The 144179-nt window shown below is 43.3% G+C and overlaps 2 protein-coding genes and 1 non-coding gene across 3 annotated transcripts in view; 2 read left to right on the forward strand and 1 right to left on the reverse strand.

Moving 5' to 3' along the window:
• Positions 1-6135, forward strand: part of RPN1 (ribophorin I) — a 21426-nt gene extending 15291 nt beyond the window's left edge. Inside the window, exons 7-10 of the mRNA XM_068111966.2 lie at positions 1234-1372; positions 1957-2076; positions 2228-2473; positions 3571-6135. Of these exons, the coding sequence (XP_067968067.2) occupies positions 1234-1372; positions 1957-2076; positions 2228-2473; positions 3571-3753 (688 nt within the window). The 3' untranslated portion in view covers positions 3754-6135. The remainder of the gene's footprint in view (positions 1-1233; positions 1373-1956; positions 2077-2227; positions 2474-3570) is intronic.
• LOC137426343 (small nucleolar RNA SNORA84) lies at positions 3256-3396 on the forward strand. The gene has a single exon (XR_010984299.1). It is a non-coding gene; the product is annotated as a small nucleolar RNA SNORA84 (small nucleolar RNA).
• A 22831-nt stretch (positions 6136-28966) lies between the features above and the next one.
• On the reverse strand, positions 28967-111196 carry LOC137424478 (fibronectin-like). Its single transcript, XM_078775187.1, has 24 exons — positions 111116-111196; positions 109458-109549; positions 108934-109171; positions 97199-97229; positions 89332-89694; positions 71645-71911; positions 70700-70963; positions 68771-69118; positions 61357-61620; positions 60507-60773; positions 58431-58769; positions 52998-53261; positions 52255-52521; positions 47786-48124; positions 41623-41886; positions 38694-38966; positions 38026-38373; positions 35969-36139; positions 32922-32998; positions 30916-30974; positions 30629-30804; positions 30303-30468; positions 29963-30124; positions 28967-29478 (listed from the first exon to the last, which is right to left on the reverse strand). The coding sequence occupies exons 1-24, from the start codon at positions 111194-111196 to the stop codon at positions 29475-29477; spliced, it is 5124 nt and encodes a 1707-aa protein (XP_078631313.1). The 3' UTR covers positions 28967-29474.
• Between the last annotated feature and the right edge of the window lie 32983 nt (positions 111197-144179).

A 144179-nucleotide genomic window follows, 5' to 3' on the forward strand; every position in this document is an offset into this window, starting at 1 on the left:
CCTTGTGAGGCGACTTTACGTTCAGGCCTCTGGTGTCAGCCTATAGGCCAGTGCAATTGAACTATCAAATGTATAACCACAATGTGTTATGTAAGCACATAAGCATTATGCATGGTTTTGCTTCTTGTCCATAATAGGGTTTTTTTGTTTTATTTTTGAGAGTGATTGTGGCAGTGGTCTGTTGCCTATACACCATCCAAATAAAGGGATGTGTCGGAAGGTGTTGCATGCCTGGAAGAGGATCGCCCGTAGGGCGGTTACCCTGCTAGTTTCTATAATGTGTCTTGGAACCTGATCAATCCTTGGTGTCTCACTTTTGGCCTCTTCATGGAATTTTCAGATTTGTCGATAATTTGCTTTTGTTCATATTTTCTGGACCTGGCAAACGTACGGCAGCAGCTTATGCGGAATGACCGACTCTTGGCTTGCATATGACAGATTGTTCTCAATGTTGTGGGGAGTCGATCATGCAATGATCTGCACAATGTACAACTGGACAATCAACTGACAGACCAGGTAGGCACTCATGTAGCCGAAGCGACTTTTTAGAGAAGATACTCCAACATTAGTTTTGTGTATAGTACATCTTTGGAATAGACCTCACAGCATTGTAGAGACCGTCTTGTATATTCTCGTTACCACAATCGCCAGAAGTAGCAGCGCCAACAGTGGACAACTGCCTGCAATTCACAGGGAGTTCGCTCCAATATTTACCTGATGTTGGTTTATGGCTGGTGTAGTTGTTGACTCTCACAAAGAAAAAGAGAACCATGAATGACCCGTGAGGCCAGACTGCGTCATGACATTTTGGCTGTTGCAGTTTTCATCAACTCTAATGCTATTGTGCACGAATGATTGTTCCCTGTCACACAAGCGTACAACCAAGATAACAATCAGATACGACGATCGTCAGCTGCTGTGTTCGTGTGAAAGTCTAAGTCTGGAGTCGTCTCATGTACGTCTACACCTGGAAATAAAAACACGACTTTATTCTAGGTGTTTTGAGTTTTATTCAGTTATGAAGGCATTCGCCATATTGATTGAGGGCCTGGATTTTTTTTTTTTTTTTTGGAAGGTGGGGTTGGGGGAGGATGGGGCATTGGGTTCGGGGGAGGGGGGGGAGGCGGTGATTCTGAAAGTTGCATTGTTTGTGATGAGGGTGGATGTATTGTTTCCCGATAATGGTGATGCGTCACTGGTACTCCGTTTTTCCACTTTCTCCTCGAAATGCAGGAACATTGAGCTGCAGCCACCTTACCCGGTTCACAAGTCTGACCAGATGCTCCACTTCACCTACCTCGACACATTTGGACGACCGGTTATCATAGCTCGCAAGAGCAACTTGGTGGAGCAGCACATCCAAGATTTTGTGGTGGGTTTCAGTGAATTGAGTACAAGTGAAAATAAATCCAGGGCCAAGCATGCTTTCTTTTCTAATTTTAAGTTTGTCGTTTCAAGTTGTGCTCATCTTCTTACAAAACTGCTGAGAGCATACGGTAATTCTTCTCTTAATGTTAATTTGGTTAACCTTTCCTTCATGATAACCTCACTTTTTTTGTATACAAAGTCGAGGCTCGTATAAGAGCAACACATAAAATGTATTTTGGATGGCTAGTGTAGTTGCTTTTTTGTTTTTTTTAACACATTTTTAAACCCACATAATGAGCAGGCCCAGGTTGGCAAACGCAAATTTTTTTAAAATCGTTGGTGGTTACTGTTGGGTGTTCACCAGATACCATATGCATTTTCCCACCCATTGGGGCCCTCTTGGTTTTTGGGCTTGATCCACGTTCCTTGTGTGGACCGTAAATACTGTGCCTCGTTCGGACCATTCTCGGCCAATATTTGCATTGTTGATCCGTTGCTGTGAACGTCTGTTTCATGCAGTTGCTTGTGGCGTGGCACAGCGAGGCCGTGTAAGTACTTTGTTCTTGTTCTACCCTTTCCCACCACCAGCTTCATTACACGTTCAATAAAGCTTTGATGCTACAAGAGCCACTGCTTGTTGTTGGTGCTTTCTGCATTCTTTTCCTCTCTGTCATCATCTACGTTCGTTTGGACTTTTCTATCACCAAGGTGAGGCTTAAACACCCTCCTCCATTTTCCCCCTTTCTTCACTTTAGTCCTGTTAATTATGGCGGACTTCATTACCAACCCGTACTTAAGATTCACCTTCTCTCGATCGTACTGAGATTGGACCTCGATCACTCTGATCTGTTTGTCTCAGGATCCAGCTGCAGAAACCCGCATGCGTGTGGCCTCGTTGGCGGATCAGATACGACGCCTCATCGTAAAGCGCGCTGCGCTTTACGAGCCTTTCCTGGAGGCCGTGACGCGTTTCAAGGGGAACCGTGACGGAGCTGTACTAACCAATGCACGACGTCACATCGAGACCGAAAATCGCACCCTCACAGCGGAAATCGCTGCCCTCCTAAGCCGGGCCAAGGCGGATGGCACAGACATCACTGAGAAGGTTTTTCTGAGATATCAATCTGTTTGACTCTTGAGATTTATTTGCTCGGATGGAGCAATAAGGCATTCTGTGGTTAAGCGTATAATTTTAAATGATGAGGAACAAATTCCAAAGTCGAGGACCATGCCACCGCCGACCTGTGCAGTAGGGACATCGAGGTCGTGGATGTGGCCCTTTTCAGGGCCAAACATGCTAAATGATAGGCCCTTCACTGCGTAGTGTCATAATAAATGATAATAAAGATGGAAAAGAAACGACAACGACGGAAAAGGCTGGATTTGTTGAATTTGGAAGATGGTGACCAAATTAACAAGTTTTTCAGCTTGGATTACGCAGACTACTTTCTTACCTTAATGGTGTTTCATCATATTGCATAATGCTGCTTTAGCCACCTTTACCAGGAAGGTACCTGCGTCCTTAGGTAACCTTTGACATGACACGTTGGAAATGAGCCCCAAAGTGTGGCTGAGCTATCCTTGAAGCGATTATTTCATCAGGCCGAGGTACTACGAATTTCTCTGGATCCAGTGTGGCGTACTTGGGGCACTTCCTGTTGGCTTCTTTGCAAGAATAGTATTTCTTTGGGGGGAAAGTCGATGTTGTATATTTGAGGAAAGGCAGTCCATATTGGGCAAGACTATTGTCTCGATAATTTGAGTTGCAGAATGTGTTCGTTTGACATGTTTTGATCCCAGCTGTGCTTGCTCAGGTCGATGCGTAACATGAGTAACATGCGTTGTGATGCAGTGCTTTGTTGTTTTTTTTCTTGAGAGAATCTACTTGCCCTGTGGTTGCCATGTACTCCTGCTAATATGGGTACCATGGTTTGTTTTTATGGGCAAACATTGTCAGCCTGTGGTTAAACGCGGGTCCATTTGGCATACCTCTTACCAATGGTCCCATGCCCAACCGCAGGCACAAGTAACTTCCGACTTTCCTCACCCGCCCCGTATCCAACCTCTTTTTCTCGCTCATATTATTCCGATAAAGAGCTTGTTCTGAATGGATTTACCATATTGTGTACTTGCTGACCTATCAATCCTGTGCCAAGGCCTCTTGCTCACGTGGCCATGCATTTGCTAAACGTGTCTTGTCAGGTTACGGAGCTGCAAAAGATGGATGCACAGATGCGCGACATGGTATTGAAAGCTGCCAACGACGCAGATCGCCTCGTACATGGAAAGTTGGGTCGTAATCCATATCTGGAAAACGAGCGGCAGAGCAGCACTCGACGCAAGGAACTTGCGGAGCGAATAGACTCGATTGTCGACGCACTCTGAATGCTGCGTCTGCTTGTACTGATTGGTCACTCTTTCCCCCACAGTCTTTCCTGGTTCATGTCGGAGCTGGGTGATGTTTTTCTTTTTTCGGTTTTTTGTTTGTTTGTTTTTGGTTTTTTTGGTTGTGAAGAGATGCGTGTACCATGATTATACCGAATGCATCAACAATGCGCAGTCGTTTGACTTTCAAGATTTTTTTTATTGCTTGCATCAGCGAGTTGGTCCGACATCAGCAAGAAGTCAAATTTGACTGCATAAAGGTACCGTAAATTCAAATAAGATAACCACCGTACAATATTGTGATGGCCACCAATCCCTTTCAGGCCTCCAACAGTCTGGCTCAAAGGCTGAGCCCTGCAGCTCAAGCATGTATTTTGGTGCTGGATAAAACATCGTACCAACCATGTATCCAATCCTAATGGCTTGTCGATCACCAACACTACTCTTACCCTGTCCCTGCTGCTTGTCCCTTCCTGTGTTGCCACCCTAACCACTCCTTCCTCTGCTACCCGCTCCAACCCCCCGGATCCCCTGCATTCTTATTCCTTCCGTACCCATTTTCTCCTCTATCCCTGACAGTAGACCATCGACAGCAAAGGGTCCCTTTTCCCATTTCTGATCATTGCTTACCTGAGTTTAAGTTTGATGTTTAAGTTTAAGTCAATGCAACACAACCATCGACAGATGTATCTTCTGCATCTGTAGATATTCCTGCTAAACAAGGATATTCCTGATTGATGTATCTATTCCTGGCTATTCTCTTTTTAGCTTTGGGAGGCCTACCTGTCTCCTTTGTGGTGGCGTCACTGTTCTTGTCAAAATCTTTGTATACCAGAGCCCAAGTCCTTTGCTACTTTTTCCAGCTGATTTTGGTCCACTGCAGTAAGAAGGCCTTACAACTCTTGTTAAAGGGTATTTGACATCCTTGCCATTTGGAATTTGTTCAGGTGGCCTGCAATAACTCACCTGTTCTTTGTCAAAAGACACTTTGGGATCTTTAATGTTCACCAAGTAATTCTAGCAGGACCAGTCTTGATCTTGATGTACATCTAGTGGATGATACACTTTGTGAAACAGCACCGTGCCTGTGAAGCACCAATCCAGTAGGTTTTTATGTGAGCTGAATTGAACTAAGGCGAGACAGCATATAGACAGGTGTGCTAACTCTGTGCCATCCTATCGTACTCTGATAGGATGGCACGGACCTGTTTGTCAGCATTAACCTCGGATCTCGACTTTCCTTTTTTCTTTGTATGTGGTGGCTTCTGCTGCCAGCTGTTTGTATTTTGACCATGTGACATCAGCTTGGGGAATTGCCGCCAGGCCTTTGTGAGTTCAGTCCTGACTCGATGTTATTTTCCATTTTGGATCTCAGGTCATTTCTATTATATCAAGTGATGACCAACGTTTCTGTAAACCATTCTTCTTCCTGTTCAGCCTACCACCTTTGGTTTCTCTGATAATTTTCTCATTGAGGATGCTATTTTCTTGGCTGTCGAGGAGTGAACCACAATAAAGTCTGGCAGTCCACACAGGTTGAAAGCCTCGCTCCTTGCTCTTCCTTGAGCCTCATTCCTGTAAAGACAATTAAAAAGCTGGTACTCACGTCTCCGCTATGCCCTAGTCTTTCTCAACTCTAACTCTTAACGCAGGCTGGTCTGCTCTTGACATGTTGCTTCTCACATAATATTCTCTTGGGGAAGAGGGAGCGGAAGGGAAACAGCCTATTTAACATTTGTTTGAAACACAATGTGTTCTCCCTTGTGAGCTGGCACACCTGTATCACAATCTCGCTCCTGAAAGTTTTTACTGTCAAGGCTTGGAAACTCATTGCCATCACCCTTCAAGAAGCTGCGGTGCAGGTTGTCTTCTCACATATCTCCTTGAGTCTTGCTTCCCCTCTGTCTTTTCAGCTGCCCACCCCTCTGCAGCTCTATTGGGATGAATGTACTCATCCAGCATCACCATAGTAATCCTCTCCCTCTGTGTCTGATCATGTTCCATTTCCTTCGGGATCCAATCCTTCCAGGATGGATATCTATTGTTTTTGTTCAGATTATTTGTTTATTATTATTATTATTCGGTATGGCTTTTCGCGGGTTTTTTTTTCCGCTTTCAAATACATTGCTGCGGCAACCGTTGGTTCGATTGACACAAACTTTTCACTAAAATATGTGTCTTCTCATGTTGATTTTTTTTGTGATCATTATGATGTCATAAGTCATGTGGTTCCACCATCCGGTTGAGGTTTCATATGAGGTTTTAGAAGCTCTATGCCAAAACACAAGTGCTTTTTTGTTGTTTTGCGTAGTTTGTTATCGTGATGTGTGCCAGGTGTGTATTTTGTATCTATAAAGGTCGAGTTGTGTTTGTAGCAGATTAGCGGCGATTTGCATTTGTTTTATTGGAAGAGGCAAGGTGTGGCCTACTGGGTTTGGCGGTTAAGTCTGTTGAGGTCTGGGGGATATGGTTGGGAAAAATGGGAACAGAGAGCGAGGTAATAGTGTTACGGGGTCCTCCCTTATCCCCTGGTCTCGGTAAACCTCCGAACCCCGAGAGGGTCCCCGGCAGAAAGATATTTTATCCTTGGTTGAAATCAATCGATAATGAAACCCTCAATGAAACCATCAAATGAAACAATCACATCAATAATGAAACCACACCAAGGGTTATGAACAAACAATAATATATTATAAATCACACCGGAATCATGACACAAATAATAATAGCAATTCACCCTACAATCACCATCTTAAGATGGTACCACCTTATCTGGTCCTTTAACCCAAACTCACGGCACTCCCCCCAATGTCTCTGTACCCCTCCATGGCGAAGTCGATTCGCTCCAGCGATCGTTGGATCAATGTCTGATCAAAATCAATTGAGGCGTGGACGATCGAAGCAACCCAGAGGTCACGTGGTCCAACACCCAGCAAAATAGCGGTGGAATGGAAAACCTCCCAAAGACACGCTCCGACGTACACGTTTGCGGTTCAATCAGCGAGTCTCCTGAATAATCCTCAAAAGCCACTTTCTTGCACAGCCGTCCCCGGCAACCCACCGGGGAATAATGCCCGGCCGACGTGACAAAAACCTTTTTCACTGAAGGCAGCACGCGTGGCGAAATGGCTGACGGCTCACTCGGGCCGGGGCTTCGGGGCAAGGATACTCCGGAACCTCAATGCAGATACCTGACTACGCAGGCTCCACAGCACTCCGGCGATATCACCTATCGCACGAACTTCCTTTCAAGGACTCAAAGTTCACTCGCACTGTCCGCTCGACCGCTCGGTATGAGGCTTCAACCAAGATCATCTTTTTACTTCTCTCCATGCCTCTTCCTCTTCGCTCCCTTTTTCTTCCGGGTCACGATCCGGATTTCCGGCCACATTTTACCAGGAGCGTTTTTTAACCTTTTCACCACAATAACCATTTCCTTTAAACAATGATAACCATAATACTTAGAACCCACAATAATAATAATAACAACAATAATCATAAGTGCCGAATCCGTAACACTTCCCCCCCTCAAGAAAGAAAGTTAGAACACAGCGAAAACTTTCTTTGCAGGCAAACTCTTTAACAACCACAAGTAATCAATGTTTCCCCAAAAATAAAGCAACAAACTTTCACACAACCCACAGAGCTTTCCAAAGTTAATTCACTCTGGACCAAGCGTCAACAACGATATTGTCCCTGCCCCTTACTTGCTCAATTTCCCAGTTGAACCCCTGCAAAGCGAAACTCCCTCTCAGAACCCTCCGATTTTTGCTTCTAGTTTCTCTTGAATGAAGGTTAAGGGGTTGTGATCAAAAACCCAAAGGCCAGCAAATCTATAGCATTTTCCCCGGGAGGCCAAGCTCAAAGCCAGGTTCCATGGTGGTTGGGGGGTGAGGCCTGGAGGTATTCACTACATGGACGCCTTTAGGAACGTGGAATTCATGGTTAGTCCGTCCAGGAAAGTTCACTACATGGACGCCTTTAGGAACGTGGAGTTCACGGTTAGTCCGTGTAGGAATCTTGGCTCGGCGGCTCCGCAGCATTCAGTGCTTCAATTTTTCCGGACGTTCATAATAATTACGGTGGGACCGCTTGTCACTGTAGTCACCTGAATAGCGGTCTCCTTCTCGGCCAATATTCTGACAATCCTTCCTTCGGGAGCTGCCGTCACTCTGGGAGCCTCCATAATAATATCGATTGGGGCCACCACCCATACTACTACCACGTTTTCCTCGTCTGTAGCCCCCTCGAAGCCTACGGCCTGTCTTCTCTATGGCTATGGTCTGATCATCCAAATCCTTGCCATTCCAATTCTTCTCTGCCTCTTTGGCGTCCTTTGTGCTTGCAAACGTGACAAAGCCGAACCATCTTGACGTTTGCGTTTCCCTGTCTTTTACCAACCGCACTTCCAAAAGCGGTCCATATTTGTTGAAGACAGAGGTCAGAACTTCTTCCTTTGTTTTGAAGTTCAGTCCACCGACAAATAACTTGAGCTACCTTTGTCGCCATCCCTAACTGGGGTTGTGTTATTTCCCCTACTGGGCTTTTCAACAACCATCGGTTTACCATAAACTCGACCACCGGCCAAATCATTCCCAATAACAACAGATACTCCCTCTACATGAAGAGTGGCTTGTAAACCTACGGTGACCGGTCCTGACACCAACTCCGACTCCAAATGGATGACATGAAGTGGAGCTCTAACACAGCCACCAACCCCCTGTAAACGAACACTACCACCAGTTGCCGTCTCCTCTGACAATGGCAAGATGCTTTCAAGCATTAAAGATTGATGTGCCCCTGTGTCCCTCAACACCCTAACAGGTCTCCGGTTAGTCAGGTCTCCACCCAGGGACACCAACCCCCCTGAAATAAATGGTTGGTAACTCTGTTGAGGGCGATTTCTCACATTGGCCATTGCATTCGGAGTTGTACTAGTCGAACTCCGCTCCTGATTTTCCCTTTTCAGGGTGTAACACTGGGAAATCAAGTGGCCAGGTTTCTGGCAAAAAGCGCAAGTAGGCCCGGAGGAGAACCTTGTGGTCTGCCTCGAGCTCCCCAGAGGATACGACTGCCTTGGACCTGTTGTCTTCTGATTTCTAGAAGTCGTGGTATCAGAGTGGTCCTCATAGTCATCTCGAGGCCGCCCCCATGAATTTTTGTTCTCCGCCCCTGATGTACCATAGCTCCCCTGGCTAGGTCTAGGCGAGAAGTTCGGTTTGTGGAACCCCATCCTGTGTGTTAAGGCATAGTCATCTGCCATGGTTGCTGCTTCATACAGCTTTGGTACCTTCCTTTCCTCCAGATGTACTTTAATGTCCTCGTGGACACACTGCTGGAATTCCTCCACCAGGATCAATTGTCGCAATAGTTCGAAGTCTTTCCCAACTCCTTTTGAATCACACCACCTATCAAACATGGTTTCTTTCAATCGGGGAAACTCCACATGGGTCTCACTCTCCCTCCTCCTGGCATTCCGGAACTTTTGCCGGCAAGCTTCCGGGACCAATTCATAGGCTTTGAGAATGTGTTTCTTCAATACCTCATAATCTGCACATTGGTCAATCGGTAAAGCCGAATAAATATCTTGAGCTTTACCCACCAGAACACTTTGCACTAGTATGGACCAGTACTCCTCAGGCCAGTTTAACAGTCGAGCCACTTTCTCAAAGTGTGGAAAAAAAACTTGGCTACCTCCTTTTCATTGAAGGGTGGAACCAGCCTCACATGTCTGCCAACATCCCAGGTGTTCTGGCTAGGTGTCGAACCAGTCAGCAGGGATGGTACCTCTCCCCGTTCTCTCCTTAACTCCAGCTCCTTGACTTTAATTTCCTGCTGACGCGCCAATTCACGGTCTTTTAACTCCCTGTCAGCTTTTCTCTCCTCTGCTTCGAGTTCCCTTGCAGCTCTCCTTTCCTCTGCTTGTTTCTCTTCTCTTCTCTCTTCTGCTTTCCTTTCCTCTGCTTTTAATCTTTCCTGGAGTTCTCGTTCCTGTTCTGCACTTTCCTTTTCTGCTGTCCTTTCCTCTGCTTTTAACCTTTCCTGGAGTTCTCGTTCCACTCTCCTTTCCTCTGCTTGCTTCTCTTCTCTTCTCTCTTCTGCTTTCCTTTCCTCTGCTTTTAACCTTTCCTGGAGTTTTTTTTTTTTTTTTGTATACAAGATCGAGGCTCGTGAAAGAGCGAACATTAATCACACAGAAAGACAAACCGACACATAAAACAAATAACATCGGGAGCGGTAGACAAGATGGGGAGAGAGGGGGAAGGACACAAACACAACATTTGAGAGCAGGGACCGAGAGACATGGAGACATGGAGACATCGAGAGATCTGTGGGAGGGAGAGGGCTTTGGGGGGAGGCATGGGAAGGGGGGGGGGGGGGGTGGGAGAGGTATGAAACATATGGACACGGCCAGGACTTCCAGGAAAGAAGTTGGAATTTCAAACAAGGTGGATCTGGGGTGAATTAGTGGGGGTAGAAAAGATCAAGGTTTTGGATGGGGGAAGAGATGGTGGTGAACAGCTGTTTTAAAGACCTGGAGGGAGGAGTGGGATTGAAGGGAGTGTGGGAGTTTGTTCCAGAGGCGGGAGAAAAGAGGAATGAAAGAGTGAAGGTGAGCAGAGAGCCGAGATTTCGGCAGTTTAACCATCAGAGGGTTGCTGGCAGATCTTGTGTGACCTGTAGGAATATTTGGGGGACAGAGCACAGAGAGAGCTGGGGGTGCAAGGCCGGAGAGGAGTCGGCAGAAGACAGAAAGACCACCTACCTGCCTGCGGTGAGTGAGTGAAAGGCCCTCAGAGATAGCTTCATCGCGGGAGATTCCAATAATTCTGAAAGCTTTGGTTTCAACAGCGTGAAGCCGAGCTAGGTGTGAGGCAGGAGCACCGGCCCATAGGGGAGAACAGTATTCCATTGAGCTGCGGATGAAAGCCTTGTATGTGGTGAGGAGCTCAGGTGTGCCGAGGAAGGACCGCACGACGGAGGATGCCCAGTCGGCGACTGGCGTTGGAGGCCAGCTTGGAAATGTGGTTTTCCCAAGAAAGATCATGGCAGATAGTGAGACCCAAAAGCTTGAGCGACAGAACCTCTTGGAGAGGATTGTTGAGAAAGTAGATGGGAGGGTTGTCCAGTCGATCTTTTCGGAGAGACATAGTAAGAGTGTGAGATTTGTCAGGATTGAAAGACATGTTCCACTTGTTTGACCAGTCTGTGATTTTGTTCAAGTCTTCAGAGAGTGAGGAGGCTGCAGACTGCCGATCTGAGGGAAGAGGAATGGAGCGGCAGAGAGGAGTCATCAGCAAAGAGATAGAGGATTTTCAAGAGAGTCAGAGAGATCATTGATGAAGACCAGAAAAAGCACGGGGCCCAGAACACTGCCTTCGGGAACTCCAGCCTGAACAGGAAGAGGAGATGAGAGAAACCCATTCAGGGCCACACGTTGACGACGACTAGAGAGGAAGTCCGCCAGCCATGCGTGGAGATTTCCATGGATACCCAAGGAGGAGAGTTTGGTGAGCAGAGTGGGGTGCCAGACCGTGTCGAAGGCACGTGATATGTCGAGGGAGACAGCTCTAATTTCCTGTTTGGCATTGAGGACCTCCACCCATTGTTGAGACAGCAGAAGCAGCATGTCCAGAGTAGAGTGACCTGGTCTGAAACCAAATTGATGATCAGAGATGAAGCCATTGGAGAAGAGGAAAGATTTCATATCCGAAGCAATGATGGATTCCATGACTTTGCTGATAATTGGGAGAAGGCTGATTGGTCTGTAGTTGCTAGGATCTGTTTTTGCACCTTTTTTGTGCAAAGCGGTGATGTTGGCTGATTTCCAAGCAGATGGCAGTTGACCTTGAGCAAAAGAGAGGGTGAAGAGAACAGAGAGAGGGTGAGATAGAGCGGCAGAGCAGGATTTTAGGACCCGTGGGCTGATGCCGTCGGGTCCAGTTGCAGAATCAGAGTCGAGGGTTGACAGAAACTTTTCCACCTTGTCAGGAGGAAAGGACACGGAGTCCAGGAGCAGCAGGGTACGACTGGGTATGGTGGGTACAGAGAGGGATGGGTTTGGGACACAATATTTAGAGGCAAACACAGAGTTGAGGCATTCAGCTTTTTCACGTGCGGAGTCAGCTGTGTAGCCGTTTGAGGTAAGGGAGGGGATGGAGGGGGAACAAACACCAGAAACGGATTTGACCAGACGCCACCAGGATTTGGAAGAGGGAGACAGATAAGAGAGTTCGGTCTTGAGAACGGAGAGATATTGTTTCCTGGCTCTCCTGAGGGTGGACACACACTTGTTTCGGGCTTTGTGAAAGGAAATGAGATTTCCTTCCGTTGGATTTGCTTTCCAGGAGACGAAGGCAAGTTGTTTCTGGGCAACAGCCTCATCACAGGATTCCGTATACCATGGACGGGAGGAAGGGTATGACAACTGAAGACGAGATGGGATAAATCTGTGCATGAGAGAGCAATTTACTTTGGAAGAATTCCCAGGAAGAGTTGATGTCAGAGGTGGTAGAGATGGGAGACCAGTCCAGATGATTGATGGCTGCTTGAAGACCGTGCCAGTTGGCCTGAGTGAAATGCCAGACTCGTCGACGCTGAGCAGGCTCCCTGAGGATGGTCAGAGAGATGTCCACTTTAACAAGGACATGATCAGATGATCCGATTGGAGCAGAAGAAGAGCAGCAGACATTTTCAGGGAAGTTAGTCATAACCAAGTCCAGAAGAGAAGATGTTCCGTTGACTGAGATCCGGGTCGGGAAATTGACAGATTGTGTCAGTCCCAGTGAGTCGCAGAAGTCCTTTGCTGAGGAGCCATGGCTGGTGAGAGAGGTACCCACACCCAGCCAACTGGCATGATGACAGTTGAAATCACCACATATGAGGAAGAGAGAGTTGGGATGAGTAGATAGAAGTTGGTCCATATTATCAGACAGCGAGATGTCGATGGAGTCATCACTGTTTGGTGGACGGTACAACACACATATGAACAAGAGGTGGGAGCGAAGGGGAAGCCGTAGCCAGAGGTATTTCTGGGGGTGAGGTGGAGAGAGTGCAGTGCAGGGCGAGTGAGGAAGAGAGTTTTTGATAAAGATAGCAACCCCGCCTCCAGGACGAGGCTCAGGTCTATCATACCGGAGGAGGGAGTAGCCCGGGAGAGATACTAAGGAATCAGAGACATCATAAAGGAGGAAAGTTTCTGTTAAGCAGATCATGTCTGGTTTGACAGAAGCAACCTGTATGGAGAGATCAGTTAAGTTTGAACGAAGGCCCTGGATGTTTGAGGTCCATACCGTTAATGAAGAGGAAGGGGGAGCATCAGATACAGAACAAGGGGGAGGAGGGGTAGGGTAAGATGTGGAAGAGGTAGGGAGAGCTGTTGAAGGTGTGTCAGAGATTTCAGAATAGCTCGGAGAAAGGGAAGGATGGGGCGGACAAAAGGTTTGATGGTGATTGGGTGAGGCACAATGAGGTGTTATTTGAGGAGGGGGAAGACCGAGGCAGAAGGTTGGGGGAGATGGAGGTGAGAGTTGGATGGGGGAAGAAGCGGGGAGGACGCTTTGAGGAGGGGGAGTGAGGGGGGAAATTGAGAAGCAATGAGGGTGGGAAGATTTGAAGGGGAGGGGCGAGGGGGGAGTTTGGGAGGGAAGGGACAAGGGGAGGGATTTGAAAGGGATGGGATATGGGGGAGATTTGGAGGGGAGGGGTGAGGGAGGAGTCTAGGAGGGGAGGGGTGAGGGGGTAGTTTAGGAGGGAGGGGGCAAGGGGGGAGATTTGAAAGGGATGGGTGATGGGGAAGATTTGGAGGGGAGGGGTGATGGGGAAGATTTGGAGGGGAGGGGTGAGATTGGATTTTAGAAAGTGTACGATTTATGGGAAACAAACATTTATTGCAAAATGAGTTTCTTGTGACCTTCGAGTTAAAAATACGTTTAAGGACGCTGGATGGAGGATGGAGTGCAGGAGAGTTTAGGGAATGTAGAAAAAAGGCATTATAGGAGATGGATATTTTTTTTGGGATGAATTGATTTGGTTAGCAATTTGAAAGCAGCCTTTTAAAGAAGAAGAAGAAGAAAAAGGTGTTATAATATATGACGGAATACATAACTTGAGGGGAAAGTGTAAACATTGAAGGTTAATAACAGTGAAAACTATCTGGGGAAATGGGGGAGAAACACGTGGTCGAAGAACGAACGAACGAATAAGAATGAATAAACGAATGAGAACAGAGAAGGAAATGTATATATATATATTTTTTTGAGTTGAGATTTACACAAGGAAGTAGGCTATGGGTGAAAAGACTGGGAATACAGAGAACGAAAGTTATTGGATCACAAACGACGGACCGCTGAGAGAAAAACAAAGCCTCAAGGTTGTACAGTGTACACTGTACAAGGCCTCAAGACACGACACGAATTAACACGATTTTCAATACAGTTATGAAAGATTTGCACCGAAAAATCTTCGTCGGGACACAATATACGTACAACACCATAAATAAATACAGTTTTAATGAAAATACAAATGGGAACAATCACTTAACTTCGATTTCACATCGTTCGCGACGCGGCAAAGGCCTTGCTCACGATGCGGCAAACAGACGATCAATTTATGAAAGATAAACACCGAGAAACAACCAAAGTTGCACACAATCTTTGTTGCACACACACAAGCCATTTGGAAAAGGTTAGAGGTTAGACAAAAACTCCTCCACCTTGTCAGGAGAGAAGGACACAGTGTCCAGGAGCAGTTGGGTTCGACTGGGAAAGGTGGGAACAGAGAAAGATGGGTTTGGGACTAAAGATTTTTAGGCAAACACAGAGTTGAGGCATTCGGCTTTGTCACGTGCGATGTCAACTGTGTGGCCATTTGAGGTAAGGGAGGGGATGGAGGGGGAACAAACACCAGAAACGGATTTGACCAGACGCCACAGGATTTGGAGGAAGGAGACAGGTTTGAGAGTTCATTCTTGAGTGAGGAGAGATAGTATGGATAGAGAGTTCTCGTTCCACTCTTCTTTCCTCTGCTTGTTTCTCTTCTCTTCTCTCTTCTGCTTGCCTTTCCTCTGCTTTTAACCTTTCCTGGAGGTCTCGTTCCTGTTCTGCTCTTCTTTCTTCGCTCTGCAATTGCAACTCCAGTTTCCGGAGCTCCACCTCTTCTGGTTCCTCGGGTAACCAATCTAACTCGGGTAACTCTAGTTCGCCACCGGCTACCTCTTCCCATGTTCCTAATCCCACCATAGATTGTATCACCACTGTCTGCATCTTTGCCTTCCTCATATTAGTTCGGACCTCCAAGCTAAAATGTTTGGCCAATTTCAAGAGGTCCGATTTTACTAACGCTCTGAACTGTGCTTCACTAGAGGTCACTGTAAACTTATCTGCGTCAAACTCCATGGTGACTACTGTTAACACCTGTTAACCTTCACACAAGAAATGAAAAAAAAACAAAAAAAAAAATTTTTTTTTTTTGTAAAAATTTGGGAATGTTGGAAAATTCCAAATTTGGGAATTCTGGGAATGTTAGGGAATTCTTTCCCGGACTAAATTTAGGAAATTTTATATCCCGGACGCAGACCCAATTTCGAGCCCACGAATATCAATTGGACGAGCCCCCAATTTCCGTTACGGGGTCCTCCCCTATCCCCTGGTCTCGGTAAACCTCCGAACCCCGAGAGGGTCCTTATGTTATCCTTGGTTGAAATCAATCAATAATTAATGAAACAATCACATCAATAATGAAACGACACCAAGGGTTATGAACAAACAATAATATATTATAAATCACACCGGAATCACGACACAACTAATAATAGCAATTCGCCCTACAATCCCTATCTTAAGATGGTACCACCTTATCTAGTCCTTTAACCCAAACTCACGGCACTCCCCCAATGTCTCTGTACCCCTCCAAGGCGAAGTCGATTTGCTCCAGCGATCGTTGGATCAATGTCAGATCAAAACCAATTGAAGCGTGGACGATCGAAGCAACCCAGAGGTCACGTGGTCCAACACCCAGCACAATAGCGGTGGAATGGAAAACCTCCCAAAGACGCGCTCCGACGTACCGGTTTGCGGTTCAATCAGCGATTCTCCCTATAATCCTCAAAAGCCACTTTCTTGCACAGCCGTCCCCGGCAACCCACCGTGGAATAATGCCCGGCCGACGCGACAAAAACCTTTTCATTGAAGGCAGCACGCGTGGCGAAATGGCGGACGGCTTTCACTCGAGCCGGGGCTTCAAGGCAAGGATACTCCGGACCCTCAATGCAGATACCCGACTACGCAGGCTCCACAGCACTCCGGCGATGTCCCCTATCGCACAAACTTCCTTTCAAGGACTCAAAGTTCACTCACACTGTCCGCTCGGTACGCAGCTTCAACCAAGATCGTCTTTTTACTTCTCTCCACGTCTCTTCCTCTTCGCTCCCTCCGTCTTCCGGCTCACGATCCGATTTCCGGCCACATTTTTCCAGGAGCGCTTTTTAACCTTTTCACCACAATAACCATTTCCTTTAAACAATAATAACCACCGTTTCCTTTCCAACCCCGATAAGAATAATACTACATCACCAGCAAGGTTATAAGTGGATGACAACCACACCCACGGAAGGGCCAAATCCGTAACAATTAATCGCATAAAAATGAAAGTAAACACATTTATCTTCATAATCATACCCATTTTTAAAAACATTATAATCATACATGACGTTATATTTGTGCTGATGTCAGCTAAAAATAGTGATTTTCGGTCTGAAAACATTCTGCAAACTAAAAATTCACAAAAAATTATTGATCGGTCTTCCAAGTCATTCAGTTCCAATGCATTGTTGCATGTTAGCCCCATACAGTTACAGATGACGGAACAAGGCATGCCTACTCGTCGACAGCCACAGCCACCAGTGCAGCCAGCCTTGCACTTGCATGACGCAATGCGCTTCAGTTTATCCGGTGCTGAAGGCAAATCCGTTGGCACTGGCAGAAGGGAACTATTGGACAGAACTCATCCCCATTTGGTTGGATCAATGTTCTCCATCCACTACTGAACCTGGCAGTAGGTCCTGAAGGAATGCTGATGAGCAGCTGCACTGGTCGGTGGCAGACTTGCCATTTGGAAAACACTGTTTGTCGACTTTTTGGCGTTATTTTTCTTGACGCTGCAAGTCTGAAATCATCCAAACTGTTGAAAGGTGAACCACCATACAGTGCCAGCAAAACTTCTTCACCAGCCTTTGCAATGTCCTCTGCGTCTGCTTCTGGGATGTTGAAGACTGTCACAGTCTGTGCCAGGTGGTCATTTGATTTCAGTACTTTGTAGCCTTTCTTTTTTCCCTGCTGGTATGGCGCTGATGTCGTGTCGCTACCGGTTACAGCATGAAGAAACAGAAAGTTGTCCTTCAAGTTTCCAAGAGCTAGCTGGATGGCAGGCACACTGAATACTTTCTGTGGGGCTTTACTGTGCCCAGGATTGACCTGACAGATGTTGCAATCAGAAGGTGCTCTGGCCATGAGGATCACGAGGAGGTCAGTGTCAGTTCCTATGACTACCACTGGCTGGCCCTCTGTCGTGTGATGGAGGGCTGTGGACACAATCAGAGTGTCTGCATCGCTGACTGCTTGTTTCACATCAATGCCAGCAGCTTGAAGACATTCACTGAGAGTTTTTATGAGTCCTTTCTTGTTGTGTGAATTCCCAAGAAAATCAGCCTGGCACACAGTAGCTTTAATATGACCAGCTACGTCAATGTCAGCAGATGTGCGATTTGCTGTTCGTCTCCTCTGCTCCTCTGACTTTGTGGAGGGAGAGCCAGCATAACCATCAAAAACCACAGTTGCAGCCATTCCATAGTGAGTGAGAACATGCCTCACGTATGTCTGACAGATCTCTGCATACTTCGCTGGGCACGGCCATACAACACGGTGAAGAAGGTGACTTCCATCAATGACATAAAGTGGGTCGTGAGACACGTCAGCAGGCCCAGGTGGAAGAAGTGACAACAGAAGTGATGCTATGCAGCATTTGAGGGTCATCTCAATTAATTGTCATCAAACAGAGATGGTGGTCAGGGCACAAGCTCATGCCTCATGTATGTTGCTAAATTTGATTCTGAGTCCAGAATTGAGAGGATACAATTCAGCATCTGTTGTGGCTGAACAACCACTTCTTTCCTTCGGATCTTCACTGAGTTGTTCATGGAGGCAAGGGATTTGACTCTGTTTTTGCGTTGCAGTTTCACTTCAGCATAAGTTTTGCCGATCATGCCCTCTTGGGAACCAATCCCCACTCTGAGTGCATTTTCACAGTTGACAGATTCATCAGCGATCACTCCTGTTGACAAACTGACCAGCATGTTGGCAGGCTTGGCTTCAAAGGGTGAATGAGAAGTTAACCATTGGATGAAGCAGTCCACGTCGTTATTGTCTTTGGTTTGTCTTGATGGTCGAAGCTCTTTGTGTTGTTCTGATGTTTCATGAACAACACCTGCAAAGTCTTCAAGGCTGTTGCAGAGCGCAACTGTCAAAGGTAGGGCTTTTATCCACCGGGCAAGGGTGCTGTCAGATATCCCTCTTCCTCGAGTGAATACTCCAGATGTTTTCATGGCCCTCATCAACACCTGTTCTATGGTCACGTCAGACCACACTCCACCCCAAAGTTTGTCTGAGCGGCGGATTGTAAAGTAGCCAGACTCCACGAACAAGTGTTGGACCTCTGGGTTAAGCTCTTTCATCTGCTGCATGTACAGGTGAGCAGACTTGGCTAATAGGCAAGATGTCCTGCAGCATGCAGGTAGGGAAACATCTGTTTGACGGTGTAGAGATGAAGATGCCAGTCCCCTGTTCGCTCTGCATGGACAAACAGTCTCATGATCTGCACAAGCTCGAAGTACTGAATCCACAGTTTACCTGTTTGGTTGCTATCCTTCATTTGATTGCAGATTTGTTGTATGTGATCAAACAGTTTTGCATTGTCTTTGGAGGAGAAGGCTTCTTCAAGATCAGAACCTTCCAAAAGACTTACATACAGTTGACGAAGACTCTCTTTGCAAGTGTCATCAAGTAGATTTGAGGTCTTCAGAAGAATAGTTGCCAATGCTTCTTGAGTCAGAAAGTGCGCTCTGAGTGCTCGTGAGTATGCGTGGCCTGTGACCATGTGTGATACAGATGAAGGAGCATACACTGTGCTCCACAGTTGCTCAAGTCCACTCCCAGCCATTATATTGCCAACTGCACCCATGAAAGACACCAACGGATGGAAACCACCGAGCCCCACAATGACATTTCCGAGGTCTTCTGATGATGCTGCGGTGATTTCTGAAGCTTTTTGATACAATGGTTGATCAAACGTCATGACGCACCAGGTTTTGTTGTTCTTCTTGCACTCATCAACAGCAAACATCAGAGCTGTATAGATGGCACATGGTTTGGTTGGGTCAAGGTTTATGAATGGAAGTGCATCAACCGAACTGACGTTGTTGTGTTGTCAGGAGTTGATGAGTCCAGGACAAGGGAATTTTAGTATCGGTTTGCTTCAGTGTAGCTCTCTGCTAATCCAGTATTATGCAGCGGATTGATGAGATCCTTATGGCTATATTTACGATGCATGTACACCGCAACACTCAACAGGATTGGTGGCACAAAGGATATTGGGCGGCTTGCAAACATGATAGCATGCTGGATAGTTGCTGACTTTCAGTCTGAGTTTTTGTTTCTTCCTTTGCGTGGTTGAGTGACACCATCAACGTAGCATTTCAGCGTTTCTGGGACCCTCTTACCAGCTGTTTCTTCCAAAGAATTCGCTGCTGGATAAGTATCGCCATCGAAGATGTACGACCTGACATCCTCTCAGGCAATTGCTGCTGGCGACTCAACTATCCGTTTTCGTTCAGTCATTGTGTCAGACGCTTTCTGTGTACCCCAGTCAGTACACAGTCTGATCTGTGTACCACTTGTTATGAAGGATATTCTGTGCATCGTCTCTGAAACTCACCACTCTATTCTTCCCTGGTAACTCAGTTATGGTGAGATTGTCTCCAAAGTTTGCCAGTAGTTTTTCTTTAAAATGTTTCCTGCTGTATGCCTGGTTGCCTTCTTCATTCATTCTTTCTTCAAGCTCGGCAATAGAATATTGACATTCATCATTCTCATACAGATATGCACAAAGCTTGTTGAACGCATACTGCTTTTCTTCATCCTCTGGACGACCTTGACTTTTATCAGAGATCTTGTAAGAAAAGTATCTTGAATAGCACTTGTTGTGGTACTTTGCTTCAGCTGCCACAAAATCTATGACACTCTCTGCCCAGGCTAGAACAACCTCTCCCCACGCATCCCTTCCTTGAAGAGCTCGGGCAATCACTTTGTCTCTCATTTCAATGGTTCTGACTTCATAGATTTCCCTCCGAAATTTAGCTCTTTTGTTCTTTTCAACCCTTGTGCCGGCTTCCTCGCCACAGAAGACGCAGTCAGTCTTGAAATCAAATTCTCGCATGGCAGAACGTAGACCGGGTGTTTCTGATGTTGGTTTGTCTGTGCTGGAAGGTTTCTTTTTGGATCCTGGACGGGTATAATCCTTCCGACAGTCTGTATGCACAACAATTGAGGAACAGTCTGTGAGCTTAGTATGCAGCCCATATCCATACTCCAAACCATTATTGAGAAAAGTTTAAAGTCCTCTTGAAACAGCACAAGTGGAATCCTGGTTCAAACTTTCACAACAGAACAAGCAATCTTCTGCCATTTTTCAAGCTTGCAAACACACAAAAAAGGCAATAACAATGAACAATATTTGTTTTCCAGCAAACCTACCCCCAAAAATTATTCTGCCGCAGTCGTTAAAAGGGTAGGCATGTTTGGTGTGACATTTGACAAAGTTGCTGACATTGGATTTTTCAGGAACTTTCAGACAGTAAGCAATGATGATTATACTGTATGTGTGCAAAGTATAAAAACTATAACCTTTTCTCCCGGGTTGCCTTATATAACTCACCTAAAAATACTGGACTATTGGGTGATGTGCCGGGACTTCCTGGGGGCACTCTGGGTACAAGCAACTAGTACATGGTGTTATGTAGAATTATATGTAAGTGCAAAATTTGCTACACTAGTGGAACCAATGTTTTTTTGCATCTATATACCCTTGGCAACGAGACCTGAGTTGGTTCCATTTTTTTCAATGGCGTCTTCGGTGGCCATTTAGAATTTCAAAATGGCCGCCGTTTTTTGCAATTTTGTATGTATTCTAATTTCTATAGTCTTAAATTACACATATATAACTATAATTACAATAATAAAAGAAATATGAACATTTGCTTTATTCTTTTTTATCTTACAGGTATTCATAGACAAGTTGGATTTCAGCTTCACCGCCGCATAATGTCATCGTTTGAAGAGCCGCCTTCTAAGAAGCAATGCACAAGTTACGAACTTTGTGTATTCTGCCAAGAGAGAACTCCTGAACCTTTGGTTGACGTTGCTCATGCCAATTTCAAATGTGCAATTTCAAATTTCCAGGGAGCAGCCACCACCAAAACACAATCACGCAATGAAAAGATAAATGGAACATGTGCACTTATTGGACAGCACATCATCCAGGAGTTCAAATCTGATCGGCAGGTGCAATATCAGCCAAAGTCCTCAACTTCAACCTTCAGGTTCACAACTGAAACGCCATTAGGGGTTGGACTTTCACTCCATAGCCATCATGCACACCGCAGTCGCAGAGACATAGACATAATGTACCAGAGTGGCGTTGGTGTTTCATATCAACGTGTAAAGGAGATCACTTCAAAGATTGCCACCACAGTCCAAGAGAATATGAATGAATTCAATGGCGTTTACGTGCCTCCAGGACTGTTGAAAAATCTGCCAATCAGATGCTCAGCTGATAACATAGATGCCAAGGTAGACACAGCTGATGGACGGAGCACATTCCATGGGACTGCTCCTGTTGCCTATCAACAAGTTCCCCCAGATGTATCAGAATACGAGACTGCAGCTGTACAAGTACTATCCAAGGAATGACATAAATGCCAGAAAAAATGGTTAATCAGTGTTTTATGTGAAAAGATACATACAAAATTGCAAAAAATGGCGGCCATTTTGAAAGTCAAAATGGCCGCCAAAGACGCCATTGAAAAAAATGGAACCAACTCAGGTCTTGTTGCCCAGGGTATAAGGATTCCAAAAAACATTGGTTCCACTAGTGTAGCAAATTTTGCACTACAATGACACACTCCCTGCTCTCGGATGTTGTGTTTGTGTGCTTCCCCTTCTCCCCATCTTGTCTTCCGCTCCCTCTTTTTGGGTATTTTGTTTGTCTGGTTGATTTGTTTGTGAAGTAAATGTTAGCTCTTTCACGAGCCTCGATTCAGTATACAAAAAAAAAAAAGAAAAAAAAAAGCACCATGTACTAAATGCCAAAACAATTGCACCACCTTTCTCACTGCACTCAGTGGAGCTTTTCCCAGGAAGGAGTTTCCTTCTCCCCGTGGATTCCAACCACGTCATTGTCCTTGCCCTTATCATTTTTAAAGTTGAACGTCAAGTATGGAAGCAGCACGTACCATTTTAAAAGCCTTTGGTATGACTTAGCCAGGGTTTGAACCCTTTACCCTAGGGCCTAGACCCGAGACCATGGTTTGAACCCCAGACCAGGGTTTGAACCCTTTACCCTAGGGCCTAGACCCGAGACCATGGTTTGAACCCCAGACCAGGGTTTGAACCCTTTACCCTAGGGCCTAGACCCTAGACCATGGTTTGAACCCCAGACCAGGGTTTGAACCCTTTACCTCCTAGACTTGGAGCTGACACTCTTACCATTACATCGGACATTACCACCTCACCATTATGTTACCACCCTACCATTACAGGGTGAACACTTTCGATGTAATCGATCACACAATTACGATAGCAAATCTCAGTGCCCCTCCAGCTATTATTTCCTGAATCTGTGATTTATTGTCCCCCCATTAGGAGTGTAAACAGTATCATGTGACTCTCTGTAATTGGGCAAAGGGATCCCTCAAGGAACATCCTTCGAATGCATCATTACCTCCGCCACCGAAGGTGGATGGAGGTTATGTGTTCACCCCTGTCTGTTTGTTTGTTTGTCTGTCTGTCTGTGAACAAGATATCTCAAAAAGTTGTAGACGGATTCGGACGAAATTTGGCGGAGAGGTAGCGAATGTGACAAGGACGAAATTATTAGAATTAGGTGAGCATCGGGATTCGGATCCGGCTACTAGAATTTTTAAGTGATTCTTCACCATTGGGAGAAAGGGCCAAAAACGATACATAGCAGGATATCTCTAAATTTTATGGACGGATTTGAACGAAACTTGGTGGACCGGTTTGGTGTCTGACAAGGACAAATCGATTCAATTTTGTTGAAGATATGAATATGGATTCGGATACGATAATTATTTATTTTTTGAAGTGAATCTTCACCATTGAGCGATCGGGTAAACACCACCTTTAGAGGCCGTTTTTCCCTGCAGAGCAGGGGTTGGCCTTTTTCGGGCCCCCTTGTCCCCTTTTTGAAGCAATGTTTTATGGCCGGATGCCCTTCCTGCCGCCAACCCTGTTAGTCGCCTCTTCCGACACACGGGGAATTACCAGTGAACTGGTACTCAATTTGCCGACCTCGGAAGGATGACAGGCTGAGTCAACCCCCTTGGTGTTAATTCAGCGATTGTCCGGGATTCGAACCCAGGATCCTAGGATCCCAAACCAGCACCCTAACCGCTAAGCCAACACCAGACTTCAGCGATCGGGTGAAAAGCGATAAATTACATGATATTTAAAAAATTTGTGGATGAGTTATGACTAAACTTGGTGGACGAGTTGGTTCGGTGACGAGAACAAGCAGATTCGATTTTGGTTCAGGTCCGAATCCAGATCCAGATCCAGTAGGATACAAAACTTAAACTGCTCAGCCTGGTGGAGGTATTCGCTCTACCGAGTGACGTTCTAGTTACCCTGCGTTCGCGAAGCGAAAGGCAGGGTTAAGCATTCGCGTATGTACGTACGTGCGAATGTACGTGTGTGTCTGCATTTTAAAAATCCATTTTCTCGGCAACCGTTGGTCCGATTGACATGAAATTTTCACCATACGAGGGCCTCCTCCTGTAGAATATTTTAGTGTATATTATGACGTCACAGGTCACGTGGTACGGGCGCCATCTTGGAAAAACCAAAAACATTTGCACCTATATATCTCAAAAACCGCTGCACAGAAATAATTGAGACAGGACTCATGGCAAAAAACTCAATGCGGAATAACATGTGAATGATGACGTCATAGGTGCCGCCGTTATGACGTCATAATTCGACATATAAAAAAACTTTATCCGATCAGGATGAAACTTCTTAAGCATCTTCTTGGTATAAATTGATGCAGAAATAAAATTTTAATGACGTCGTAGGTCACGTGGTTCGGACGCCATATTATTTTGAGTGAAAAGCCTGAAAAAACACTAAAAGCAAATTTTATCCAAAACGACTGAAAAGATCGAGGCCAAACTTTGCGGGCAGGATCGCATAAACCATGACGAACATAAAAGTCAGCGGGCATGACGTCATGCGTCACATGGTTTTGGACTTATGACGTTTTTAAGCATAAACTTTTAAAACCTAGCTCCTCCCTCATTTTGGATCCTATCGAGGGGAAACTTCATAGCTGTGTTCAGCATATCGGTCTGCTAAAATGAACGTGTGTAATTTTCGATAAGTCACGTGGCATATACAAATAATTAAACGAAAGTATTAAAAAAAATTATAACTCTTGAACCGTTTCATTGATCGATGTGAAACTTTATATTATAGTAGAGATAATGAAGTGTAACATGTATGCAAAATTTCAAGATGATTGGATGTACGGTCTGGAAGCTAGAAGTTGTTATTGCGTGAAGAAGAAGTGTCTACTAGAGTGGGCATGGTATTAATTATCACACTGCAAATGACGAGCAGGCAAAGTACGGAGCGACCTCACGGGGTCATTTTGACCTCAAATAAAATTCTGATTTCAGATTTGTCAATCACTGAGGTATATTAACACACGACCAAAACAGATTTGGCGAAATTCCGACGATCTTTGACGAAAATATAACATTTGTGTCTGCATTTCATGAAAGTAAAGTGTGTGCTGTGTCAGCATTTTAAAAATTGAAACGTGGCTCATTGTAAAGAACTCTGTATGGGGAATAGGTGTTGTTAACGATGACGTCATTGGTGCCATTATTATGACGTCATAATTCGACAGGGACAACGCTTAGTCTGATCAGTTTGAAATGTATTGAGCATGATCTATGCGACAATTATTTAGAGAATATAAATTTATGATGTCATCGCTCACATGGTCTGGCAGCCATATTGGATCAAAAAAAATATTAGAAACGTTCAATAAAAAAAAGAAATGTTCGAAAACAAGAGTTGGCTCACACCAAGTTGACTGCACAGGGTAAGTATTCTATGAATACGTTCTAGTTTTTTAAGTGATCAATGATGCACTGCTGTCTGATGAACTATTTTGTATATTAAAAACTCAATGAAGCTGCATGTGTATGTCCTTCAAACCCATGTGAATCCTTCACATCCTTCAAACCTTCATCCTTCAAATCCTTCAATCCCATTGGGTGGAGAACTGGCTTGACTCCACCCACAATTGTCAAGAAGACAAATCATGCATCCACCATGTTCGTTTTCTGGTAAGCCTAATATGTCTTTGGAAGTCTCATCTATCTATAATTCCAGTAATCTCTGTGTGTATGTTTGTATGTTTGTATGTTTGTATGTCTGTGACCGCTGTTTCTCGACAACCACGGGTCCGATATACTTTAAACTTGCCAGGTATATTGCTGGGGACCCGAGGATGTGCCTTTTCAAGGTTTCATATTAATCGGACAAGTAGTTACCGAGCTATGTCCAAAAAACGATTCAACCAATCAGAGAGCAGCGAGCTATCACGTGTGCCGAACGTGGCGAACAGACTCTGCCTCGGACGGCACATTTGAGAGCGTATTCATTTATTTCACGTTGGAAAACTATGTTGCCGTTAAACTATGTTTTAAAACTAATTAAAACTACTATCTATAATTCCACGGGTCCGATAAAAAACACCGTACTCGCAAGCCGTTCGCTTTGGACCAAACCATTTCATGTAAATAGAGGGGGGGGGATTGTCACCGTACTCGCAAGCCGTTCGCTTTGGACCAAAACATTTCATGTAAATAGAGGGGGGGGGATATAATTTTAGATATATATATAGTACGGGCATATATATAGTACGGGCATGCCCTAGTATTCACAATTTCAATTATCCGAGCTGTATAACCACAATGTATTATAAATGCACATATACAGCAGGCATTTATTTTGCTTCATTGTATGTAAGCCGGGTTACTTTATTGCCTTCGCCACCAAAGGTGGATGGAGGTTATGTTTTCACCCCTGTCTGTTTGTTTGTGAACAAAATATCTCAAAAATTTGTGAACGGATTTGGACAAAACTTGTTGGAGAGGTTGAGTGTCTGTCATGGAAGAATCTATTCGATTTTGGTGAAGATCTGAATATCGATTCGGATGTGAGAATTATTTAATTTTTTAAGTGATTCTTCACCATTGTGATATGGCCAACCAGGCGGAGGTTTGCTCTCTACTGAGTGCCGTTGTAGTTTTATTAGCGATCAAGGCAGGGATACAGCCACTACACCATCCAAATTAGGGATGATCAATTTATTTGAAAAGTGAAGGTTATTGGACGTAATTAGCCCAAGTTCTTCAAGGCTTAATAGTGTGTGTATCATGTATCGCTTTTCCTGCTGATGGTGGTTATTACAAGTCATAATGTAATAAAATATTATTGATTCTCTGCATGAAAACCGTACACATTGGAAATTATCATGATCATTTGAGATGTTTGTTTGTACGACTTCTTTGCACTCCTGCACCGTTGATCTAAATGAGAAGAAACGTTTTGGTTTTTCAATAAAAAGGATCAAATGAGCAAGCGTACGGACAAGATGGCATTCCTCCTCATATCTTTAAGGAGTGTGTGCAAGTGTGCAAGTTCTGAAGCACACTCCTTAAAGATATGAGGAGGAATGCCATCTTGTCCGTACGCCTTGCTTGTGTCCAGAGAGAGGAGTAAGTTTTTGACTGCATGAAAAGACATTTGATGGAGGGGCATTGGACTGGTAAGGGGTGCATCAGAGGGAGATGGAATGTTAGAGTCGTCCATTGTGGAATTAGAGGAGAAAAGAGAACCAAAAAGAGTGGATTTATAAGTCAAAGAGACAGCGATAGTATCATCACAACAGAACAGCGAAGGTAGAGCGACAGAAGTTGTTGGAGATACTTTTAGCGGAGGACCAGAAAGATCTATTCATGGAAGAAGATGAGAGGTTGTCACAATTATTTTTGATAAAGGAATGCTTCGCATCACGAATACCATGTTTGCAATAATTTCTGGCAGATATGAAAGCTGAATGTGAGTCGGAGGAAGAAGAGTTTTTCCATGCCGGATATGCCACATCCCTTACATGAATGGCTGCAGAGCAATTCATGGTCGTGCAAGAGATGTTCTGTTGAACCGAGTAGTAGAGTAGACTTGAAAGAGAATATAAGCCTCCTCCATTAAGGGGATATAAGCCTCCATTCCTGCAACAATAAGTTCAGCTATACGTTCAGCAGAGATAGAGGCATCGCCCAAGGAGAGGCAGTAGTCTTTCCAGGGAAAATCAGAAAATAAGTTTCGTAAACCAGTCCAGTCGGCACTATTGAAATGCCAATACTGGTGTTTTGTCGGAGCAGTTGGAGGAGAATGAGTGGTGGTAAATAAAGTGATGTTCACAAGATTGTGGTCAGAAGAACCAATTGGAGGTGAAATTTTGTACCTGTAACAATAGATTGGAGATGAAGAACAAATCCAAAGTATTGGAAGAGTTGTCATGATGATCTGTGATATTGGTAGGGTGGGTGATAATTTGTTTGAAATCATTAAGAATGGAAAATGTGAGAGCTGTGGTGTACATAAAAAAAAACACCTTTAGAGGCCATTTTTCCCCACAAAGCGGGGGTTGGCCTTTTTCGGGCACCGTGGTTGTTGTTGTTTTTTGTTCCCCTTTTTGAAGCAATGTTTTACGGCTGGATGCCCTTCCTGACGCCAACCCTTTTTGCCGCCTTTAACGACAAACAGGGAATTACCAGTGAACTGGTACTCAATTAGCCGACCTCGGAAGGATGGCAGGCTGAGTCAACCCCCCTGGCGTTAATTCAGCGATCGACCGGGATTCGAACCCAGGAACCTAGGATCCCAAGCTGGTACCCTAGCCGCTAAGCCAACTCCAGGCCAACAACAGGCTTTAAAAGTAGAAGTCTCCTAAATAGAGGAATTCCGCCTGAGAGTGTTGGGATGTCATGGCTTCGTGGCAGGAATTAAGACAGTCAAGAAAGTTACAAAGTTTGTAGATTTTGGAGAGCAGTAAGTGAAACAGAGAAAAATAGTGATGGTCGGGGGACAAATCTTAAGCCATTATAACAACATTTACCTTGAATATTATAACTACAGACTCGATGGGAAACATTCCCATTGGGTTTTTCTTTAGCTCACCTGGAACGTAGTACGTAGTCCGTAAACACTTGCAACTTCTTCTCCAAAACCACTGATGGGATTGTGACCAAACTTGGCACAAATTATATTTGTTGTGTTGTGACTAAAGTTTGTTCACGGCATTAAAAATAAATTGGGGTCTAAGGGGGTTACTGGGGGTCAAAGTGGATCCAGGTTTCACCCCCCAAAAAATAGGTATTTCCTTTCTTCTCTGAAACTTCACCACAACCTTCACCACCCGCGATGTACCAATGTTTGTTCAAGGCATTAGAAAAATTGGGGTCTGAGGAGGTACACGGGGTGGGGAGGGAGGGGTGGGTTGTCCCCCAAAATAGGTATTTTTTTGTTTAAAGTCTTATGATTATGTTAAGATGATTCTCCATGCTGCACTGTCTTCGAGCAACCATTAAAATTGGTTTAAAATAACTTTAGTCATTGAAGTATACTGTTTATTCTGCCAGGTGAGCACCAGGGGTATTGCCCCTATTTTTATACCTTCGTCTGTGTAAAAAAGGATGCACATGAGTATGGCATTTGTAAGGATACAATCTGCATGGCCAAGAGAGTGTACAAGGCAAATAAAAGAGTATCCAAATGCAACATACCCATGGAAGTAATTTTATATTCTTCTTTACATTATAACATTGTTTTGAGCAGACATTAAATTGCAACAAAAGCAGAAGAAAGTTTTATTTTTGGCTTTTTTATCTTTTTACATTTTTCAAAAAGTGCAAAACACTGCACGTTATGTTTTTATCATCAATGAGAAAAATTAGCAACCCAATGTATACAACTGTCAAATAACATTTGTTTCATATAATTGTTTACTTCCATTTACCTTTTCCCATAATATTCCTTTTATTTCCATGATGTTGCAGTGATGTTATATTTGAGTAAACATGTGAATGATGAGTATTTTAAATTGAAACCCAATGGATAAATCGCAAGTCATAATTATGTGTTGATTCATATAGTATTACTAATATTATATTACATTCCCAGTTCCAACAATATTATTTTTACTTCCTGTATTGCAGCAGCGACCGTCACACGATGAGTGAGTATTGCTTTAGGTCTCTGCAAAGTGCAGATTTTAAAATGACTTCGGCCTTGAGGTCAACTGGAGAAAGAAAAACAAATGTTCAATATGATGTAAACATTTTCATCCAAATAAAATTGAATATATTTTATATACAGTAAATGATTGAGGGTTATGCTTCTATTTTGGTCAGACTTGATCATATTAATTGTTAAGTTATTTCAATTGTCTTGATTCACAATAGCACATATTCATTGTCATTGTTTATGGAAAATAAAACATAGTCTGGATTGAGGATAAGCCACGACTTATTATTTTTTTTGTATTTTTTTTTTTTGTATACTGAATCGAGGCTCGTTAAAGAGCTAACTATTGTTAACTTTTGAAATGATTGTTAACTTGTTAACTTGTTAATAATTGTTAACTTGAAAGAAAGAGTTAACTAACTAATAAACTATTGCTTTAAAAGTAAGATTAAGAAACAAATATGATGAGAGATTGCATTGCAAAAAAATAAGTAAATAAATAAATAGTCTCTGAATATTCTAATCATTGAACACATTACCAGTCGTTCTTGGGGGATGTATGGGATTTTGAGGGGGATCGACGTTTGACAAAATGGTGAACAATCCCCAGAAGTATCACCACTCCGAGGACACCTCCAAGGACACCAAATAGGATCTTGAAGAAGGTTGATTGATCTTTATCTTTGCAATGAGGATCACAACTAGGAGAAGAAAAAAATGATTAATTGTAGAAAACGAGGGCAATTCATGGCTTCTCAAGATCTCGTATGCATGTTCTCTTTATTGATAAGAAAAAAACCCCTCAACCTCCTTTGCTTCCCTAGAAGATTCGACTTTGAGTATTAAAAAAAAACAAGACCCCTCCTCCCCAAACTTTACCTGCACATTGCGCCAGTTTGCAGGTGCGTGCAATTTCCACGATTATTACAGTAAGAAGGGTCGGTGCACGGTGATTTGCAGAAAGCTTTGGTGTTATTAAATGAGACAATATATCCATCGTACTTGGTGTTACATTGAAACACCTCGTCCAGGTCCTCCATTGGAACTGTGATCGGGACAAAGTGAGATTTGTATTCAGCTTTTGTTTAAATTTCCACCAAATTATCTTTAAACATTATTGATATGATTGATAAGGCAGTATATTTATACAAACATGCTTTGGGTATTGACTAATTTAGCTAAATCAATAACCAGGTACATCTTACCATTCTGTTGGGAAATGTCCCCGATCAGGGTTATGTTTTCTTGGCTGGCGGACCGTACTCGTGCTGGAAACGTTTTTGCTATTTCATATTTGAGGTCGCCATTGTAGACTTTGTTGATGTTATCATTGGTATAATTAAACTTCGCTTTCACAGGATAATCGTTGGTTGTGCCTTCACTGCTCCCATGATAGACAATAAAACAGGAACATGTTTTAACGACATCAAAAGAACAATAAATCAAATATTCAAATGCACATCATTGATCCATAAACATTGTTGTTTCTTACTTGAGTTGAGAAACACTGACTTGGTTAAACCCAGAGAGGTTTTGGAATTGCTCACGTAACTGCAACACAGGATTGAGAATAATCATCAATCATATGCAATATTCAACTTGTGAACTACACAGTATAGTCATGATTTGGAAATGATGGAGATGTAATCTCACAGACGATCTGAGAGCTTGTGAATACAAATCTGCCCAACGATAACAATTGTGGATGAAGAACTAGTGTGCATCTTCTAACATTTCCCCAATCTGCCAATGAATTCACAGATGAGTGAAGTGTGGACACTTTCTATCTGCATTATGGATTTTAAATTGAAAAATGTCGGTTGTCTCACGATAATTACTTTGTAGCTGCTAGATTTAGACCGTCGGCCGAACAAGCAAAATGTGTCTAGTTTTTTTTACTTTTGTGACCCACCTCTGATATCTAGCTGAAATTTTGCATATATTTAGTTTAAAAATCACTTACAAAGAATAATTCAAAAGTCATAGCAAAAAGTTGCACATTAATTAGTTATGCTAATTAGAAAAAAGATTGTGCCATCTTGTGTCCATTATTATATAGCTGTGTATAACTGAATGGGAATTCTAAATATAAAGTATGTAGTCTATGTAGAGATGGGGAAACTGTCCAGGAGTGTGGGCGATTGAGGTCCTACACACACACACACACACACACACACACACACACACACACACACACACACACACACACACACACACACACACACACACACACACACATGGGAGTGGGTCACACACACACACACGGGAGTGGGTCACACACACACACACATGGGGGAGTGGGTCACACACACACACACACACACACACACACACACACACACACACACACACACACACATGGGGGAGTGGGTCACACACACACACATACACACACACATGGGGGAGTGGGTCACACACACACACACACACACACACACACACACACACACACACACACACACACACACACACACGGGGGAGTGGGTCACACACACACACACACATACACACACACACACACACACACATACACACACACACACACACATGAACAGTCGTATAAATTAAGGAAATTATATGCTATTTTTTTACCAGAAGATGGCCATTCTAATTTTAATATCAGTGATTTTTTTTTTTTTACTTCTTCATGAACTGAAATTAATTATCAAACTAGTTATCAAAGCTCTTATTAAAAAATTAATTGTAATATTATTTAACATAACATTTATTAAAAATGAACTTGATAAAAATCTTATTAAATCCTATTAAAAATATATTAAAAAGTGGAATCACTCTGCTGTGTGTATTGGGGACATGCATAAAGCAAAACCCCAAAATACTAACATCAGAATCTTCACCTTCCGTAGCTGCATCTGACGACCTGTAAGTTGCCATGACAACTGTGCCAGTACTGTTTGTACAGTCTGAAACGAAGCACGCCATTGGCTAATTAGCACTCACGGCCGCTCATGGCCTATGCTACACGGGCTGTGATTGGACAATATTTATTAAAAAGATCGTCAACATTTTGGGTGTTTTTCCATATTTTGAAAATTTTTGCAAAAGTTTTGTGCTTGACGAGTTTTATATATGAATTCTGTAACATTTTTACACAACATATTAGAAATGCAGGTAGATATGCGAGGTGGGACACGAAAGTAACCAAAACAGGGGCTCAGCTCACGGTTTAATTGTTGGTTAAATCAAAAACAATCTGGCCCATAAATAACCCCCAAGATGGTAATGTGTCTGCCCAATCCAGGCTATACACATATGACACCAGTTCACACAAGACTCTTCATGACTTCTGGGAATCTGGAAATAAGGCTCTAAAATGCTGTATGTGAAAAGCAATGCTGTTCATACTGACAAAACCCTAATCAATAAATATCAAATTCTGACAAAACAAAGAATGTGTCTTGTGACATTTATGTCAAATTAAAAAACCCTTTCCTGTGATCTACATCAGATAGAGGAAGTGTACGTATATAATCATACCATTGTTTCTTGTTGTGACGTGTTAAGGCCAGGCAAATGAAATCGCACGGTCATGTCAAATTCCACTTTTGGGGCATCTGAAAGCAAAAAAACATCCAGGTTTAATATGTGTTTTCTTAGTGACAACATCGAACCTAATATTGCCCATTGGAGTTCCAATCTAAACCCATTGCTCATGAGGCAAATATCTCAGGTTCAAATCCCATATATCATGTATGTGCCCATTGTCTACTAATGTCCTTGAATGAAAAGCACATATTTGTGCACGAATCTCTGTGCCCTCCATGTACAAGCTCCTGTATGAGCGTTCAGAGTAAGTATAAATAATCTTATTCTATATCCCTATTTGTGAACGTCTCTTTGTTCGGTTGGGCCTCATGGACAACCTAAGGAGGTGACTTAGAAAGGGAAGAGGAGGTCCATGGGGGGTAACTTTCACGACAAAAACATGGGCGCATCAGATGTAGACGGGGTGTGCCCAAGTGGCGTGACTGACTATTTATTTTCCGGGTAACGCCGGGTAACTCTGTTCGTAAATAATATGAAATTAAGTTGGCATGGATTTTCTTTTTCAAAGATTCTCGTGGTGTTAAAATAGTTTCTTGTTTACGGGAAAGGAACAAAATGTTTTTTTTACAGAAATTTAAAATAACCTGCTTCTTCATTCTTTGGACCGGTATTTGTTTGTTGGTTTTTAGGCAATACACCTTCCATCTGAATGTAACTACGTAACTGAATGTATGTCTTTTGCTCATGTTCATTCATGCAGGTTATCTCATAAGGTTATGGATGGATTTGGAATAAACTTCCTGGACAGGTTGGGTTTGTGACAAGAACGAATTTATTTGTCAACCGCTTGTCCGATCGATGCAAAACATAGAAGGGTCTCCCCATGAATATTATTTTATTGTTAACTCTGACGGAATAGGTCACATGGTATGGCAGCCATATTGGATTCAAGGAAAAAAACTGGATATAATATTCTCCAAAACCACTTAACGAAAAAGATTTAAACTTGGCATATGTCATCAACTCCCCATGTTCCAGTTTGGTTTGGACAGATTGGGTGTGCGACAAGAACAAGCCAATAAGATTTTGGTTAATGTCTGGATGCAGTTTCGGTCTATCAGTGGGATAAAAAATTTAAACTGTTTAGACTGGTAGGGTATGCGCTCTACCAGATTGACGTTCTAGTTTGCTCTGGTGTTTTTCTGCCGATCTCTTCTCTCTTATTCAATTTTAAAACCATTACCCTTCCACTGTGACATTAAGTGTTTACATGAGCCTCAATCACTGCATGAAAAAACCTAGAAAGCATCTGAAAATGCAAAGTGTGTCCACGCCCATTTGTATTCAGACGTCCTCTTCTTCCGTATGATAAACATGACGAAAACAGTTCAAAAAAAAAAACAATGAAAATAGATTTTATGCAGCCTTGACCTTTGAAATTTTGATTTAAAAAAATCAGTTTCTAGCTTTTGATTAGTGAACCATTTCAGTGACCCAATATGCAAATTCCTTAAAATCTCAGGTTAATCGGAAGAAAATTGACGATTTTATGCAACCTCAACCTTTGTCCTTTGATCTAAAAACAAAAAAACAATCGGCTTCTACCTTTTGATTGGTGAAACAATTCAGTGTCCGAATATGCAAATTTTTTAAATTTAAGGTCAATTAGATGAAAATTGACGATTTTATGTGACCCCCAGTGTATTTATCCCAAATCCCCCCAAGCCTTCTCCCTCCCACATTTCTCTCGATGCCCCTGCTCTCAAATGTTGTGTTTGTGTCCTTCCCCCTGCAAAGCTCCATCTCCCAATACGTGGGGAATGGGCTAATAATCACTCAGACAATAAATAATTTGATCAAGGGAAAAACTCATAATGGTGAACAAATCCAAGGTGAAAATGAAAACCGCTCAAAATACACAATCATGTTTACTTACAATCAATATTCCAATTGCTTTGAGAAAAATAACTTTACCAAATTGATTTATTTCACTGCTTTCTTGTGAAAGATATATCTCTTATTCCTTTTGCATACTGTTACGCGTTCCTCCCCAAACCCCGGTTATGGTGCACCTCAGAGTCTCAAGCAGGAACACGGCAGAAAGACTTGTTATTTTTTGTGTTCTAATAAACCATGGTAAAACCACACCAATGCAATTTTAGAACAAAACAAGTTGCATTAAGAACTCTCACATACACAATAATAACACTATTCAAGAAAGAACAATGAAAATGTCACTTGCATCAAGTGAACAATACATATGATGGTACCATCATTCCCCAATGCTTTCGAAGCAATAAACTCACAACACGCCAAACGTGAGTGGAATGTAACATTCCCCAAAGTGCGTGCACGGATACCCACGCTGGTTGAAACCGTGCAGAATGACGAGAACAGGCAGTTATCGGCACGACGGCGAACGAGGAGTTATGAGGTGAGAGGTCGATATGGGAATTTAGCCAATATTGAAATCAATGGCAATCCACACGATGATGTCGATATGGGAATCCCAGTGACAAAACAAGATGCACTAAGCAGACAGTCTCTTCGAGGACAAAATGGCGTATCAGCCTGTAATTGAGGCGCTTGCTCCCTCCAACAATGACTCACACTTGGTGATAAAACCTGAGACGCAGGTTGAATTACAATCGCAATATGTGACGATGTCGCGGGCAATCGCTTTCCCGGGAAGCCTCAACTCCTTCGTGACCAATATCAAAAAAGGTCCGCACGCAGCCTCGATGTGACTCTCAGCTGTCTCCTCCTCTCTCTGCCCATCCCAATCTCTCTCCTCTTCCGGTTCCTTTGCCGCGTTTTCCTTTTTACTTCACAAACATTTCTTTTCACCTTTTACTGAAGTCATCTTCATTTCACACAAAAATCTTTACAACAATATTACCTGAAACTAAAAATTCTACAACTAAATAATCAACAACAATGGCGGAAGTGACGGATCAGTAACAATACCTTCATTTTTCATATCAATAAAGTGATAATAAATGCGTAATCCCGAACGTGAGCCAAGCCCATAACCTTACCTTGACGGAGCACAGCAGCGACAATATCTGCTCCCAGGTCACATGTGTTGCCCTTGTAGGCTGCGCGACAATTGCAGGAGACGGTGCAGATATCGTCACATGAGCAGGTTCCATCGTTCTTGCAGTCTATCCCTGTGCACCGCTTTTGACACTTTTCCACATTACAACTCTCTGAAAATGGAGATTGAAAAAGCAGTTGATTTTGAATTCGCATTTTATGACCATGATAGACACTGTTTGTCTTCATCCACAGACGATGTGACTCGGTATATATTCTGAGAAGTTTATGAGAAATTTTAGAATATTTGTACATTGTCAAATAATTATATCCTTTTACCTTATTTTATGCTTCACTTACAATCAGTTCTGAAAATATTGATCATTTTCAACAATGTACAATAAATATTACAGCATAATTTGCCAAAAGAAAACAGATCTTTGTAATATGGGCAATCTATTTATAACAAATGCACAGAGTTGAAGGTGTGTGCGGATTGAAGGTTGGGGATCAGGTACGATGGGGGACCAAAGGACCTACATTTGATCAAACAAAAAACTTGTATTTGCCACTTCAACACAGGTCCTTGAATGATGTTCGAGAGAAGAAAAGGTTTTTTTAAACGAAGAATATGACATTGAAAGACATCTAGGCTCATAATTTTACGTCACAGTCAAAGTGAGCAATCATGGAGTGGAGAAGTCTTCGTCTCCACCACGAAATACATTCAAGGTGATGCACTCAGACAGAAAGGTGATGTAAAAAAAACGTTGCAATTATTTATGGAACCGTTCTTTAATGCATAATATCCATATTTTACTGTGTTGATGGCATAATGGTTGGAGTGTCTGCTCAAAGTCTGGGCGGAAAAGCTGTTCAAACCCCGGCCAAGTCATATCAAAGACTTTTAAAATGGTGTGTGCTGCTTCCCCTCTTGAGGTTCAGCATTTAAAGGCTAAGAGCACGGAAATTCACCAAAGGTTGGAAATTCTCCAATGGGAGAAGGAAATTCCTCCTGAGGAAATGCACTGCTGAGTGCACTATGAAAAGAGCAGCACCTTAGTTGTGAAATTATGAACCAAGATCTTAAGTCAAACTACACCGGGAAGTGACGGCACTTCCCCCAAGCTCAGTGGCTGTGTTTGTCTCATCTAACAGTCTTGTGTTGTTTCGTGTATGTTCGTCTGTATGTTTGAAAGACGTCTAGGCTCATAATTTTATGACACAGTCCGATCCGATTTACATCACTATGTCACAGGAAATTCATCGAGTTTCCTAATCTTATGATATGACACAGAAAAGTCAGGGAATTGTCTTATATGGGGGAAGATAAGAGATGGTGGTGAACAGCTGTTTTAAAGGCCTGGAGGGACGAGTGGGATTGAAGAGAGTGAGGGAGTTTGTTGCAGAGGTGCGAGAAAAGAGGAATGAAGGAGTGAAGGTGAGCAGAGAGCCTTGATTTTGGCAGTTTAACCATAAGAGGGTTGCAGGCAGATCTTGTGCGACCTGTAGGAATATTTGGGGGACAGAGCCCAGAGAGAGCTGGGGGAGCAAGGCCGGAGAGGAGTCGGTAGAAGACAGAAAGACCACCAAGATATGTGAGCCTCAGGTCATGGAAAAGACAAATTACTCATGGCAATATTTTTGGGGAACTTAACAGTTTCATTGAATTAAAACTTACAACAGGTTTACAATTAACATTTGCAACTAACAATTTACAATTAACTTTTAATTACAATTAATTAATTACAATTTACAATTAATTTATTTACAATTAATTTGACAATTTACAATTAACTTACAAACCTAACATTTAATAATTAATTAAATCAGTGCAACTTACAACAGGAATTGTTACGCAAATGAATGACACATGTAAGTTATAGAGGATGGCTAAGTATATTATATAGTTTCATGGTATCACTTAACTGTACAATAAGCCATTCACACAGCAAATGTAATCAACGATTCGAGTGGAGGTGGGTAGAGAAGTTCCAAATTATCACTTGCAAGTCAAAGTACCCGTCCACAGCGACAGGAAAGGCAACAAAAAGGTTACCTTGTGATGATAAAGTGACGTTGAAGTGTACCCCATCGGCATTGGAAGTTTTACGATAATATAGCCACGACGTGTTGGTTGTCGATATAATTCTTCGTCCAACGTCTGAATAACGGCACATTGTGACGTCTCTGTCTGATGTCTGATTGTATCCGACAGCAAGCCAGTTCTGGTAACACTGGGATGATGAATAATAATAATAATAATTCAGATCCACCACGGTCAGTACCACGACGCGATCAACAGGAGCTTCGATGGTCCAAACACAGTCCGTGTTCGAATCGATGTTATGACGATCATCAGGGGATGCGAGCCAGCCTTCGGCTGGTACATTTACAACGCAGGGAACTGTGGGAAATTAAAACAGACTTTATATTTTGACATCTGAATGCTTTCAGCTTCAATCATGAGATCATTCAACAGGATATTATCAAATATTTTTCTATCATGAACATCTCGGCTTTTCCAAAGTTAGTAATTGAAACAAGGATCATAGTCAGGAAATTGTCTCGGCATCAAATTCAATTCCACAAAATTACCTTTTAAGGACAATATGTAATTTAAAATAATGTTAATTTGTTTCATCCAAACACGAACAATGTGTCGTGTATCTAAAAAAAGCTGGAATCTCACAAATATTTTGTGTCATCAGTGAGATTGATCAATACCTGTTGTGAAAGTAATTGTTGCAGGAAGGCTGGATTTGCTGTTATATGAGGAAGTTACAGACACCGTGTAGTTCCTTGCAGGTGTAAGTCTTGTAATGTTCTTTCCTGTAATGTTCTGCGCAGTTTCGGAACTCACCATTGAGTTTACATTTTGATACCATTTCACAAGATATCTGTAGCTGTCTTTGTTGGGATCGTGTGGTGCTGTCCATCTCAAAGAGGCAAAACCAAAACCTTCCTCAACCACCGCGAGATTCATTGGAGGTGAAGGACCTGCAATACAGAGAGGCATCACGTTTACACAACCATCTTGACGTATACAGTCATTCCAATTTTTGGATTGTACCGATGATGCATTGAAGTAGAAATTGTGCTGTGAAAAGAAGGCACTTATTTTGATACTTCACAGGTCAACCAAGTATGTCGGAAATGATCGGCCCACAATAACATAATGTACCAGCAGGGGTACCCAGCGTTGCATAGTGCTGTTCTAATCTTGTTGGCATTTTGAAGAAATTTAAATTTTTTTTGCTATTTTTTTTTTGTGGGGGCCTCAAGCACTTCCCTACACCCACGAATGAATGGAGTTGGGGATCGTTTAATATACCTTTCACATATATACAAAGATGGAGGCACTATAGAGTGATCTTTAAAAAAACAGCCCAAACAAATCCAACTTTTTATTCAAAAAATGTTAAGAGTTTTGTTTTTGTGTGAAACGTTCCCCGGCCATCACTGATGAACCTCTGAAAATTTGACGAAGATCGGTTTGGCCATCTCTAAGAAAAAATGGTGACACACAAACACACAGACAGACAAAGAGACAAACATCTCTCTTATAATATAGATGAAGAACATTAAATGAAAAACTAAACAAGAAATATGTCATGCATAGCACGATTCTTGCGAAATCCCTAAAATAAGTTGTTGGCTTATGATGACCTCAAAAATACTTGGTGGTTGAATTCAGAACACAGATATGCAAATCCTCTTAAAATTTCAAGTCAACCGGATGAAATTTGACGATTTTAGAAACTTGGCTGATGTTGACCTCAAAAATAGTTGGGTCAACATAGGCCAAAAGTTGAAAATTATGAAATCGGATGAAGAAATCGATCGAGAAAGATGAAATCGCATGAAATTTGAGGATTTTACTACTCTGGCCTATGTTGACCTTTTGGCCTATGTTGACCTCAACAATAGTTGGGGTTGAATGAAATTACCAGACATGCAAATCCTCTTCAAATTTCCAAGTCAATGGGATGAAAATTGAGGATTTTAGAAACTTGGCCTATGTTGACCTTTTGGAGTATGTTGACCTCAAAAATAGTTGGTGGTAGAAATCAGTGACCATATGTGCAAATCCTCATAAAATTTCAAGTCAATCGGATGAAAATTTATGATTTTAGAAATTAAGCCTATGTTTACCTTTTGGCCTATGTTGACTTCAAAAATACTTGGTGGTTGAATTCAGTGACCAGATATGCAAGTCCTGAAATGTCAAGTTAATCGGATAAAAATTGAGGATTTTATGAATTTGGCCTCGGTTGACCTTTTGGCCTATGTTGACCACAAAATTACTTGGTGGTTGAATTCCCTGTCAAGATATGCAAATCCTATTGAAATTTCAAGTCAATCGGATGAAAATTGATGATTTTAGAAATCTGGCCTATGTTGACCTTTTGGCCTATGTTGACCTCAAAAATGGTTGGGAGTTGAATTCAGTGACCAGATATGCAAGTCCTCTTAAAATTTCAAATCAATCGGATGAAAATTGAGAATTTCAGAAATTTGACAAAGTTGGTGACCTTTGGCCGATGTTGACCTATTTACCTGTTGACCAAAAAATAATAGGCTTCTTGCTTATGACGTACTCTACCATTTGGTGATGTTTCGTGAAGATCGTTTGAAAATTGTGACCTGTAGGCGACTGACATACAGACAGACAAACAGACGAACAGACAGACAGACAGACAAACAGACAGAAGAATGCACAAGACCAACCAATATACTTGAAAAATCTTCGATTTTCGAAAGTAATGAGATGTTAAATGCAGCAAATGAAACAAGACATTGTGAACAAGTTTGTGAACAAATCAAACGAGATGTGTTTTCCACCTCAATGCTTTCCCTGCTATTATCAGTGATTCGAACTGTTCTCATTACATATGCATATGCAGATGAATATGATGATTTTTACAAAATAGTACAAGGTGGATTCCAAAAAGGCAGGTTGATTCAACATTTATCGGTGCAATGGCTGCTATCATATTGTTACGTTGGTATGAATTAGTTGAATTGGTATGAATTAGTTGGAATCTTAAGTTAGCGGGGTCTGTGTAGGTTATATAATTTTGTGTAATGTGGAACCGTTAAAGTGAAGTTGTCCTGTTCTTATGTACGCCATGAGACGCGGTATCGTTCACATGTAGATTATACAGGAAATTGTAATTCGTGTAAGTCCTCTCTGTAAACCAGGCAAGGTAAGGTGAGGAGTCGATTTGGATGTGTCTGCGCTCCATGTGTGGGCTGATGGGCGTAACCCGTTTGGCCTGATTGTTAAATCCCTGGGGGGTGGGGGGGGGGGAAATATGAATTGTTAAAACAAACTCGTTTTACGAGACCAACGGGATACAGGTCTCACCTGGGGATAATCTGCGTTTTCTGCTCAAATGTGGCTTCATTGAATTCACACATTGCTTTGTTACAGCGGGACCACATTAGCAACCTCGGCGACACGACAATATCATCTGCTCTTTATAATGTGCATTTCCCTCCACTTCCTCATGCACACACAATTTCCGTGTTTGTACATTATGTGGTACATTTTCAGCAATTACTTGGTTGTTTGTTATATACATTTTATGCACATCCTGTGTTCACAAATTCAGCTTCAACCTCAATGTGTGTACATGTTCTGTGTATATACCTGTTTGCACATCAATCGTGGCAGGAATGCTTTCTGTGCCGTCACACAGAGAAGAGATGGACACATTGTATTCTGTGAATGGTGAAAGTCCTGCGATTGTTAATTCCTTGTTCTTCGTTGTGTGGTTTTGAATTTTGTTTCCAGAGGAGAACAAAGACACAAAGCTGAGGTGTGTGTTGTTGAGGTCATTTGGTACAATCCAGGTGAGGCTCACTGATGTTGGGCTATATGAAACCACTTTTAGTTGAATAGGAATACAGCCATCTGTGAATATGATTAATGGGGTGGGAGGACATGGTCTTTATCGTTTCACAATAAATCAAAATGGCTTTTTATTCAATAATATAATGTGATGAGAGTATGAAACCTCCACCAAGTGCTAAAAGGGTGGAAGTGCTAAGATCATTTAAGTGCTAAGGTAGATGCAAATGCTCAGATAAGTTTAAGTGCTAATATAGGTTTAGGAACATATAAAATGTAATTTGTTGGGTTATTTTGAAGTCTACATTGTATGGGAAAAATATTTCACAGTCCACCGATGCCTTTTTTTTACAATATAAATGGATAAAAACGAGGATTTGTTTTGTGTACAAGATCGAGGCTCATGTAAGAGCTAACATTGATCACAAAAAAAAAACTGACATAAAACACATGATAAAGGGAGCGGGAGACAAGATGGGGAGAGCGAGGGAAGCACACAAGCACAACAGTAGAGAATCGGGACATCAGGAGATCTATGGGAGGGAGAGGGCTTCGAGGGGGGCATGGGAAGGGGGGGGGGGGGGAGTGAGAGGTATAAAAAACATGGACACTGCTATGACTTCCAGGAAAGAAGTTGGTATTTCAAAAAAGTGGATCTGGGGTGAATTAACGGGGGTAGAAAATATCAAGGTTTTGGATGGGTGAAAATAAGAGATGGTGATGAACAGCTGTTTTAAAGACCTGGAGGGAGGAGTGGGATTGAAGACAGAGTGGGAGTTTGTTCCAGAGGCGGGAGAAAAGAGGAATGAAAGAGTGACGGTGAATAGAGAGTCTTAGATTTTGGCAGTATAACCATAAGAAGATTGCAGGTAGATATTGTGGGACCTGTAGGAATATTTGAGGGACAGAGCACAGACAGGGCTGGGGGAGCAAGGCCGGAGAGGAGTCAGTAGAAGACAGAAAGACGACCAACCTGCCTGCGGTGAGTGAGTGAAAGGCTCTCGGAGTTAGTTTAATCGTGGGATATTCCAATGATTCTAAAGCTTTGGTTTCAACAGCGTGAAGCTGAGGTAGGTGAGAGGCAGGAGCACCAGCCCAGAGGGGGAGAACAGTATTCCATTGAGCTGCGGATGAAACCCTTGTATGTGGTGAGGAGTTCAGGTGTGCCAAGGAAGGACTTCGCATGACAGAGGATGCCCAGTCGGCGACTGGCATTGGAGGCCAGCTTGGAAATGTGGTTTTCCCAGGACAGATAATGGCAGATGGTGAGACCCAAAAGCTTGAGTGACAGAATGTATTGGAGAGGATTGTTGAGAAAGTAGATGGGAGGGTTGTCCAGTCGGTCTTTTCAGAGAGAAAGAGTTAGAGTGAGAGATTTGTCAGGATTGAAAGACATGTTCGACTTGTTTGACCAGTCTGTGATTTTGTCCAGGTCTGCAGAGAGTGAGGAGGCTGCAGACTTCCGAATCTGAGGGATGAGGTATGGAGCGGCAGAGAGTGGAGTCATCAGCAAAGGGATAGAGAGGATTTTCCAGAGAGTCAGAGAGATCATTGATGAAAAGCAGAAAAAGCACAGGGCCCAGAACACTGCCTTGGGGAACTCCAGCCTGAACAGGTGCCAGACAGTATTGAAGACACGTGATATGTCAAGGGAGACAGCTCTGATTTTCTGTTTGGCATTATGGACTTCCATCCATTGTTGAGACAGCAGAAGCAGCATGTCCAAATTAGAATGACCTCATCTGAATCCAAATTGATGAACCGAGATCAAGCCATTGGAGAAGAGGAAGGATTTGATGTCAGAAGCGATGATTGATTCTATTACCTTGCTGATTATTGGGAGCAGGCTGATTGGTCTGCAATTGCAAGGATCTGTTTTTGCACCTTTTTGTGCAAAGCAGTAACGTTTGCTGATTTCAAGCAGATGGAAGATGACCTTGAGCAAAAGAGAGGGTGATGAGAACAGAGAGAGGATGAGATAGAGCGGCAGAGCAGGACCTTAGGACCCGTGGGCTGATGCCGTCTGGTAGTTGCAGAATCAGAGTCGAGGTTTGACAAAAACTTATCCACCTTGTCAGGAGAGAAGGACTCAGAGTCCAGGAGCAGCTGGGTTCGACTGGGAAATGTGGGTACAGAGAGAGATGGGTTTGGGACACAAGATTTTCAGGCAACCACAGAGTTGAGGCATTTGGCTTTTTCATGTGCAGTGTCAGCTGTGTAGCCGTTTGAGGTAAGGGAGGGGATGGAAGGGGAACAAACACCAGAAACATATTTGACCAGACACCACCAGGATTTGGAGGAGGGAGACAGGTTGGAGAGTTCACTCTTGAGAGTAGAGAGATATTGTTTCCTGGCTCTCCTGAGTTGTAGACACACACTTGTTCTGAGCTTTGTGAAAGGAACTGAGATTACCTTCAGTTGGATTAGCCTTCCATGAGGTGAAGGCAAATTGCTTCAGGACAACTGCCTCACCACAAAATTCAGTGCACCATGGACGGCTGGAAGGGTATGACAACTGAAGAGTAGATGAGATACATCTGTGCATGAGAGAGAGCAGTTTACTTTGGGAGAATTCCCAGAAGGAGTTGATGTTGGAGGCAGTAGAGATGGGAGACCAGTCCAGAAGATTGATGGCTGATGGCCGTGCCAATCAGCCTGAGTGAAATGCCAGACTCGTCGGCGCTGAGGATGCTCTCTGGGAATGACCAGAGAGATGTCCACTTTAACAAGGAAATTATCAGAAGAACCCATTGGAGCAGAAGAAGAGCAGCAGACATTTGCAGGGAAGTTAGTCATAACCAAGTCTAGACGAGAAGATACTCCATTGACTAAGATCCGGGTCGGGAAATTGACAGATTGTGTCAGTCTCCGTGAGTCGCAGAAGTCCTTTGCTGAGGTGCCATGGCTGGTGAGAGAGGAACCCACACCCAGCCAGCTGGCTTGATGACAGTTGAAGTCGCCACATGTGAGGAAGAGAGATTTGGGATGAGTGGATAGAAGTTGGTCCATGTTGTCAGATAGTGAAATGTAAATGGAGTCATCACTGTTTGGAGGACGGTACAGAACACATATGAACAAAAGGTGGGAGCGGAGAGGAAGCCGTAGCCAGAGGTACTCCTGGGGGTTGGGTGGAGAGAGGGCAGTTCAAGGAGAGTGAGGAAGAAAGTTTTTGATAAAGCTAAAAACCCCACCACCAGGACGAGGCTCAGGTCGATCAGACCAGAGGAGGGAGTAACCAGGAAGAGATACTAAGGAATCAGAGACATCTTGAAAGAGGAAAGTTTCTGTTAAGCAGATTACGTCTGGTTTGTCAGAAGCAACCTATATGGAGAGATCAATCAGGTTTGAGCAAAGGCCCTGGATGTTTGAGGTCCATACCGTTAATGAAGAGGAAGGGGGAGCATCGGATACAGAACGGGGGGGGGGGGGGCAAGGGGTAGGGTAAGATGTGGAAGAGGAGGAAGTGGTAGGGAGAGCTGTTGATAGTGTGTCGGAGATTGCAGAAGAGGTAGGAGGAAGGGAAGGATGAGGAGGACAAAAGGTTTGATGGTGATGGGAAGAGGCACAGTGAGGTGTTGTTTGAGGAGGGGGCAGAGCAAAGTCGAAGGTTGGAGGAGGTGGAGGTATGTGATGGAAGGGAGAGGAAGTGGGGAGGAGGCAGCTTTTAAGAGGAGGGGGGAGGTGGGAGAATTGGAGAAAAATAGTAGGGGGGGGGGGGGGGAGATTAGAAGGGGAGGGGTGGGTGGGGGAGTTTTGAAGGGGAGGGGTGAGGGGGGAGTTTTGAAGGGGAGGGGTGATGGGGTACTTTTGAAGTGGAGGGGCGAGTGGGGAGATTTCGAGGGGAGGGGGGAGTTTAGGAGGGGAGGGGGGAGGGGTGAGGGGGGAGATTTGAAAGGGAGCGGTGAGGAGGGAGTTTAGGAGGGGAGGGGTGAGGGGGGAGTTTATAAATTGGATGATTAATGAAAAACGAACATTTATTACAAACAGGGCTTATTGTGATTTTCAAGTCAGAGATCCGTTTGAAAACGATAGAGGAGGGGTGGATTGAAGGTGAGTTTCGAGAATGTAGAAAGGAAGGACTGTAAGAGATTGATTTTTTTTTGAAATGGAATGATTTGATGAGGAATTTGAAAAAAGCCTTTTAAATAGGAAGAAAAACAGTGTGCTGTAATAAACCATTGCATAAAAGAATGCAGGGGAACGTTTAAATATGTTTAAAGAAAACTGTGAAAAACAATCTGGAAAAAGTCCCTGAAGGGAAGTCTTCTGCAAGAAAGGCTTTGATAGCTTCATCATAGATTCTACATGTAACCCCTGCTTTATTTTTTTACCCCCTGAAGGTAAATGACAGTGTCGCAGCCTGTTACAGGTATGGAACATATTGGAAGGGCATTTGACCTCTCTGAACCCAGAGATGTGGCAATCCCATCGGCAGGGACATTCTGAAAGTCGGTCATGAAACGCGCCGCCATCTTGGTTTGGGGAAAATTGTGCGAAAGTCGGCGCAAACAGATCATCGCGGCGAAAAACTAGTTTTAGTGCATTAGTTGTAAGTTGTCATGACATACCAGTACTCAGATGAATTGCCCCTGGAGGTGTAGCACCGGTATGTGGACAAATGTGCCCCCCCCCCCCCATGACGACCACACAATAAATCAGCGTTTAATTTTAATAGGCTCACAGTAATCTAGAGTATGCCAAGCCTTGCCAGGCCGAAGCAGTAGCAGTTGTCAGGTTGCACTTACCTGTGATAAAATGGATCGAGCACACATAGGTGTGCTGAGAGGGGGGTGACCATCGACCAGAGCTGGCCGAGTTGGACCCTTCCAGAAGTGGTAAAACGGCTCGACTGATGGCAGACAGCCATTTCTGGCGTCTCACCGGGTCCTGAGGTATAACATAAAACTGCCGCTCTGGATTCTTCAGCTTGTTGGCAGTGCAGCCGACAATAACGCAGCTTTTCGGCATTTTGCGGTTTCAAACTGTGACAAACATGTGCGAATGGCACCCAATGTTTTCCCCAATTCCAAGATGGCGGCACCGCGGTGCATAGCTGTGACGTCACGCGGACTTCCAGATACCTCAAGTGCAGCCCTGTCAAAAAGGCCACCCACAGTTCCTTGATATTAATTATGGGGATGATAACCACAATGAGAACAACGACATCGGTACCTACCGTACATTGAGTTACTATCTGGAAAGCTTGGCTTACAGCATGAGTTGTGTGCAGCAGCATTTGGGTGTCCGCTTCTTTACGGCTGCAAGGAAAAGCTGGCTTCTCTCTTGTTGATGGCGACACAAAACATTGGGCACATTTGTAGCAACGACCAGCTTGTCTGTTGCAATCTGCACAGCATGAATGCCTTGCCAGAAAGACAAAGAGCCTCCAACTTGTCTTCAATTGGAAGAAACTGTTGCCAGTTTGTCAGAAGGAAATTTGCTCCTTCACCTCTTCCTTTAGCTCTTATTCCACGCTTCCTTCTTTCTGTGATTTCAGGATGTTCTCGAAATAACAAACACAAACAATTTCCACTCGACTGGCCCTTTTGATTTGGCCCTAGATGGTACGAAGAACTTCAATGCATAGTCAAAGGTTTTGGTTCCAGCTGACTTCACCATGTTGACAGCTGCAGCGATACTAGTTATTTGATGTTCCCATTATGCAATCAGAAACAAAGGTTACAAGATCATTAAATATTTTGCAAATTAAGATGAAAGATCGAATTGTCAAAGCTTGAATGATGGTTGTCGAAATTTTGCTTCTGCCAACACAATTGATTGCATCCCAGGTTGCTTTCTCCAAGGTAACGTGAGTTTTGATTGGGGCTGCATATCCTGTATGTTTGACCTTGCACAAAAATATTTTCCAGATGAGCATCAATGAAGAATGAATTAAGTTACAAGTTTAATAAAGCAACTAATCTAGAGAGTCAACAAAATATCGTGCCAAAGCAAATTGTACCTTGTGCTGATAATGTGATATTGAAACCTCGTCCTGTGTGAATCCAATCAGAGTGAAAAAATATCCGCATGAAGTTGGAGCTTGAAGTGATGATTCGTCCGATATTTTTAGCTTCGCACATTGTGATCTCTCCCTGTGTTGTGTTTGTGTAGGCCAAACCCAACCAATCATATTGGCAATTAGGATTATATCCCAGATCCAGGTCCATCACAGTCAGCACCACAACATGTTCATCAGGTGCCCTCACATCCCAAACACAGTCCATCTTGTTTTCATAGCACAAAGGGAATCCGGGAGAGACGAACCAACCTTCTGCCAAAAGCTTTCCTCCACATTTCTCTGCATGGAAAAATAACCAGCTTATCAACTTGGGAAGATGTTGTGGAGGAAACATTTAATATTAATGAAATTTAATATTTTGTACAACAAATGCATTGTTTTTAACATGAACAATCAATCTGCAGGTGTGAACAATTCAGAATCTAAATTTAAAAGGATGAAGTATAAATTATATGGATAATAATCTACAGTCACGTGAAAAAGTAGGTACACCCCATGTAAAGTTTTGACTTTTTCAACATATTTCAACATACAGCTATTTTTTTTTTTTTTTTTTTTTACAAGATCTAAGGCTCGTAATGGAGCGCACACACACACACACACACACACACACACACACACACACACACGGTTACACTTGGCCTGGGGAAAGTGCCATCACTGCCGTCACTTCCTGGGATACTCTGGGTACCGGTGACGTCATATCAATGGTACCGCTTTTCTCCATATTTAGCCGAGCACTTCCTCCCCATAGAGGCCGTATCACAAATCCGTATCACAAATTATTTGATCTTTATTTCAACAATATTGACAGATAAAGGTGATATAATATAACAAATATAATGAAACATTTACATTTTGTAGTCCATTGTATAATTTATATAAACATAAATGCAAATTTCGCACGTGGAAAAGGAAAGTACACCCTTGACTCTAATAGGTGGTGTTGCCCCCTTTGGCAGAAACAACCTCAAGTAGGCGTTTCTTATAACTGTCTACCAGTCTCTGACATCGACCGGGAGAAATTTTTGCCCACTCCTCCATGCAGAATTCTTTCAGCTGTGCGATGTTTGAGGGGTTTCTTGCATGCACAGCTCGTTTCAAATCCCCCCACAACATCTCGATGGGATTTAGATCCGGGCTTTGACTTGGCCATTCCAGAACCCTCCATTTCTTTCTTTTCAGCCCTTCCTTGGTGGATTTACTGGTATGTTTAGGGTCATTGTCATGTTGCAAGGTCCACCTTCGGTTGAGCTTCAACTTTCCGACAGATGGCCTCACATTATCCTCAAGCACCCTCTGGTACAATGAAGAATTCATAGTGGATTCTATGATGGTGAGCTGCCCAGGCCCTGATGCAGTAAAGCTGCCCCAAACCATAATATTTCCACCACCATGCTTTACAGTTGGTATCAGGTTCTTGTGGTGAAATGCTGTCTTTGGTTTTCGCCAAACATGTCTTCTGGTACTGTGGCCAAGTAGCTCTACCTTTGACTCATCTGTACAGAGCACATTGTTCCAGAAGTGCTGGTCTTTGCCTAGGAGTTCATTGGCAAACTTTAGTCTTGCCCTGATGTTCTTTCTGGACAGCAAAGGTTTCCTCCTGGCACACCTCCCAGGTAGATCAAATTTGTGCAGCCTCTTTCTAATGGTGGACTTTGTGCACTTTGACATCAACAGTGGCAAGAGCTACCTGTAGGTCCCGTGATGACATTCTGGGGTTCTTCGAGACTTTTTTCAGTATCTTGCGGTCTGCTCTCGGGCTGAACTTGCTGGGACGGCCTGGCCTGAACAAGTTGGCAGTTGTTTGGAATCTTCTCCACTTGTAGATGATCTTCCGGACAGTCGAATGCTTGATTTTAAATTGTTTGGAGATCTTTTTAAATCCCTTCCCAGTCTCGTAGGCATCTATAACCTTCTTTCTGAAGGCCTCAGAGAGCTCTTTTGATCTATGCATGGTGATGCCGCACAGTTCAAAAACAAAGAGCAAACCAAATTAAATGTCTGAGGTTTAAATAAGACAGGTTCCTCCAAGATCCTCTCTAACGATGTTCTAATTAGAGTCCCTGTATATAGAGAGTTGTGTCAACTCAAATTTGGACGCCATTTTGTGTCTAAGTGTGTCGGATTAGATATACATGTACATTCGCGATATGGGGTGATATATTCTAAACCTGCTAAAAAAAAATTTACTACACATATTTAGTCTTATTATTACATACAGGTGATATTTGTTTTGTCAAAAACTCAGCTATTGCCGTGAAAAAGAGCTGTGTGGTGATATTAAAAGTGGTATGGCAATGCATATTACAAGCCAACACTGCATATAAGAGCTAACATTATAAGTAAGACAAACCAATGCTGTCGTTCTCTGAATTTTAATAACTTTTAGAAAGGAGTGTGGGCATATCCAATATTTTTTAAAGGGTGCCGAGAGCAATTCCGGTGTAGGACTTCCAGCCGACATATAGTCTAACACACTTAAAACAAATTCTGTACGTGGTATTGCCATATTTCTATAGTGTACAACTTTAGTTTTATCGACATTTATATTCAATTTCCATTGTAATGATTTAACAAGCTGCAAGTCAGCTTCTGTCTCTGACATAAGGAAAACGTCATCGGCATCTAGTAAGATTGAAACGTTCATTTATTACTACACCTTTGCCCAGAACTCTGATGGATATTGCCTGATCGATTAATATGTTTCATAGCTGGCGACTTAATTAACACTTAATTTTCGACTGCGCCAAGCCGTAATTAAACAGAGAAAAAACTTTTTAAAATACCTGCAGTGTGCACGGTTCGTCTAGTCGAACAGATATGGAAAAGCACAGATAAGACGTCGTATTCACCATAACTTGTTTAATTTCAGCAGGAACACGATGAGGCCAACACAGTAAACATTCAGTACAAAACTTGGTTCATACATTCAGTACAGAACATGATTCATACATTCAGACCGTAAGAAAACTCTGCCCGTAATACAACACTCTGACCAGACCAACACTTCATCCCACTACGTTCACTCCTCACAAGTGAAACTCATCACCACTCCGTTCACTCCTCACAAGTGAGACTCATCACTACTCCGTTCACTCCTCACAAGTGAGACTCATCACTACTCTGTTCACTCCTCACAAGTGAGACAACATCACTACTCCGTTCACTCCTCACAAGTGAAACTCATCACCACTCCGGTCACTCCTCACAAGTGAGACTCATCACTACTCCGTTCACTCCTCACAAGTGACTCATCACTGCTCCGTTCATTCCTCACAAGTGAGACTCATCACTACTCCGTTCACTCCTCACAAGTGAAACTCATCACTACTCCGTTCACTCCTCACAAGTGAGACTCATCACTACTCCGTTCTGACTTTATCACTTGGAAATCTATACATCTTGTATTTCCCAGATTGGTTTGAACAACCAAAAGCAGAACAACCAGTCATTTTGTTTGGCAATAAACAACATTCCCGTACCAAGCTGACGTTCACGCACGGCGAAGTTAGACACAAAATGGCGCCACGAAATCACGTGACCAGAAATCTCGGGTCAGTGCATGGCGCAACTCTCTTTATACAGGGACTCTAGTTCTAATCATTTGCACCTGAGCTGGTGCACCTGATTCTAATTTTAGCTATTTGAAGTAGTGATAAATGTGGGGGTGTACTTACTTTTTCCACATGCGAGATTTGCATTGATGTTTATTTAAATTATACAATGGACTACAAAATGTAAATATGAATGAATGAATGAATGATCGTTTTAAGGCCATTTCCCCCGCTGGAGCAGGGGTTTGCCTTGCGGGCCCCATGACAATCATGGTTCCCTGTTTGAGGCAATGTTTTTATGGCCGGATGCCCTTCCTGACGCCAACCCTTGGTCATGCTCTTACGATGCGCAGGGATACGGTGTACCTATTCTAAATCGGGGTACACACCGTGATCATTCATCAGAGCAAACTGGTACTCCAATTTGCTGACCTCGGAAGGATGACAGGCTAGGACTACAAAATGTAAATGTTTCATGATATTTGTTACATTATATCACCTTTATCTATCAATATTGTTGAAATGAAGATAAAATAGCTGTATGTTGAAATATGTTGAAAAAGTCAAAACTTTACATGGGGTGTACTTACTTTTTCACGTGACTGTATAACATCATATAATTCTGAATGTTATTTGAACAAAACACACAATAGTGAAGAATCACCAAAGTTTATGTATTTCTGAAAATAAAACTATTGAATTACGTATCAATAAAGGCAATAAAGTCAAATTAATTGAGTGAAAACACATGACAGACCAATAGAAACCGAACAATTCAGGAAGAAATCTCTTGTCCATCAAACAATACTTTAAGATGACATCTTGGTTAAAGTAGATCAAATTGATCAATACCTGCTGTGAAAGTAAGTGTTGCAGGAATGCTGGTTTTGTTGTTGTAGGAGGAAGTTACAGTCAATGTGTAATTCTCTCCAAGTGTAAGACTTGTAATGTTAATTTCTGTACCGTTCACAGTTGTGGAATTCATTGAATATTCAGATTGATACCAAGTCACGTGATAGGTGTAGTTGTCTTTGTTGGGATCGTTTGGTGCGGTCCATCTCACAAAGGCAAAACCAACACCTTGTTCAACCACCTCGAGATTCATTGGAGGTGAAGGACCTGCAAAAGGGAGTAACATCGTATTTACACAACCATCTTGAGTTGTCCAGTCATTCCATATTTATTGATGATTCATTAAAGTCCGACCGGAATTGTGATGAAAACAAGTCACCCGTATGCTGTTTCACAGGTAACCTAATTTCATCATAAATGTTTAATGCACAACAACAGATCCCAGCACGTGGGATCCAAAACGAAATGAAACATTAAATGAAGTGGATGAAAAAGAATTTGTGGACAAAAGTGGTGATCTGAAACCATATTCCACTTTGGACCTCTTTGGCTAAGGTAGGGTTCCCATCTTGGATGGGTTACTACTCCGACACAGGAAGTCAGGACAGGAATCTGTAATTTGGGCCCGATGCTGGCGATAAGTCGCCTAATTTACGTTTTATGTACATTCTTTGTCACCAAATTAAACATCAACATCAATGTGTCATCAACATCAAACTCTCTGGTATGTTTTGTTTCCACACCTGTTTGCACATCAATCGTGGCAGGAATGCTCTCTGTGCCGTTACACAGAGAAGAGATGGACACATTGTATTCTGCGAATGTTGAAAGTCCTGTGATTGTTAGTTCCTTGTTCTTCGTGGTGTGGTTTTGAATTTTGTCTCCAGAGGAGAACAAAGACACAAAGCTGAGGTGTGTGTTGTTGAGGTCATTTGGTACAATCCAGGTGAGGCTCACTGATGTTGGGCTGTATGAAACCACTTTTAGTTGAGCAGGAACACAGCCGTCTGTGAAATGGGGGAGAGGGATCGGGGAGGAGGTGATATGGGTGGGCATAGTTTTTATAGTTTAACAATAAATTGAAGTGTTTTTTATTGAGACATTTTCATATTACTTGAGGACGAAATATAAAGGAAGATACAACTATATTTAACTTTAGTGTCAAAATAAACTACACAAATCGTTTGACGTTATCACTAAACTTTTGGATATTGGTCCATCCCATTTTCATTTGAAAACGACCACGATGTGCGGTTTCTGACATTCTACTCACCCATCCCCTTAATAGACTCCATTTGTCCTTGAACATCCCACAACCACTTTTCCATCCCCACCTCCCCCCTCCCACCCAAATTTCGATATACTGTACATGCATTTATGAACTCAAATGGTCTTTTTAACAGAGCTCGTCCTTCACCAGGCCACTCTCGGGGGAACTGTGCAATACTAGAAATGACCCGATGAAGGTTGACATTTTGGCGTTTTGTTTGAATGATCTTGCCGACTTGTGAAATTCAAAATTGGTGGCAAATCATGAGACGAAAATGTTACTTTGTGAAAAATTAATCATGTCTCTGGACATTAGTTCTCTGCTTCCAACGTATAATCTATAATAATAAAAGGCAATGTGTGTGTGTGTGTTAGTCTATTCCATAACTCCAAAACCATGAAACCTAGCGGCGCCAAACGTTGCATGCACGCTAATCGAACACCAAGGGAGTGTATGCATGAAAACTGGTTATTTGGTTAGATTTAAACACGCCTTTTGAAGGTAATTATTAAATTATAACCAAAAACAGGCATTACCCTTGGTCAGCCCGTGTTCACCTCACAGGGCCTTAATCCGTTCGGCCTAATAAAAAACGCCTTACTATGAAACAGGTCGTAACGGTTTTTGTACGATATAGCTTCATACCTACAGATCTCTGAATACATCACTGATTGCTGGTCTTCATACATACGAACCGCTGTAGACATTGCTAATCGTTTGCCAAGCCGGCTGTTCCTTATCAACCGTTGTTTGCAAGCCATGCGATATCGTAGACACCGGTGTAATTGACCTTTTTGAAAATTAAATTACAAATTGATATTCAAGGCAATGTTAAGGTGATAAAGTAAATGAAATACATATATAAACGTGTGTTTCGTTGTCTGAGTTAAATCAGACAGAAGTTTAAAATGTAATTTTGCCTCGAGAGGCCGAGTTTCACAGCAAGTACACATCATGGTCGCAGCCGCAGTTCGAGTTGCATCCCTCAAGGGAAGCACATGCTATAATTGGTTCACGAGTTATCAAGTGACCACTTTATTCGTCATGTGTGTGTGTCTGTGTGTGTGTCTGTCTGTCCGCAGCATAACTACCCGATGATATCATCCGATCTTGATGAAACTTGGGTGGGAGGTTGATATCATGATCTAGTTGTGTCCTGCCTAGAGTGGGCGTATTGCGCCCATTGTGGGCGGAGCCGTGCCAGAAAAAGATGTCTTTTTAGGGGGTAATCGATTTCAAGCTACATCTTCTCCGAGGGGGTTGGTGGAATCTGAGAGGGGTTTCCATATTTGGTTAGGCCAATGTCATGTGTCTAGCCACACGGAGCTCGCTCGATTTTTTTTTTTCCTTTTTTTTTTTCATTTCATTTTTCACCGAATTTTCGGTATTGTGTAGCTAACTAACCTCATAACTGATTATACATTATTTTCTATCATTTCAAGGTCAGTAACCTTCGTTTTGACATTTCCGGGCCTGGCCTGTCTGGGCCTGTTTCAGTTATAGTCCGTCCTTTGTCATTGAATACCGCTAGCTCGTGAACCATCGTCGTCTCCTGACTTGTCTCTTTTAAAATGGTACGTGCTGTTTGAAAGTGACGGATGGTATTGCTATCCTGTTTGAATGGAGCGTCCGGACACAGTTATATACTTGTAATTAAATTTATCCTTTATTAATTTTTAATGTAGAAAAATGTAATTCAGACATTATTTTGCACCCGTTGATAAGTTTGCCAAACCTTCATATTATATCGTGCTGCCTTCCCTTCCCCTCCACTCGTGCTCCCTCCCCTTACCATCCCCTCATCCTAACCTCAACACAAACCTACTCCTCCACCATACAACTCTTTGGAGGTCGAGGAGAGGAAGGGGTGTCAAACAATGTGCAAATTGGACAAATTAACACTTTTTTTTAGCAGTTGGAACTGCTGCTACGATCAATTCCGCAATTTAAATTTTGAAATTCGGCTCAGATTGAGTTTCTAGAGATTATCACATTTTAGTTGTAAAATGTGTATGGAAATTAAATAAAGGCATGAACAATGCCACAGCTTTTTCGACGATTGAAGGAAAACGCCCTTCCTTCCCTTCCCCTCATGCTTATCTCCTCCGATAGCCCCTTCCATCTCCACCCCCCAATGGACGTCTCTGGACAGTGTCCAAGCATCTCCGGGCGGTGTTTAGTATGACACGTTTAAACATGCTGTTTTGACATAGCCAATAGCAACTTCCCTTCCCCACTTTCCCCGCTCCTCCTCGTTCATTCTCCTCTGTACCACCCTTCTCCCGGAGTGTATAGCACGTGCGATGAGGCGTCGCTCTCCGCCCCCTTACACGCTCTTTCCCCACTTCCTAACTCCCCCATTATTCGCACACATTCCTCGCTCCCCCACCCATCCTCGATCCTCCTCCCTCCTCTCTCCCTCCTCTTACCCCCTTTCCTAGTTATTTCCAGCAGTCGAGTCATATTCCAAATTCCTGCTCTGAATTCTGCTGGTACATCCAGTCGATTTGTGTAAAATGGAGGACTAGTGCCTTATTCCATAAAAGCATGGCCCCTGGGAAAGTTGTAGAATATATACTTTTGAAGGATGTCAGATTTGGATCTATTAACGAATTGCCACAGGTCGGCCGTGGCGCTCATTTTAGTTCCACCACTAGCAAAAATCATATTTTCTTTAATATCTTCACAACTATACAGTATACAGTAAAACATGGTACACTCAAAAGTGGTGTGTACCTAAAATTGGCATTTACCCAAAAATGGAATTTCATATGCCTGATTATCAACAAAACTCGTCACATATGAGCAGTAAATGATGCGTGTTATCATACTACATTATGCATCATGGCAATTCCATCATCATGTCAGGCTCATATGAAGGGTAACATGCATGCCATCCAGCTGTACTAGTCTTAAAGATGATGAATTATACTTGTAATTCCACATTTGGCAAGTCATTACAGTTGCTACCACACTGGCGCAGAGCTGTACACTTCAGTGCTGCTTTCACGCACTTGCAATTTCCCCTGCAGCCATTTTTGCAACCACAGCACAGGAGTAAGTGTGAGGTTTGGCTCCTCTGAGGAAGTATTGTCCACAGTGGCTTCCACTCATTGGGGGTTGGTCCACCCCGGTCTGCCGGAGATGGCATATTTGGTGCTACGTCCGGCAATTGGTCACAGCAGTGTCCAACTTGATAGACAGCTGTGTACATGTGATACGTCAGAGCTTCCTTAGTAGGAGAGATCTCCTCCATCCCTCGCCGTCTCTTGACGAGGAGCTCAGAGCCTCATTGATGTGATCTAAACTGATTTCTCGTCATATAGTAAAATCGTAAAACACCCCAGGCCTGCACTGTCCTCTGCTGCTGACATGTGTAGTGGTGCTTCTGAAACTCCAAGAAAGGCTTTGATAGTTTCATTCATCCCACGCTTATCCTGTATCCCATGATTTATGTTTACCAGCCTGCATAGGCATGGAACATATTGGAAGGGCCTTTGACCTCTCTGGACCCAGAGATGTGGCAATCTCACTTCAGTGAACGAACCCCTGTCCAAAACACCACCAACAGCTCCTCGATATTAATTCCGAGGATAACAACCACAGCTTGAAGAACTACATCAGTATCTATCGTATGGAGATTTACTCTGTGGAAAACTTGGCTTACAGCATGAGATGTGTGCAGGAACATTCGGGTAGCCATCGTTCCATGGTTGCAAGGAGAAAGCTGGCTTCCATCTTGTTGATGGCTACACAAAACATTAGCTCCGTGTTTGGGAACTACCCGTTTGGCCGTTGCAATCTGCATAGCAATTCCCTACTTGTTATCTTTGACTATAAGAAACTTCTGCCAGTTTGTTGGTAGAAAAATTGATCGTTCAACTTTTATTTTAGCTCCTTTTCCACGTTTCTTTCTTTATGTGATTTCAGGTTGTTCTCAAAATAACAATCGCACGCTCTGTCCACTCGACTAGGCCTTTTGATTTGCTCTTAGATGGTTTGAACAATTAATAGTCAAAGGTTTTTAGTCCAGCTGGTTTAAACATGTTGGTAACTGCAGTTTCTTCAAGGATAATAACCATCTTTGGAATATCGGTTCGGATAATTTTGTTTTGGGACAGCTCAAGAGGTCAGACTTTTTACCAAGACATAAACTGCATGAAAACATAGAGCTAGAAACCTTCTTTTTTTTTTGTATACTGAATCGAGGCTCGTGAAGGAGCTAACATTTATTTCACAAACAAATCAACCAGACAAACAAAATACACAAAAAGAGGGAGCGGAAGACAAGATGGGGAGAGAAGGGGAAGCACACAACCACAACATTTGAGAGCAGGGAGATGTTTGTTATAGCATCACGTTTTCGTGAGAAGATATCGGAAAAAAGTGTTTTTCATTGCTATCGCTGCCCCAGTCGGCATGGGCCATTTTCGCAATGGGTTCCATCCAAAAATCGTCAGGATGTAATATCTATAAGTGCGCTAAGTTTCACATTTCTTTTTATGAAAAAGTTACATTTCACATTCCATTATTATTTGAGGTTTTTTTGATTATTTGATTTTGATTATTTGACGTTTCCATTCTCCAATCAGAATCAAAAGTTACAAGAGAATTAAATATTCTGAAAATGAAGATGAAAGATGGAATTGTCAAAGCTTGAATGGGGGATTTCCACATTTTGTTTCTGCCTTGAGAAATGATTGCATCCCATGGTGCTTAATACCCCAAGGTAGCGCAAGTGGTGGTTTGTTTGGGGCTGGGTGGATAACTTTACACAAAAAATGTTCCAGATGAGCCTCAATGAAGCACGGTGTAAATAAAAACACGAGACAAATTGTATAATTAATTTGCAAGGTGAATAAAAACACTAATCCAGAGTAAACAAAAATGCAAAAACAAGTTATACCTTGTGCTGATAATGTGATATTGAAACCTCGTCCTGTGACACTCCCATCAGAGTGGAAAAATATCCGCATGAAGTTGGAGCTTGATGTGATGATTCGTCCGATATTTTGAGGTTGGCACATTGTGATCTCTCGCTGCATTGTGTTTGTGTAGGCCACGCCTAACCAATCATTTCGGCAATTATAAGGATCTTCCAGATGCAGGTTCACCACATTCAGCACCACGACTTGTCCATCAGGTGCCCTCACATCCCAAACACAGTCCATGTTGTTTTGATAGTTGAAAGGGAATCCGGGAGAGACGAGCGAACCTTCTGCCAAAAGGTCTCCTCCACATTTCTCTGCATGGAAAATTAACCAGCATTATCAACTTGGGAAGATGTTGTGGAAGAAATATGAATGAAATTGAATATTTTTCACACTAAATGTATTGTTTTTAACATAAACAATCAATCTGCAGGTGTCAACAATTCAGAATCCAAATTTAAAAGGATGAAGTATAAATTATATGGATGTATCTAGACTGGGGATTCTGAATGTTCTTTGAACAAGAAACACGATAGTGAAGAATCACCAAGGTTTATATATTTTAAATAGAACAATTGAATTACATTATTAAATACTTGTAAAAAGGCCATCAGCAATGACGGGTTGGAACAGTTTCTTCGACGGTGCACCTCGTGAGCATGCCAAAGTCTGAAGCCTCGGCCTAGTGTCAGGTGTGCTTATTGTACACCGCTCCTTTCCCATGCCATCTCCAGGCGCTGCATAACGTCATTTCCGGGCACCGAAGGGGGCTCGGCAATGACGCACGCTGAAAGGGAGTACTCGGTTTTCACTCCGGTTGTTTGTTTGCTTTCTTGTTTTCCTTGTTTGTTTGTTTTCTTGTTTGTTTGTTTGTCCGGGCGATATCTCAGCTATCATTTGAGCTAGGAAGCTGAAATTTGGGCACAATAGTGAGCAAGTACTTCGTCAAAACGGTATTTTTTTGGTATTTTGATTAATCAATTAAAGGTGAGTTACTTAATTATTATCGATTAATTAAGTACTTATACATTTTCTTTCTCATCTGGGCAATATCTCAGGCACTTTTTGAGTTACGAAGCTAATATTTGGACATGACAATGACCAAGTGATGTGGCTATAAAGGATACTTTTGATTAATTGATTAATAAATTAATCGATCAATTATTTAATTATTCGATTAATGACTTGTGTTTTTTTTTTGAGTTACAGATTCGGATGAAATGGTGGTGGATTTGGTATTCCATTCGCAAATTGATTAATAATTTAATTATTTTACCATCATTATTTATTTTCATTATTAGTCAATTGTTTATTTTCTTTCTCATCTGGGCAATATCTCAGGCACCTTTTGAGCAAGGAAGCTGATACTTGCACACGACGGTGACCAAGGGACGTGGCTATAAAGGATACTTTTGATTTATTGATTAATCAATTAATCGAGTTATTATTTATTGATTAATGAATTAATTTTTTTAAATTAATGACTTATTTAATTAATTTTCAAAAAGTTACATCTACGGATGAAACACTGGTGGTTGAGGTATGCTATTAGCCAATTGATTGAGAAATTATTTTACGATTACCAACAGTGCTAACGGATTTTAATTATGCAATTAATCATTCAATTTATTGTACACCTCTCCCTCCCAATACTGTCTCTACGTGCTGCATGGCGGTATCGCCCGGCGCCGAAGGCAGCCTGGCAATGCCGGGATGGAGGATATTATTTATTTATTTGGCATGGTGGCGTTGCACTTTGAATGTATCTGTACTTGCTCGAGTTTGTTTTATCCTCAAAAATAGACTGCATGGAACACACATTTGTGCTAAAAGATTGGCCTTTAAAACCTACACTTATGAAGGGGATCAGACATCTGTACAAACACAGAGACTGACATTGCGTTCCATATGGTAGATAACGGTAATGAGCAAATTAATTAAGTGAAAACACATGACAGATCACTAGAAACGGAACGATTCAGAAATCTCTTCTACATCAAACAATACTTTAAGATCACATCTTTGGTGCAGTGGATCAAAATGAACAATACCTGCTGTGAAAGTAATTGTTGCAGGAATGCTGGTTTTGTTGTTGTAGGAGGAAGTTACAGTCAATGTGTAATTCTCTCCAGGTGTAAGACTTGTAATGTTAATTTCTGCACCGTGCACAGTTGTGGAATTCATTGAATATTCAGATTGATACCAAGTCACGTGATAGGTGTAGTTGTCTTTGTTGGGATCGTTTGGTGCGGTCCATCTCAGAAATGCAAAACCAACATCCTGTTCAACCACCTCGAGATTCATTGGAGGTGAAGGACCTGCAAAAGGGAGTGACATCGTGTTTACACAACCATCTTGACTTGTAAAGGAATTCTATATTTTATGAGGAATCAGGATTCATTAAAGTCCCACGTGAATTGTGATGAAAACAAGCCATCTGTATGCTATTTCACAAGTCATCTAATTGCATTATATATGTTCTCTGCACGACAAGATTCAAGCACATGGAATCAAGAACAAAATGAAACATTAAATTAAGTGGATGATGCAGAATTTGTGGACAAAAGTGTTGATCTGAAAGCATATTCCACTTCACTGATGTTTACTTCCCAGCTATTAATCAATGATGTTTACCCTTCTGAAAGAATGAAGGGGAGAGGAACACGATGATCAGATAGGGTGATGTACCATGCTCGATACAGTGTCGGTTTTATTGAATCCGTTTCTTTGGATAGGGATACAATCTTGGATGGGTTGCCACTTCGACACAGGAAGTCAAGAAAGGAATCTGTAATTTGGGCCCGATGCTGGCGATAGGTAGCCTAATTTACGTTTTATGTACATTCTTTGTCACCAAACTAGACATCAACATCAATGTGTTTACATGTTCTGTGTATATACCTGTTTGCACATCAATCGTGGCACGAATGCTTTCTGTGCCTTTACAGAGGGAAGAGATGGACACCGAGTATTCTGTGAATGGTGAAAGTCCTGTGATCGTTAGTTCCTTGGACTTCGTTGTGCGGTTTTGAATTTCTTTTCCAGAAGAGAACAAAGACACAAAGCTGAGGTGTGTGTTGTTGAGGTCATTTGGTACAATCCAGCTGAGGGTCACTGATGTTGGGCTGTATGAAACCACTTTTAGTTGAGCAGGAACACAGCCGTCTGTGAGTGGGGGACAGGGATCGGGGAGAGTGGTGGACATGTTTTGGAACTCAAATCCTGCTGTTGAGGAATCTTGGATCCACCAATATTATGCAATGCCCCAAGGCTCATTGTTAAGCAAGTGCTACCACATGTGTTGGAGGCATCCATCATCATTGGAAACTTAAAAGAGAGGATGTGTTCTTGTCAAGGATTCCAATCGTTCCCTCAGATTTGTCCTTTGAATTAAAGTTTATCCAATTTCCCACCAAACTCAGTTTTGCTATGCCAATTTCCCACCAAACTCAGTTTTGCTATGCCAATTTCCCACCAAACTCAGTTTTGCTATGCCAATTTCCCACCAAACTCAGTTTTGCTATGCCAATTTCCCACCAAACTCAGTTTTACTATGCCAATTTCCCACCAAACTCAGTTTTGCTATGCCAATTTCCCACCAAACTCAGTTTTGCCATGCCAATTTCCCACCAAACTCAGTTTTGCCATGTCAATTTCCCACCAAACTCAGTTTTGCTATGCCAATTTACCACCAAACTGAGTTTTGCCATGCCAATTTCCTACAAAAGTCAGTTTTGCCATGCCAATTTCCCACCAAACTCAGTTTTGCTATGCCAATTTCCCACCAAACTCAGTTTTGCCATGCCAATTTCCCACCAAACTCAGTTTTGCTATGCCAATTTACCACCAAACTCAGTTTTGCTATGCCAATTTCCCACCAAACTCAGTTTTGTCATGCCAATTTCCTACAAAAGTCAGTTTTGCCATGCCAATTTCCCACCAAACTCAGTTTTGCCATGCCAATTTCCCACCAAACTCAGTTTTGCTATGCCAATTTCCCACCAAACTCAATTTTGCTATGCCAATTTCCCACCAAACTCAGTTTTGTCATGCCAATTTCCCACCAAACTCAGTTTTGCCATGCCAATTTCCCACCAAACTCAGTTTTGCCATGCCAATTTCCCACCAAACTCAGTTTTGCTATGCCAATTTCCCACCAAACTCAGTTTTGTCATGCCAATTTCCTACAAAAGTCAGTTTTGCCATGCCAATTTCCCACCAAACTCAGTTTTGCCATGCCAATTTCCCACCAAACTCAGTTTTGCCATGCCAATTTCCCACCAAACTCAGTTTTGCCATGCCAGTTTCCCACCAAACTGAGTTTTGCCATGCCAATTTCCCACCAAACTCAGTTTTGCTATGCCAATTTCCCACCAAACTCAGTTTTGCCATGCCAGTTTCCCACCAAACTCAGTTTTGCCATGCCAATTTCCCACCAAACTCAGTTTTGCCATGCCAATTTCCCACCAAACTCAGTTTTGCCATGCCAATTTCCCACCAAACTCAGTTTTGCCATGCCAGTTTCCCACCAAACTCAGTTTTGCTATGCCAATTTCACACCAAACTCAGTTTTGCTATGCCAATTTCCCACCAAACTGAGTTTTGCTATGCCAATTTCCCACCAAACTCAGTTTTGCCATGCCAATTTCCCACCAAACTCAGTTTTGCCATGCCAATTTCCCACCAAACTCAGTTTTGCCATGCCAATTTCCCACCAAACTCAGTTTTGCCATGCCAATTTCCCACCAAACTCAGTTTTGCCATGCCAATTTACCACCAAACTCAGTTTTGCCATGCCAATTTCCCACCAAACTCAGTTTTGCCATGCCAATTTACCACCAAACTCAGTTTGGCTATGCCAATTTACCACCAAACTCAGTTTTGCCATGCCAATTTCCCACCAAACTCAGTTTTGCCATGCCAATTTCCCACCAAACTCAGTTTTGCTATGCCAATTTCCCACCAAACTCAATTTTGCTATGCCAATTTCCCACCAAACTCAGTTTTGCCATGCCAATTTCCCACCAAACTCAGTTTTGCTATGCCAATTTCCCACCAAACTCAGTTTTGCTATGCCAATTTCCCACCAAACTCAGTTTTGTCATGCCAATTTCCCACCAAACTCAGTTTTGCCATGCCAATTTCCCACCAAACTCAGTTTTGCCATGCCAATTTCCCACCAAACTCAGTTTTGCCATGCCAATTTCCCACCAAACTCAGTTTTGCCATGCCAATTTCCCACCAAACTCAGTTTTGCCATGCCAATTTACCAACAAACTCAGTTTTGCCATGCCAATTTCCCACCAAACTCAGTTTTGTCATGCCAATTTCCCACCAAACTCAGTTTTGTCATGCCAATTTCCCACCAAACTCAGTTTTGCCATGCCAATTTCCCACCAAACTCAGTTTTGCCATGCCAATTTCCCACCAAACTCAGTTTTGCCATGCCAATTTCCCACCAAACTCAGTTTTGCCATGCCAATTTCCCACCAAACTCAGTTTTGTCATGCCAATTTCCCACCAAACTCAGTTTTGCCATGCCAATTTCCCACCAAACTCAGTTTTGCCATGCCAATTTCCCACCAAACTCAGTTTTGCCATGCCAATTTCCCACCAAACTCAGTTTTGCCATGCCAATTTCCCACCAAACTCAGTTTTGCCATGCCAATTTCCCACCAAACTCAGTTTTGCCATGCCAATTTCCCACCAAACTGAGTTTGGCTATGCCAATTTACCACCAAACTCAGTTTTGCTATGCCAATTTCCCACCAAACTCAATTTTGCTATGCCAATTTCCCACCAAACTCAGTTTTGCCATGCCAATTTCCCACCAAACTCAGTTTTGCTATGCCAATTTCCCACCAAACTCAGTTTTGCCATGCCAATTTCCCACCAAACTCAGTTTTGCCATGCCAAATTCCCACTAAACTCAGTTTTGCCATGCCAATTTCCCACCAAACTCAATTTTGCTATGCCAATTTCCCACCAAACTCAGTTTTGCCATGCCAATTTCCCACCAAACTCAGTTTTGCTATGCCAATTTCCCACCAAACTCAGTTTTGCCATGCCAATTTCCCACCAAACTCAGTTTTGCCATGCCAAATTCCCACTAAACTCAGTTTTGCCATGCCAATTTCCCACCAAACTCAGTTTTGCTATGCCAATTTCCCACCAAACTCAGTTTTGCCATGCCAATTTCCCACCAAACTGAGTTTTGCTATGCCAATTTCCCACCAAACTCAGTTTTGCCATGCCAATTTCCCACCAAACTCAATTTTGCTATGCCAATTTCCCACCAAACTCAGTTTTGCCATGCCAATTTCCCACCAAACTCAGTTTTGCTATGCCAATTTCCCACCAAACTCAGTTTTGCCATGCCAGTTTCCCACCAAACTCAGTTTTGCCATGCCAATTTCCCACCAAACTCAGTTTTGCCATGCCAATTTCCCACCAAACTCAGTTTTGCCATGCCAATTTCCCACCAAACTCAGTTTTGCCATGCCAATTTCCCACCAAACTCAGTTTTTCCATGCCAAATTCCCACTAAACTCAGTTTTGCCATGCCAAATTCCCACTAAACTCAGTTTTGCCATGCCAATTTCCCACCAAACTCAATTTTGCTATGCCAATTTCCCACCAAACTCAGTTTTGCCATGCCAATTTCCCACCAAACTCAGTTTTGCTATGCCAATTTCCCACCAAACTCAGTTTTGCCATGCCAATTTCCCACCAAACTCAGTTTTGCCATGCCAATTTCCCACCAAACTCAGTTTTGCCATGCCAAATTCCCACTAAACTCAGTTTTGCCATGCCAATTTCCCACCAAACTCAATTTTGCTATGCCAATTTCCCACCAAACTCAGTTTTGCCATGCCAATTTCCCACCAAACTCAGTTTTGCTATGCCAATTTCCCACCAAACTCAGTTTTGCCATGCCAATTTCCCACCAAACTCAGTTTTGCCATGCCAAATTCCCACTAAACTCAGTTTTGCCATGCCAATTTACTACCAAACTCAGTTTTGCCATGCCAATTTCCCACCAAACTCAGTTTTGCTATGCCAATTTCCCACCAAACTCAGTTTTGCCATGCCAATTTCCCACCAAACTCAGTTTTGCTATGCCAATTTCCCACCAAACTCAGTTTTGCCATGCCAATTTCCCACTAAACTCAGTTTTGCCATGCCAATTTACTACCAAACTCAGTTTTGCCATGCCAATTTCCCACCAAACTGAGTTTTGCTATGCCAATTTCCCACCAAACTCAGTTTTGCCATGCCAATTTCCCACAAAACTCAGTTTTGCCATGCCAATTTCCCACAAAACTCAGTTTTGCCATGCCAATTTCCCACCAAACTCAGTTTTGCCATGCCAGTTTCCCACCAAACTCAGTTTTGCCATGCCAATTTCCCACCAAACTGAGTTTTGCTATGCCAATTTCCCACCAAACTCAGTTTTGCCATGCCAATTTCCCACCAAACTCAGTTTTGCCATGCCAATTTCCCACCAAACTCAGTTTTGCTATGCCAATTTCCCACCAAACTCAGTTTTGCCATGCCAATTTCCCACCAAACTCAGTTTTGCCATGCCAATTTCCCACCAAACTCAGTTTTGCCATGCCAATTTCCCACCAAACTGAGTTTTGCTATGCCAATTTCCCACCAAACTCAGTTTTGCCATGCCAATTTCCCACCAAACTCAGTTTTGCTATGCCAATTTACCACCAAACTGAGTTTTGCCATGCCAATTTCCCACCAAACTCAGTTTTGCTATGCCAATTTCCCACCAAACTGAGTTTTGCTATGCCAATTTCCCACCAAACTCAGTTTTGCCATGCCAATTTACTACCAAACTCAGTTTTGCTATGCCAATTTCCCACTAAACTCAGTTTTGCCATGCCAATTTACTACCAAACTCAGTTTTGCCATGCCAATTTCCCACCAAACTGAGTTTTGCTATGCCAATTTCCCACCAAACTGAGTTTTGCTATGCCAATTTCCCACCAAACTCAGTTTTGCCATGCCAATTTCCCACCAAACTCAGTTTTGCTATGCCAATTTACCACCAAACTGAGTTTTGCCATGCCAATTTCCCACCAAACTCAGTTTTGCCATGCCAATTTCCCACCAAACTGAGTTTTGCTATGCCAATTTCCCACCAAACTCAGTTTTGCCATGCCAATTTCCCACCAAACTCAGTTTTGCCATGCCAATTTCCCACCAAACTCAGTTTTGCTATGCCAATTTCCCACCAAACTCAGTTTTGCCATGCCAATTTCCCACCAAACTCAGTTTTGCCATGCCAATTTCCCACCAAACTCAGTTTTGCCATGCCAATTTCCCACCAAACTGAGTTTTGCTATGCCAATTTCCCACCAAACTCAGTTTTGCCATGCCAATTTCCCACCAAACTCAGTTTTGCTATGCCAATTTACCACCAAACTGAGTTTTGCCATGCCAATTTCCTACAAAAGTCAGTTTTGATAAAACTTGGAATTGTCATGCTTTTCACACAGCCACAAATGTTGGATGCTCCATTGTTGGAAATTAAAATCATTTGCACATTTTTGCACATCAAGATAGAATAAAAAATGTGGTGAACAAAGAAGTTTCATAATTGCATTAAATGATGTGATGATGATTTCTAAAATGTGCAGACCCTACTGCAACATTGGGTTCCTTTGTGTCAGGACCTGCCTTATAGGCAGTCCTTATTCCCCAACAATCCCATCTGCTACCCTTCGGCTGGAGAAGAAGCCATCATTTTTACATTTTATGAAACTTCATGAATACTGCTTAGAACCTAATCTGAACAGAGCTCCCGATTGGAACATCTTGCTCCTTGTGACGTGCCTCAAGCACAATAAAGAGATCTCAACAGTTGTAACACAAAAGTTACATGCAAACGCAATTTTCAACAAGAAAGAGCAATCAGAGATTGCAGATCCTCGCCAGGACGTGTCTTCATTGGTTTTTAAGGCTTTTGTGTTAAAACAAATATGGCGACCGAACCACGTGACCGATGACATCATCATTATTTTTTTTCTCACCCAATTTATCCCGAGATGATGCTCAAGAAATTTCATCTTGATCGGATGAAGTTTTGTACTTGTCGAATTATGACGTCATTATGGAGGCACCTATGACATCATTAACATATTTTATTCCCCATGGAGAGTTCTTTACAATGAGCCATGTCTCAATTTTTTCTATTCAGTGCTTTCAGAGATATGGAGGTGCAACTTTTTTCGGTTTTTCCAAGATGGCGGCCGAACCACATGACCTATGACGTCATAATTATAATTTAAAAATTATACAGGTGGAGTTGCAGCTATGATGAAAATGTCCTTTCAATCGCACCAACGGTTGCAGAGAAAATAATATTTATTCTGTGCAGACAAACAAACAGACGGACAAACAAACAGACAAACGGACTCAAATGGATTACCCTCTCCTCTGGCGAAGGTAACTAGAACGGCACTCGGTGGAGAGCATTCCTCCACCAGGCTGAACAGTTTTTTTTGTTTTTTAACATGGGCTAAGGCTCATAATAGAGCTGACACACACACACACACACACACACACACACACACACACACACACACACACACACACACACACACACACACACACACACACACACACACACACACACACACACACACACACACACACACACACACACAGACGAGACAAACACTTAACATAGCTACTGAGCTTGAGGGAAATGCCATCACGACCATCACTTCCCGGGATACTCTGGGTACCAGCGACATCATAACAATGGCGTCGCTTTTCTCACCACACTCAGCAGGGCATTTCCTCCTCCTCATAGATGCCAACCGATGGGGATTATCCATGCGCTCTCCTTTTCAAACAAGGAAGCAGCACGTACCCCATTTTTTAAGTCTTTGGTACGACATGAACTGGTCCAAGCCGGATGGGTGTTTTTTTAGGAGACACCATCTCCTTACTGCATGGCCGTTGGCTCCCTACGGCGGCTCATCTGCTCTTTGTCAGGTGTTGTTTTTGGTCCATCTTTTACTGCTTTTATTTTCAAAGACAACTGTAAATTTACTGCTTGGGCCACCACCCCATTGGTCATTATTTGTAGCCCCCTATCTGAAATTGTGATGCCAACATTTTGATGTCAAGAAAGGAGGACAAGGATATTGAATACAAACCCAGAAGTCCAAGAAAATACTATAACAAAGATCAAAGCAGAATATGCAATGACATCTGCGGAACATATTGTGTTTCCTCTGTCACCAAAATCAATAAGCGGGGCATTGCCAACAAGAGCAAAGGAAAGTCCTACCTTGTGACGATAAAGTGACGTTGAATCGTCTCATCCTGTTATAGGAACTTGTCGTTTGATAAAATACCCTCAGCGTGTTGGAAGGAGATACAATTGTTCGTCCGATGTCTGAACGTTGGCACATTGTGATGTCTCTCTGTGATGTCCGATTGTATCCAACAGCAAGCCAGGCCCAGTTACACTGTGAGGATAAAATATAAGAAGAATTCAGATCCACCACGGTCAGGAACACGACGTGCCCAAGAGGAGCTTCGATGTCCCAAACACAGTCCGTGTTTGAATGGATGTATTGAGGATATCCAGGAGATGAGAGCCAGCCTTCTGCTCGCACTTTCCCACCACAGGGCACTAGGAAAATAAATCAAAGACACGTGAAATATTTTTTATAACCTAATATATTCAGCTTAAATCAATATAATTTGAATGTATGTTCAAATACTAGTAAAAAGGCCATCAACAATGACAGATTGGAACAGTTTATTCCGACGGTGCGTCCTCGTGAGTGTGCCAAAGTCTGAAGCCTCGGCCTAGTGTCAGATGTGCTTGTATCTTTTTTATTTATTAGACATCTTACGGACATAAATTAACACTCGTTTTGCTCTGCGTGCGTGTTGCACATCACGTGCAGCGAATTGACCTCCCTGCACCTCGTATTTATTGTTATTTAAAAAGCACTTCTGTACACCGCCACTGAGGCTTGGTTTGCAAGCCTCCGTCTACACCTCCAATAGAAGAGACATAATTACTCTTATGGAAAATGCTTTTCTAGTTTGTTTTATCCTCAAAAAATAGATCTTAGTGAACACACATTCGTTTTTAAAGATTGGCCTTTACAACGTACCCTTATGAAAGGGGGACGGACATCCATACAAACACCACAAACGGAAGTTGTTTTGTACATGGGAGTGTTCTCCTTCATGGTTAGTGCTTCTCTTCAGGTTAGTAATCAAGGTGAAGGTTGTGTTCTGTTAATTGCCTGGTAACACCAACTGAATAGCAGCAATTTCTCTCAATAATAATAATTATAACAAGCGTTACGCCTAGGTCCCCCGTCGGTGAAGTGATGCGAGTTGACAAAGTGGAAGACGCAAGTCGGCCATCTTGGATTTTGACGTGGCGACCCAATTTTCAATAGCGTTCTTGCTTGTGCCTAGATACACCCACACACCAGATTAGAAGTTGGTACTTCGCTTATTTTTCGAGATATTTCGCTCACAAGGTTCAGACATACATGGCGGCGGCTATCTTGGATTTTGACGTGGCGACCCAATTTTAAACAGCGTTCTTCCTTATGCCTAGGTACACCCAAACACCAGATTAGAAGTTGGTACTTCGCTTATTTTTCGAGATATTTCGCTCACAAGGTTCAGACATATATGGCGGCGGCCATCTTGGATTTTGACGTGGCGACCCAATGTTCAATAGCGTTCTTCCTTATGCCTAGGTACACCCACACACATCAGATTAGAAGTTGGTACTTCGCTTATTTTTCAAGATATTCAGCTCACAAGGTTCAGACATACATGGCATCAGACATACATGGCGGCGGCCATCTTGGATTTTGACGTGGGTTGCACCCACACACCAAATTCGAATGCGGTCCTTCGCTTACGCACGCACGCACGCCCGCACGCACGCACGCATGCACGCACGCACGCACGCACGCACACACACACACACGCATGCACGAACGCCCGCACGCACGCACGGACGGGAAAACCATAGTCCCCCTTTCGCTCCGCGGTGCAACGGGGGACAATAATAATAAAATACTAAATGGACAAAAGACACAACATACAGTAAGCTTGTAAATGTGCATTTCTGGAGAAAACAGAACAATGGATCACCAAGATCAAGATCAAATGTATTGTGTATGTGACAATGATGTAATTTCAAATGCTTCAAGCAGTGGATTAGATTGAACAATACCTGCTGTGAAAGTAATTGTTGCAGGTTCGCTGTATTTGTTGTTGTAGGAAGAAGTTACACTCACTGTGTAATTCTTTCCAGGTAAAACACCTGCAATGGTATAGTCTGTTTTATCCACATTTGTGACCGTCGAAAAGTGTTTTTTTAAATACCATTTCACATAATATGTGTAGTGGTCTTTGTTGGGACCGTTTGGTGCTGTCCAGCTCACATAGAAAAATGGAAAATCCCGTTCAACCACCACATTTAATGGAGGTGCAGGATCTAGAAAATACAACATTACCATGTTATTCGAAACGTTTTAAAAACACAATATTATCATGTTATTACAAACGTTATTAGGTCACCTGGACTTTAGTCTGGTGAGCTTATATGTGATTGAACAGAGTCCGTGGGTCAGTGAGTGAGTCCGTAGACACCTCAGTCATTATCACGATTTTGATGAAACTTCGCCACAAGCTGCATATCTGATGTCTAATGAAGTTTTATTTACCACATGAACATCGGTGCTCATTAGGGGGGGGATTATGTGGGAGGGGCGTTTCACCCCCAAAACAGGTATTTGCTTTCTTCTCTGAAACTACACTTACGATTTTGATGAAACATGACCACAACCTTCATCAACTGTGATGCACCAATGTTTTTTTCAGGGCATTAAAAATATATCAGTGTCTCCGGGGTCTGCGGGAGGTTTGAGTGACTGTTGCTCCTGATCCACAATCCAGGTGAACTTCAGGACCTGCGGTCCTTTTGTTTTACTTTGGCAGTGATGGAAAGTTTAATTTCCTTCGATTTATTTACAAGTAGGCCATTTCGTTTGGGGTTTCACCTGTGACAGATTTTGGGCGAAGTGGTTGGTGGCTTGTTATTTAGGTTACCATACTGTTTGCCTGTGTCACCAAACTAATCATCAACGTCAATGTCATGTGCTGGTTTTGTACATACTTGTTTGCACAGCAATGGCGGTGGAAGCAATGCTCTCTGTGCCATCACACATGGAAGAGATGGACACAGAGTAATTTGAACCAGGTGAAAGTCCTGTGATCGTTAGTTCCTTGTTCGTTGTGGTGTAGTTTTGAGTTTTGTTTCCAGAAGAGAACAAAGACACGAAACTGCTGAACATGTTGTTTTTGTCTTTCAGGACAATCCAGGTGAGGGTGGCTGATGTAGAGTTGAAGGAGGTTATTTTAAGATCTCGAGGAATGCAGGTATCTATGAAGATAAACACAAAACCACATATGAAAGGTACATTTTTTTCCTATTGTTAGTCATCTGACAAATATTAACAAACAATAATGTTGCTATATTACCAGAAGAGTAAAATATTGTTATTGATATGGCTTAGGGGTTAATTGGGAGTAGATTATAAAACAAATTAATAACAAGTACAGCTACGTTCCAAGTACACCGACCAAATGCCAAATAAATAGATAACATATCCTCCAGACTTCAAAGCCTGGTGTTGGCTTAGCGGTTATGGTGCCGGCTTGGGATCCTAGGATCCTGGGTTCCTGTGTTCGAATCCCGGTCGATCGCTGAATTAATGCCAGGGAGGTTGACTCAGCCTGTCATCCTTCCGAGGTTGGCAAATTGAGTACCAGCTTGTTGGTAATTCCGTGTGTGTCGCAAGAGGCGACTAACAGGGTTGGTGGCAGGAAGAGCATCCGGCCATAAAACATTGCTCAAAAAGGGGACCATGGTGCCCGAAAAAGGCCAACCCCTGCTCTGCGGGGGAAAATGGCCTCGAAAGGTGGTTCATATCCTCCAGACTCCAGCGCGCGACATTATCGGGGTGCCTTCAGCACCCTGCGATGCCACCGTAGAGCACATGGAGATGGAATTGGGAAGGAGCAATGTCCAATAATTCATTAATAATAATAATAATAATACATTTATTTTATATAGCGCTTTTCAAGAAGCCCAAAGGCGCTTTGACAGAGTACAAAAAACAAGTGCAAAAAGACAAAAATCAAAAGGTAAATAATCAAAACAAAAGGAAGGAGAAGGAGAAGAGATAGTCAGGGGTTAAATGCTGTGGGTTAAATGTTGAATGCAGTGTTGAACAGGTGGGTCTTGAGTGATGTTTTGAATGTGGTGAGTGAGGAGGAGTCTCTGATGGTGTGAGGTAGTGAGTTCCAGAGGGTGGGAGCAGCGATGGAGAAGGCCCTGTCCCCCCAGGATCTGAATTTGGTCCGGATGGGGGGGGGGGGGGGTCAGGAGGTTGGTACCAGCAGAGCGGAGGTTGCGGGTGGGAGTGTGTCTGGAGAGGAGGTCAGTCAGGTAGGATGGGGCCAGGTTATGGAGGGTTTTGTAGGTCAAGAGGAAGATTTTGTACTGGATTCTCTGGGGGGTGGGGAGCCAGTGAAGCTTATAAAGGACGGGGGTGATGTGGTCGTGGGTCCGGGAATGGGTGAGTAGACGGGCAGTGGAGTTCTGAATGTATTGAAGTTTATTGGTGATTATTGAGGGTGAACCATAGAGGAGGCTGTTGCAGTAGTCCAGACGGGAGGTGATGAAGGCATGGATGAGGGTTTCTGCAGCCATGGAGGAGAGGGATGGACGGAGACGGGCGATGTTTTTCAGGTGAAAGAAGGCTGTCTTTGTGATCTGTTTAGTGTATTTGTCGAAGGAGAGGGTTTGGTCAAAGATGATGCCAAGATTCCGGATGTGAGGGGAGGTGGATACTGGGAAACCGTCGATGTTGAGGGCAAAGTTATGGGTGGATTTGGTGAGCGTTTTTGGGCCAATGATGATTATTTCAGATTTATCATAGTTAAGTTTGAGGAAGTTGATTTGAAGCCAGGATTTTATTTCAGTGATGCAGTTTGTCAGGATAGAGTGGGTGGCGGTGGAGATGGACTTGGTGGAGATGAAAAGCTGGATGTCATTGGCGAAGCAGTGGAATTGGAGACCATGACGGCGGATTAAGTGACCAAGGGGGGACAGGTACAGGATGAAGAGGAGGGGGCCAAGAACTGAACCTTGGGGGACACCTTGGGGGACACCTTGGGGGAGGGGAGCAGTGGGGGATTTGCAGTTATTGATGGAGATGAACTGGCGTCTGTCGGAGAGGTATGATTTGATCCAAGAGAGGGCAGTGCCGGTCATGTTAAAGGTGGTTTCAAGTCGGGTGAGGAGGATGGTGTGATCGATGGTGTCAAAGGCGGCGCTGAGGTCGAGGAGGATGAGAATGTTGAGGTTGCCGGCGTCAGAGGAGAGGAGAAGGTCGTTGGTGATTTCGAGGAGTGCAGTTTCAGTACTGTGGTTGGAGCGGAATCCGGATTGGAATGTTTCATACAGGTTATTGGCAGAGAGGTGATGTTTGAGTTGAGTGGCTACAGCGCGTTCCAAAACTTTTGACAGAAAGGGTAGGTTGGAGATGGGTCTGAAGTTGTTTAGGGTGTTGTTTAGGGTCTGAAGTCATTGATTAATTGCGTAATTAAAATCAACTAGAACTGCCACTTTATAACTGTTGGCAGTGATGACCGGTTCCCTCTGCCTTCCCGCTTTCATACAACTTCGCTTTGATACAACCCTGTTTTCATCATAAGAAACGATGCACCAATAAGTCACATGGCTGGAGAAGATCAAATGTAGAGTTGCTATCTGCCAGATCGTACTTTCACACTTCAAACCAATCATGCTGTCAAAACCAATCATGCCATCAAAACCAATCATGTTGAAATTTTAAACACATTCCAATTGACGACATCTACTTTGTTCATCTCCTACGACATTCCAATTAACGTTGATCAATCAAGCGGTTCAAGGTTCAAGATAAATTATTTTTTAAATATTTCCCTTCAATTATTAATGGCTGCCAAACTGAACAACCAATCACGTTGAAATTTTACACACTTATTCCACATGATCCCTTGTACGTTCCTTTAAAGTTTCACGTCAATCAATGAAGCGGCTCAATCAATACAAGGTATTTGAGATTGCCATTGAATTATTTATCGCTGCCAAATCATATGACCTATCGCAAATTCCAAAAGGTTGTTTTAGCATGCAGACATGGGAAACATGATTGCGAAGTTTCCACTCGACATGATAAAAAAAATGAGGGAGGAGGTTTGAAAGGTTTATGCTTCAAAGCGTCATAGCTCATAAATCATGCGACATATGACATCGTGGTAACTGAACCTTTTATACATCTTGGGTATGTGATTATGCATGCAAAGTTTGACCTCGATCTGTTCAGCCGTTTTGGAAAAAATGGGGTTTTAGTGGTTTTCTCTTAAAATAATATGGCGGCCGAACCACGTGACCTATGATGTCATTATTATTTTTCTGCATCAATTTATCCCTAGATGATGCTCAATAAATTTCATCCTGATCGAATGAAGTTTTTTACTTGTCGAATAATGACATCATAATGGAGGCAAGTATGACATCATCATTGACATGTGTTATTCTGCATGGAAAGTTCTTTCCAACGAGCCATGTCTCAATCTTTTCTACACAGCACTTTTGGAGATATAGAGGGGCAAAATTTTTCAGTTTTTCCAAGATGGCGCCCATACCATGACGTCATACTTAGCAGAAAAAAAATCTACATGTCTATCCAATCACTTCCTGAAAATTTCGTGCCAATCAGACCAACGGTTGCAGAGAACATTACTTCTAAAAGTTTTTAGGCCTGGAAACAGAGGAGGAAGGGGTTTGGGGGGGGGGGGGGGGGGTGGTCGGAGAAAAAGAAAAACTCTAGGAATAATAATAGGTATTCCTACACATTGTATGTCGAGGAAACCTAATAATAATCATTAAAAAATCTTAATTAACTGGCTAATGGCATACCTAAACTACCACTGTTTCATCCGAATCTAACTTAAAAAATTTTTTTTTTTTTTTTTTGTATACAGAATCGAGGCTCGTGAAAGAGATAACATTTATCCCCCCCAAAAAAATCAAACAGACAAACAAAATATATAAAAAGAGGGAGCTGTAGACAAGATGGGGAGAGAAGGGGAAGCACACAAACACAACATTTGAGAGCAGGGACATCGGGAGATGTGTGGGAGGGAGAGGGCTTGGAGTTGGGAGAAGTATAAAACACTTCTCCAACTTCTCCAACAACATAGTAAAGGACACCAAGGACTTCCAGGACAGAAGTTGGTATTTCAAAAAAGTGGATTTGGGGTGAAATTAGCGGGGGTAGAAAAGATCAAGGTTTTGGATGGGGGAAGATAAGAGATGGTGGTGAACAGCTGTTTTAATGACCTGGAGGGAGGAGTGGGATTGAAGAGAGTGAGGGAAAAATTAAGTAATTAAGTAATTAATTAAATTAAGTAATTAATTGAGAAATTAAATAATGAATTGATTAATCAATACATAAAAAATACCCTTTATAGCCAAATCACTTGGTCATTGTCGTGTCTAATTATCAGCTTCCTAAATCAAAAGGTAGCTGATATATTGCCCAGATGAGAAATAAAATAAATAAGTACTTAATAAATCAATAATAATTAAGTAATTAATCAATTAATTGATTAATCAAAAAATACCATTTTTTTCAAAACACTTGTTCACTATTGTGCCCAAATTTTAGCTTCCCAGCTCAAAGGATGGCTGAGATATCGCCCGGACAAACAACAAAGAAGGAAAGCAAGAAAACAAACAGAGTGAAAACTGAGTACACCGTTTTGGCGCGCGCCATCAGCCACCCCCTTCGGCGCCTGGTGATGATGTCATGCAGCGCCTGAAGATGGAATAGCGAGGGGCGGAATACAATATGTGTCAGTATAAGTGTGTTGTAATTTATTATGGAACTAGTATAAAAGCCCATCAAAAAATGACAGATTGGAACAGCTTATTCCGACGGTGCATCCTCGTGAGTGTGCCAAAGTCTGAAGCCTCGGTCTAGTGTCAGGTATGCTTATATCTTCTATATTTATCAGACAACATACAGATGTAAATGAATACTCATTTTACTCTGCACGCGTTTCACATCATATATAAAAATAAAAGTATAAAAATATATAGAGTATAAAATATAAAGTATAAAAAGGATAGAGTATAAAAAAGTATTAAAAAGTTTCCTCTTTTTTTTTTCTTCTTTTTTTTGGTATACAAGGTCGAGGCTCGTGAAAGAGCTAACATTAATCACACAAAAAGTCAAACCGACACATAAAACATATAATAAGGGGAGCGGTAGACAAGATGGGGAGAGAGTGGGAAGCACACAAACACAACATTTGAGAGCAGGGACATCGGGAGATCTGTGGGAGGGAGAGGGCTTGGGGGGAGTTGGGAGAAGTATAAAACACTACTCCAGGAAAGACTTCCAGGACTTCCAGGAAAGAAGTTGGTATTTCACAAAAGTTTTGTGTACAAAATTTCACAAAAGCTTTCGACAGTGTCCCACATTCATGGATGATAAAATGTATGCAAATGTATAGGATAAATCCCCAAATAATCAAGATGATTGACAAAGCAATGGAGCTCTGGAATACCACATTGATATTACAGTACTTAAGATGGAAATATCAAAATACCAAATCGCAAATGTGAAGATATGGCGTGGGATCTTCCAGGGAGACAGTCTTGCCCCCCCCCCCCCTTTGTTTTGTCTGGCTCTGCACCCACTAATGGCGCTTTTCCACCATGGTACCGTACCGTACTGTAACCAAAATCGGTTTTTTCGTTTTTCCATTGCCAAGCGAACCGTACCGTACCGTACCTAAGTACCCATGCTAAATTTGGTTCCTGCTATGGATAGGTACAACGCGAGCCGAACCCGGGCCTATGGGTGGAGCTAGCAATACTGCAGACCGTTGAATGGTCAATCGCAATCGTCACAGAACCGTCACGCTACGTTCAGACCCAACCGCCATTTTGTAATACCACAATTCTGGAGAGAATATAGCTAAAGCATAAGTGATAAGTGTTACGGATCCCGGATTTAGGTGAATTACTATTCATGTCATTGCTTATTAATGTTTATTCTATTAAAGGTTGTTGTGGTTAAATGGTTAGAGAGGCTCCGGATAACAGGAGACCGGAAACGGGATAGTGAACCGGAAGGAAAAAAACAAGACACGAGGTCCTGGACCAGCTGCGATCTTCTTCCTCCTCGCCCAGCTCCGACGCGAGCGGTGTCGATATTGAGCAGCGTGGGGAACGCTGCGTTTGAAAGCCCGTCTGGCGAGAGGAGTTACCTGCGCGGGGTAATTACCGGTTACGCGTCAAGTTGCCGTGGGTTCGTGCACGGAACCAAGCGTCCGGCACAGTTCGCCTCAACGTCTACAAGGACGCGTACGGGTCGCACCTTGGGCCTCGCGCGCTTTGCGAGCCGCGCTTTGCTTTGCCCGCTTTGCTTTGCAAGGAGGTGTGCGCTGCAGCAGCTGTTCCCGGTACGCGACGTGCATGATGGAGCACGTCAGCCAGGGGTCCGTTCAACCGCCCGTGTGCGGAGAAGTCGACCTTCACCCTGGTCTGGAGGGGCCCAGAGACATTGTGAGGGACAGTGACTATTGAGGGGTCGTGAGTGGGGAAAGGGGGGAAATATATGAGATGGCCATCTGAGTAATATTGTTGATTGATTGTTGAGTGTGGTTGATTGATTGGGAATATATTATCCATTAATCCGGATCCTTGGTGTGGGGGTTTCTTATTGACTTGAATTGTTGTGTCTTTCATATTGATTGCGTTACGACAGCGTATAAATCATATATCTTTCTGGCGGGGTCCCTCCCACGGTCCGGGGGCACCAAGACCAGGTAGTTACCGGGAGGACCACGTAACAGAATTGGGGGCTCGTCCAATTGAATTCCGGGATCTAAAATTGTATAACATAATAAAATAATAATTTTTTGTAATTAAAATTTATTAATTAATTATTAATTGGTAAATTTTTGAGAAATTGTGGTAAAGTCTTGGGTGAAGGTAAATTTTTTTCCACACTTTGAGAAAGTGGCTCGACAGTTAAACTGGCCGGAGGAGGCCTGGACCACACTAGTGCAAAGTGTGCTGGTGGGTAAAGCTCAAGATATTTATTCGGCGCTACCAATGGACCAATGTCCAGATTATGAGGTATTGAAGAAGCACATTCTCAAAGCCTATGAGTTGGTTCCTGTAGCGTACCGGCAAAAATTCAGGAATGCCAGGAAGAGGGAGAGTGAGACCCATGTGGAGTTTGCCAGAGTGAAAGAAAATATGTTTGATCGGTGGTGTGAGTCAAAAGGAGTCGGGAACGACTTCGAAGCATTGCGTGACTTGATCCTGGTGGAGGAATTTCAACAGTGTGTCCACGAGGACATCAAAGTGTACCTGCAGGAAAAGAAAGTACCGAAGTTGTGGGACGCAGCCACCATGGCAGATGATTATGCCTTAACACACCGGATAGGGGTCCACGAACCGAACTCCTCGCCTAGATTTCCGCAGGGGAGTTGTGGAACAGCAGGTGCGGAGAACGACGATACATGGCGGCGGCCTCGAGATGATTATGGGGACAACGCTGATACCCGAACTGTTCGAAATCAGAGGGCGACGGGCCCAGGACAAACTTATTTTTCGGGGGGCCCGAGGCAGACCACGAGTTTTTCCTCCGGACCTACTTGCGCTTTTTGCAAGAAACCTGGACACTTGATGTCCAGTTGTTATCTCATGAAAAGGGAAAACCCAGAGCAGAGTCCGACTATTACAACTCCGAATGCGATGGCAAGCGTAAGAAATGGCCCACAGAAGAGTTACCAACCATTTATTTATGAGGGGTTGGTCTCACTCGAGGGAGACTTGACTAACCCAAGACCTGTTAGGGTATTGATGGACACAGGAGCCCATCAATCCTTAATGCTTGAAGGCATTTTGCCATTGTCAAAGAGTACCGCAACTGGTGATAGGGTTCGGTTACAAGGGATCGGTGGCTGTGTTAGTGCCCCACTTCATGGTATCCATTTGGAATCCGATTTGGTGTCAGGACCGGTCACCGTCGGTTTACAAGCCACGCTTCCTGTAGGGGGAGTATCTGTGATTATCGGGAATGATTTGGCCGGGGGGCAAATTTATGGTAACCCGAGGTGGGTAAAGAGCACCGCAGGGGAAATAACACCACCCCAGCTCGGGATGGCGACAAAAGTGCCAAGTTATTTGTAGGGGGACTGAACTTCAACACAGAGGAAGAAGTTCTGACCTCTGTCTTCAACAGATATGGGCTGCTGGTGGAAGTGCGGGTGGTAAAAGACAGGGAAACGCAACGGTCCAGAGGGTTCGGCTTTGTCACGTTTGCAAGCACAAAAGACGCCAGGGAGGCAGAGAAGAATTGGAATGGTAAGGATTTGGAGGGTCGGACCATAACAGTAGGGAAGGCATTTCGTAGGCGTCGAGAGGTCTACAGAAGAGGACCACTTGGCGGTAGTTTTGGTGTTGGCAGCAGCTGATATTACTATGGAGGCTCCCAGAGTTACGGCATCTCCTGAAAGAATGATTGGCAGAGGACTGGCCAAGAAGGAGACCGCCAGTCAGGTGACTGCTGGGACAAGGGGTCCTACCGTAACTGTTAGGAGTCCGGAGAAGTTGAAGCACTCTATATACGGCGGAGCCGCCGAGCCTGGGCTCCTACACGGGCTAACCGTGAACGCCACGTTCTTAAAAGGCGTCCCGGTAGGGAACGTTCCTGCACGGACTAACCGTGAACTCCACGTTCTTAAAGGCGTCCATGTAATGAACTTTCCTCCCCGGACTAACCGTGAACCCCACATTCCTTAAGGCGTCCATGTAGTGAGTACTCAGCTGGGCCTCCACCCAAGAGCAACTCGAAGTTGTTGACGCTTGGTCTACAGGGAATTGCCTTGGAATCTCTGGGGGGTTTTGGGGAAAGTTTGTTGCTTTATTGTTGAGATGCGATAATTGTGCCCGGGGGGAACTGATGATTTGGGGTATCGGGTTTGTTTATCAAAGTGGGCCGGCCCAGAAAGTTTTCGCGGGGTTCAAACTTTCTTTCTTGAAGGGGGGAGTGTTACGGATCCCGGATTTAGGTGAATTACTATTCATGTCATTGCTTATTAATGTTTATTCTATGAAAGGTTGTTGTGGTTAAATGGTTAGAGAGGCTCCGGATAACAGGAGACCGGAAACGGGATAGTGAACCGGAAGGAAAAAAACAAGACACGAGGTCCTGGAGAAGCGGCGATCTTCTTCCTCCTCACCCAGCTCCGACGCGAGTGGTGTCGATATTGAGCAGTGTGGGGAACGCTGCGTTTGAAAGCCCGTCTGGCGAGAGGAGTTACCTGCGCGGGGTAATTACCGGTTACGCGTCAAGTTGCCGTGGGTTCGTGCACGGAACCAAGCATCCGGCACAGTTCGCCTCAACGTCTACAAGGACGCGTACGGGTCGCACCTTGGGCCTCGCGTGCTTTGCGAGCCGCGCTTTGCTTTGCCCGCTTTGCTTTGCAAGGAGGTGTGCGCTGCAGCAGCTGTTCCCGGTACGCGACGTGCACGTTGGAGCACGTCAGCCAGGGGTCCGTTCAACCGCCCGTGTGCGGAGAAGTCGACCTTCACCCTGGTCTGGAGGGGCCCAGAGACATTGTGAGGGACAGTGACTATTGAGGGGTCGTGAGTGGGGAAAGGGGGGAAATATATGAGATGGCCATCTGAGTAATATTGTTGATTGATTGTTGAGTGTGGTTGATTGATTGGGAATATATTATCCATTAATCCGGATCCTTGGTGTGGGGGTTTCTTATTGACTTGAATTGTTGTGTCTTTCATATTGATTGCGTTACGACAGCGTATAAATCATATATCTTTCTGGCGGGGTCCCTCCCACGGTCCGGGGGTCACCAAGACCAGGTAGTTACCGGGAGGACCACGTAACAATAAGATTCAGAAAAAATACATGGAAAACCTGGAGAGTTCAGTTTGGTCGGCTGCTGAGGTGCAGGCCCTCATCGGTGTTTGGTCGGAAGACCACATCCAACGAGATCTGAAGTCCAGCATACGAAATGAGAGGGTCTTCCAAAGCATATCTCAGCGTTTGCTGGATGCGGGGGTCGAACGGTCGGCCAAACGGTGCCGCGAAAAGATTAAAAACTAGAACAAGGTTATATAAAACTAAAATATCACAACAACTGTAGTGGGGCTGCTCGAAAGACTTCAAAGTGGTAAAACACATGAGAAATTACGTCACCACAGTGGTCATTGTTTTTTTTCGTCACTTCAGATAACTCCGCCTATTTTCACGGTTCTGTTATACGATGGAAAAACGACACAGGGATTACCGTACTGTACCGTACCGAACGTACTGTACAGTGTCACACCGAACGGTACTGTACAGTGCCGGACCATACTGTACAGTGCCGTACCGTACTGTACAATGCCATACCATACTGTACTGTACAGAGACGTTCCGGACCGTACTGTACAGTGCCGTACCGTACTGTACAGTGCCGTACCATACTGTAAAATACCATACCGTACTGTACAGTGCCGTTCCGGACCGTACTGTAAAGTGCCGTACCATATCACGAGGCTGATCTTAAAAACAAACCAAGGAACGAAATCAAAGCCATAAACCAACTGGCTATGTCAGTATTCCGATACAGCTGCGGAATAATAAACTGGCCACAATCAGAAATCAATAAACTGGATATCAAAACAAGGAAACTTCTGTGCAATGGCAAAGCGCCATAAGTCACCTCATCAATGAGCCAAGGACATGGATACACAGTAACAACCAATAGTAGAACATACCAAAAAATGGGAAAGGTGACATTTTAGCACGCGGTGCTACGCGCGCGACTTGCTACCAAGGAGGAAGCGGACAACGCGGTAAGTTTAATGTTCTTTATTCAAAGAGGTCACTGTAGCACTGGCGCGCTCCGGGCTGCGCGCCCGGTGTATATCCTGAGGCCACGCCTACCCCTCGGGCGTGGCCGCCGCCCACTTGGTGCGCGGAATGATGTCACCACGTCAGTGGGCTTTCGTGTCCGCCACACGCGCCCCCCCCCCAGAATTCCCACGCACCTGGAGGGCCAGTTTGCGGGGCACACGGATGAACCGGCCGAAGCGCCCTCTGGCGACCGGCGGCGTCCGGGGTGCAGGGATGCCAGGTGGGATGCCCCCGGCTGTACCTGGGATGGGTGCCGGGCCGGGGGGCGGCGTGCCTGCAGTGCTGGGCGGTGCCTGGGGTCCGCCCGCAGGGGGGCGGCCCCGACTAGGGGGCCGAGCCACCGGCGGTGGGTGGTCCACGTCGAGGTGGGCCGCCTTGAGGCGGTCTATGGAGACCCGGTCAGGAGTGCCGCCGATGTCCAGGGTGAAATGTTTCACCCCGGTCTCCAGCACGCGGAAAGGCCCGTCGTACGGGGGCCGCAGTGGTGTCCGGTGGGCGTCGTGCCGGACGAAGACGTACTCCGCGGTGTGAAGCTCCGGGGCGACGTGTGTAGGAGGGTGCCCGTGGTGCGCCGTCAGCACCGGGGCGAACCTCCGGGCGGTCTCCTGCAAAGCAGAACGCTCCTGCGCCGCGGACCAAGGTGCCGTGGGGTCGGGGAGGAACTCGCCCAGCACCCGCAGTGGTTGTCCAAAGACTAACTCCGCCGCGGCTGCGCGCAGGTCCTCCTTGGCCGCCGTCCAGAGGCCCAGCAGGACCCAGGGGAGCCTGTCGACCCAGCCGCCGTCGCGGAGGGTGGCCCGGAGCACGGCCTTCAACGAGCGGTGGAATCGCTCGCACAGGCCGTTGGCCTGGGGGTGGTAGGCCGTGGTTCGGTGCAGCTGGACCCCGAGCCCCCACGCGACCGCGGCCCAGAGCTCCGAGGTGAACTGGGGGCCGTGGTCGGACGAGTTGTCCGAGGGGGCGCCGAACCGGGCGACCCAGGTGGCGATGAACGCCTGCGCGACGTCTGCCGCCGTCGTCGCCGCCAAAGACACGGCCTCCGGCCACCGGGTGGTGCGGTCCACCATGGTGAGGACATGGGTGAAACCCCGCGAGGAGGGCAGAGGTCCCACCAGGTCCACGTGAACGTGGTCGAACCGTCGTTCCGGCACCGTAAACGGGGCCAGGGGGGCCTGGGTGTGTCGGTGCACCTTTGCGCGCTGGCACGCGAGGCACGTCCTGGTCCAGCCGCGGACAGCCTTCCGGAGGCCATGCCAGACAAACTTGTCGGCGACCAACCGCTGGGAGGCCCTCGTGCCCGGGTGGGACAGGCCGTGGATGGCGTCAAAAACCTGGCGCTGCCAGCCTGCGGGCACGATGGGGCGAGGCCGCCCGAGGGAGACGTCGCAAACGAGGGCCGTGCCCGCACCGTCGAAGGGCACCTCGGTGACGCGGAGGCCCGTGATGGCGGTCCGCAGGGCCTGGACCCCGGGGGTCGGTGGCCTGGTCCGCTGCCATCCGGGCATAGTCGATGCCAAGGTGGACTGCGTGGGCGACGGCCCGGGAAAGGCAATCGGCCACTGGGTTGTCCTTTCCCGTGACGTGCCGGATGTCCGTCGTGTACTCGGACACGGCCGCGAGGTGCCGCTGTTGCCGGGCCGACCACGGCTCGGCAACCTTGCCCATCGCGAAAACCAGCGGCTTGTGGTCGACGAAGGCCGTGAACGCACGGCCCTCGAGCAGATGGCGGAAGTGCCTGACCGCCAGGTGAAGCCCAAGCAACTCTCGGTCGAAGGTGCTGTAACGGCGTTCGGGCGGGCGAAGCTGCCGGCTGAAGAACGCCAGCGGTTGCCAAGCTCCATGCACCCATTGCTCGTACACCGCGCCCACCGCGTAGTCCGAGGCGTCGGAGGTGAGGGCGATCGGTGCATCGAGCGCCCGGTGCGTGAGCATGGTGGCGTTGGCCAAGGCGAGCTTCACGCCCGAGAACGCCGCGTCCATCTGCTCAGTCCACGTAACGTCACCTTTGCCCGGCCTCCCTCGAAGGGCCTCGTGTAAGGGGCGCAGGAGCTGGGCGATGCGGGGCAGGAACCGATGGTAATAGTTTACCATGCCCAGGAACTGCTGGAGCCCCTTGATCGTGCGGGGGCGCGGAAACCCCTTCACCGCCTCCACCTTGGCCGGTAGGGGGACGGCCCCGTGCTTGGTGACGTGGTGCCCCAAAAAGTCGATTTCAGCGACACCGAACCGGCACTTGGCGGGGTTCACGATCAGGCCGTGCTGGCCCAGACGTTCGAGGAGTGTGCGGAGATGGTGAAGGTGCTCTTCGCAGGACGCGCTGGCGACGAGGATGTCTTCCAGGTATACGTACAAAAAAATCCAAGTCACGCAAGACGCTGTCCATGAGGCGCTGGAATGCCTAAGCCGCATTTTTCAAACCGAAGGGCATCCGGAGGAATTCGAAAAGCCCGAATGGCGTGATGACAGCCGTCTTCGGGATGTCCTCCGACCTGACAGGGACCTGATGGTAGCCGCGTACGAGGTCCACCTTTGAAAAGAAGGACATATTCGCCAAGCGGGCGGAAAAGTCCTGAATGTGGGGGACGGGGTAGCGGTCGGGGGTGGTGGCGTAGTTGAGGCGCCGGTAGTCCCCGCACGGTCGCCATCCCCCGCCGGGCTTGGGCACGATGTGGAGCGGGGACGCCCACGTGCTCTCGGAGCGCCGCACGATGCCGAGCCGCTCCAGTGTAGCGAACTCCGCTTTCGCTACCGTGAGCTTCGTCGGCTCGAGGCGGCGTGCCCGGGCATAGACCGGTGGCCCGGCGGTGGGGATGTGGTGTTCCACCCCGTGCTTGACGGTCCCCGCCGAGAAGGTCGGCCGCGTGAGGGCCGGAAAACCCACGAGGAGGTGGGCGAATTCGTCCGCTGCCGGAAGCGTACAGATGAACCTGGCCGGAACGGAACCGCTCAGCAAGCCACTCGGCGAGCCGCTCGATGAGCCGCTCTGTGAGCTGCTCAACGAGCCGGGCAGCGCACACGCGAGCGAGCTGAACGTCTCAGCCTGGACAAGCCTTCTGCGCTTTACATCGACCAGTAATCCATTAGCACATAAGAAGTCCGCGCCGACCAGTGCCATGGGCACGTCGGCCGTAACGAACGACCAACGGAAAACCTGACCTCCGAACCGTAGGGAGAGACAGCGTTTTCCGTACTTGCGTATAGACGTACCATTGGCCGCAAGCAGCGCGGGACCTCGGCCCGCGGTGTGCTTGTCGGACGTACCGGCAGGAACGACACTCACCTGCGCTCCCGTATCGCACAGGTAACGGCGCCCAGACAAGGTGTCCGTTATGTACAGAAGGCTGTTGGAATTGCCGACGCTCACCATTGCCACCGAGCGCCGGCTCGCCCGTTTCCCGACCTGCCGAATGAGCACGGCGGGCGACACTGCCGAGCCTCGTGGCCGAACTTGGCGTGGAAGAAACACCAGGCGGGCAGCTGCGGCGTCGGAGGCCGCGGTTTTCTTCGCGGCGGCGGTGGTGGTGGTGGGCAGGGCGTGGCGGCGGACAAGAGGTGCGGTGCATCGGGGAAAGCCTCGGGAGCCTCGGGAGCCTCGGGAGCGGCAACCGCGCCAAGACTTGCCTGCGTGTCCAAAGCCGCATAGTATTTGTCGGCCTCGGCAGCGAGCGCACGGGGTTCCGTTAACGCGGAACCAGCCAAAGCGAGGCGGACTCGTGCTGGCAGCTGGCGTCGAAACAACGCCCGGAATAGAGCGTTTGGGGTTTCGTCGCCCATGAGCGCCAGCATATGGTCCATACGGACCGACGGTCGCGTGTCCCCGATCTCGGGGAGGTCCAAGAGGCGATCGGCCCGTGCGTCCACCATAAGGCCGAACGTGGCGAGGAGGAGACGCTTGACCGCCTCGTACTTGCCGTCGGCAGGTGGATTCCTTAGGACCGATACGACGTGGGTGGCCGTGCCGGGCCCGAGGGTGGCGACCACGTGGCAGTACATGGTCTCGTCCACCGTGATGCCTCGAAGTCGGAACTGGGCTTCCGCCTGCAGGAACCAAACTTCGGCTTGTGACTCCCAGAATTCGGGAGCTTGATGGAGACCGCGTTGGTAGCCATTGTTGCGGCGGTTTCGGGTAGTCAGCGACAGCTGACTCGAATGTCGGAGGTCACCAATTTAGCACGCGGTGCTACGCGCGCGACTTGCTACCAAGGAGGAAGCGGACAACGCGGTAAGTTTAATGTTCTTTATTCAAAGAGGTCACTGTAGCACTGGCGCGCTCCGGGCTGCGCGTCCGGTGTATATCCTGAGGCCACGCCTACCCCTCGGGCATGGCCGCCGCCCACTTGGTGCGCGGAATGATGTCACCACGCCAGTGGGCTTTCGTGTCCGCCACAGCATCCACTGTACATGGACGTTTCAAAACTCTTTGCAATGAAAGATGAAAAATTGGCAGCACAACTGAAATTAGTGAAACGTTTCTCCGATGACATCCAAATGGAATTTGGCCGAGATAATTGTGCCAAGTGCACACTCGTGCAAGGTAGATCAACAAAAACAGACAACATAAAAATAGACCTTGATACAACAATGCAGGAGCTAGACAACGAACCATCATACAAATACCTCAGAGTAGAAGAGGGCCACCGAATATGTCACAAACAAATGCGCAAAACAATTACCAAAGAATACCTGTGTAGAACGAGGCTGATCTTAAAAACAAACCAATCTCCAAGGAACAAAATCAAAGCCATAAACCAACTCGCTATGTCAGTATTCCAATACAGCTGCGGAATAATAAACTGGCCACAATCAGAAATCAATAAACTGGATATCAAAACAAGGCAACTCCTCACCATCCAGAAAATATTTTACAAAAATCAATACATCCCGAGAATGTACCTGCCAAGACGAGAAGGAGGTAGGGGCCTGATGGAGCTCAATCAAGACCACAGAATGACGACTGTAGGATTGGCTGAATACGTAAAAAAGTGCAGCAGACTAATGAATCAAATTTGTAAGGAAACATGAAGACAGCAAACCAGAAAAGGTAACCCTAACCCGCCTAGAAGACAGGTGTCAATGGAAGATGTCACACAAGAAACCAAAACAACGAGTACAGCCCCAACAATTGCAAAAAAGAAGAAAGAAAAATATAAAACGAAAAATCAACTGACAACACTGATATTGTACAGTATACACTGACAACTGGGAAAATTATGAGAGCAGAAAGGTATATATAAAAAAAGAGTTAGTCAGATTGGGAGTAGACAAAGAAGGCTGTTTGGAATGGCTAAGAAGAGGTCAGCACAACTGGGATGGAGAACGAATCATTCTAAATGCCAAAGACCAAGGACACTATATATACCAATGGATTTAAGAAAATGGTGGGACTGAGTCAATCGGACAAGTGCAGGTTCTGCAAGGTAGAAATACAAAAGTACGAGCCACCTCCTATCAGGATGTAAACACGTCAGAACAGCTGTACACCCAAAGGCACAACAAAGTATGTTGAGTAATCCACTGGCACATCTGCAAAAGTCCCAATATCACAGTTCCAGAAAACCCATGGAAACATGAACTAAAAGCAATCAGTGAAAACAAGAAAGTAACACTCACATATGACCTGATGATCCCATCAAGCGTGAACATAGAAAACAAAGCATTGCGACCGGATATAGCACTGAGGTACAAAAAATGAAAGAGGGCATTGCTAATTGAGGTGTAAGTGCCCAGTGATTTTGGCCTAAACAATGCAGAAATCAAGAAAATGACCAAATATGAAGCCCTCAAAAATGAAGTGAAAAGATCCTTGAAGCTGAAGAGTGCCAAAATTGTACCAGTGATTATTGGAGGAACCAGAATGATAAAAAAATAAAAAATAAACATTTAAAAAACTTTACAGAGATCCATCCCTGGGATCAAGCCCTAAAGCCCTAAAACCAAACACTAAGCCACCAAATACCAAACCCTAAAAACCATCCCTGGGAATATTATGACAAACAAACTGCAATTGGAAGCTGTCCAAGGATCGGTGACGATCCTCAAAAGAGCCCTCGGAACAAAACTTTGACAATAAGAAAACTTCACAAACTGGTCCATGAATCATGATCCCTTACTGAAATGGAGGTGGATGCTTCGAGACCTGGGAAGACTTCGTTCAACCTTCTGAAACCCACATTTGGAGATAACGACACACACACACACACACACACACACACACACACACACACACACACACACACACACACACACACACACACACACACACACACACACCTCTTTTTATAATAGTATAGCACTATAGCAGTATACTGTTTGTTGGTTTAATTACGATGGTTTAGCTTTCAACATTCCCTTATTGTGCCTTTACATTTGCATGATTTTGAAAAATATAGTTAAGAAGGTAAAGGCTAAATGCTAAATTGCTGAAGGTAAATGCTGCTAAATTATCTCTATTAAATGAAACTCTTGACTTTAAATATATTTTAGGAATGGAATCTGCTCATCAATTGTTCTGGTTATTCAAAGTCACTTGTAAATTTCAGCTCCAGCCTGTTGGTCATTCCGATCAATCTACTTTCCGATATAATGTCAACACATTGATGTTAAACAAGAGCAGAAACAAATATAGATGTTTTTATGGAAAACACATACCCACTGCAAATCCCAAAACCTGAAGACAATATTCTGACAAGGATCAAAGCAGAATACATTATAATATCAATGGAGCATATTGTGTTTCCCTGTCATTTATATCAATGAGAGAGAGAGTAACATTGCCAACAAGGACATAAAATGAAAGTCTTACCAAAGATTCTCGATGATAAAGTGACGTTGAAGGAACTCGTCCCGTAATAGGACATTTTCTTATAAAATAGCCGCATCGTGTTGGATGGAGATATAATTGTTCGTCCAGCGTCTAAATAATGGCACATCGTGACGTTTCTCTGTGACGTCTTTTTGAATCCGACAGCAAGCCAGCCCCAGCGACAATCTGTTGGTATTGTATAAATATCATAACGCAGTTCCACCACGGTCAGTAACACAACGTGTCCAGCAGGAGCTTCGATGTCCCAGACGCAGTCAATGCTTGAATAGATGCTTTGTGGATATCCAGGGGATGCAAGCGAGCCTTCTGCTTGCACTTCTCCACCACAGGGCACTGGCGAAACTGAAAGGAGACATCTTTTTTTTTTTACAAATCAATATATATATTTTTTACAAATTAATACTTTTTTATGTAGAAGGTTGTACACAGCAACCACCCAAGGTAGTACTACCGTTCTTAGGAGCGTTAAAGCGTTAAAGACTTAGGAGCGTTAAAGTGGTGTCCGGAACCATCTTACATTCTCCATGTCAGGATTGCTGCTCTTACTTTCTGTCTCACTCGAACTGTATCTCCCTGCCTAGCTTCAATCTTTCTTTCTCGCAAAAAAACACCATACACTTTTCATCACACACTTTTCTTCTCTTTTTTTAAGCCTAGTGTTGGCTTAGCGGTTTGGGTGCCGGCTTGGGATCCTAGGATCCTGGGTTCCAATCCCAGTCGATCACTGAATTAACGCCAGGGGGGTTGACTCAGCCTGTCATCCTTCTGAGGTCGGCAAATTGAGTACCAGTTCACTGGTAATTCCCTGTGTGCTGCAAGAGGCGACTAACAGGGTTGGCGGCAGGAAGGGCATCTGGCCGTAAAACATTGCTTCAAAAAGGGGACCACGGTGCCCGAAAAAGGCCAACCCCTGCTCTGTGGGGGAAAATGGTCTCCAATGGTGGTTCTTTTCTTCTCATTTATTTCAGACCTGGCCTCGATGAGGGCTATACAGTATGTGCCTGGAGAATCCAACATAAAACCAAAACAAAAAAACATTCACTTTCAATCCAAAAATAATTGAAGGGTATATGATCAGTCAGTTATTTTTCCTTCATGGAGACCTCATGGTTTATACAGATTAGTAAATCGGGATGAATGTAGTGTTCTGTGAATTTCCTTCCAGCACCAAATAAATAGCACAAATTGAGCCTAAACGGACAAAGTCAACAGCTTATAAAAGTGCAATTTTTAAAGCAAAACACAAGAACATACTAGAAATATACAGTGTATTCAACAACGCTGTCATCTCAAATTTGCTTGTGTCATGCGAGGCGGTGCCCCTGTTGCCAGTCAGCTGTTACTCATTTTGCTGAGCTCTGAAGGATGGCAGGCTGAGTCAAACCTCCTGGTGTTATTTCAATGGAATGACAGAGGCTTAAACTCAAGAATTTCTCGAAGATCTTAAGCCAGTACAGCCAGTACAGCCACTTAAATCGTTAAGCCAACACCAGGCCAGATAATTAGATGAGTGAGCACGAAACTCGTCTATGGATCAATTCCCCTCCCAGGAGAATGGGCTAGCATTGCTGAAAAACAAATGTTGGCTGACTGATACTACAGGTAGCAGTGTTGCAGCTATCACAACGCTTGTTTGCAGTAGTGAGTGAGTACAGGTAGATTGGTGTCTTTCACAGGCTCCACTAAAAGTCAGAAGTCGCTAATTTTAACTGCAATATCTTATTTCCTGGCCACAAAATCCTTGTAAACTGTGCAATCATTGCCTAAGTATGGTGGATGTATGGCAGGACAATTTTGAGATGGGAACACTAAAGACCTGTTGGTCAGAACCCACACAACAAATGCTGGTGCGCCACCATTGTTCACGGTCATCATTATAATAGAGGCACTTTTTCATAAACAATATATATATATCTATCTATAATTCCAGTAATCTCTGTGTGTGTGTGTGTATGTGTGTGTGTCTGTGTGTCTGTGTGTCTGTGACCGCTGTTTCTCGACAACCACGGGTCCGATATACTTGAAACTTGCCAGGTATATTGCTGGGGACCCGAGGATGTGCCTTTTCAAGGTTTGAAATTAATCGGACAAGTGGTTCCCAAGGTATGGTCACCGTACTCGCAAGCCGTTCGCTTTGGCTTTGCGAATGGACCAAACCATTTCATGTAAATAGAGGGGGGGGGGGGGGGGTTCTACCGTACTCGCAAGCCGTTCGCTTTGGCTTTGCGAATGGACCAAACCATTTCATGTAAATAGAGGGGGGGGTTCTGTGGTCGTTACTGCCACGTGGTTTCAAAGTTTTTTTTTTGCACGCACGTACGGGCAAGCACGTACGGGCAAGCACGTACGTGCGGGCACGTCCTAGTATATTAAATTGACATAAGTGGGAACATTATGCGCCCTGAATTGAACCGGGAATCAAACCCTTGCCCAGGGAACTTACGTGGTTTATCCAAAATGGTGAGTTAAGGCGATGCAGGTTTGGGTTTATAAAAAATGGTGAGTTAAGGTGATGCAGGTTTGAGTTTATATAAAATGGTGAGTTATGGCAATGCAGGTTTGGTGTTATATAAAATGGTGAGTTAAGGTGATGCAGGTTTGGGTTTATATAAAATGGTGAGTTATGGCAATGCAGGTTTGGTGTTATATAAAATGGTGAGTTAAGGTGATGCAGGTTTGAGTTTATATAAAATGGTGAGTTATGGCAATGCAGGTTTGGGGTTATATAAAATGGTGAGTTTAGGCGATGCAGGTTTGGATTTATATAAAATGGTGAGTTAAGGTGATGCAGGTTTGAGTTTATATAAAATGGTGAGTTATGGCAATGCAGGTTTGGTGTTATATAAAATGGTGAGTTAAGGTGATGCAGGTTTGGGTTTATATAAAATGGTGAGTTAAAGTGATGCAGGTTTGGATTTATATAAAATGGTGAGTTAAGGCGATGCAGGTTTGGATTTATATAAGATGGAGAGTTAAGGTGATGCAGGTTTGGGGTTATATAAAATGGTGAGTTGAGGCGATGCAGGTTTGGGGTTATATAAAATGGTGAGTTAAGGCGATGCAAGTTTGGATTTATATAAGATGGAGAGTTAAGGTGATGCAGGTTTGGATTTATATGAAATGGTGAGTTATGGCGATGCAGATTTGGGTTTATATAAAATGGTGAGTTATGGCGATGCAGATTTGGGGTTATATAAAATGGTGAGTTGAGGCGATGCAGGTTTGGGGTTATATAAAATGGTGAGTTGAGGCGATGCAGGTTTGGGGTTATATAAAATGGTGAGTTGTGGCGATGCAGGTTTGGGGTTATATAAAATGGTGAGTTGTGGCGATGCAGGTTTGGGGTTATATAAAATGGTGAGTTGAGGCGATGCAGGTTTGGGGTTATATAAAATGGTGAGTTGTGGCGATGCAGATTTGGGGTTATATAAAATGGTGAGTTGAGGCGATGCAGGTTTGGGGTTATATAAAATGGTGAGTTGTGGCGATGCAGGTTTGGGGTTATATAAAATGGTGAGTTGAGGCGATGCAGGTTTGGGGTTATATAAAATGGTGAGCTATGGCGATGCAGATTTGGGGTTATATAAAATGGTGAGTTGAGGCGATGCAGGTTTGGGGTTATATAAAATGGTGAGTTATGGCGATGCAGGTTTGGGGTTATATAAAATGGTGAGTTGAGGCGATGCAGATTTGGGGTTATATAAAATGGTGAGCTATGGTGATGAAGGTTTGAGTTTATATAAAATATTGAGTTAAGGCAATGCAGGTTTGGGGTTATATAAAATGGTGAGTTAAAGCAATGCTGGGTTGGGTTTATATAAAATGGTGAGTTAAGGCAATGCGGGGTTGCGTTTATATAAAATGGTGATTTAAGACGATGCAGGTTTGGGTTTATAAAAAATGGTGAGTTACGGCAATGCTGGTTTGGGTTTATATAAAATGGTGATTTAAGACGATGCAGGTTTGGGTTTATATAAAATGGTGAGTTAAAGCAATGCGGGGTTGGGTTTATATAAAATGGTGAGTGAAGGCAATGCAGGGTTGGGTTTATATAAAATGGTGATTTAAGACGATGCAGGTTTGGGTTTATATAAAATGGTGAGTTAAGGTGATGCAGGTTTGGGTTTATATAAAATGGTGAGTTAAGGTGATGCAGGTTTGGGTTTATATAAAATGGTGATTTAAGACGATGCAGGTTTGGGTTTATATAAAATGGTGAGTTAAGGTGATGCAGGTTTGGGGTTATATAAAATGGTGAGTTAAAGCAATGCGGGGTTGGGTTTATATAAAATGGTGAGTGAAGGCAATGCAGGGTTGGGTTTATATAAAATGGTGATTTAAGACGATGCAGGTTTGGGTTTATATAAAATGGTGAGTTAAGGTGATGCAGGTTTGGGTTTATATAAAATGGTGATTTAAGACGATGCAGGTTTGGGTTTATATAAAATGGTGATTTAAGACGATGCAGGTTTGGGTTTATATAAAATGGTGAGTTAAGGTGATGCAGGTTTGGGTTTATATAAAATGGTGATTTAAGACGATGCAGGTTTGAGTTTATATAAAATGGTGAGTGAAGGCAATGCGGGTTGGGTTTATATAAAATGGTGAGTTAAGGTGATGCAGGTTTGAGTTTATATAAAATGGTGAGTTAAAGCAATGCTGGGTTGGGTTTATATAAAATGGTGATTTAAGACGATGCAGGTTTGGGTTTATATAAAATGGTGAGTGAAGGCAATGCGGGTTGGGTTTATATAAAATGGTGAGTGAAGGCAATGCTGGGTTGGGTTTATATAAAATGGTGATTTAAGACGATGCAGGTTTGGGTTTATATAAAATGGTGAGTTAAAGCAATGCTGGGTTGGGTTTATATAAAATGGTGAGTTAAGGTGATGCAGGTTTGGGTTTATATAAAATGGTGATTTAAGACGATGCAGGTTTGGGTTTATATAAAATGGTGAGTTAAAGCAATGCTGGGTTGGGTTTATATAAAATGGTGATTTAAGACGATGCAGGTTTGGGTTTATATAAAATGGTGAGTGAAGGCAATGCAGGGTTGGGTTTATATAAAATGGTGAGTTATGGCGATGCAGATTTGGGGTTATATAAAATGGTGAGTTGAGGCGATGCAGGTTTGGATTTATATAAAATGGTGAGTTGAGGCGATGCAGGTTTGGATTTATATAAAATGGTGAGCTATGGTGATGAAGGTTTGAGTTTATATAAAATATTGAGTTAAGGCAATGCTGGGTTGGGTTTATATAAAATGGTGAGTTAAGGCAATGCTGGGTTGCGTTTATATAAAATGGTGAGTTAAGGCAATGCTGGGTTGCGTTTATATAAAATGGTGATTTAAGACGATACAGGTTTGGGGTTATATAAAATGGTGAGTTACGGCAATGCTGGTTTGGGTTTATATAAAATGGTGATTTAAGACGATGCAGGTTTGGGTTTATATAAAATGGTGAGTTCTGGCGATGCAGGTTTGGGTTTATATAAAATGGTGATTTAAGACGATGCAGGTTTGAGTTTATATAAAAAGGTGAGTTAAGGTGATGCACTTTTGAGTTTATATAAAATGGTGAGTTATGGCAATGCAGGTTTGGTGTTATATAAAATGGTGAGTTAAGGTGATGCAGGTTTGGTGTTATATAAAATGGTGAGTTAAGGTGATGCAGGTTTGAGTTTATATAAAATGGTGAGTTAAGGTGATGCAGGGTTGGGTTTATATAAAATGGTGAGTTTAGGCGATGCAGGTTTGGATTTATATAAAATGGTGAGTTAAGGTGATGCAGGTTTGAGTTTATATAAAATGGTGAGTTATGGAATGCAGGTTTGGTGTTATATAAAATGGTGAGTTAAGGTGATGCAGGTTTGGTGTTATATAAAATGGTGAGTTATGGCAATGCAGGGTTGGGTTTATATAAAATGGTGAGTTAAGGTGATGCAGGTTTGAGTTTATATAAAATGGTGAGTTATGGCAATGCAGGGTTGGGTTTATATAAAATGGTGAGTTAAGGTGATGCAGGTTTGGTGTTATATAAAATGGTGAGTTATGGCAATGCAGGGTTGGGTTTATATAAAATGGTGAGTGAAGGCAATGCAGGTTTGGGTTTATATAAAATGGTGAGTTACGGCAATGCTGGGTTGGGTTTATATAAAATGGTGATTTAAGACGATGCAGGTTTGGGTTTATATAAAATGGTGAGTGAAGGCAATGCAGGTTTGGGTTTATATAAAATGGTGAGTTACGGCAATGCTGGGTTGGGTTTATATAAAATGGTGATTTAAGACGATGCAGGTTTGGGTTTATATAAAATGGTGAGTTACGGCAATGCTGGGTTGGGTTTATATAAAATGGTGAGTTAAGGTGATGCAGGTTTGAGTTTATATAAAATGGTGAGTTATGGCAATGCAGGGTTGGGTTTATATAAAATGGTGATTTAAGACGATGCAGGTTTGGGTTTATATAAAATGGTGAGTTACGGCAATGCTGGGTTGGGTTTATATAAAATGGTGATTTAAGACGATGCAGGTTTGGGTTTATATAAAATGGTGAGTTACGGCAATGCTGGATTGGGTTTATATAAAATGGTGATTTAAGACGATGCAGGTTTGGGTTTATATAAAATGGTGAGTGAAGGCAATGCGGGGTTGGGTTTATATAAAATGGTGAGTTAAGGTGATGCAGGTTTGGGTTTATATAAAATGGTGAGTTAAGGCGATGCAGGATTGTCTGGGTTCCAAGATCCTCTGATGCATGTTGGTGATGAATTGTATTTCTCATTGATCTAACAACTTGTAAGTTATTTGCCTGTGACTCCTGTGAGTCAAATTCATGGGTGTGCCACAATTGGTATATTTATACTTACTGCTTGACTGATAAAGTTTGTCTTTCCGCATAGACGAGCTAAAATACTTGGTGATGATCGTCATTGCAATTGACATAATAATAATATATAACTTGCTCTCCCTGATGCAGGCCGAGGCCTCCCTGAGGGCATGCAGTGGTGAAGGACAATGCGACAGTCAGAGTCCCAAATGAAATAAAAACAAAGAAATACTATTTGATGATCTTTTAAGAACTGTCATTTGTATTTGAGAACACACTGTAGTTAATAACGGAAGAGATACGTCTCCTCAGCATGAGCATCAGACTCCATTTTACATTACTTAACCATGGGACTAAATCTGACCAATCAGCAGTGGATTGCAGAGGGACCAGTCCATTATTATAGAAAAGGATAAGATGGGTGAGTCTATTCTTACAAACAAAATAAGACAGGTCTCCACATGTCACAAATAATAAAAACATTTTGTTTCATGCATTCAATAGTGTTTGGTTTCATTTCAAAATTGATAGAGTTGGAGAACAGCAAAGACGAAAGCAGGATGATCTTGGAAGATTTGGAATGGAGAAAATATCCAAAGATGAGTTGGGTTTGAGTGGAGGAGAGATGGGATAAAATACAAAACACGGTTATTTATCAAATAAAAAAAGAAACTGATGCTTTTTGAGATTATCCTTGTGACTTTCCTCCAGGTCTGCAAATTGTACCAGAAAATCTCATCATCTCAGCGACTTTATGCTGCATCGTATTGAGGATGTCATTAAAGAAGTTGTTGTTCAGATAACTAGATATTGAATCCAGTACACTTTAACTGTTTAGTAACAGACTTGGATTCATTGGTTTGCATATAGAAATTCACTTGTTTTAAAAACGTACAAATTTCCTGCACATGCACATTCGATGATGCGTGTGCAGTGACTGGCACTGAGTTTCTAAACTAGAAATAGAAAATGAAGCAATGATTTAATGGAAACAAAGAAAAGTTTAAATTCACTTACGGGCACAGGAGGAAGCAAAAAATACAGTGATCTGAAAAACAAGAATGAAATATTCGATTTTTTAAATACACATTTGAAAACATTGACAAATATATAGAAAGTTTTGAAATGTACATCACCCATTTTATAATTAAAACTAGAACAATGCGACTGTGTCACCAATATGCCTCCGCATTGTCCCACAATGGGTAGATGCCATCGCTCTGCATATGTATGGGTAGTGGATCAAGTTTGTGAAGTTTCGTGTTGATTGGATAAAGTTAGTTTTTCTATCCAAGATGGCTGCTAAACCACGTGGCCTATGATATCATCATTTTCAAACCATATGCAACAGTGCTGTTCGATGATATTTGTAAAATTTCACATCGATAGGGTGAGTGATTTCAGAGATATAATTATTGAATATTTTCCTTCAATCCAAAATGGCTGCCAAACTATGTGACCTATGATGTCATAAATTTAATAGTTCAATACAAATGGGTCAGAGATCATGTACATGCAATTTCACATTGTTAGGATAAATAATTCGATTAAAACATTTATGGCTGGTATTCCACTTCACCTATGATGTCATCATTATCATGCTTTTTCCCCCATTGGGAGTACTTGACAATGTGCCAAGTTTCAAATTTTTCCATTCAACGGTTTCCGAGAAATCATTTTTTAATTATTTGCTTTTAATCCAAGATCGCTGCAATACCACGTGACCTATGACGTCACAGCTATCACAAAAACATTCTGCATGGGTTTCACTCATACCCTGAAAGTTTCGTCTCAATCAGACATATGGTTGCTGAGAAAAGCTAGGTTTAGCCCGTACGGACGGACAGATGGGCAACCCGAAAACATAATGCCTCTGGCGACTTTGTCGGCGGAGGCATAAAAAAACAATGCTAAACATTTAGTTCCATATTATGCAATCTATAATTATAATTATACATTTTCTTTTCATCCGTTTGTTCTCTACAAATGTTTTTTTTTTAATTGCTAGTTTTTAGCTAAAACTAACTTTATTTTATGGTGCGTCGTCAGTACGTCAGTCCGTAAACACTTGAAACTCCTTCTCCGAAACCGCTGATGGGATTGCGACCAAATTTGGCACAAATTATATTTGTTGTGTTGTGACTAAAGTTTGTTGACGGCATTAAAAAAAATCTGCCTCTTTGGGAGTCGACAGGGGGTCAAAGTGGGTCCAGGTTTGACCACCCCAAAATAGATATTTGCTTTCTTCTCTGAAACCACATGCAATTTCAATGAAACTTCACCATAACCCGTGATGTACCAATGCTTGTTCAAGGCTTTAGAAAAATTGGGGGTCTTAGGAGGTATATGGGGTTGGGGGAGTGGGGTTGTCTCCCAAAATAGGTATTTTTTTGTTTGTTTTGTGGGAGCTGTACTCGCACGATAAAGCCAGACAAAATGGACGACGTGGTGGGATGTGGGCACGGGGGCAAATCTCCTGGCGGCCTCCTGGAGGTCCGAGCGTTGGCGAGCCGCGGACCAGGGGCCGGTGGCATCAGGGATGAATTCGCCCGGCACGCGCAGTGGCTGGCCATAGACCAGCTCGGCGGTGGAAGCCTGGAGGTCCTCTTTAGGGGCCGTTCGGATGCCCAATAGGACCCACGGGAGCCTGTCGGCCCAACCGTCGTCCTGGAGGCTGGCTCTGAGAGCGCCCTTCATCGAGCGGTGGAACTGCTCGCACAAGCCATTGGCTTGGGGGTGGTAGGCCATGGTGCGGTGAAGCTTGACCCCCAAGGCCTGGGCGACCGCGCCCCAAAGCTCGGAGGTGAATTGCGGGCCTCTGTCGGAGGAGATGTCCGAGGGCGCGCCAAAACGGGCAATCCAAGTGCCAATGAAGGCCTGCGCCACGTCGGCGGATGTTGTTGATGCCAGCGGGACGGCCTCCGGCCACCTGGTGGTCCTGTCCACCATCGTGAGGAGGTGGGTGAAGCCCCGCGAGGAGGGAAGGGGTCCCACCAGGTCCACATTGACGTGGTCGAAGCGCCGCGCAGGCACGTCGAATGGTGCCAACGGGGCCTGGGTGTGCCGGTGGACCTTCGCGCGCTGGCAGGTGACACAGGCATTGGCTCAGTCACGGACGTCCTTATGGAGCCCGTGCCAAACGAACTTTGCTGCCACGAGCTTCTGTGATGCTTTCCGGCCCAGGTGGGAAAGGCCGTGGAGGGCGTCAAAAATGTGCCGCTGCCATCCGGTGGGCACGATGGGGCGAGGTTGGCCCAGGGAAACGTCGCACAGGAGAACTGTGCCTGTGTCCTCAAAGGGGATGTCGGCCAACCGCAGGCCTGTGTCCGCTGTCCGGAGGGCTTGCACAGTGAGGTCGGCGGTCTGGTCGGCCGCCATGCGGGCAAAGTCCACACCCAGGTGGATGGCGTTCGCGCCGGACCGGGAGAGGCAATCGGCCACAGCGTTGTCCTTGCCCACAACGTGCCGGATGTCCGTCATAAATTCGGACACGGCGGAGAGGTGGCGCTGCTTGTGGGCCGACCACGGCTCCGTAACCTTGGCCATGGCAAAGACCAGAGGTTTGTGGTCCACAAACGCCGTGAACGGGTGGCCCTCCAAAAGATGGCGGAAGTGGCGAACGGCCAGGTAATGGCCGAGGAGCTCGCGGTCGAAAGCGCTATACTTGCGCTCGTTAGGTCGAAGCTGCCGGCTGAAGAAGGCCAGCGGTTGCCAAGCTCTGTTCACCCACTGTTCATGCACGGCGCCCACCGCGTAGTCGGAAGCGTCCGTGGTGAGGGCGATGGGTGCGTTGAGCGCCGGGTGTGCCAGCATGGTCGCGTTGGCGAGGGCCAGCTTAGCGCCCGTGAATGCCGCGTCCATCTCTGTGGTCCAGGTGATGTCATGCTTGGCCGGCTTGCGCCGGAGGGCTTCGTACAGGGGGCGCATAAGTTGGGCGGCGCGAGGCACGAACCGGTGGTAAAAATTTACCATCCCCAAAAATTCCTGTAGGGCCTTGATGGAGCGGGGGCACGGGAAACTTGTGACTGCCTCCACCTTGGTAGGCAGCGGGACGGCCCCACGCTTCGTGATGCGGTGCCCCAGGAAGTTGACGGCCGTTACGCCAAACTGGCATTTCGCCAGGTTGATGATGAGGCCGTGCTGGCCGAGGCGCTCTAAAAGCGTGCACAGGTGGACGAGGTGCTCCGCCCGGGAAGTGCTGGCGATGAGAATGTCATCCAGGTAGACGAACAGAAAGGTGAGATTGCGCAGCACACTGTCCATCAGCCGCTGGAAGGCCTGGGCCGCGTTCTTAAGGCCGAACGGCATTCGGTGGAACTCAAAGAGGCCAAAAGGTGTAATTACAGTCGTCTTCGGAACGTCGGCTGGCCGGACTGGTACCTGGTGGTAGCCCCGAATAAGGTCGACCTTGGAGAAGATCACCCGCCCTGCCAAACGGGCGGAAAATTCCTGTATGTGTGGTATCGGGTACCGGTCGGGGGTGGTGGCGTCGTTGAGGCGGCGGTAATCGCCGCATGGTCGCCATCCGCCACCCGGTTTGGGCACGATGTGCAGGGGCGAGGCCCACGCGCTATTCGAGCGCCGCACAATGCCCAATCGCTCCAGCGCATCGAATTCTGCCTTCGCCATGGCGAGTTTAGCCGGGTCGAGGCGGCGAGCCCTGGCATAGACCGGTGAACCTGTGGTCGGGATGTTGTGTTCGACGCCGTGCTTGACGGCGACGGCCGAAAACGTCAGCTCCGTGAGGGCGGGAAACTCGGCGAGTAGGTGGGTGAACTCGTCCATGGCCGGGAGCGCGCAGGCTAGCTTGGTTGGAGCGGAGCCGCTCAATGAGCAAGCGAGCGAGCTGAAGGTCTCCACATTGATGAGCCGATGCCATTTGACGTCCACCAAAAGCCCATGCCCACAAAGAAAATCTGCACCCAGCAAGGCCATGGGCACGTTCGCCGTGATGAAGTCCCACCTGAAGCGCTGGCCCCCGAAGCAGAATGCGACGCTGCGCGAACCGAAGGTGCGGATGGAGGAACCGTTTGTGGCGACCAATGCAGGGCCGCATAGCGCGGCCTGTTTGTCCTGCACCGAGGCGGGTATCACGCTCAGCTGAGCGCCGGTGTCACACAAAAAACGCCGCCCGGACTCCGTGTCCGTGATAAACAGAAGGCTGCCTAAATGGCCGACGCTCATGGCAGGCAGCGAGCGCCGGCCTGGTCGTTTCCCGACCTGCCGAAAGTGCATGGTGGGCGGCACGTTCTGGCCTTCTGCCCGAACCTGGCGTGGTAATAGCACATGGTCCGCTCTGGTGGAGGCTCCGGCGGTCGCGTCGGGTTCGGTCGACGGGGCGTCGCGGTGGCCGCTACCGTCAGTGGCGCGGACTCGGCCGATGGAGGCGCCGGTCGTGGCGCGGGCGTTGCCTCGGTCGGCCCAGGGTCCCAGGCGGCAGCTCTGACATGTCACCTGGCCGAGAAAAAATTATCGGCCTCCTTGGCCAGGGCGCGAGGGTCCGTGATGGGCAAATTAGCCAAAGCTAACCGTACCTGCCCGGGTAGCCGCTGGAGGAACAGCTCGCGGAAGAGGAAGTCCAGGCTGTGGTCACCGAGAAGAGCAAGCATGTGGTCCATGCTTTCGGATGGACGGGCCTCGCCCAGCTCCGGGAGGTGTAGTAGTTGTCGTGCGCGTTTGGTCTCCGTGAGTCCAAACGCACCGAGGAGTAGGCCTTTGAGCGCGCCGTATTTGTCGGCGTTCGGCGGGTGCTGGAGAAAGCTCAGGACCCGGGCAGCGGAGGAGGCGGTGAGCGCGGATACCATATGGTGGTAGCGCGTCGTGTCCTTCATAATTTTCCGCAGGGCGAATTGAGAATCCGCTTGAGCAAACCAAACGGCCGCGTGTGATTCCCAGAAGCCCGGGAGCTTCAAAGCTGCAGCTGACTCCATCGCCGTGATCTTAGAAAGGGGTCACCAATTGTGGGAGGTGTGCTCGCACGATAAAGGCAGACAAAATGGACGACACAGGATCGAAGTTTCACCGAGCTATTTATTTAGCTCCAAACCAAATAACTCAAAAGCACACTGAATCCGCATCCGCCCCGCGAACGGGCGGCAATTTATATCGCAAACGGAACACACAAAAGCCACGCCTCTCAGGCAGGGCGTGGTATGCAAGGCAAGTATTCGCCTGAGAAGGGCAAGTGTGGACATGCCCGGGCAACCACCTTCCCATATCTTCCAGCAACCACCTTCCAGCAACCATTGAAATTGGTTTAAAATACCCTTAGTCGGTGCAGTATAATGTTTATTCTACCAGGTGAGCACCAAGGGTATTGCCCCTATGTTTTTATCTGTGACATGTGGCAGATCTACAATGACTTTGTGCTGCTGTTGTTGTTGGTGTTTTGTTGAGGATCGATTTTTGAAATGTGCCACCATTGGTCGGACAGCTGCCGGACTGCACGCACATCGGTCACTTGACTCCAGACACCATGGCACTCAAACAAAATTATATGGACGCCATGTTGATTTTTCTGGTGGGCTTAAGACATCAGGCCTGCAGGCCTCTGCTGCTTTATTGATGAAACATTATTGCTACAATTGTAAATTAATTGATCTGACAGGCAGGAAGAAGGAGCTGGATGATGCATTGGTGGAGCTGGTGGTGAAAGACTGTCAGCCATTTTCAGTGGTGGAGGATGAGGGCTTCAGAGCCTTTGTTGGGAAGCTGGACACAACATACACCTTACCTAGCAGGAATACTCTGAAGCAGATGATGGAAGAAAAATATGAAGCAACAAAAGAAAAGGTGAAGCAAGACATGAAGGAAGTCGTTTGTGTGAGCTTGACCTCTGACATGTGGACCTCCATGAACATGGATGCATTCATGGGCGTCACATGCCATCATCGCAAACTCCAGTGCTGACTACTGGGTGTGACAAAGTTTCCCCAATTGCATACCTCTGAGAACATTTTAAAAAACCACCGTTTAGAGGCCATTTTACCCTGCAAAGCGGGGGTTGGCCTTTTCGAGGACCGTGGTTGTTGTTGTTTTTTTTGGTGCCCTTTTTGAAGCAATGTTTTACGGCCGGATGCCCTTCCTGCAGCCAACCCTGTTTGTCGCCTTTTTACGATAAACGGGGAATTACCAGTGTACTGGTACTCAATTTGCCGACCTCGGAAGGATGACAGGCTGAGTCAACCCCCCTGGCGTTAATTCAGCGATCGACCGGGATTCGAACCCAGGATCCTGGGATCCTAAGCTGGCACCCTAGCCGCTAGCCCAACACCAGGGACTAAATCTTTAATGTTATCTGAGAACATTAAAGAAGCAGAATAATTGCTCATAGGACACTGGGGCCTCCAGGGCAAAATTATGTGCATAGTAACAGACAATGCAGCCAACATGAGTTGTTGTGCACAACTCACAAAGATGACACATATTGCATGTTTTGCATACACACTGAACCTTGTGACCAAGAAGGCGATCGATGATATTCCTGGCCTGGCCTTCATCCGCTCGAAGGCAAGGAAAATAGTGGGGCTATTTAAGTCAAGCACCATGGCAAGGGAGAGGCTGGCTAGTGTCCAAGAGCAGCTAGGAAGGCCATAGCTCAAGCTGCTCCAGGAAGTGGAGATGCGATGGAACAGCACATATTTTATGTTGCAGCGTCTCTACGACCAGAGGGAGCCGGTAGGAGCAGCCCTGGCTGATCTGAGGACAGAAATCACTCCCCTGTCCAGTGCTGAGCTCGAAGCAATCAACCAGTCTCTCCTGGTGCTATCTGTATTCCATGAAGTCACAGAAGAACTGTCAGCTGAGACTACTGTATCCTGTTCTTCGGTTTGTTTTGAGGACTATTTTTTTTTTACACAAAACTATTTACAAAATACACTGCAGTGCAAAGTATAACAGTGAATAACGAAATGCATATCCGTTCTTTATATTTCAAGGTAATTCCGTTGTTCAGGAATCTGCAGTACGGGGTGTCATCGCAGCTGGCTGATAAGACACATCCAATGGCAGTGACAATAGGCCATAATTTACTTGACAATTTGAGGACCAGGCCATGTCCTGAAAACATCCACTGCCTACAGGCAGCTACAGTCCTAGACCCCAGATTCAAACTGCTTGCCTTTGGTAACCAGGAAAAAGACCAAGAGGCCCAGAGGTATGTGACCTCAGAGTGCGCCAGGCTCATCAAACACACCCACCACCACCACCACCACCACCACCACCACCACCACCACCGCCACCACCAGCAGCATCATCCATACCATCAGAAGATCACAGACCTGGCACCAGCAGTCAGTCAGACAATTCAATGGTTTATTATTTTGCATAACTACTGATTTTAGTGACGTTGTATTCTTTGTTACATTCTTCTGTAAAAAAAAAAAAGGTCTTCTAAAAAGGACATTTATGTATTTACTGGAAAATTCTTGCAAGGTCTGGCAGGCATTTGATAAGAAGGCCCAAACAAGAAGAGAGCCCACAATACCGCAAGGGATGCAACTGCGGAAGTCCAGCGCTACCTGGCAGACGGCTTCCTGGACAGAGGGGAGGACCCTCTAGCACACTGGGAACAAAACTGTAGGGTCTTCACCCAGCTAAACAAACTGACACAGGTGTACCTGGGAATCCCAGCTACATCTGTGCAATGTGAGAGGATATTTTCAAAAGCTGGCCAGGTAGTGCATTCCAATGTCTCAGTGAGTTACTGCATTTTTGTTTGTTTTCATAAAGTGTCTGCCAAATAACCTTGTCATTTCATTTCAGGTCGCAGAAAAGAGGAGAAACAGACTGAGCCCAAAAATGTGGAGAAAATATTATTTCTAAATAAAAAACCTTTAAAGCATTGTTTCTGAATATGAGTCTTTATGCAATAAGAACTAGTCAGGATCAGAATCATTTTAATGGCCAAGTACATTTACACATACGAGGGATGGAGCTATGCTAATTAGGTAGGGCTTAAGAATAATCCCCAGTGTGTAATTGCCCCTGTGATTTCCCTTCTGTTTTTTTTTTTTATTATTATTTTTTTTTTTAAGGGTCGACATTACTATAAACAAGAATGACGAAAAGCTGTATTCAACAACAGCACCGTCATGCTAGCAAAACCCAAACATTGGCCGATCGGCAGGGGAACCCCGCCCAGCCGAATATTCCCAATGGATGGCTAGGCCACGCTCCAAGCTTCGTAAGTGGTTGGCTAACAATGAGGCGATGCGACGGCGCTGCACCATTGGTCAAGGAATTATGTCATCGGAATGCGAGAGAGGAAAAAGGAAAGGGACCGCCATTGTTCTCTCTCTTGGTCCTGACTTCTGGTGCGGGCGGTCACGCTTGGATTCTCTCCCTCGTTTGTTCTGGCAGGGTTGAAGGAAGGATGGGTTCATGCGGTGTGCTCCGGGGAGACTTATCGGAGCCTTGTGGAGTGTGGAGCGGCTGCGGTGAGGATGGTGCTCCTGAGCGGTGTTGCTCCCGGACACGTTTTGCCACCGTTTCTTGGCTACGTTGCCGTGTGGCAATTCGTGCCATCTTGTGCACTTCCCGCGCAGAGTCGGGGTCCCTCCACTGTCATCCTCATCGGCGCAAGCTGAGTATCGGCCGGCTCACCAAACCATTTTAATTTATTTTATTTCTTCCTGTGTCTGTATACGAGTCTGATTGGAAGGTCCCTCATTTAGGAATTTTAGTTCTACCTCACATTCATTTTGATTGCTTGCATTTTAATTGATTTCATTAAATCATTATTTGTTGACGTTCAATTTCTTGTCTTGTTTCGTTTCTGTGTTCGTGGGTTCTGTTAAACACCCGTCTCGTCCATCCATTCAGGTAAGGACCTCGTTATCCCTCCTCCACGCATGCCAAAGAGATAACACCGCCATATTTTTGGGTATACGCCTTGGAGTTAAACCTCGTTTGGTCATTCGTCGCCCTGAGGTCTTCACTACAGGGTCGACACGACAATATATATAGCGCAAGCCGTATGGAAACAACAGACAAAGCAAGAACATAGGCTGGACAATTCCTTTTGATTTTGAACTAAAATGGGCAATGAGCATGCACAATTTACACTGGTACATCCTCTTCAAAGGCTCCCTGTGCCCATATACTCATAACAGCACTGCCTCGACTATGGTGACGCAAGGCAGATCAGACATTTCTACAATACACACCTTATCTATCAAGATTTCTCAGCCTCTTTCCACCCTCCCCACCCTACGCTCCCTGGTGTGCCGCTTCTTGGTGAAGAAATGCATTTAAAGAGCTTTTCACAAAGAAACGGGGATATATATACACTGGCTGACTTCTTTGTTCTGTATTTGTTCATTTATTTTGAGTATTCTTGTATTTCAGTCAATCTACTGTATAATCTCTCCGGCAATAAACGCTTCATATTAAACCACGAAAGGAGAGGACATTCAATTCTTCCTCCACAACAGTTCGTGAAAGACTTAGGCCAGGCTTACCCCAGCAAACTACACAAGAACATGAGAATTATTGTGGCCATTAAAGAACATGAATATTAACAAACCGTTGTAAGCATGGTGCGCACATACACATGACAAAAACACGAACTGCTCTTCAATCGCCCACATGGGACGAGGATGGACAACATTACCTTCTTACTTATTTACATTCCCTATGTATTCGTCGAATAAACAAACAAAAACGCTTTGTACTCATGTATCATCAAAACGAAAATCTATCTATCTATCTAGGGCGTTGATACAGGAGCTGCGACTGCTGCTCCCTATCCTGCCACCTGGTCCATAATGATGATCTGTCCCACAGACTTCGATCTTGAGCCATTGTTTGTGCCTCCACCAGTGACGCTATTTGTTTGGCCCTGCAATCTGCCTCGAGTCCATCCACCTTTTTGGTGACCTTCCTCTTGGTCTGGTGCCATCAATCACCTCTGCCACCATAGGTGGATGGAGGTTATGTTTTCACCCCTATATGTCTGTTTGTTTGTCTGTCTGTCCATTTGTGAACAAAATATCTCAAAAGGTTGTTTACGGATTCGGACGAAATTTGGCAGAGATGTAGCGTATGTGACACGGACGAAATGATTAGATTTTGGTGAAGATTTGGATTCGGCTACTATAATTTTTTAAGTGATTCTTCACCATTGAGAGATAGGGCCAAAAACGATACATAGCAGGATATCTCAAAAAGTTGTGGCTCGATTTGGACGAACCTTGTTGGAGAGGTTGGGTGTTTGACAAGGAAGAATCGATTCTATTTTGGTGAAGATCCGGATCCGGCTCGTATAATTTTTAAAAGTGATTTTTCACCATTGAGTGATATGGCCAAAAACGATATTTAGCAGGATATCTCAAAAAGTTGCGGGCGGATGGTTTTGATTAAATGTGATTTTCTGGTCTACACTGGGATAAAAAACGTAAACTGTTCACCTGGCGGAGGTATTCTCTCTACTGAGTGCCGGTCTAGTTTTTCCTTGTAAGAGGATTTTTGGAAGTCTGTTCTGGGGCATCCTTTGAATGTGCCCAAATAATGTAAGCCTTCTTTGTGTTAAAGTCTCTGTTATTGTGTGTTTTACTCCGAGGGTTTGCCTTATTATAGTATTCCTTATTTTGTCCAGCCGTTACTCCAATTATTTTTTAGAGGCATACTATTTCAAAAACCAGGAGTGGATGTTCATCTTCTTGCTTTAATGTCCACGTTTCTGACCCATACATGTACATCAAGATTGCGAGAACCAGGACTCTATGCATTTGAACTTTGGCGTCATCCAAATACTTTGTAGCCACTGAAATGCTCCCAGTGCTATGTTACGCTGTTACTGCGCTCTTTGACTTGCTATCGAGTGCCTGAAGTAGTTTGGTGATTTTAATAGGGAAGCCAAATAATTTGAGTTCCCTCCCATAAGCCATGTTGCCACACAGAGTCAACCGCTTTTTCAAAGTCTATATAACAACAATATACAGTACATCCTTGTTCATTTCCAGGTATTTTTCTATTATTTGTCTTAATTTGTCTTAATCTTGCGAGAATTCACAAAATGTCTGTCTGTCTGTCTGTCTGTCTGTTCCCAGGTACCGAAAAAACGGCTGAATCGATCGCAACGAAATTTTGGGTGGATAATCCTGGGACCCCCTGGAGTAAAATGGCTCTATTGTTTTTCCAATTTCAAAATTTTCCAATTTTCCAATTTTCCAGTTTTTCCAAACACGATGGAATAATATTTACCGATGTGAACAGTGACGTGGCTTTTATTGAAATTCTACAAATAGTGTTTAGATTTTGATGATTTGCGTGTGATATGATTTAACGGATGTTTATATAAATCGTTTAAAATTAAAAAAGCCTTCAATTTCTGATATTTTGCCTTTTCATTTGGGCCTCCAAATTGAAGCCCCGCCCACAGGGCAGGTACCGTTGCTGGTGTGAATAAATTGATCAACTGTTGATCTTCCTGGGCGAAATCCAACTTGCGCTTCGTCAAGTATTTCTCCTAATTTCTTCATCATTCTTCTTTGAATAATCGTTGTTAATATTTTCCCTGCGGTGACTTAGCCAGCTGATGCCTCTGTAATGCTCAGTGTACCTTCTTCTTCTTTTTCTAAATGGGGGTAATGGTGGCGTTTCCCCAGTTGTCTGGAAATACTTCAATCTTCACTCAAATCTATTGCCACAAAACCTAAAATAATTGTTATAAATTGAAACATCAATATAATTTTATCATCCCCATTTGTTTGTATCAAATCCCTTGTATACACTCTTTAAAAAGCTCAAACCTGGATCAGGAGAAGCCGCAGGAATCCCGGAATGGAGCCATGGAATCTCGAATCTCTGTGTCCCTTGGGCTTCATCGTGAAGGTGAAGGAGACCCGATAGATGAGAAATATCGGTGTTGGCAGTTGAGAAAGGAAGGTAGTACTTGGCACAGTGAACGTTGCCTTGTGATGTGAAATAATGGAAGTGCTCAGATTAAGTAGTAATTCGACCCTTAAGCTCGCAAGTCCGGTTTTTCTTCTAATAGGGCGTTGTGATTAAATTCAACAGGAGTACAGGTGTGGCAATACAGTCATCACATATTTTGCAATACCGACATGTTAGAATAGTTTCAGCCAAGATAATTCTGCCTTTCCAGTATCCAGTGCAATGTCATGACAGGTATTACAAATATATCCAGGGTGCTGCATACCATGTCCTACTCTTCAAAATGCACTGTTCTTGTATTTACAGACATCTGGGAATAAATTCCAGTGGAAACACAACCACATTAATTTGCTTCCTAAAATATGTCGTGATATCACACCTTTCCTCCAAATTACCAGGATGGTACTTTGTAGTTGAGCTGCAAATGGAACTCAGCCCAGACAGCGCAAAGGTGAGTGTGCTCCCTCTGAGCTATAATTCATTCACAAAACAAGAATCGATTAATCAATAAAGAACTTGATTGTGTTATTGACAATAAAACAATTTCTTCATTGATCTTGAGATGAAACAGGAATTTGTTCGGATATCAGAAGCAGGACAGACATCTGTAAACATCAATCTACTTTTATAGGAATTACGAGGATATTAGGAGACAAAGGACAAACACAGATAAACAGAAGGGACTTGAATTTGGGTTTCATGTATTATGATCCAAGGGTTCAGATGAGAACACCAACAGGCAAATACAAACTTCTGTAACTTGTGCTTCAGTCATGGATGTTGAAATTGTAGGATTTCAAACAAACTTGATGAAATGTTTTTGTTGCAAATTTTTGATGAAATGTTTTTGTTACAAATTTTAAATTGGATACCAGTTGGCTTAGCGGTTAGGGTGTGGCTTGGGATCCTAGGATCCTGGGCTCGAATCCCATTCTAGGGTGTGGCTTGGGATCCTAGGATCCTGGGCTCGAATCCCATTCGATTGCTGAATTAACGCCAGGGGGGTTTACTCAGCCTGTCATCCTTCCAAGGTCGGCAAATTGAGTACCATTTCACTGGTAATTCCATGTGTATCGCAAGAGGTGACTAACAGGGTTGGCAGCAGGAATGGCATCCGGCTGTAAAACTTTGTTTCAAAAAGGGGACCACGGTGCCCGAAAAAGGCCAACCCCCGCTCTGCAGGGAAAAATGGCCTCTAAAGGTGGTTCATACCAGTACTCATTGTGTAGTTTTTCAAATAAAGGACTGTTGTGAAGCACTTGATTGTAAAGCAAAAAGGCAATTCATTTGAGAGATGTTGCTCAACTTCTGAAATTTACAATTTTCTGGAATCTTACTATAATTCACCAAATGTCCGTCCGTTCATTCGAAGGTACCGCAAAAACGGCTCAACCGATCGCAACGATATTTTGGGTATGTATTCCTGGGACCCTTGGAGTAAAATGGGCTATATTGTTTTTCCAATTTTTCCAATTTTCCAGTTTTTCCAAACACGATGGAATAATATTTACTGATATGAACAGTGATGTGGCTTTTGTTGAAATTCTACAAATACTGTTTATTCTACGTACCAGGAGAGAGTAGATCGACTCCTGACGATAAACGTGTGGCTCCGAAGTAACATGGCAGCGTGTGCAAAGCAACTGAGAAACAGGTGAAGTGGCCGCTTCCGTGTTACAGATTCGGCGCACACTCTTCACACATAAACGTGCGACTGAGAAAGACGTGTGGCGGCCGCTTCCGTTTTGCAGAATTCAAACTTTTTTCAAAATGGGCACCATGTACTGTTTAGATTTTGATGATTTGCGTGTGATATGATTCAACGGATGTTTATATGAATCGTTTAAAATAAAAAAAGCCTTCAATTTCTGATATTTTGCCTTTTCATTTGGGCTTCCAAATTGAAGCCCCGCCCACAGGGCGGGTACCGTTGTGAGTTAAAAACATTCCGACATTACATTCTAAAAGTCTTCATTTCGAAAATATTTTAAATTGACACAAATTTAAATGTGATCCTCACAATACATTGTAACTTACCTGTAAGTGTAATGAGGTTTGATTGAAATGATAAAAAAAAATACTTTGATGTCCCCTCCAGATGCCAATTCTTGTTTCCATTTTCCTTTTATTATTTTTCTCCCAGAGGAGATAAAGGAGACGACTCTTTTTGAGTTTACATTATGATCTTGCATGTTCCCGTTCTTCATCGTCTTCATCACCTGTGCGCTGTTGCTGCTGCTCGTAAAATGTAACATCGTTATCCATTATTCTTGCATTGAGACCCATGATTCTCTGTTTTTGAAAGGGCAACATAATTTTCAAGCTGCAGAGTCCCACGCTTCTCTTTGTATTTGCCATGAGTTATGTAAATATATTATTGGAAACTCTCAATATAGAACTTCAGCATGTTTGAGTGGCTAAAGTGAGGGGCCAAAGGCAAATAGATTGTCATTAAATAAATAGAAAACGAATTTTATGTTTTTCAGCAACTTGGTCTTTATGCTTCCTGGAGCTATTTAATTTGATGCACAAAGCATATTGAGGATTTTTTTTTTAATTGCACTTGATTGATTAATAATTTACATGGAAATGCACATTGCTACTTTATGAAAATCCATTTCTCAAAGTATTGGTGTCATAATTCAATTTAAGTATTATTTTCCTAAATCAGTTCCACTTGTACTATATTCCACCTTGATATTGTCTCAACTGAAGTTCGGCATAAGTTGTTTGAGGGAACTTAAAATTACAGCGGACAAAATATTGGTTCCAAAAAAAGAGATATGAGAATTATATGCAGTGAGAAGGTTCACAGGCACATTCAAATATTATTTTATGGCGTAGCCCATAGGGCAAAGCCGTCTAGAACAGTGTTTGTCCGTCCGTATGTACGATTGGCGACTTCAGTAAGCTGAGGATCTGGTCACATGACAAGGTGATGTGATTTCGTCTGATGTCATTACGGCGGTACGGCGGCTGACTCTCCACATATCGCCATTTTGATTCCAATTTCGTTCAGGCCGAACATATTAGTAGTGTAATAATGTTGCTTCTGGGACACCTCCGTTTAACATGGGAAATCCCTATCTAATGTCATTTACCCCCTTGTCTTTTTCAAAAATCATAAACACCTCTATTTCTCCCACCCTCATCTTTATGAACCTTTTGTCTGTAGTACCTATCCTTAATGTTGTTCATTAGACCACTCAAACACTACAAATATTTGTTTTCTCTTATAGACCTATCATCCTTCTTCTACATATCATCTGGCAGATTAATCTTTGACCCATTCACTTCCATATTAATTCTTTCCCTCCCTCATTGCCCCTAAAGACCTCTATTTCTCTCACCCTGTTCTTTACGAACCTTCTAACCTTTTGACATGTTATCCTTATTCATTAGACCACTTAAACACCTGTGATCCTTCTGACCTTATGAACCTTTTAACCTTTTACTCTTAATATCATCTGGTGAATATAACCCACTCAAACAACGACCCTACAAATATTTGTTTATGCGTGGGAAATAATTTAATTCTCCTACAACTCTCTTCACCATCTAATATATTAACAAAAAATATGTTTGAGTTTGGTTCTTTATTAAGATATTTTAACTGAGCTAAGATAAAATGGTAAACCTCCCTCAATGTTCTTGCTTGAGCGCCTCCAGTGCCACATACCATTTTTAAATTAAAGTATATATTTTCCTGACAACCATCAAAGTTTTCCGTCCACTCAAAAATATTTCCAGCTTTTTTACCCAATTCACCGGTATTTAAATTAATTCTCTTATTTGTTTTGTGAACTTTTTTACCAGTTGCCTTTTCAATTATACCTATTTGATATTTTTCACATTCATTATGTTTTCCATTTATATACCAAGGTTGATTACACCTCCACTCTTTAGTCTGGTTGATACTTGGTTCTATCATTTATATAATAGTAAAAAAGGCGGCGGTAGCCCGTTAAAATCCCCAACCCCCCCCCCCCCCTTTTTAACTTATCACTTATATATATCTTATCACTTATATATATCTTATCACTTATGTATATCTTATCACTTATATATATCTTATCACTTATATATATATCTTATCACTTATATACTTATATAACCATAAGGGAGACTATCAATTCCATTTTCTAAAATAAACCTCTTATCATCAAAAGCCCCCAATGCTTTCTTATTTATCTCTTCTGAATATAATTGATGTTTATAACTTCTTATTCCATTAATCTTTCTAAACTCTTCTTTCTTTGTTGTTAAACAGTTATAATAATCCTTAAAGTTTATTGTTTCTTTAATAACATTTTTCTTTACACCTTTTAACTTCTTATCAGTCTTTTCAACGTTATTCACAATGTATTTATAAGCATAAGCCTTTGACCTCAATCCCACAAATTCACTCATAACATTTCCTCCTAATTCATCCTTGAACTTTCCAATCACCTTTTTATTTTTAGAAGAGAACAACTCACTCTCTGGACTGTAATTACTCGTGTCATAGATATTAATGTCTCTTTTCATGTCTGAATAAACATCGTTGGTATTAATTTTCAAAATAAAACTATCTGTATCCATATAAAGTAGATTAACATCATTTTGATATTTCTTCCTCAAGTTATTATAAAAGTAATCATACATTAATGACTTTGATAAATCAAGAATTGTTGTTCCAATATAAATAGGTTTGTTCATTTCAATACTCTCTTTAATCAAATGGATCGCACAAAAGTTCTCAGTAAAGACCTCAGCTCGAGTAAAACTCGGTCTATTAATTAATTTTGATGCTTGTTCCCAAGATGTTGATAGTCTGATATTTTGTCTTTTCCTCACATTCTCCATAGTCTTACCAAAGACCGCATTATTCATCAATTTATAAAAGTCTTTCTCAAAATCTGTTTTTGACTCTGTTCTTCTTTGTGTATTAAAATCAATGTACCCCTTTAACCAATGACTTTGATTGAACTTTAGAACCCTATGGATCTTCTCTACTCTTAGACCTTTTGATAAATATTGTCGCAAATTTCTTTGGTGTAGAACATAATTTTTCTTGTTATATAATGTAGTAAGTAATTTTTCTGTTGATTCACCTATATCAAACGATCGTTGATAATCACTCAACCATTCTTTCTTTGGACTTTCTTTCTCACAAGCAAATGGGAGATCTTTGTGTAGGTTATGGAGTTCCTCTGGATATTTTAAATCAATTTCAAAATAATAACCAACTTTTTCTTCATCCAATTCTTTTTGTGTAGAGATACATACATCTTGTAAAACGTTTTTGTAGTCTTTTTCCTTTACCCATCTAAGTTTTCCATAAGGAAGAGCCTGAGACATTGCCCAGCCATACAGGTTGTTCGCGTCATAGTACATCAAGTAAGAACTCTCTTTCGTTGGATCATAATTTGGAAGATATTTGTTATTTGCTTTTGCGTATCTACTCGAGCAGACTTGTGAAATTCCACCTCTTTTTGCCTTTTCAATCATCAAAAGCATATCAACATCGGTTATCAAATCCAAATCTTGTTTTGTCATTTTCAACATCGCACTCCAGGCCAATCCAGGTGCTGTGTAGTAGTGAGCAGGATCCAATCCATATCCAGTGCGACAAACAGATCTAAAGGCTTCAAATACATCGGCCAATAAAAGCACATCAGTTTTGAGATACAAATCGTGATACTCGCCAAGATTCTTGATGTTATATTTTTCCCAAACATTTTGTGCGTGTACATAATCTTTATCAGATATATGACTATTATTTAATTTGTTATAGAAATTTTCTTTTGAAGGAAGTTGTGTTTCATTGAATCTCTCAAATGAGTCCATATAGTCATAGGGGTAAATTCCCTTTTGTGTTAGAAAATCTTTATCTAAAAAATACTCTGAAAGACATGGAAACTCTTTTAGATTTTGAACCAAGTTAACCAATGGACTTGCCATGAATTTAAATGTATCAAGAAATCTGATATGAGTAATAGGAGATGTGTGAATTGTTTTTGTGAATGAAATGTATTTCTGATCCGTGTTTGGAATTGCTGAGATACTTCCAGAAGTCTTTGAGAGTTCCTTGATAAATAGATGTGTATCATAATGAGCGTTGTTATGAAGAAAGACAGGAATGAAAGAGGGGAGTTGATAATTAATATTACAACTTTGATGAGCCGGACCTCTATATTTACCAGTGAGATGACAATGGTCTCTAACCTTTAGACCTTTACCAATTTTCTCCTCACAAATATGACAGACATTGTTTTTTATAAATTCCCTTTTTTCTTTACTTGTTAAGGACATTGGTTTATTGGTTTCTCTCATTATCTTGGTTAATCGAACACAGTCTTTTTCTAGTCGTTTCACAAACTCCTCTGGGGTATTTGAGCCTCTATACATCTCTAACTTGTTATATTTATCACCAACAGATGATTTGATATAATAACAAAAACCACAAGGAGTATGTTTTTGATATTTATTTGTGTATGATTCTTTTGGATCTTGAGAAGCAGTATCAATTTTTTCTAAAATACTTTCAAAATCAGCATATATAACAAATGGATGTTTGATCTTTTTATTTTCATCTTTGAATGTGATCTTTGAGCCTTCTTTAGGCATATTGATTACCGTTGATTTATGTTCGCCACAATAATTTGAATGTTTATCTAATCTTTCTTGTGAATTGAAGAAGTTAAGACAACGCAAACAAATATATATTTTATTTGTTCTCTTACAGACTTGTGGTTTTATTAATTTAGCAATATCTTTGATGTATGTATAATGTGAATTTTCGTCTGAATTAAAATATAGAAGATTAATATGAGTTTGTTTACAATTGTCAGAAAGCTTTAAAACCTGAATGTTGTTTGTTTCTGTTAGACCATAAACATTAACTGATAAATTATTCATCTTTTCAAATTTAGGAATATCATTTAAAGTCATCGGAAACTTTAGATCTTTCGTATTTAATGTATTCTCATATTTTTTATAATGAGATACTCTTTCATCATGAAAATGTGGAGGATGTAAGTGTGCTAAAATAGACCAGAGAAAACATTTATTGTCTTTATTTTTGATATTGATAACTGCTTTTCTATTTTTGATAACACTGGGTAAATCAATGTAAGAAGAAGCTTTTAGAGGATCTGATTTAAGAATATGAATGTCTATGTAAATAATTTTTCCTATATTGAATCCACTTCCTACGATTGAATTATCCACATCTTGCTCTTGTTTAATAAGTTCATCATAGACTCCTGATGTTTTAAAATCTTGATATGAAGATATAAAGTGTGGCTCAGTTCTCATGTATGGTGCATCTATAACTCCTTCATCCTTTGTCATTTCTAATTTTACTCCCATATAAAATTTAAGTGGTTTCATTTCCTTTAGTGTTTTTTCAATCAACGTTTGAACAGCAGGTTTAACTATTTCTACAGCATCAACTATAGACTCTGGTTCAGGAGGTTTGAAGTTAAAGACTCTTATTTTAATATGTCCTTTGAATGCTCCATCAGAGTTTTTAGTTGTGATAAAATTTGATAAATGTAGATTTGTTTTAAGATGTATTTTGAAGCCTTTCTTGAGGATATTTTTATTACATGTAGAACAGTGTTTTGTTTCAGGTGGAAGAGGGGAAAGTTTGTTTAAAATGTTGTATGTATGTTTTGCGGTGAGAATATGTTGTTTATAATATTTTACTTCCTTCTCGCAAGTATCACAATAAACCATATTTATAGCGTGAGAAAACGTGGTGTTTTATATATATCACTGTGCTTAAAATAAAACACTTTTGAGCTTTACAGCTCCGTTTTATATATATCGCTGTGCTTAAACTAAAACACTTTTTCACTCAGAATCATCTAAGTCATAACTATCACATGAATACTCAGAATCATACTCAGAGTCATCAATAAAGCTACTCTCATAACTATCATTTGAGCACAAACTATTAGTATCATAACTATCATCTGTGTTCAATGAAATACTATCATCACCATCGTCCGAGTTCAATGAAATACTATCATCACTATCGTCCGAGTTCAATGAAATAGTAAAATCTTCACTGCTGTAATGACTCATATTTAATTAGCAGAAAAAACCTTTCCATCTATACCAATATACTTTCTTTCATTAACGGATTCAATCTCTACATTTTTAATATCAAAAGTTATCTTTAAATAATCTCTAACTATCATAGAACGAAATGACATTTCACCAGAAATATTAACATCATTCATTTTACTTAGATCTACACCCTTTGGATTATTAAAGAAAATACAAATGTCTCCTCTAGAATTATTAATGGTCTTATCATTCTTTTTCAAAGTATCGTGGTCAATCACTTTTTCAAGCTTTGAATAAATTGCCAGGAGTAGAGGAGAAACTTTTGTTAGATTTACTTTAATGGATGTCTTTCCAGGTATAGTTAGAGCTCTTCCTTTAAATGAAATAGAGGGGCTCATGTTATTTTCCATAACTGGTTTTACCCAAAAATTTCCATATTTATCTTTGTTCAATTTAACATCTTTGACATATTTTTCTATATCTTCCACCAAAGTAGAGATTGATTGAAATTTGTCTTTTGTGCTTTGAAACATTGTATTTATTAATGAATAAACTTGCGTTTAGTTTAAGTAAAAATTTACTATATAAATATGATAAGTTCTGAAGGATATTTAGAATTTCCAGACTCTCCATATGATAAATTAGAGAATTGTCCAGCTTGTGATAGAATAGGGCTTAATAATGAGGGTTCATATAAACAATGTTTATTCTGTGATTATATTCTAATTAATGATAATAAGAAATATAAAAAAACATATAACTCTTTTAAATTAGAACCAAAAATGAATTACTTTACAAGATTAATAAGAGAGATGAATGTTAAGCATTATGGTGATAATACACCATTTCTTACAAGGAAAGAGACTCTTTGTATTGAGGAAATGTATAAGGGTTTAATGATATTTATTATTCAAAATAATTTTAATGGAAATGTTAATACAAGATACTATATAAATAAAATAATGAATTATTTTGAAATTAAACCCGAACTCAGGATAAAATATAGAGTTTCTAAAATAGCTCAAAAAAAGTTAGATGACTTGTTTTCCAAATATATAAATGAATGATTTTTTACCCGTTTGGGAAAATAAGATAAAGTTTAATAACCATAAAAACATTCCAAATTCATTGAGATGTCTAATAGTTGGTTCAAGCGGATGTGGGAAAACCTGTTTACTTTTAAAGATGCTCCTTGGTCCTAATTTTTTAGATTATGATAATTTAATAATTTTTACAAAGTCAAGTTTTCAACCCGAGTATCAACTACTCTCACAGGGTTTTAATGCAGGTCTTAAAAAGGAAGACATTATCGGTTTATTTAAACTTCAAAACAAACTGAATGATTATAATATTGAAGATATAATACAATTATTTTGTGATACACAGAAATCAAAATCGAAACCCATAACTTGTATTCTCAGTGATAATACGGATGATATACCTTCACCTCAAGATTTAGATAAATCAAAAAAGAACCTCGTCATCTTTGATGATTGTGTTAATGAGAGAAACCAAACAGTAATGGATAGCTACTATACAAGAGGGAGACATTCTTCTTGTAATTGTATATATCTTAGTCAATCATATTTTCAACTCCCTCGACGCTCAATAAGAAACAATGCCAATACTTTTATTTTATTTAAGTTAAATTCAATAGATGTAAATAATTTTTGGAGAGATAATTGCTCTACGTTATGTAGTAAAAAAGAATTTGAAAATTATATGAAACACACGATTGGAAAATATAAATATATTGTTGTGAAACAAGATGAGATACTAAATGATATTTTTCAATAAATAAATACAGAAAATGAATACCGAAGAAAGAGAAAGAAAGTTTAAGGAACATCAACAATTAGTTTCAAAAGTTGTTAAACAACAGGAAGAGATAAAGAAGAAACGGAGACAGAAACTAACTGGTGAAGAAGCCTTTGAAAGAAAACAAGAGAAATTCTTTAAACCACTTTTGAAAACTCAACACTCACCTACAGTTCCCACGGTAGAATTTACTCCGAAAAAACTTCAAATGCTCAAAGATTTTAGTCAGATAACAAAACAAGAACTTGGTGAATTAGAATATGATGACGAGGGATTATTTCGGAAACTTGAGCAGGTAAATCAACCCCCTAATTATGTTGTGGAAGCTCTTCAAAACAATGAATATTCGGCGGGTTCAAAAACCAGAGCAGGTCTCATTCCAACAGAAGAACCAGCAGTGTTTCATCTTGTGGAAGAAAAGGTATTGATATTTAATGATGAATTGATGTTCTTGAGTTCTACTCAACCAAATGTTAAATTAACTCCAAGATTAATGTTTCTTCTAACAAACCCCGGATTCAGCGGTTCAAAATATTTTGAGGAACCACTTGATATGGAAAGAGAGGAAGATAGGGTATATATTGAGTTGTTAAATGCACTTGATTATGGAGTTTCTGTTGCTGGTAAAAGTAAGAAGAATGAGAAGGAGAAACATATTATTGATGCTTTAAGTAAACTTGGTTCAGGTGTTAGTTTTCTTCCAAATGACCCATCACAATTAGTTAATAGGCTATTATTGTTGTTAGGTAGTAAGAAGGCTGGAAACAACAATTGTTTTAATGAATCCTCAGCCATTTTAGATCAGTTGATGAATATGAAAATAATTAATAAATGTCAATACAAAGATATTTTATTAGATATTAAATAAGATGAGAAGCACAATTCTTAGTTTTAATTTCACAACGAGCGATTACACAGCTTCATTCCCTTACCCACTACAACTTGACCCCCTTACCTCATATGAGGCATCTTTATTGTCGATGGAAACTTATAATACCTTGTTTAATATCACAGAGAAAAACAGCAAGTTTAGTTATAATCCAGGAAGTGGATATAAAACTATAACTGTTTCACCTGGAGCTTACGAGATTTCTCAAATATCTTCAGAAGTCTCTCGCCTTATGAAAGAAAAAGGTGATGAACCAAAAAATATTGTAATAGATATTCAAAAACACACTTCAAAATCAACTATTAAACTTAAAAATAATTATAAAGTTGATTTCACGATTGAAAATTCGTTTAGAGAGCTATTGGGTTTCTCTTCAAAAAAGATTGAAAATAACGGGACGTTTTACAGTGATAATGTTATCCAAATATCCTCCGGTATAAATTCAGTATTAATTCATTGTGATTTGATTGATGGTGCTTATAACGATGGAATAAGAACAAATACAATATTTTCATTCAGTGCATACTCAACCCCGATTGGTTATAAATTTAATATGGAACCAAAAAATCTTGTCTATTTACCTGTGTCAGGAAAAACCATATACAGAGTAAATTTTAGGATAACCGACCAAGATAATCGTATGATATCCTTTAATGATGAAATTATATCCATCAGAATTCACCTACGTGAAGTTTTTCAATAAATAAATAATGGTTATTGTGAGAAAACACGAGTTGGGAAAATATAAAATAATTACAGGGGAGGGCATGTTCCTTTCACCAGACTATACAAGGTATGTGGGTAGAGGATACTATAAACCTAAGAGACAACGAGGTGTAGGTCATCAATTTCGAAATAAAGGAGATGGGATAATTGATACTCTAATGGGTATTGGTTCAACCATCCTTAAACATAAAGACCTAATTGGTTCAACTGCTTCTGCCGTGGGCTCCGTTGCGGGTGCTATAAAGAGTATAAAAGATGCTCAAAAGGAGTCTCATAAATTACAAGCAATCAAAGAAATAAAAAAAGGTAAAACTCAACTATCTTCACAAGAACGACAAAAAATCATTAAAATACTTGGGTCAGGGTTTCAACAATTTTAATGCTATATAAATACAAGTATGGAAGCGATTGATAGTATCTATGATTTGGATGATACGATTATCATTTCAAACTCCACTAAAAAGGAAGACTATTTTAAGGTAAATGCTATAACAGGAACAGACTGGAATTCAAACGGAACAAAAAGTTTTGAAATAAATAATCAACAAACTTACTTGAATATAGCTGATAGTTTCTTGCTGTGTAAATTTAAATTCACTAAGGCTGCGAATAATACTAATGCTACACTCGTAAATGATTTCTTCTGGAAAATGTTTGACAGTGTCCGCCTGTATATTGGAACACAAGAGGTTGAAGCGGTTGATTATGTCTCTGCTACATCTGAAATGATGAAATTTACACTATATTCGTTTAGTGATAGAATGGGTAAGGGAGCTGTTGAAGGTTTTATTCCTGATATGTCAACGGGTACAAACGCAGACCCTGGTTATAGTCAAAGGAAGTCAATGTATAATGATGAAACAAAAGCAGTGAATAGTTTTACCGTAGCAGTACCTCTTAAAGGTATATTTGGATTTTGCGATTATGATAAAGTTTTGTATGGTCTTAAAATTAGATTTCAACTACAAAGGAATGATAATGTAAATAGGTTGCTTTTTGGGGATGAAAATGCTTTTGGAGACAACAATAAATTTGTTATTAATGATTTGTGTTGGTATATCAGTGAATATACTCCTAATCTTAAAACGGAAGAGATGTTAAATAGAAGACTTAACTCAAAGAAACCGCTAAATGTATCATACCTTAAAAGAAGATGTCAACACGTTAAACTGGAACACACTACCTACACTTGGAATTTGGGTGTTCTTCAAGGAAAGCCACGATACCTCTGGCTCATTTTTAAAAAACCAGATGGAGAGGACGGTACTAATAAGAATAATGCGCTGAGTGATAATGCTAAGGTGAAACAACTTCGGGTTTCTCTTGATGGCACATTTTATCCGCGAGATAGATTGGAAATTGATTGGGAAAAAAATGATTATGCGGAAGCCTACAAGTCCTACCAAAAGGTGTGTGAAAGTAATGGTAATAATGATCCTATTTTGGATATGGTTGCGTTTCAAAAACTTTATACAATCTACACAATTGACCTGAGTTCTCAAAAGGAAACTATAAAGTCTAATCGAGTGGATACTTCTCTATACATTGAAAGAGGGGAGAGTGAAGAGGTTAATGCATATTGTTTGCTTTTGGAGGAAACAGAATTACAGATTAATACAGATAATGGTGTTATGATTAATATCACATAGGTTTTTTCTCATAAATAAATGGTTGGGGTATATGTTAATCAAATCAATCTTAATAAATTAACATCTTGTATTCAAAATCAAAAGCCTTGTATTATTAATGTTAATACAATTCAAAGAAAAGGAGCTGTAAGAATTGATGTTTTACTCACACACACACAAGTAAAAACACTAAATGATGTTGGATCACTTAAAATTAAAATGACGAAACCTATGTTAAAGAAATATTCAATAGACGAGTCAAGAGGAGGATTTCTCCCGTTTCTAATTCCTTTATTTGCTGGTTTAAGTGCGGCGGGAGCATTGACTGGTGGTATTTCAGCAGCGGTAAAAACTGCTAACGAAAGGAAGGCACAACTAAAAGCTCAAAAAGAATTGGAAAGACATAACAAGGAGTTGGAGAAACAAATTAGTGGAAGTGGTGTAATTGTAGATTTTGCTCAAAAACTTGAAAGTCTACCTGATAAAGCTAGATTGTTGGTTGGAGATATGCTTTCCTCTATCGCTCAAGCGGGTGTTAAACTAACTAAACGGGGTAATGGATTGTATCTTTCTCATAAATAAATGGATAAATGGTTTAAACAATTTGGAAAGAATACAACGTCAAATATAGAACTAGCTAAGTATTGTAAAACACTAAAAATTGATAATGTGGTTATTTGTATGAGAGATGAATTAATACATATAAATAAGAATACAAAGAATATTATTATGAATTTAGACACACAGAATGGTTCTCATTGGGTTTGTATTCATAATAGTCAGGATAAATATTATTTTGATAGTTATGGTATGCCACCACCTGTTGAAGTAATACAATTCTTACAGAATGGTGTTTATCAAACATTCCAAGTTCAAGAAATTAATTCTAAATGTTGTGGCCAATTATGTTTATATGTATTATTTCAACTCAACAATAATGAAAATTTTTATGATATCATTTTTAATCTAATATAAATGACTTATGTTGGAAAAGATGGTTCTATCTTTGGAAAATCCTCTCAGGATATTGATTTATCAAATTATTATACAAAGGCACAGGCTGAACGACAAAAATATAGTGTAAGTAAAAATATTAATATGAAGAATACTTATAAATTAATCAATTATCCAAACCCTACAGATGCGAATGACTTAATTAGATTAAGTGATTTATCACAATATATATTTTTAAAGAAAACAGCACGTTTTGTGAAAGAAGTAAAATTTACAACCACAACACCTGGTTATACTGACCATACACCTTTCCTCATTGAATTTAACTACCTGCTTACAATTGAATTTTATAAAGAAGGACATTTAGTTAATATGCGAATTAATAAATGGGGGTATGATATGCCTGATTTAGGGTATAATTGGTCTTTTTCAATAAACATAGAAGACCTACATGATTTAAATCAGTCTCGTAAAGAAGAATATTATCCACTTGGTGAGGATAAGGATTTATGTGGAAGTACAATTAGTAAACAACAAATACGTGATTTTAAGAAAAGAAAAATATATGATAGTATAGCGATGGTTCGCATGACAAAGAAGGAAGGTAATGAGATAAGGATAGAAAGCCGAGGAATACAAACCGATTTGGTAGTGGGAAGATGGGGTGGTATTACCTGTCATAATATTAATCTCACATATATTTCTGATACATAAATGGCAGGAAGAAGACTACAAGAGAATTATAATTTTTGTATTCAAGGATACCTACAAGAAAAGGGTGCTCGGTATTACATACCTTATGATTTGGAGCATATACATGGGAATTTTGTCATAAAAAACTGGCCTTATACTGATATTGTTAAACCCACAAATAGAGACTTGTTTAAAATATTAAATAAAAATGAACTTCTCAAAGTTATGAAATATAAAACTCTTTTAGAAATCGTCAACAAATCTTATTGGTATCCTATTATGAGAAAAATAATTATAGATACAAGAATATCTCAAAATCCAGATGAGTATATGTATAATATTCTTTGGGGTTCAAACTCAAGGGTAGCAAGGGATGAGGAAGGAGTTGAAGAAGAGAAGGAGGAAAGAGAGAAAAAGGAGAAGGAGGAAAGGGAGAGGGAGGAGAAGGAGGAGAGGGAGAAAAAGGAGGAGAAGGAGGAGAGGGAGAAAAAGGAGAAGGAGGAAAGGGAGAAAAGGGAGAAGGAGGAAAGGGAGAAAAGGGAGAAAAAGGAGAAGGAGGAGAGGGAGAAAATGGAGGAGGAGGAGAGGGAGATGGAAATCAGTGAGATTCATAAAAGATTGAGTGTATTAAAGCAAATAAATCAATCTCAACGCACCGAAGAGGAAATTAAAGAATTAACAACTCTTATGAAGATAATAGTTTCAAAAATAAGAACGTCAATGTCTTCAATTTCAGGGAGGAGATTTAAACGAGAAAGTGGTGAAGAAGAAGAAGAAGAAGAAGGAAAAGATTATGTGATTGATGATGTTGGTGTCATTGACTTTAGTTAGTTTTTATTTGTAAATAAATGGAGGAGAGAGTGAAGGCATTCCTTAGGATTCTTTATGTTTTAAAAATAAAGATTGAAATGTATATGTTGAAAACCAAAAAGGTTTTGATACTCTGTCGGAATTTTTCTGATAAATAAATATGAGTTATTGTCTCAAATGTAAAAAGAAAACTAAATCTAAAAATATCTCTTATGTTAAAGCTAAAAATAATAGAGTTTATCAAAAAGGAATATGTCAAGTATGTGGCTCTAAAAAGTGCCAATTCATCTCTCCTAAAAGAGGAGGAGACATACAAAAGTTTCTGTCAGGAAGTAAATTTACAACAACTGGAATTCCAGGGGAATTACACCTTCCAGGGTATTCTTTCTGTGGTCCAGGAACAAACTTGGATAAAAGATTAGATGAGGCTGACAATCCTAAACCTTGGTCTAAACCTACAAATAGGGTTGACGAAGTGTGTATGAAGCATGATATTGCTTATGGGAAAACCACTACGTTGACTGAAAAACATAAAGCCGACAGCGAAATGTTGTATAATTTGTCTTTGATACAAAATCCAACGTTGAGAGAGAAAGTTGATAGGTTTATTGTGAGAAATTTGATAAATGCTAAATTGAAACTTGGTCTTGGTTATTCCTCAAAAAACTATTAGGCTCTAATGATGTCATCAAGACTGAGGAGCTTTTGGCTGAAGAATTACACAAACCTATAATCACAAAGTTTAAAAGAAGGAAGGTTTATTCTAAATACACCGACCACATATGGTCCGCTGATTTAATTGAATTGAATAATGACAGGGGATACAGGTATGCTTTAACCGTTATTGATTTGAGGAGTAGATTTGCCTGGGTTGTCCCTTTAAAAAATAAAAGGGGTGATACTTTAATGTTAGCCTTTAAGCTAATATTTGATCGGGATAAAAGGAAACCAAAGAAGTTATGGACTGATGAGGGAACAGAGTTCTATAACAAAATATTCATGAAATTTCTTAAGGGGAAGGGTATTAAATTATACAGCACCTTTAATGAAGGAAAGGCAGTTGTTATTGAGCGTTTTAATCGTACTTTGAAAGAGAAATTATATAAAAAATTCACAGAACTCGGTTCTCAAAAATGGGTGTATTTAATTCAGGATATTGTAGATGATTACAACAATACAGTTCATTCATCAACAAAATCAAAACCATCAGAAACATTTACAAAATTAGAATATGAAAAGGAGATTAATTTGAGAAAGCCCAAGTTCAAAGTTGGTGATATGGTAAGGATATACAAATGGAAAAGCCATTTTGAGAAAGGTTATACACAAAAATGGACTCGTGAATTATTTAAAATCGTTGATGTAATGGCTACAAACCCTTGGACTTACAAATTAAATGATTTAAATGGAGAAGAAATCTTGGGTTCATTTTACTCGCAAGAATTACAAAAAACACAAGTAAGCAGCTAATACCCTTGAAAATAATAAATAAATAAAAAAAATGTAATGGGGATACGTTTTTAAATCTGTGAACCACAAACACAGAATCCCTCAACTTTTCAGTTGGGGCTTAACTTTTGTTTGTGTGTACAATGGGGATACGTTTTTAAACCTGTGAACCCCAAACACAGAATCCCTCAACTTTTCAGTTGGGGCTTAACTTTTGTGTGTGTATAATGGGGATACGTTTTTAAACCTGTGAACCCCAAACACAGAATCCCTCAACTTTTCAGTTGGGGCTTAACTTTTGTATGTGTATAATGGGGATACGTTTTTAAATCTGTGAACCCCAAACACAGAATCCCTCAACTTTTCAGTTGGGGCTTAACTTTTGTGTGTGTGTATGTGTGAGTGAGTCATAATAATATACAAACCCTAACCCAACCCCATCCCTAACCCAAACCCATCCCTAACCCAACCCATCCCTAACCCAACCCCATCCCTAACCCAACCCCATCCCCAACCCAACCCCATCCCTAACCCAACCCCATCCCTAACCCAACCCCATCCCTAACCCAACCCCATCCCCAACCCAACCCCATCCCTAACCCAACCCCATCCCTAACCCAACCCCATCCCTAACCCAACCCCATCCCTAACCCAACCCCAACCCTAACCCTCACATTCAAAATCCCAACCCTAACCCAACCCCATCCCTAACCCAATCCCAACCCTAACCCTCACATTCAAAATCCCAACCCTAACCCAACCCCATCCCTAACCCAACTCCATCCCTAACCCAACCTAATCCCTAACCCTCACATTCAAAATCCCACCCTAACCCTAACATAATCTTTTTTTTTCTTCTTTTTTAAAAATACGTATTTCTTTTTTTTTCTTCTTTTTTTAAATACGTATTTCATTTTTATTTTTTTTCCTCTTCCTCCAATTCTGTCTTTCAAGGCTTTCAAGTTTGAAGAAGTAGAAATGGGAAGAAAGAATTTTCCAGCATTTTCTTCCTCGAACTTTCTTGATATTGCTTAAATCAAGCGTCATTAAACAAAGAACATTGTTCATTGCTTTAGAATGCAAAGAGTCTCCAAGATGTACCCCACAGGTAGAGTCTCCAAAATAAAACCAACTTTCCAAGTTCCCAAGGTATAACCACAATCCTGTTGAGTCTCCAAGATAGGTATCACATTCCGAGTTATCAAAACAAAACCCCCATTCAGAGTCTCCAAAACGAAACCAGTTTTCAAAGTCTCCAAGGTAAAACTCTTTTCCTAATTTTATGAAATTTAGTGAGTCTCCAAGGTAGGCTCCACAGTTAGAACCATCTAGGCAGACCTCATAATTAGTTTTTCCCAAATTTAGTGAGTCTCCAAGGTAGGCTCCACAGTTAGAACCATCTAGGCAAACCTCATAATTTGTTTTTCCCAAATTTAGTGAGTCTCCAAGGTAGGCTCCACAGTTAGAACCATCTAGGCAGACCTCATAATTCGTTTTTCCCAAATTTAGTGAGTCTCCAAGGTAGGCTCCACAGTTAGAACCATCTAGGCAAACCTCATAATTTGTTTTTCCCAAATTTAGTGAGTCTCCAAGGTAGGCTCCACAGTTAGAACCATCTAGGCAGACCTCATAATTTGTTTTTCCCAAATTTAGTGAGTCTCCAAGGTAGGCTCCACAGTTAGAACCATCTAGGCAAACCTCATAATTTGTTTTTCCCAAATTTAGTGAGTCTCCAAGGTAGGCTCCACAGTTAGAACCATCTAGGCAGACCTCATAATTTGTTTTTCCCAAATTTAGTGAGTCTCCAAGGTAGGCTCCACAGTTAGAACCATCTAGGCAAACCTCATAATTTGTTTTTCCCAAATTTAGTGAGTCTCCAAGGTAGGCTCCACAGTTAGAACCATCTAGGCAAACCTCATAATTTGTTTTTCCCAAATTTAGTGAGTCTCCAAGGTAGGCTCCACAGTTAGAACCATCTAGGCAGACCTCATAATTTGTTTTTCCCAAATTTAGTGAGTCTCCAAGGTAGGCTCCACAGTTAGAACCATCTAGGCAGACCTCATAATTTGTTTTTCCCAAATTCAGTGAGTCTCCAAGGTAGGCTCCACAGTTAGAACCATCTAGGCAAACCTCATAATTTGTTTTTCCCAAATTTAGTGAGTCTCCAAGGTAGGCTCCACAGTTAGAACCATCTAGGCAGACCTCATAATTTGTTTTTCCCAAATTTAGTGAGTCTCCAAGGTATAACTCTTTGGCTGGGTCATCAAGGTAGAACTCGTTCAGTGGGTTTTGTTTTGATAACTCACAATAAGTATCATCATGGTAGAACTCTTTTTCAGGATTTTGTGGATCTCCAAGGTATAACTCTTTGGCTGGGTCATCAGGGTAGAACTCGTTCTGTGGGTCTTGGTTGTTCAAAAGATCTTCAAACAAAAAAATAACTTTATCCCAAGTTGTGTTAAAAGTAGAATTTTCATTTCGTAGCTCAGATACAATTTCCTCCATCGACAAGAGGTTCGAGCCCAGTTCATCAATCTGAAGGTTGAGCGCTACACAGGTAGTAGGACTCCAAGGAATAGCAAAGTTATCCCATTCCATTTCGGCATAGGAGTCCATTCTCAAGTGAAGCAGAAAGCGTGTTTGAAAAAGCCTGTGTGGTCGGTGCCTTTTATAAGAAGGGCTGGGTGTGTGTCATTTCCTGTGGAAATTCCCTGGGCGTGTCTTAACTGGAAATGATGTGATGGAAATTCCCTGAAAATGATGTTATGTATTACCTGGAAATGATACAATGCTGAAGAGTTTATAAAGTGGGTGGGACTTAGCAAAAGTGGGCGGAGCTTAGCAAAAGTGGGCGGGGTATAGCAAAAGTGGGCGTGGCTTAACAAAAAGTGGGCGGGGCTTAGTAAAAGGTGGGCGTGGCTTACCAAAAAGTGGGCGGGGTTTTTCCAAAAAGTGGACGGAGCTTAACAAAAGGTGGGCAGAGCCTACCAAAAAGTGTGTGGCACTGGAGGCGCTCAAATAAGAACATTGAGGGAGGTTTACCATTTTATCTTAGCTCAGTTAAAATATCTTAATAAAGAACCAAACTCAAACATATTTTTTGTTAATATATTAGATGGTGAAGAGAGTGGCAAGAGAATTAAATTATTTCCCACGCATAAACAAATATTTGTAGGGTCGTTGTTTGAGTGGGTTATATTCACCAGATGATATTAAGAGTAAAAGGTTAAAAGGTCCATAAGGTCAGAAGGATCACAGGTGTTTAAGTGGTCTAATGAATAAGGATAGCATGTCAAAAGGTTAGAAGGTTCGTAAAGAACAGGGTGAGAGAAATATAGGTGTTTAGGGTCAATGAGGGAGGGAAAGAATTAATATGGAAGTGAATGGGTCAAAGATTAATCTGCCAGATGATATGTAGAAGAAGGATGATAGGTCTATAAGAGAAAACAAATATTTGTAGTGTTTGAGTGGTCTAATGAACAACATTAAGGATAGGTACTACAGACAAAAGGTTCATAAAGATGAGGGTGGGAGAAATAGAGGTGTTTATGATTTTTGAAAAAGACAAGGGGGTAAATGACATTAGATAGGGATTTCCCATGTTAAACGGAGGTGTCCCAGAAGCAACATTATTACACTACTCATATTGTTACGGTTCTCTACGCCGGCCTTCTTCCCCTTATCAAGGGGGGATTAATCCCCTTGTCTTCACTGGGCCTGGCGGAACCGAGACTTATTACGTCCCTCCCGGACACACGTGGCGTAGGGTTTCGGGACTACTTTTCGCTCGTACCTAAGTCCCCGCACTGCCCTGGGAGCGAGGAAACGAGCCTCGCACGAACCACGTGTGATGTTAGTACGCCGAGCGGATTGCGTAACACGTGGTCCACGCAGTCTTACTCAGTGGAACCCGATTGGAGCGATCTTCTTCGTGCCACACTTAGTCAAATGAGGAAACCACAGGAACGATCGAATCAGAAAGAAAGAACAAGGGTTTATTTATTCCCACACGTATTTACAAGTTCAAGGACGAATAGACACAGAGCAATTCTTAAGCAGTCTTAACTTATCTCTTGGACAACGGGCCTGTCTCACACTCACACAGGGGATTGCAGATGGGCAGGTGTTCCCCAACGCGTCCAGAGATGGTCCTCGTCCAGCTCTCCACGGTCCCCGGCACGTCCCGCGAAGATGGTGGCAGGCGAAGGCAGGGACTCGTAGCGCGTCTCTCGAACAAGCAGATGATGGGGCGGAATGGTAGAGGGCGGACTTTAGCTTGGCTGGCGGTTACGCAGCCTTGTTCACTCGTGCGTCTCAAATGCGCTACACTCGTTCATAAGTGCATCTGACTGCGCCCGCGTATGTGTAGCGGCCAACTCCGCTTCTTCAATACACTCCGAGCTGGTTAGCGCGCGCGTTCTTGTGCAAGTTCGTCAAGTTCATCACAACGCGATTCCTTTTTCTTTATCCTTTTTTTTTTTTAAATCTCTCTCTCTCTCTCTCCCTCCCTCTCTCTCTCTCTCTCTCTCTCTCTGTCTCTCTCTCTCTCTCTCTCTCTCTCTCTCTCTCTCTATCTCTATCTCTATCTCTATCTCTATCTCTCTATCTCTCGCAGCAAAGTCCTTCTCGAGGGATTTCGCACAGCCAGTTTTATAGCTACGCCCCCCGAACCTTCTGGAACTCCCCTGCCTCTTCTCACCATGCCCTCTGACACCACGCCGCCGCCACCACCCTCTAGCTCTGATTGGCGGCTCGTGCTTACCGTCATTGCTTCTGCCGCTCCGCCTCGACTCCGCCCTGATCCTCCTCTGCCTGCCTCGTGTTAACTCGCCCAATATGAACCAACGTTAACGCAAAAGGGATTGAGGCTACGGACGTAGGATGATCGGTCGCAGTAGTGCCTATTTTCCTGGCTCCTACTCAACGCAGAACTAACAAAGGAAAAGGAACTAAGCTCACAAATACTAAGACATAACTATACTATTGCGAGGCTACATGTTGCTTGTGTGACTAACTATGGGGGACAGACTTTAACCTCTATTAAACTCACTTGACAGACCCAAAACCACAACAATATCATCGAACCTATTATATATCACAATTGCCATGTTCTACCTTTACGTTTTACATTCAGTGTGAAACACAAACAAACCAATTGTTAAAATGACCATCAAATATCGAAAGCATCGGCGTTACGGTTTTTGCGACAATACGGTAAGTATAGGCCTTAGGCTTCGTGCCTCACCTTCAGGCCGCTTTGGACAAATTAAGCCCAGGTGTCTTTATACAGTAGTGTATCATTTCAGTAATATACAGTAGTTTTCGTAATAACAATAATAATTTAATAAATATCACCATAACACTTTGATCCCAATGTCGTGAATACAAAATTATTGGATTGAAGCGGTGTATGGTTCATGAATCAATGATAAGCGGTGTGCGGTACTAACAACCGTGGAAGTAAGGAATTTGCCTCGGTTTTTTAAATCGTGATATCATTTTCGAAATAATGATAACGTAATGTCAAGGTAAATCTAATCGTAACACAAAACAGGAAGGGTCATTCCTCTTTGGGGTATATACAATAGATTACAGTCGATCTATGATCGGGTATCAAGAACATTGGGTGTGTGTTCATTTACCAAGTTTCTTGTGGAGAGATCGCCAAGTGGTTTCAGCATTTCAACATTTCAGCATTAGACTGGAGGCTGTGAAGGGTATTGCCCCGGTGGTCTCCACATTGTTAGAACAAGGTATCCTGGTTGTAACTCAGAGCCCGTGTAACATGCCGATTCTTCCAGTAAAGAAGGTGGGGAAGGCGATGTGGCATTTTGTTCAAGATCTGTGGGCTGTGAATAAATTAATTGAGGGGATCACCGCTGTAGTACTCAACCCAGCCACCGTTCTTACTACAGTGCCGCCGGACGCGGAATTGGTTTTCGGTGATAGATTTGTGTTCCGCCTTCTTTAGTGTCCCCGTACATCCGGACTCTCAGTTTTTGTTTGCATTTACATATGAGGGCCAACAGTATACGTGGACAACGTTACCCCAGGGGTTTTGTGATAGCCCTACACTGTTTTCTAGGGCGTTGCAACAAGACTTAGCGGACGTAGTGTTGCCGGCAGGCTCGACACTAATTCAGTACGTTGGCAACTTGCTAATCTGCACTACCACTAAGGAGGGTTGTCTGACAGACACAGTCGCCTTATTGACGGCGCTTGGGGAAAAAGGCCACAAGGTCAATAAGGACAAGCTTCAGTTGTGTGAGCCTAGTGTGGTCTACTGGGCCACACCTTGCGGAAGGGAGAGAGAGAACTCACCAGGGAATGCACCGAGGGCGTCCGAGACATCCCTAGGCCACGGATGAAGCGACAAATGCGCCAATTCCTGGGTACAATGGGGGTAATGCCAGGAGTGGATAGTTTATTTCGCACCCATCTCACGGCCTTTACAGGATGCGGTGCTTACAGATGCGCCACCGCAGGTAGATTGGACCGAGGAGCGAATAAGTAGCTTTGAGTATCTCAAGAAGGCTTTGGCCGATGCTCCGGCCTTAGGGCTTCCGGACTATGATAAGACTTTGTACTTTACGTGCATGAACTAGGGGGGTTTGCCCAGGCAGTACTGACTCAGCGACATGGTTCAAAGATGCGCCCGGTGGCATACTACAGTTCCCGGTTAGACGCGGTAGCCCGGGGATTGCTGACATGTCTCAAATCCATGGCGGTGGCCGCATGGGCGGTCGAGCGCACAGAGGCAGTAGTGTTGGGACACCCACTTATCCTTCGGGCACCCCCAAAGTGTACAGGCATTCTTATTGCAGGCAGGGACACAACATTTATCGACAAATAGGACTCTGAAGTATGAGATTAAACTGATAAATGCTAACAACATCCTGATTGAGAGATGCGCGACTCTCAATCCAGTGTCCCTCCTGCCGACACAAGACGATGGTGACACACATGATTGTCATGATGTAATTGAAGCCACCACGGCTTCATGTGCGGACATGCGAGACGTTGCCTTCGACAATGCAGACCTCGTACTGTACACGGACGGATTGGCTGCATGGGCCCCGGACGGTACAGTGTGAGCAGGCTATGCAGTATGCACTGACCACGCGTGGCGACACAAGCACGGCTACCGAACACATTGTCGCCGCAGAAACCAGAACTGTGTGCATTGATCGAGGCATGTAGAATAGCTAAGGACGAGAAGGCCAATATCTATACTGATTCCGCATATGCTTGGACTGTGGCACACGATACTGGAGCCATTTGGAAAATGCGCTGTTTCCTCACTTCCGCCGGCACTCCGGTGAAGCACGGCGAGCTGATAGCGGAGCTGCTGGAAGCTTTACAGCTTCCATCAGAAATAACTCTCATTAAGTGTAAGGCGCACACCAAGGCAACAGATGAGGTGGCAAGGGGGAATGCGAGGGTGGACATAGCAGCTAAATATGCTGCTGGACTACCAGCAGTACACCAGATGCCCCAATGCCTGCAGAAGACATGTGCAGAGGTCCCCACCGTACAGGATGTCATTGCCATACAGGAAGCGGTGTCCGGAGCGGAACAAGCAACATGGATGAAAGCTGGCTGCAAAAAGCAAACAGACACTGGACTAAGGGTGGGAAAGGGTAAGATGGTAGCCCCCAAAGGTCTATTGCCTTGGCTTGCTCGCCATACGAGCAAGGGGGGGGATGGTAAGTACAGTGTGGAGGACATGGTATGCCCCAGGCTTCACGGTCGTGGCGGAGTGGCTCTGCCGCAGGTGTGCGATATGCCAGACATCTAACGTTGGCAGGGCTCAACCGCAGACAGGGGTGGGGGCTCATCCACCCCCTGGGGGCCGGGGGTACACATCCAACTCGATTTTGTAAAAATGCCATGCTGTAACCAGTTGCAGTACATATTAGTGATCGTGGATATGTTCACGAAGTGGGTCGAAGCTTTTGCGTGCCAGAGATGCGACGCGATCACGGTAGTTAAGTTGTTAATGAAGGAACATATTTGTAGGTATGGCATTCATACAACATCTCGAGTGATAAGGGAGGACATTTCACTGTGGACATTAACAAAGACTTGTGCAAGGCACTACAGATGAATCAGCGATTCCACTGCGCTTACCACCCACAATCGGCGGGTGAAGTTGAACGTCAGAATGTAACTTCAAAAAATAAAATCTGCAAAATATGCGAGGAGACAGGCCTTAAATGGCCGGATGCAATTCCGTTGGCTTTGACGAGTATGAGGTCGGCGCCGAATAGAAAGACGGGGTTGTCCCCACACGAGGTTCTCATGGGCCGACCCATGAGAGTGCCGGTGACGGCACCAATTGATCTGACAAAAATGGATTTGCATTTAATGGATGGTGCGGTATTGCAATTTTGTAAAGCTTTAACTACAGTTGCAAAAGGTTTCCATATGTAGGTGAAGGCGGCGATGCCCGAACCTGCGACACAGCAGTGCCACCCCTTTACAGCCAGTTGACCAGGTATTGGTGAAGAACTGGAGGCGAAATATGACACTGCAGCCCAGGTGGACAGGACCGCATCAGGTACTCCTGGTATCACGTACAGCGGTCAAAGTTGAGCGTAAGCCGTCGTGGGTACACGCCACACACTGCAAGACATACCAAGCACAGGAAAGCGGCAATGCAGACGTTACTCTTCAGCCTCCTGGGCGTGATAGCACTGGCCTATCAGACCCATCTAAGTAGTGAGCTCACAAAGAAGACGGTGCGGTTTGTAGGCAGTGAGCTCGTTGAATAGAGGTTGTATAACAGTAGCAAGCTCGTTAAGAGGCTGCTGTACTATAATGGTACACTCAGGACGGAGATATTTTACAGGGATGGCAAGCTTAGTCAGGTGCTGAAGAGGACAGTGTACGAGAAGGGAGAAGGGGGGAAAGAGCAGGCAGAGGAGCACGAGCATGAGCGAAACACATATCGGCAGGTATCCAGACAGGTAACTGCGGCCCTCAATATATCTAACTGTTGGGCATGTACCCTGGTCTGGTCCCACTGTCAAGGAAAGGGATTAACATTAGGGCAATTCCCTTCCATCTCACCCAGATCTGTTGGACAGACATAAACGGCATAAGTAGGTATCCTCTTGGAGATAACACCCCTAGTGGGCCATCTTGTATAAAGATCCAGGTCACGACAAGAGCAGGGTTTGAGGATGAAGAGGAAGTATGCCCGGTGATAAAAAAAAAAGGGAAGGATGCCATCTAAGACCCTACTAGGGCAGATGCCCAGGGCCCTACACCAGGTGAGACAGGAGGAGGGACCCCTTTGTTTAAGGAGCCTGGGAAATGGACCCCTTCCCCTCTATATGATGTGAACTTCAATATGCCAAAGGACCCTGAGTAGGGGAAGTCACGGCTGGGAGGTAAGCATACCCCTGAAGGACGGACCCATTGAAAAGTTGAGCATGATATCAAGGGAAGAGGGACAGTGAGGATTGGGACCCGCAAGCGTGAGGATTGGGACCCGCTGAACGATGTTTGTATGTGGGGATAAGGCCTACCTCTACCTTCCACAGGGTTGGACGGGAACTTGATATTTAGCATACGTACTGCCCCAGATACACTTCAAGGAAGAGGGGTATGTGATGGAAGCAGGACGGATTAGCCAAAAGAGGGCCTCATGGGACGCCAACGGCCAAACAACATTACACGGGTCAGGATGGGAGAAGGCACTAAGCTTTTTCTTTCCGGGAGCAGGTACGGTGATGAACAGTTACCGAATAGATAAGTTGGCATTTGTGTTAGAAAAGATTGTTAATAAGTCAATGGTGGCAGATCATGCATTATTGGATGTGGTAGTGGAAATGAGAGCGATGATAATGCAGAACATAGTAGCGCTCAACTTACTCTTGGCAGATAAGGGGGATGTTTGTGGGGATTGTTGAAGGTAAATGTTGTACTTGGATTCCAGACCCAACAGAGGGAGTGCAGACGGCTATCACGAAGATGAGGGAAATGGGTACCAAATTGAAGGACGAGAGATTGGACAGAGAGAAGTGGGGAATAGGCGCCTGGTTGGCAAGAATCTTCGGAGGATGGGGAGCCAAGATCGTTCATTGGCTGTTGGTGGCCGTGGGGCTCCTAATAGTGATCATCCTTGTTATTGGATGCTTGAAAGTGTTAATCCGAGTGTGTATCAGTAAATTTTGTGATGCAGGTACAGGTGAGCCAATCATGGTGGGCCGGGAACGAGAGAAAGATTATCGAGACATCGCGATGTGTGAGTTGCCCCTCCAGTCCACCCTGTACGAGAGTGGAGGGAGAATTCAGGATTCACCACCTCCCTATTCCCACTCTGCCTTTGACCCCGAGCTAGCTAAATCATGCCCGGCCAGCCCGATTGACTATCTCCACAGGTTAACTAAACAAGCCCTGTGGGAGATGGAAGTCGCCCTGGAACAAGCGGAAGACTCAGACTCGAGCGATCGTGAGTGGCTACGATTGCGTAGCATTGAACTGTAAACCCAGTACCCCATGTGCGTTCCGGAAGAACAAACTTGAAGATTAACCTTGTGCGTACTGGAAGAGGAGTCCAGGCACAAACCCTAAGGGGGGGTGGGGGGGGAACATCGGGGAAGGGTATCTTGGGTTTTTAATAAAGGCGATGATCGCCACCCCACTTCATTGTATTCCAATGCTTTGTGTAACCCTGAGTTTTGCTAACAGTCCACCTTTTGGTATCGGTGCACACCTGCTATTAATTTTGAGTTTTGCCTTAACAGGCCTGACTGAGTAATAGGGTTTTGATTGCCTCTTGCATTCAATTTTATATGGGAGACTTTGAATCTACCCATTTTGTATTCATGTATTCAAGTGAATTTGCTTTCATTTTTTGAACAGTTTGGGAAGAAGAAGAAGAAGAAAAAAAAAACACGTTAAAATTCCTTATTAACTATTTACATTGCATATGCTATAAAATAATCATTTATATATCTCGCAAACGCTTTCACCAGCTTTACCTTTTACAGCTTTACAGTAATTCTCTTTTCTTTCTCGAGGTCTACCCAGATCATAAGTGTGACTCGAAGGTCACAAGAAACTCATTTTGCAATAAATGTTCGTTTCCCATAAATCGTACACTTTCAAAAATCCAATCTCACCCCTCCCCTCCAAATCTTCCCCATAACCCCTCCCCTCCAAATCTTCCCCATCACCCCTCCCCTCCAAATCTTCCCCATCACCCATCCCTTTCAAATCTCCCCCCTTGCCCCCTCCCTCCTAAACTACCCCCTCAGCCCTCCCCGCCAAGACGCCCCCTCGCCCCTCCCCTCCTAGACTCCTGCCTCACCCCTCCCCTCCAAATCTCCCCCATATCCCATCCCTTTCAAATCCCTCCCCTTGTCCCTTCCCTCCCAAACTCCCCCCTCACCCCTCCCCTTCAAATCTCCCCACCCTCATTGCTTCTCAATTTCCCCCCTCTCACTCCCCCTCCTCAAAGCGTCCTCCCCGCTTCTTCCCCCTTCAAACTCTCACCTCCATCTCCCCCAACCTTCTGCCTCGCTCTTCCCCCTCCTCAAATAACACCTCATTGTGGCTCACCCAATCACCATCAAACCTTTTGTCCGCCCCATCCTTCCCTTTCTCCGAGCTATTCTGAAATCTCTGACACACCTTCAACAGCTCTCCCTACCTCTTCCACCTCTTCCACATCTTACCCTACCCCTCCTCCCCCCTGTTCTGTATCTGATGCTCCCCCTTCCTCTTCATTAACGGTATGGACCTCAAACATCCGGGGCCTTCGTTCAAACTTAACTGATCTCTCCATACAGGTTGCTTCTGTCAAACCAGACGTGATCTGCTTAACAGAAACTTTCCTCCTTTATGATGTCTCTGATTCCATAGTATCTCTCCCGGGCTACTCCCTCCTCCGGTATGATAGACCTGAGCCTCGTCCTGGAGGCGGGGTTGCTATCTTTATCAAAAACTCTCTTCCTCACTCGCCCTGCACTGCACTCTCTCCACCTCACCCCCAGGAATACCTCTGGCTACGGCTTCCCCTTCGCTCCCACCTCTTGTTCATATGTGTGTTGTACCGTCCACCAAACAGTGATGACTCCATCTCCATCTCGCTGTCTGATGATATGGACCAACTTCTATCTACTCATCCCAACTCTCTCTTCCTCATATGTGGTGATTTCAACTGTCATCATGCCAGTTGGCTGGGTGTGGGTACCTCTCTCACCAGCCATGGCTCCTCAGCAAAGGACTTCTGCGACTCACTGGGACTGACACAATCTGTCAATTTCCCGACCCGGATCTCAGTCAACGGAACATCTTCTCTTCTGGACTTGGTTATGACTAACTTCCCTGAAAATGTCTGCTGCTCTTCTTCTGCTCCGATCGGATCATCTGATCATGTCCTTGTTAAAGTGGACATCTCTCTGACCATCCTCAGGGAGCCTGCTCAGCGTCGACGAGTCTGGCATTTCACTCAGGCCAACTGGCACGGTCTTCAAGCAGCCATCAATCATCTGGACTGGTCTCCCATCTCTACCACCTCTGACATCAACTCATCCTGGGAATTCTTCCAAAGTAAATTGCTCTCTCTCATGCACAGATTTATCCCATCTCGTCTTCAGTTGTCATACCCTTCCTCCCGTCCATGGTACACGGAATCTTGTGGTGAGGCTGTTGCCCAGAAACAACTTGCCTTCGTCTCCTGGAAAGCAAATCCAACGGAAGGAAATCTCATTTCCTTTCACAAAGCCCGAAACAAGTGTGTGTCCACCCTCAGGAGAGCCAGGAAACAATATCTCTCCGTTCTCAAGACCGAACTCTCTTATCTGTCTCCCTCTTCCAAATCCTGGTGGCGTCTGGTCAAATCCGTTTCTGGTGTTTGTTCCCCCTCCATCCCCTCCCTTACCTCAAACGGCTACACAGCTGACTCCGCACGTGAAAAAGCTGAATGCCTCAACTCTGTGTTTGCCTCTAAATCTTGTGTCCCAAACCCATCCCTCTCTGTACCCACCATACCCAGTCATACCCTGCTGCTCCTGGACTCCGTGTCCTTTCCTCCTGACAAGGTGGAAAAGTTTCTGTCAACCCTCGACTCTGATTCTGCAACTGGACCCGACGGCATCAGCCCACGGGTCCTAAAATCCTGCTCTGCTGCTCTATCTCACTCTCTCTCTGTTCTCTTCACCCTCTCTTTTGCTCAAGGTCAACTGCCATCTGCTTGGAAATCAGCCAACATCACCGCTTTGCACAAAAAAGGTGCAAAAACAGATCCTAGCAACTACAGACCAATCAGCCTTCTCCCAATTATCAGCAAAGTCATGGAATCCATCATTGCTTCGGATATGAAATCTTTCCTCTTCTCCAATGGCTTGATCTCTGATCATCAATTTGGTTTCAGACCAGGTCACTCTACTCTGGACATGCTGCTTCTGCTGTCTCAACAATGGATGGAGGTCCTCAATGCCAAACAGGAAATTAGAGCTGTCTCCCTCGACATATCACTTGCCTTCGACACGGTCTGGCACCCCGCTCTGCTCACCAAACTCTCCTCCTTTGGTATCCATGGAAATCTCCACGCATGGCTGGCGGACTTCCTCTCTAGTCGTCGTCAACGTGTGGCCCTGAATGGGTTTCTCTCATCTCCTCTTCCTGTTCAGGCTGGAGTTCCCCAAGGCAGTGTTCTGGGCCCCATGCTTTATCTGGTCTTCATCAATGATCTCTCTGACTCTCTCGAAAATCCTCTCTATCTCTTTGCTGATGACTCCACTCTCTGCCGCTCCATTCCTCTTCCCTCAGATCGGCAGTCTGCTGCCTCCTCACTCTCTGAAGACCTGGACAAAATCACAGACTGGTCAAACAAGTGGAACATGTCTTTCAATCCTGACAAATCTCACACTCTTACTATGTCTCTCCGAAAAGATCGACTGGACAACCCTCCCATCTACTTTCTCAACAATCCTCTCCAAGAAGTTCTGTCGCTCAAGATTTTGGGTCTCAGTATCTGCCATGATCTTTCTTGGGAAAACCACATTTCCAAGCTGGCCTCCAAAGCCAGTCGCCGACTGGGCATCCTCCGTCGTGCGAAGTCCTTCCTCGGCACACCTGAGCTCCTCACCACATACAAGGCTTTCATCCACAGCTCAATGGAATACTGTTCTCCCCTATGGGCCGGTGATCCTGCCTCACACCTAGCTCGGCTTCACGCTGTTGAAACCAAAGCTTTCAGAATTATTGGAATCTCCCGCGATGAAGCTATCTCTGAGGGCCTTTCACTCACTCACCGCAGGCAGGTAGGTGGTCTTTCTGTCTTCTACCGACTCCTCTCCGGCCTTGCACCCCCAGCTCTCTCTGTGCTCTGTCCCCCAAATATTCCTACAGGTCGCACAAGATCTGCCAGCAACCCTCTGATGGTTAAACTGCCGAAATCTCGGCTCTCTGCTCACCTTCACTCTTTCATTCCTCTTTTCTCCCGCCTCTGGAACAAACTCCCTCACTCCCTTCAATCCCACTCCTCCCTCCAGGTCTTTAAAACAGCTGTTCACCACCATCTCTTATCTTCCCCCATCCAAAACCTTGATCTTTTCTACCCCCGCTAATTCACCCCAGATCCACCTTGTTTGAAATTCCATCTTCTTTCCTGGAAGTCCTGGCAGTGTCCATATGTTTTATACCTCTCCCACCGCCCCCTTCCCACGCCACCCCCTCCCCAAAGCCCTCGCCCTCTCTCAGATCTCTCGATGTCTCCATGTCTCTCGGTCCCTGCTCTCAAATGTTGTGTTTGTGTCCTTCCCCCTCTCTCCCCATCTTGTCTACCGCTCCCTATGTTATGTTTTATGTGTCGGTTTGTCTTTCTGTGTGATTAATGTTCGCTCTTTCACAAGCCTCGATCTTGTATACAAAAAAAAAGAAAAAAAAAAGGGCCCATCGAGGTGTTTGAGTTTCGTTTTTGATCCACCGACCCAGCTCCATGGTAGGGGGGCTTTCCTCCACCCCATTGCACTAGTGAGTTCCCTTGACGGAGATAGGGGATCTTCACTTACCTTCATGGGGTACAAGGTCAATCGGGAATAAAGGAAAAATACTTCTATGGCATCCCTAGGGGGACAATGGGTGATAATGAAAATATCTTTCTTTCCTTTTCTCTTTTAGAATATATTTTAGTATCAAAGGGGGAATCTGTGGGGGATTTAATACCTGAAGCCCCAACTTTCCATTACTTCTCATAATACACCTCTCTCCCTTCTATTCCATCTTAATACTCTGGAGGGCAGTATAAGACCACAAATGGGAAGTGCGTTAGGATTGCACCCTCTGGATGGCGCCCTTGGATTGTATAACACTTTCCCCTTTTTCGATAGTTGAATAACATGTTTTTCCGAGGGTATGTGACCAGGCCAGATAAATCCTGAACAAACATTCCTTTCCTGTTGCACATTTCCTTGTTCTATTGTACTCAAGGCTATGTTTGGAGAATATTATCCTGTGTTTCTCTATGCCTAATGTAAGCAAGAATTGCTGAGTGTGGAACAAAGGTACATGGCCTTCATTTTGGTAAACCCACTTCGTAAGCCAAAATTGCTGATTGGGGAGAAGGGGGGCGGGGGGGGGGGGGGGAGCTCGGTACTTGTTGCCACCCAAAGGATGTGACTTTGAGTTTCATTGTTCTGGGAAAATATATATACTGAGTGCTGGCTTGGTTTTCTTTAAGACTTTAGTTTGCATCTTGGGGCCTGTTGTGTACTTTGTACAGGTTTAAACTGTTACTTGTTTATGCGGTTTGCTTGTTCATTTGCCCACGCTACTGGCCTATGCGTGACATACTGAACTCTTCCATGCATGCCTAGTTCTTTAATAAACCTCTTGTAAACAGTTCCAGTTCGTCCAGGTGGTTATTTCAGGAGTGAGGAAACGGGGCTTGAGCCCCAACATCCGCAGGTACGGATCAAGCTCTGGAGGAGCGGTGACTGTGGCCCCCCTGAGGCAATTTGCCCCTGGCAGCCAGTGGTGTCTGGAAATTGGGAGCCCATTGGTGGGGTGGGGGGGGGGGCAGGGTCTGTTTGGCCGCCTAGCGGTAGGGAGAACCCTGGCGACCCAGAGGCTATGAGAGCCTGAGGCAAAGGAGTCTGGTGTGGAGACCTTCCTGACGGGACGACAGCTAAGGGGCTGTTGGCTGTCATGGGGCCAAGAATTAAAGGGGGGGGGGGGGGGGTGAAGAAGTCGCAAGTCAGGCGACTTGTTTTTGGACTGCGGGCACCACAGCCTGAAGCGCCCCCCACCATCTTGCTTGTACAGTACCTCCCCACTGCCTATTTGAGGATCACACACGTGTTATGACTTCTATGCCATGGTCTTGCATGGGGGTTGAAATGAGTTTTTGATGATTATTGCAATGTGTGTGAATAATTATTGTGGTATACGTGAGTGCATGGAGGAAGATCCACCGAGCCATGTCACTCAGCTGTAAGATCAGGACAGGGCTCGTGGAAATTTGGGCACATTAGGATGGCTCCGCAGTTAACGTTGGGTATTGCGGCATCCACCGGGGGATGTGGTCTTTGGAGGGATTCAGGGTTTGTACAAACGTTTTGAATTTTTGAATTTGATTAAGGTTTTGTGGTTTAGATGGAGTTTTTGTGTGCTGACATTTTATACCCGCCCCAGGAGTTAGCAGCGAGGATTCCAAGAGTTGTAAATATTTGAAATGTTGCTTAAGGGGTGTAGAACTGTAAGCATACCAGGTACGTTAGCGACGGCTCGCTTCCCACAGCCCCTCCTAATTTATTTAATAGGCTAATTAAGTGTGATTCAGTAAGTGTTAAGGCTGGAACGGTAACGCCTGCAGAGAACCTTGCGAGAGCTACAATTCCAGGGGGGTGAGAGGGGGGGCTGTGTTACATTTATGGGGAGGGGGGGAGGGGTAGGCAATGAAATACCTTAAGGTCAGGTAGGATTGTATAGGTAGTGTGCTTTGACTGTCGTGAAGAAGAAGGAACCCTCATATAACTTAAGTCAGCTTCGTGTGTCCGGTAAGAGCATAGCTTTGTCCCCATGGTGTGGGGTGGGGCTATTTTAATTAGGTAGTGTTTGAGGGTAATTAATTCCCTGCATGTAAATACCTCTGTGATTTTTCCTTTGTTCCTTATGACACACACCACACCAGCCATGCACACCGCACCTGTACTAAAAACACCATATAAAAGTAACCAGAACCAGGACATTCAAATACCGCTTATGCCACTGGCCGAGTCACCGCCGGGGACAGCGGAAGGGGCCATGGGGCTCCGCTCCGAGGGGTGGTGTTTGGTCCGGCACCATGGAGCGATGAGATGGCACTCGCTGATTGGAGCGGGCGGGTGACATCAGATAGAAGGTTTGAGGACCGTGAACGAAAAGGTGAAGGAGCCGCCATCTCTCTCTCTCTCTCCGGGCTGGCCTTGATAGCGTGCAGTCGCACATTTGCATGCTCTTGGCTTGGACATTTGAAGTGAACAGTGGCATTTTCTACTCTCTGGCTTCGTGGATATGATCGCAGGTGGACACGTTGCCATTTTCTCTCTCTTGCGTTGGGTTGGATTGAAGGAACAGTCGCATATACTCTTCTTGTGCTGGGTTTCATTACGAGTGGATGCATTCTTGCTGAGTGGAGGAGCGGACTCATCCTTCACTTTCCACTCCTGATGCTGGCTTCATGACGGCTGCGATTGGTGCCGTGTGCACCTGAAAGGAACGTCGGGGCTCGGGCAAGCCGAGGGAGGAGGACGTGGGAGGAGCTCGGGCCTGTTCGCTTTGCGTCAGCGTGGTGGTGAACGGACTTCGTGCTACGGCATTTGTTTTCCTGCGCATGGACTCGGGGACCCGTTCGAGGGCTGACAGGGGTTGAGAGCCGCTCAAAGCTGAGTGTACAAAAACACATGTATTTTTCATTTATTTATTCCCCTTGTGTGTATTTGAGTCCGTAGGGAGGATCCTCAACTCAGGAATATTTTACCGTGCATTTCTTGTCCCTGGCATTGTTTTTATTAAACATGTTAATTGTTGCATTCTAATTCCGTGTCGGTCTTGTTTGATTATCGTGGTTCGAGGACGC

The sequence above is a fragment of the Myxine glutinosa genome, chromosome 4 (genome assembly GCF_964187855.1).
Source record: "Myxine glutinosa chromosome 4, kmMyxGlut1.1, whole genome shotgun sequence".
NCBI lineage: Eukaryota > Metazoa > Chordata > Myxini > Myxiniformes > Myxinidae > Myxine > Myxine glutinosa.

Excerpts from the sequence above, each read along its gene's own strand:
- LOC137424478 (XM_078775187.1), bottom strand. The coding sequence starts at position 111,196 with ATGGAAACAAGAATTGGCATCTGGAGGGGACATCAAAGTATTTTTTTT. Across the intron at positions 53,262-58,430 it reads TATCACATTATCAGCACAAG|ACGGCTGTGTTCCTGCTCAA; the intron begins GTATAACTTGTT and ends CCCATTTCACAG. Across the intron at positions 30,125-30,302 it reads CAAACTGGCGCAATGTGCAG|TTGTGATCCTCATTGCAAAG; the intron begins GTAAAGTTTGGG and ends TTCTTCTCCTAG.